General features: G+C 39.3%; 2 protein-coding genes and 2 long non-coding RNA genes across 8 annotated transcripts; 1 reads left to right on the top strand and 3 right to left on the bottom strand.

Annotated features, from left to right (window-relative positions):
• Window positions 1-4276: 4276 nt before the first annotated feature.
• Window positions 4277-5880, bottom strand: LOC137155582 (uncharacterized). 3 transcript variants are annotated; one of them, XR_010920550.1, is made up of 3 exons: window positions 5585-5880; window positions 5117-5328; window positions 4277-4766 (listed from the first exon to the last, which is right to left on the bottom strand). It is a non-coding gene; the product is annotated as an uncharacterized lncRNA (long non-coding RNA). The 3 variants fall into 3 exon arrangements; XR_010920549.1 differs by having other exon boundaries at window positions 5133-5328; XR_010920551.1 differs by having other exon boundaries at window positions 5133-5328; window positions 5726-5880.
• Window positions 5881-39869: 33989 nt separating this feature from the next.
• On the top strand, window positions 39870-102183 carry WDR17 (WD repeat domain 17). 3 transcript variants are annotated; one of them, XM_067551704.1, is made up of 30 exons: window positions 39870-39953; window positions 44792-44920; window positions 49464-49647; window positions 51515-51745; window positions 57730-57981; window positions 58741-58863; window positions 59662-59849; window positions 62931-63099; window positions 64842-64933; window positions 66217-66299; window positions 67064-67150; window positions 70383-70547; window positions 76034-76236; window positions 76372-76521; window positions 76615-76745; window positions 78224-78349; window positions 80057-80212; window positions 81366-81430; window positions 82162-82294; window positions 83929-84020; window positions 85935-86034; window positions 87206-87345; window positions 90223-90243; window positions 91733-91871; window positions 92941-93082; window positions 93189-93291; window positions 95937-96038; window positions 97299-97397; window positions 97629-97812; window positions 99595-102183. In XM_067551704.1, the coding sequence occupies exons 1-30, from the start codon at window positions 39903-39905 to the stop codon at window positions 99712-99714; spliced, it is 3960 nt and encodes a 1319-aa protein (XP_067407805.1). In that variant the 5' UTR covers window positions 39870-39902; the 3' UTR covers window positions 99715-102183. The 3 variants fall into 3 exon arrangements, with proteins under 3 accessions (XP_067407805.1, XP_067407803.1, XP_067407804.1); XM_067551702.1 differs by lacking the exon at window positions 90223-90243 and having other exon boundaries at window positions 91760-91871; XM_067551703.1 differs by lacking the exons at window positions 90223-90243; window positions 99595-102183 and having other exon boundaries at window positions 91760-91871; window positions 97299-97401; window positions 97629-97713.
• Window positions 81271-90583, bottom strand: LOC137155441 (uncharacterized). Its single transcript, XR_010920460.1, has 3 exons — window positions 90367-90583; window positions 88628-88719; window positions 81271-86054 (listed from the first exon to the last, which is right to left on the bottom strand). It is a non-coding gene; the product is annotated as an uncharacterized lncRNA (long non-coding RNA).
• Window positions 102184-103891: 1708 nt separating the features above from the next.
• On the bottom strand, window positions 103892-114094 carry SPATA4 (spermatogenesis associated 4). The gene is given in 7 exon segments (XM_067551705.1): window positions 103892-104927; window positions 106862-106975; window positions 109602-109819; window positions 112700-112818; window positions 113560-113689; window positions 113984-114042; window positions 114044-114094. Coding segments are annotated over 7 exon segments (789 nt in total). The 3' UTR covers window positions 103892-104829.
• Between the last annotated feature and the right edge of the window lie 2498 nt (window positions 114095-116592).

Here is a 116592-nt window from a genome sequence, read left to right as displayed (position 1 = left end):
AGAAGATCTAACATATTTATACTTAAAAGATAGAAAAACAGTTATATGGGCAATATAGTTATATGGGCAATATATGTTAGTCTAACCTCAGTAGTATACAAGGCTTTAGAACCAATTTGTGAAGGAAAGAATAATTAAATTAATGGAGGGGAATGTTAAAGGAGATGTAATGAAATATGAGCTTACCACAGGTAGACCAAACCAGACTAACCTGATTTCTTTCTTTGACAAAATATCTGATTTTTTGGTACATGAAGTGCAGTACATCTAATATACTTGGACTTCGGTTGGTATGGTACCACATGGGAAATTATTAGTTAAATTAGAGAAGATAGAGATCAGTACAAGAACTGTGATGTGGATAAGAAAGGTGGCTAAATGGGAGAAGGTGACAGGTTGTGCTGAAAGTTGAATTATCAAACTGGAGAGAGGTTACTACTAGAGTTCCTCCAGGATTGGTCTTGGGACCAATCTTATTTAACATTTTTATTAAATGACCTGGGAGCAAAAAGTAGGAGTGTACTAACAAAATTTGCTGATGATACAAAATTGGAAAGCATTCTCACTGCAGAGGAGGGTTGGAATACTACAGAGGAAGATCTGGATTTTCTTGAGTGACTGGAGTGACCAGAAATAGGATGAAATTCGATAATATAAAGTGCAAAGTCATACACTTAGAATAATAATTTCTGATACAAGATGGGGGGTGATTGTATGATGGGGTTGCTTGTGATAGTAGGGGGCAGAGCTCAGCAGTCCTGGGGGTTACTTTCAATTTATATCTTATGTTCCCAAAAGCTCATACTTCAGGGTTTTGGTCACTTGCAGGGGTCAGGAAGGGATCCCCCCTCTCCCCAATGTATTCTGGGATGGTATTTTTAATTTCCTTCCTCTGAAGCATCAGGGATGGCTATGGCTGGAAACTGGACATTTAAGCAGTGTGCCAAGCCTCTGAGATGGCACTGAGCATTGTCTTTCTCCAGTGCTTGGCTGATTCTTGTTCACATGCACAGGGTCTAACTGATCACTATATGTGGGGTCAGGAAAGAGTTTTCCCCCAGGTTAGATGGACAGTGACCTTGAGGATTTTTTGGCCTTCCTCTGCAGCATGTGGACATGGGTCACTTGCAAGGATTATCGGGGTATATCTCACTTAATTATTTACCTACCATTGCAGAAACCTTGGGCATTTGTGACCTTGGAACCCCCCAGTCTCTGCCTATGGCACATAACAGGCTAGTCTGTGGGCTGTTATTATTTGATCCAATTTTGGTTTTGGGGTTTAGAATGTGGGTGCTGGGTTATGTTGGTGGCCTGTGATATACTGGAGGTCAGACTAAGTGATCTGGTGGTCTCTTCTGGCTTTAAACCCCCTAACTCTACCCTCTGAGACATTTCTGTGGTGGTCTGGTTTCATTACTGCATATAGGATTGGAAAAAAATTGCCAATTATTTTGGTAACACTACCCATCAACTCTCAACTCCGAGACATTTTCATACATTTTTTTTTTGTCATTCTCTCTTTGCTTGGAGAGGCCACCGAGTAGTTGTAAATGATCCCTCTATTTTTCTTTAAATGGACCCTGAGAAGTTTGACAGGGCCAAATTTTGAGAATTCTTGGCAACATCTGTTATAAAGTTTCCTCTAACAGAATTATACCAACACTACAAAACTAGGGCTGCATGCAAATTTAAAATCACAGCTCCTGAGATGGATGAAAAACACCATCAGGTGTGTGAACATCATGCAGTACCTGTTTTCTCTGCTACCTCTATTCTTTTAAGCCTCCAGGGAATTGAAACTGACAACATTTCAGCTCTTCGAAATATTCACAGAGGTGGATTGTTATCAATTTCAATCTCCTGCTGCTCACAAGGAGTTGGCAGAGAAAGCAGCAGGACAATGCATCATGCATGCGTATGGAGCACAAAAAGTACAGAACCTTCTCCCAAGGGGCAGGTTGTATTCCTGAAATTATCCCTGAGCTTTCTTCTTTGGTAACCCTAAGAAAAGTAATAGAAAAATATCCTTTTTGTTTTCCATATAAAGAAAACAGTGAAGAGGCAAAAGGAACAAGCACCAAGACACAGAAGTTGTCCTGATTTTTATTAAACTGGAAACATTCCTGACTCAAGATAAAGCAAGAGCTTTATCAATTTACAGTTATGAATAAGTAACTTGAGTATATCCCTGTATCTTTTTAAGAACTCCATTTCAGTACAATTACCTACATTTATCCTAATAATTCTAGAACATCTTTGCGGTATCCTAACACTTTAACTATTGTTATATTTACTATTATCTTCATGTTTATTGGACTTATTTGATAACTGAATATAATACACAACAACCATTAGTAACACTGGACCACAGTCATCCCTGGTGCAACTCCTTTGAGACAAATATAGCACCTTTGCTGATTTCAGTGGACTCATACCATGGGAGAACATAAGCCAATGTGTACAACAGTTATGGTAAATCAGAGTAAGATTTCATGCTAATCATTCAGCATTGTGTCCTAGAGGAGCTGGGGGGGGGGGAACACAGGCTGATATAAAATGATTACTTATCATAGTAATTGTGGTTCTTCAAGATAATTACCTACTTTAAAGCTCACTGTCGGTAAAGCATGCATCGTTGGTATGGATTCAGTCTTTCTGGAAAACAGTGTCTGTTGGCACTGTACGCATTCCTCCCACACAAAAGATATATAAGATGGTGCAGCTGCTACTACCACTCAGTTCTTTCAACTAAATAAAAAATCTGTTGTAAGATTCTGAAATAGTAGGGAAGGAGAACAGCTAGTATGAATCCATACAGACAATCATCTCAAAACCACACAGATAACAGGGTAAGTAATCATTCTTTCCTCTGTGAACATTGTCTGCATGGATCCCTTCTGCAGGCGATTGACGACAAATAATTTCTAGTCTAAGGAGTCTTAAAAATAATGGAGACACTTCTGAGAGATGCACCTGAGGCAAGTTTAGAAATGGTGTCGTGTGCTAAAACCTTTCATTTCAGGAACCTCTTCAGATCATACTAAGTGGGTCTCTAGCATCTTACTTGTACAATCTCTGGGTAGAGAATGATTGACCCTCTAATATTACCCCTAGATACTACAAACAATCTAGGTATCTTGTAGAATAGATTAGTCCTTGTAAGGGTGCCCCCTCCTTTGAGGGTTGCGAGGAGAGCGTGGCCTAGTGGTCACTGTAGTCTGTGGCCAGCAGGGGGGGATTGTGGGGAGGGAATTCTTAATGTCCAGGACTCACTGGCAGGGGGAAGGGAAGATATCTGCCCCTTCCTCTGGTTATCCCAGGGTTGGGGGCTTCCCTTCCATCAGGGACAGCTTTTCTTTGGGGGCAGTGGTGCTGGACTCAGGGCCGGCTTCAGCTCTCCTGGAGCTGTGGGCTGCAGGTCAGTTTCCTTCCAGATCTGCCACCTAAATGAGCCAAATACAGGAGGGTTGTGAGGAGAGGATTCTTCATATTCAGGACTCACTGGCAGGGGAAAGGGAACATAGCCACTCCTTCCCCTGGTTGTCCCAGGATTGAGGGCCTCCCTTCCGGCAGGGAGGGCTCTTCTTTGCTGACAGAGGTGCCAGACTCAAGGCCTGTTTCAGCTTTGCAGGAGCTGTGAGCTGCAGGTCTGTTTCCTTCCAGCTTTGCCACCCAAATGAGCCCCTCCTCTCTCTCTCTCAAGTGCTCCACCTGATGGAGCATTTGCTGTAGGTGTGTCAAGGCAATGCTGGCTGGGCCCAGAATGAGCCCTTTTCCCCTGGTTTCCCAGTGTGGGGTTTGTATACCCCATCATAGTCTTGTTCAGGCAGTAGCTCACAACATCTTACATTCATAGCTTAGCCTCCCTTGTCAGAGAGTGGACTTGGGTGGGAGGAGGGATCGTGACCTAAAGCATCCATTATTCACACCCTACACACTATTGTGATAATCTTACAATATGCCTTGTGAGGTATCATTTAAAAAGCTAATAACTCACCGGTCAACAATACCATGGTGAACTGTACATAGACACATTATACATAAAGTTATTAATTACCCCAGATGATGTTACTGGAACATGCTCAAGACCAGATGGCCTTGCTTAGATAAAGATGTTAAATAGATCTCTCCAAAACAAAAATGTGGATTTGCCTCAATTCACATATAAGCAGAAAACAGGACCATCAAAATGAGGGGGGGAGGAGGAGGGAAGGAGACGACAGCATGGCATCTATACCTACCAGGAGAAAGAAGGTTGGTCTGGGTTTTATTTTTCAAAGAATACATTGCAAAAGTTTATTGGTCTATAAAGGCAGGAGAGCTGAACCTCAAGTAATAAGCAACTGAATCAACTGATTGCACAGAATATTATTGTATTATAAAAGTGTATGGAGTGAGGTCTCTTCCGAAAACTAATGTTACACAGGTGATTAACACCTTTGCAAAATGTATGAATTAACACTATATGCTTTAAAGTCTATGGCCAAACAGGGAGGAGCATTCCCTCCCAGACAGGCAGATATCAACCTGTCTCAAATGAAATTACATAGAACTCAGCAAAGGGATGGGAAATCCACAGGAAGGTAAGAACAACATGAGGTCATACTGCTTCTTGAAACAAAATCATTGCACTTTGGAAGCTATAAGCAAAGACAGAAGCTTTCTTCATCATCCATCACTAGACACACAAAGGAACAGAGCTCTTGCAAGCGGAGAAAGAGGAGTCCTTCAACCCATGTGGTAGAGTGTGATGTCTCTAGAAACTGAATACAGGTTAAGAATAAAAAACCTGCTTAGGCAAAGATCTTTCAACTTGGAAGACAAGTGGGACCGGTACCCTGTACTTTTGTGGAAAGTCCTGACTGAGCAAAAGTTAGCCAGGGCTAGGAAGAAGGACTGGTGTGAAAAACTATCTTCAACAAAGCCTGTACCTTGCTAGATTACATTTTAGATGTTTTTCACTATTATTTGCTTGTAACCCTTTCTAACTTTGCTCCTTTTACTTGGCATCCCTTACCCTCTGTCCTCTTGTTAATAAATTTCTTTTTATTTTTACTGTAAACCAACTCTGCAGTGTTTAAAGGGAAGGTGAATGATTACCATGAATCCTCACCTCTGATTCACAATACCTTGCATGCTTATTGGGCCAATGTTCACTTACAGCTGACTCCACTGAAATCAGCGAAGCTGTTCACACAGCCATCACAGAATGGGTCTGGTCTTGTTTAGCTGAGGTTAGTCCTGCTTTGAGCAGGGGGCTGGACGAGATGACCTCCCGAGGGCCCTTCCAACCCTGATCTTCTATGATTCTATGACAATGAAGCACTGTGGACGAGAAAATGGTTGTTACTTTGACCCGCCTCCTCCTAAAAACCTTGCCCTCCGTTCTCATGACTCTGCCCTCTCTTAATTCAGCACCTACCCTCTCTAATCCCTTCTTGGGCAAACTGGGTAGAAGAGCCTCCTCAGCCACACGCCACTGTCGGCGGGTGGAGGTCTACAGGGCTCTGTTCTTGGCACCTTCCTCTACACTCCACCCCGGGTGATCCCAACCAAACCCAAACACCGCGTTAGCCCTCACTTCCGTGCCGGTAGCTCGCCCTGCCCCATCGCCTCGTCCACGTAAAGCACCGGCAGCCCCCGCCGCCTCAGGGCACCACTGTCCCTGTCCCTGTCCCACCACAAGCCCCGGCACGGTTTCTTCGATGCCGCCCTCCAGTACCGACGGAGCTGCCTGTAAAAGGCCCAACGCCAGCGCGACACGCGCCGCCCTGACACAGCAACGGCGGCAGCAGCTGCCCTCGCCCGTTCCACCGCCCGCCTGCGCGCTCGCGCTGCCGCAGGCTGCGATCTCCTTAGCGCCTCATCAGCACAGGTCCGTAGAGCAGGGCGGAGCCTGCAGCTATTCCCACAATGCACCGCGCAGGGCTTATTTATAGCCAGGGCGTGAAGGGCTCACGCCAACGGGAAAGCTGGGCATGCGCAGTCACGGCTGCTCCTCCCTCACTCCACAAACGCCCCGTCTTTCCCCCGCCTCTATTTCCCTGCCCTTCACGCACCGCTCTGCTTCTGCCTCCCCCCGTCTGCGCTCCGCCTTCCCAGCAGTTCCGTTACTACGGTAACTAGCCCCTCCCTCCGCTTCGCGTTACCAAGTTCGGGCTCCGCCCCCTCCAAGTCCTGCTCCTGAGAACGCTCAAGAAGCTTTCTCCAATAAGCGCGCAGCGGGGCGGAGGAGGGGGCGGGCCCTGTGAGTTGCCTGGGTGACGGGTGGGTTGATTTCACTCGCCCCAAGCCCGAACCTAAGCCCAGCCGAGGGGAGCGCGGCGGCGCGGGGAGCGCGGCGGCTCTAGCAGGTAGGCGCCGCTTGCCGCCCGCCCGGGCGGAGCAGCTGTTGCGCAAGCGCTCGGGGGACGGAGCCCGGACCGCCGTCTGTACTCCCTGCTGGCAGCTGTGCGGGCCGGGTCAGCGGGCACCCTGCATCCCGGGGGCCGGGCTGTGGAGGCAGCGGCTCGGGGTGTCAGTGCCTGTCAGTGCTGTGTGACTCCGCGCTCTTTGCGGGGCCTTGGGCTTCCCATCAACTGCCTCTGACCAGTCTGGAAGCGCTGCCTTCGCCTCCGCTCCCCGGCGCTGGGTGTCTGGGGAAGGCGGCCCGGGGGAAGGGTCTCTGCTCTTGGTGTGTGTTGCTAACGAGGGACAGGCTCCGCAGAAAACAGCATTGCTGGCCCCGATTGGCAGCCTGTCATAGGTAGAGCGGTACGATTGTTTTCTTACAAATCAATAAACTTTCTTTGGGGACTTTTGGTTTTCCCCGTAGGGGATCTGCAGGCGGGTGGCAGGGAGAAATGCACGGCTTCAGAATTACTTGCCGTGCTTGCAAAGAGGGGGGTGGGTCACTTGTTTATTGGTGAAATCCTGTCTTCCAGATGGGCAAAGGCAGAACTGGAAAAATTGCTGAATGAAAGCCCCACAAGCACAAAGGTAAACTACAAACTGAACAAAACCAGAGCAAAGCACTTGAAAACAAGCCTAAGCCAAAATACACTTTACAAACATAAGGGTGTAAAAACTGCCATACTGCAATCAGACCAGTCATCTATCTAATTAGCCCATTATCCTGCCTCTGGCAGTGGCTACTGCCAGAGATTAAGGGGAGTGAACAGAACAGGGCAATTCGGTCGGGGGAGGAGAACCATCCATCTATCTTTTGCTCCTGGCTTCCAACAGTGAGAGCTTTAAGGTCACCCCAAGCATAGGATTACAGCCCTGAACATCTTGGCTAACAGCCACTGGTGGACCTCTCTTCCATGAACTTGTCTAGTTCTTTTTTGAACCCAGTTATACTTCTGGCCGCCACAACATCCCTTGGCAATGAATTCCTCAGGTTAGTTGTGCATTGTGTGGAAAAAGTACTTCCTCTTGTTTGTATTAAACCTGCTGCCTATTAATTTCATTGGGTGACTCCTGGTTTTTGTAATGTAGGAAAGGGTAAATACTTTTACTATACCATTCAGTCTAACACATTCACCTTAATCATCTCTTTTCTAAAATGAACAGCCCTAATCTTTTAATCTCTCCTTGTGTGGAAGTCATTCCATACCCTTGAACATCTTTGTTGACCTTTTCTGTTCCACTGTATCCTGTTTTGAGATGAGGTAACCAGAACTGGACACACATTCAAGGTGTGGGTGCACCATAAATGTATATAGTAGCATCATGTTTTCTGTCATATTTTCTACTCCTTTCCTAATAGTTCCTATCATTCTGTTAGCCTTTTTGATGGCTGCTGTGAATTGAGCTGAAGTTCTCAGAACTATCCATGATGACTCCAGAATCTCTTCCTTCAGTAGTAGCAGTTAATTTATAACCCATCATTATATATGTGTGGTTGAGAGTATTTTTCCAATGTGCATTACTTTGCACTTGTCACTGTTGAATTTAATTTACCATTTTGTTGCCCAGTCACCCAGTTTTTTGAGATCCCTTGTAATGCTTCTCAGTCAGCTTTGGACTTAACTATCTTGAGTAATTTTGTATCATCTGCAAACTTTTCCACCTTACCATTCACTCCCTTCTCCAAATCATTAATGAATATGTTGAACAGCACGGATCCCAATATAGATCCTTGGGGGACACCACGGTTTACCTCTCTTCAGAGTGAAACCAATCATTTATTCCTACCCTTTGTTTTCTGTCTTTTAACCAGTTACTGATCCATGAAAGGACCTTTCTGTTATCCTATGACTGCTTAGTTTCCTTAAGAGCTTTTGGTTCGGAACCTTGTCAAAGGCTTTCTGGAAATCCAAGTATATACTTGTTGATATCCTCAAACAAGTCTAATATTTTGATGAGGCAAATAAGGCACCAAAGGAACTTCTGTTGGGGAAATAAATTCCCTCTGGCATTTCAGAGAGGCTGTTTTAGACAGTGATGATCCAATGATAACTTTGGAAATGATTTTAGAAAGATTTCTAAATGTAGGCTGTAAAATCAAGGGGTAAATGAGATATCTAATCAGTTTGACACCTATAGTAAAACGCATAGTCATAGATTTTTAAGCGACTATTACAGTTGCTTCATCTGGACCTCCTGTGTGACACAAGCCATAGAAATTCACCTGGTAATTTCTGCATTATACCCAAAATACTTTTGTTCAACCAGAAATTAATTTTTGGAAATGCAGTGTTCTTGTAGCCATGTCAGTCCTGGGATATTAGAGAGACAAGGTAGGTGAGGTAATATCTTTTATTGGACCAACTTATGTTGGTGAGAGAGACAAGCTTTCAAGCTTATACAAAGCTCTCCTTTAGGTCTGGAAAACTTACTCAGGCCTTGTTTACACTAGAAAAATAAGTTGACTTAACATAAGCTTCCGGCTCCCAGTGGGCTGCCCTCTTGCCCTCTCCCCAACTCCCCATTCCCCGCAGGGAGCCAGCCTCAGGCTTCTCCCCTCCCCATTCCCCACTGGGAGCCAAGGAAAGTTGCCAGGGTTTTTCCGTCCTGTTCCCAAGGGGGAACTGCCTAGAGCTTCTCTTCTCAACCCTGGGAGTGGGGTCCAGCTACCTGGCTTCCCTCCCTCTCCCGGCTTCCCTCTGGGAGCCCAGCAGCCTTGTCAATTTCAGGGTTCAGCTATGAAATTGACAAGCCTGCCCTGGGAGGTGGAGCAGCCCAGGGCTTCCCCTGTCCACACCAGGAGCCGGGGGAAGCTATCCAGGGCTTGCCCTTGAGGAGTGGGGTCCAGCGGCCCCAGCTTCTTGCCCTCCCTCTGTTCAAGCCACCCAGGGCTTTCTGTTCCTTGCTCTCTGCTGGGAACTGGGCAGCCATGTCACTTTCCTCAGCCGTGAAATTGATAAGGTTGCCCCAGCTCCTGCAGTGAGCAGGTGGAGAAGCGCCCCAGCTTCTTGCCCAGCTCCTAGGTGGGAGCAGAGACCAGCCACTGGAGCTTCTCCCACTCTCCCAGCTGGGAGCAGAGACTAGCTGCTCAGCTCTCAGGGGGAATTTGTTGTTGATTTTAAATTGATAAGAATGACAGCCCCACACCTGATGTCAGGGATGCAGTGTCTATATTGACACTGTGTTGCCCTAACTAAGCTGACATAAGTCCTACATCTTCAGTGAGGTGGTTTTATTATGTCGGCATAACAGGGGAATTACATTGGTGGGAGGAGCATTTTAGTTTGTATACCTCCACTGTTTTGTTGAAAAAAGCTTTCTTTTGTCCACAAAATTCTCTAGTGTAGACCAACCTTCAGAGAGTCACAGCTAAATACAAGGTAGAACAGATTGTTTAGCATAAGTAGTTAACACATATTTCAAGAAACCATTCAAGGTGAAGTGGTCTATTAATACTTCTCCAGTCAGAGGGGGGAAAGAAAGGGGAAGTTGTTAGTGGGTTATAAAATGTTGCAATAAGCCATAAATTCAGTGTCTCTATTCAGTCCATAATTTTTTAGTATCTAGAAAAGTTAAGAGTTTAAGCTCCCAGGCTCATCTTTTGAAAATGTTGTACCGATTTCCTTTGAGAATGAGTATTGATAGATCTAATATAAAGTGATCGCTTTCTGAAAAGTGTCACCCACAGGTCAAGTGGTGTTTTTGTCTTTTATCATTTTCCTGTGTGAGTTCATTCAAGTGTGTAGTGATTCTCTGGTTTCACTCACATACTTGTTGGGGCATTTAGTGCACTGGATACGCCATATATTGTGATACACATGTGTAGGACCCACGGATCTTGAAAGGCGTATTGGGAGATATTGATCATTGTAGCAGTGGAGTATGTCTTCAGGTTTTGCATCTGTTTTTCTGGCAGGGTCTGATGCTGCTTTGAGTTGATGTGTCTTAGTCTGTAGGGAGCTTGCTTCTGATGATGAGTGTGGAAAAGTTGGGGGGTTGTTTGGAGGCCAGAAGAGGGGGTTTAGGAAAGATTTCTTTATGGATAGGGTTCCAATCAATTATGGGTTGAAGTTGTTTCATGTACCTTGTATGGGTTCCAGTTTGGGGTGAAGGTGACAACTGGGGGTGTGCAGTCAGAGGAGGTTTTATTTCTGTATCGAAGCAAGTTCTTTTGGGGTATTTGGATGGCCCATTCCATGATGCAGTTTACTTCTTGCTGAAGGTGGTTTTGAGTGTGTTAAGGTGTATATCCTGGGTTTTCTCCTCAGAGCATAAGGAGTGCCTGGCTATAGATAATAGATTTTGTGGTGTAGATGGGGTGGTTACTGGATCTATGAAGGTAGGTGTGGTGATCTGTGGGTTTCTTGTATATTGTTGTCTGTTGGGTTCCATTGTTGAAGCTGATTGTGGTATCCAGGAAGTTGATGCAACTGTGGGAGTGTTCCAGAGAGAGTTTAATGGACAGATGGTGGTTGTTGAAGTTGTGGTGGAAATCTATGAGGGAATTTGTCACCTGTCCAGAGGATGGAAATATCAGTGTATCTCAGGAATATCATTGGTTTTGTGGTGTGTTTATCTAGAAATTCTTCTTCAAGCTGGCCTATGAAGAGGGATGGCTCCCCATTACGCCAACTAGTACCCATGGTTTTTCCCATGGTTTGGACAAAGTGTTTGTTGTTGAATGTAAAATTGTTATGGGTAAAGATTAAATGGATGAGTTTAGAGAAGTTTGGGCTGGATATCTGAAGCTTTCCCATTTTCTTGTAAATATTTGAGGCAGCTATTCCTTTCATTATGAGGAATATTGGTGTATAGGGAAGCAATATCCAGGGTGACAAGGATGGTATTCTGTGGGAGATTGTTAATATTGTGGAGTTTGTTGAGGAAATCAGTTGTCTTATGGAGGAAACTGTCCCTTTGTACGGTTTGAGGATGGTTTCTCCAAGTCACGATATCTTTTGGAAAGATTTCCAGTCTTGATATCAAGACTTCAAGTGATGGAGAATGCACCAGATCCCTCCATAAATTGTTCAAATGGTTAATTCTCCTCACCGTTAAAAATCTGCACCTTATTTCTACTTTGAATGTATTTAGTTTTGACTTCCAACCATTGGTTCCTATTTATGCCTTTGTCTGATAGACTGAAGAGTCTTTGTTTTAAAGAATCATCTCCCAGACTAGGTACTTTTAGATTGCAATCAAGTTATCTCTTAACCTTTTATTTGATCAGCTAAATAGATTGAGTTTCTTAAGTCTCTCACTGTAAGGCAGACTTTCCAGTCCTCATAACTCAAGTTAAAATTGCAAAATGTCAAGAAATGCAAAAGCAGTAAAAACTCAATTGCTGTTTGCTTATGCAGAGCAACCATTCCTATTCTATTTCTTTGTTTCAGGGTTAAGTGCATAACATGATGTATTATTCTTTATTTTAAATTCTGTTCTATAAAATGTATACTTTGTGCAAATTGGTCAAGTTAAGTTTATTTTTGTATTCTTATTTTATATTTGTATTGTAATAACGTCCAAAAGTTCCAATCAGGATCACAGTCTTCTTGTGATACTTGCTGTACAGATTCACAGGGAGCCCCATGGTGCCTTGAAAAATTTACAATTTAAACCAGTAATTCCCAACCTTTTTGGCTCGAGGGCCAAGAATATCATTTTTACAACCCTGAAGGGCCACCAGTCTATCAACTCATACAAAATGTATTGATGTATACACCAGCGGTTCTCAACTGGTGGTATGTGTACCACCGGTGGTACTTGGAAGAAGGCTGGGTGGTACGCGAGCTGTACCGCGCCGTTGAATCCGCCGCCGAAAGTCCCCCCTGCGAAACCCCGCCGCCGCTGCAAGTCCCCACCACCTCCGCGAAACCTTGCCGCCGAAAAGGGGCAAACGGCGGCAGGGTTTCGGCAGAGGGCATTGTTCCCCCCATGTAACCCCGCCGCCACCGCAAGTCCCCCTCCGCTGCCGCCGCGAAACCCTGCCGCCGCAAGTGGTACTTGACCTGACTGTACCTGACCCGAGTGATACTCGGGGGAAAAAAAGGTTGAGAACCGCTGGTATACACCATTAAGGACTACAGATCACTATATATTTAAAGTAAACATTTTGATGTTACTGTGCTCATTTTTACATTCACTATTTTACACCTACAAATTACTCACAGTATGTCACACACTCAAAGACAAAGCACTAGTGTAGATGAGTGACTGTCACTGCACACTGAAGCACATGACCTGGCAGCTAAGTCATGGGGCGTGGCCTGCTAAGTGCAGGCCAAACCGGAAGGCACTGATTTTTAGAGTCCTGTCCCTCTCGTCAAGCATGATGGGTCCCTGGCTGCTCTGCCCGCAGCGCCCCCCCCCTCCCCCCCCCACTTCCCCATTGCAGCCAGACAGAAAGGGTCCAGTGAGGAGGCTAATCTTCCATCCTCCCTGGCTGCAGCGGGAAACCACCTCTCCCCATTGCAGCCAGACAGAAAGGGTCCAGTGAGGAGGCTAATCTTCCATCCCCCCTGGCTGCAGCAGGGAAACCGTACATGTCCTCTAGCCCCATGTGCTCCACCTGGGTACCTAGGCAGTGGCAAAATGTCAAAGGTGCATGTCTTGTTAGGTTTTTGATATAAGCAAAATGTCACAGGTGCATGTCTTGTTAGGTTTTTTAAATTTCCCCCTCAACGCCATGTCCCCCCTCTGTTCCCTTTCCTCCTCCATCCTTCTGTTTCAGTGCCTCAGCCAATATGCCTCACCACATTGATCCAATGGGCCAGATCCTGACCACCTCAATGTTGCCCATTTGCACTGGTCTGAGTGGGCAAAGGGGCTATAAAACTGAAATAAACTAGTAAGAGAGGATTCCCCTGGCACGAGGGAATCTTCAGTCTTCAAACTCCTTCCCCCAAGTAGGAGTTTAAGGGAATGTGACTAAAATGAGCTTAATTCCAGCAAATCTTGGCTAATATAACAGTGCCTATGGGGTTGTTACAAGTTGGCATAAGTTAGACATACCCTGATTTGTTCCAGTAGATGAGCTGTGCTCCGGCATTAAGAAGAGTGTATAGGAGGCATACAGCCACCTTTCTTTCCCACCATGTGTTCTGTACTAAGCACTGTTTGGCTGGACCAAAGGATCAGGGCCAATGTATCCTCCTTTACCTTGCCCGGTCAAAGATTCAGGCTCAGCCTGGGAGGATAAGGGAAAAAAGACAGTGAGCTGGTGCCTCTGGTACAATTACTGAAAGTGTCTACAGACATCACGCCTTCTGTATTTTTTGATGGCTGCTCCAGTGGCCTTCTATACTGTGCAGGGAATAGATGGAAAGGCCTCTATGCTGTGGGGCTCTCTTGATCAACATCAAAGGTCAGTGCAGTGTCTCCTTTTTTGCAGTCCAAACTATTATAATAACATTGCATCAACACTTTTTGATGTAGTCAACATCTTTCTTAGTATTCTTTCCAAAACTTTTGATTGCTGCATTGTACATACTTGTCTTCAGGACTTCCCATGCATCTGAAGCAGACTGATTTATTCTGGCTGTCTTTGCTACCTCTTCATTAAAAAGCCATTTCTTAACAGGATAATTGATTTGGCACAAATCAATATGAGGTTATATGACAGTTTTATTACGGTGGATCGTCTTAGCTTGAAATTTCACTTTGCAGCAGACAGGAGAGTGGCCTGTGTCACAGTCTGCTCTTTGGAAGGATCATGAATGCAAGTAATGTATGAAAACTGAGAGTCTGACTTGTTTAACATTGACAATGGAGTGAAGTAGAGCTTTGTACTGGCTCCCATATTGTTTAATATTTACTTCATTTCTTCTTCAACATGCGTTCCATGATGTCCGAGAGGAGGTCTATCTTAGTACTGGACATGATGGAGGTTTGTTTAACATTGCAGGGTTCAGAGCTAAAATGAAGGTGAAGGAGATCATCATAAGGGACCTGTTGTTTGCAGATGATGCAGACCTTGTGGCTCACAGTGTTGATGCCCTATAGCATCTTATTACTAAGTTCTCTGATTCATGTAAAATCTTTGAGCTAGCAATAAGCTTGAAGAAGACTGTTATCATGCACCAAGGCTCTTCAGAAGCAGTTCCAGTTATCACCTTATATGATACTTGTCTGGATGTTGTTGACCAATTTTTTTTACCTTGGTTCTACTGTTTCCAGCAATGTAGATCTTGATGCTGAGCTTACTAGTAGAATCAGCAAAGAAGCCAGGATCTTTGGTCTTTGCAAGACAGAACCTGGAACAATGACAAATTGTCAGCTAAAGTGACAATCCATATTTATGAGGCATGTGTTTTATCCACTCTTCTATGTGCCTCAGAAACATGGTCGACTTACACCAGACATATCAAAAAAATAAACAGATTTCATATCCATTCTTGCATAAAATTCTTCAAGTAAGATGGCAAGACAGGGTGACAAATAAGAAAGTGTTAAATCTTGCTGGTATATCTTTATAGGAATATTGATTAGTAAGAAAAGACTCAGTTGCCTTGGAGATGTCAAATTAATGCTGGATTACAGGACCCTGAAAAGTGTGCTATACTCTAAAGCTTGCAAAGGGTCTAGAAAGAGAGGCAGACCACTGCACAGATTTTGGGATGCTTGCAAAGATGACTTAGTATCCTTTGGAATCTCTGTGGATGATTGGGAAAGGAGTGCAGAACACCACTCTAGTTGGTGGAGATAGCTTGTAGATGGAGCGAGGCATTGCGAAGCAGATTGGATCAAGCTTTGTGATGACCGACGTCAGGAGGAAGGAATCTGCTGCTCAGATTCAGGGCGTTGCTAGTGCATGGGTGTGCCCTACTTGTGGACAGGACTGTTACTTGAACATCAGACTCCGCAGCCATCAAAGAACTCATTGACACATACACCATGTGCTGTAAAGAGGGATGGTGCCATTGACTGAACACTTAGTTCAGAGCTCTTCTTCTTAGTTCAGAGCTCTTCTGGTGGTCTCTTCAGGTAACCTGAAGACAAGCTCTGTGTAAGCTCAAAAGCTTGTCTCTCTCACCAATAGAAGTTGGTCCAATAAAAGATATTACCTCACCCACCTTATCTCTCTAATATCCTGAGACCAACATGGCTAGAACAACACTGCATATTTTCTTTTAGAAAATGTGGGAAGGATAGTATCAGTATAGAGCCATTTTATTATTATTACTTAAATTTATAATAAAGTTAGTGTCAAGAGGCACTGATTCAGGCACAACTTTCATTCCCAATGTGGAAATTTAAAGGTGATATTCTTCTTTATATTTCTACTATTTGCATATGATTTCTGATTTTGTTGATTTTTGCACAAAATTATTTGATGTTGAAGTACCATGTCTTCCTAATTCAGGTCTGATTGATGTTACAAACCATTCTCCGAGTGGAACTTAAAGTAATCACTGTGGAAATAAATGTTTTTCCCTTATGGTTATCATTCTGTCTCTCTGTGGGAAACTGAAACTTAATTTAGCTCAGGCATACTGGCTTTTATTTTAGTGATATAGAGAGATGATTTCTTGAGTTTTTATAGTATTTTGAGTTTGTTTATTTCCATTAGTAAGGGAGGGTCTAATAGCATTGTCAGGCAACTGTATATGTTTCTTCACACTGCTGCCAAATCACTTAATCCTATTTTCCTTTATCTATTCTAGTTCTGGACCTCTCTTGAAGAGGAACCGACACTCATGCCAGACTAAGGTGGTTTTGTAATGTTCACAACTGGGGGAATAAGATGAGGTCCTCAACTCACTTTCATGCGTAGCCTACAGGATTTGAGTAGGGTCTCCTGAGGGGGAAAAGCGTTAACTGCCTCCCAGCTTTCAAGATAAGGACTAGTTAAGATAGAGAAGATATATATACACACACACAATATGGAACATATGAAGACTTGAAATCATACACCTGTTTTGGTGGCTGGTGATGTAGTGAAATTAAATCCCGAATCAAAAAGGCAACTGGCCTCAGATAACTCCAGAAGAACTGTTTTATCTGAAGTGATCATATTATGTGATCCCTAGTTAGATATCAAGGATAAATTGGGCCATTTTTCTTTAGTTTGAAATTAAAGGAAACTGCCAATGCCACATTCTCAACAACACTTTCCAATCCTCATCTCCCAGCAAAATGTTTTTTGTAGTAAAGTCTAGTTTATACTGTGAAATCCCTTCTAAACATGCTTCTATAACACAGAGTATGAGGAGGAGGTGGGAACAGAGAAACTCAGAAAAATCTGGTACCCACAACACTTGTTGTATGTGCCCAGTTTTCAAGATATCAACACCCCCTTTTTAAAATTTTTTTGTTAATATGAGCAAAGGATAAGATTATGTAACTTTATTTACGATTACTTCCTCAGGTGATATGTGACTGGAAAGAAAACATATGTGCTCAGTGTTTAAGAAATATAAACACCTGCTTGCAGAATGCTGTAGAAAGCAGCTAAGAAACAGAAATACCAAATAGTCTATTCTTCCAGGAAAATTTTATAGGAAAAAGCAAATGCTACATTATTTGTTTTATATGGCCCCGTAACTATAGTATCTGAGCACTTCCCAAATCTATAAAAGTAGGAGTAACAATAATAATCTCTCTTTCTTTCTACCTTCCCAGCCTGTGTAAGAAATAGCTTGACTAGTTTCTAGGATTTTTGTTTATATGAGTAAATGGGTGTCTTGTCCACATGTGTGAAGATATTATCGAATAGAGGCTTCGTGCAAGAAATGAGTTTTGCAATTGGTTCCGGAACTGATTATATTGGTGGTTATATTTTTGAAGCACTGTGTATTCCATACTCTATTTAGTAGCTGTGAAAATTAAGTCTTCTGCACAACTAGATCTCCCCTATTGGTTGACAGTTTAATTGTTCTGATGGAACATAGCTGTAGTGGGAGATGATGATCATCAAGGGACAGGGGATATCTCAGGTTGATAGGGCCATTCCCATGGAGAGAATTTAGTATAAGGGCAGAGAATTTGAGTTGAACTTTACATTCAGTGGAAGTCTAGTGCAGAGAGGAGCTCCAGGATGATGTATGTTGCTACACACACTGGCTGCTGAATTTGAGGTAACTCTGGAGGTCATGAATGCATGAATCACTGTGTCCCGTTCAGAGTTTCATGGGATGGAGCACAGTCTTCTAGCCAATTGCAGATGGAAGTGGATGATTTTTGGTGTCCTGGTTGTTTGAGCATCCACTAGCATTGAAGAGTTTAAAAGGACTTCTTAAAGATGCTGAAGACTGTCTTCATATTCTGAAAAAAGATGCCCTCCATAGTTTAGGATGTTATATGGGAAGCAAGTTCTTCAAGGATCTTCTGTTTTTCTAACAGAATCACCTGAATCTTGCAGTAAGAAATCTGGGATATGGTATACTTTACTTTTGTATAAAGGAGATGTAAAGCTGGATATAATCTAGGTACTGTTGGCGTTTCAGCCCATCTTGTTTCATCAAGCTTTTCCAAAAATTTTATAAAGATGTTGAATAACATGGGGGAGATGATTTAGCCTTATGGGACTCTGCGTATAAGTGCTTTTTAGCTGAAGATAGTATTTAAAATTATATTTTTCTTTTTCTCAGTGTTTTTTCTTTCTTTAGATATTTGCAAGATACGCTGCTTCTTGGGAGCTCCTGTTCCCAGTGAGTGTAGCATCAGGCCACATTTTCTCATCTGAATTAGATCTTTTTATCAGTATCATATAGTGAACATTTTTCCCTTCAAGAAAGACCAAGATGTAGTATTATACTGAAGATGTGCTTTTAGCATTTCCTCTTTATCTTTATACGTCATACATGCAGAATACAGTAGTTCTTCCTAGGGTTAATCACATGAGTAACACTTTTAAACATAGCACCTAGTGTAGACAAAGATATCGGACGTCATTCTACAGAATTATGAATATATTATTACATGCATTTGGTAATGATATTAATTATTATGAATATATTATTAGCTTTCATGTTTTAAAATACTGTTTAACTGGGTTGAAATAGAATCAGACAAAATGAGGCTTGTTCTGAACTCACCAATTTTTTACTGGTATAAATACATTGAATTTATTGGAGGTATTACTAATTCTCAAAAGTGTGAGAGTTGGATTCAGTCCAGTGTCATTAAATTACAGCAAGCATATGTCATGTTTGACTTATTTTAAGAAACTAAATGTCTTAATTTTATCTAGACCAGCGGTTCTCAACCTTTTTTTCCCGAGTACCACTCCGGTCAGGTAGTTTTTTTCCCGAGTACCGCTTCACCTGACTGTACCTGGCCTGGTTTTCTCGGCGGCGGTGGGGGGAGGGAACGGTGGGGGAACGGCGGCGGGCGGGTTTCTCGGCCCTGGGGGGGGGGGGGGGGGAATCAGCAGCGGCATTTGTCTGCGGGGCCGGGGGGATCGGCGGCAGCAGGGTTTCTCGACGGCTGCAGGGGGGAATCGGCGGCAGCGTTTGTCGGGGGCGGCGGGGATCGGCGGCAGCAGGGTTTCTCGGCGGCGGGGAGGGGGGAATTCGGCGGCGGAATCGGCGGCACGGTTTGCCTCGCGTACCACCGAGCCGGCTTCCGCGTACCACTAGTGGTACGCGTACCACCGGTTGAGAACCCCTGATCTAGACAAATGTATTATTTTGCTTCATTTGTTTAAAACATAGACAGCAGTAGGTATTTGACAAATTTTAAAGTATATAATAATGAATAACAGATTTAGCAGCATAATTAGTCAACCAACAATTAATTATTTAATATTGTCTTTTCTTTCTCTCTTCAAAAAATACCAGCCCTACTTTTCCAAAAGCATGAAGATAATAGATGGGTTTTCCAGTGTGTCATGAAAGTCAACAAATGTGGGCTATTTTGGACCAAGGGGTGAGGGTGAATTCCAGAGGTGAGGAAAGCCCTACCAGAAAACATTCTGTTCATAGGTTCCTGCTTTCATATACTAAGCAGCTCCAACTGAAATGCATTTGTGTATGCAGGTGTTATGTGTAACGTGGAGAGAGAGAGAGAGGCCATCTCTCAAGTAGGCAGATCCCATGCAATTTATAGCTTTATAGCTCACAAACAACCATTTAAACTCCATCCAGAAAACAGGCAACTGATGAAGATCATGGAGCACTTATATAAATGTGCATGTGATGAGAATTTATAGTGTATAGGAATTGGGTAGACCACTGTATTCGTTACCAACTTCAGTTTCTTCACTGATTTAAGGTGTGGGTCTATGTAGAATGCAGTAATCTCATCTCAGATTGAGAACAGCATAGATGATGGCATTAAAGTGCCCAAACAAAAGAAATGGGTGCGGCTTCCAGGACAGATTTAGATTTGGGACGTTGTCCTTGCTACTGCTGTTATATATTCATATAATAAAAACTGGAGATTCAAGATTGAAAGTCACATTGTGTGAACTTTAGAATAAAAATATATGCCTACCAGTTGTCACAAAACAGCAGATATAATTCTCAGCATGATTTCCAGTTGCTTTCCTTAACCTACCAACTTCATCTCAGTTTTATTTTGAGTTTTAGTCAGGCCTCTTATCCGTGACCCAGTCATTCTCAGACATTGGGGCCAGGCACTTGACTGCTTCATCTGGGCCAGAGAAGATGTAGAGGTAGGCACATACCCCACCTTGGGTTCAGATTGACTGAGAATTGGTATACCCTTTTCCCCCTTTCAGGCATTATAGGATCAAAGTATTATAGACTTGATGGCTCCAGAGTTCTGACAATAACAGATGTGAGGCAAGCTTGCTCAAACTTGACTAGAAAATTATGGACCCCTCCTAGCCTTAAAAACAGTGGCAAACCTTGATGTGCAGGGATTGATAGAGAGAGGAATTATGACTGTGTTGCAGCTGATTGACAATGATAAATTTAAACCATTTGTAGATCTTCATCAACAATTTGGCTTGCCCTGCTTCAGAATATGGAAATATTTCCAATTAAAGCTTTTACTTATAAATGTATTTGGACCAAATGCATTGGGAGTTCCAGAACCTCCAGAACTTTTATTATGGAAGAAATGTCCTGGATTTACTTGGCTGGCCATATCCTTTGACGATTTCTGATCCAAAACACTCTGCCAAAGATTGATCATTTGAGAATTGCTTGGAATAGAGATTTGGATACACAATTATCTCCAACCCCATGGAATACAGTTGTGTCTAATATTATAAAAGCAACTGCAGACCTGAGATTGCAGCTTATTCAAATTATTCAAAAGGCACTTAGGTTAATGGTGATGGGCCTCATAAATGCTGACTGCAGTTGAAATGTAACTCCCTTGATGTTCCATCGGTTATATGGTTTGGGAGTGCCCCTGTATCAAAAATTTCTCATATGTGGTGGGTCAAATGACCAATTTGATATTGGATACCAAGTTGGAGCTGTCCCCCTTAAGTTTCATTCTTGGACATATTCCTGATACCTGGAGGTTACCTAGTAACAAGGTGACGTGGTTCCAACCTGCAGCTTTGGTTGACCTTTCAGCTAAAGAATGACTGACATTCCACAGAAGGAATGCCCAAATAATTCAAAGCAATTTGAGCTGAATTTTTAGAAGTCTGTGATTAATGCAGATCCTGAAGATAGATATGTCCCTTCCTTTCCCATCTCTTTATCCAAATCCTCTTTACTTAATTTGTGTATTATGATGAATTTTTTATTTTGGTATAATTGTTATAGTTGAAAAAAATAATAAAACATTTATAAATGTATATAAAAAGGAACACTAATAATCAAATTATTATTACACTTGTAATAATGAAGTTCATCTTGATCCAATCAATAACAGTACATCTCGATTCTTTAAAAATCTAGTATTGAACTAACTGTAGGGCTCATTTGGGCACAGTGTCACCATCTGTTTCACTAACTATGAGTGCGATCTCACAAACTGACATCAAATGGGACTACTCACTATATTAGCACAACTCTGTACAAGCACTGTGCCCACTAGCAAATATTTATGTGAATTGGCCTATAGATAGAACCGTATTCCCCCCAGAATCCCATGGAGGTGGATCTCTGGATGTGGGGAAGACAGTGCTGTGAAGGTGATGCTCCCCTTCAATGTCAGTGTCCTCCTGGAGACTTCAAGCCATTAAAGATTCCCACCGCTTGTGAAAACAGAGTGGTCATTTAGGGCCTACAAAAATGCAAAATTCACAACTGTACAAAAGACAAGAAATTCAGATTGCTGGCTCCAAACCAAAAATAACTCAGCACCTTTGCATATGTGTAGTAATTTTTATTGCTGAATAAAGTGGTAACTTTTTGTAACGGTCTCTGATATGTCAGGCATAAATGCTCTGTGACCTAATAGTGATTGTTGTGGAGCTATAACTTTGGATTTCTTAAATTTTGTACATATAAATCACCACCAAAATGTTGGGTTTAACCATAGTCCTTTGCATTTTATTTCCTTTATTCAAAAATAATACTTTGCTCTAACATAGCTCTTTCATCAAAAATGGAAAGGAAGAAAGAAAGAACATTCATATAAATACACTACTAGAATAGTATGAAACTTGCATACAGTAATTTGTTCACACTGCACAGTTCCAGAGGTTTTGCATAGGATACGCAACCACCCAACTTAACTGGAGAAGTCTCCAAAATGAGATATTTTATTTCTTGAATGACAGAGCCTGATCCTACTCCCATTGAAGTCAGTGGAGTTTTGAAATTGGTTTCAGTTGAGCAAGATCAAAGCTAGAATATCCCTTATATACTTTAGCTGAGTTATTTTACATAGCTCACTCATGTAAAAAGGGAAACGTGAAAGTAGTTGGCACATAAGTAACCACAGAAAATGCCCCTGAATTTAACTTTCTAAATGTTTAAAAGGTCTTTTTTCCATGTTACACTGGCAGTTTTATAAACTCATATTGCAGTGTCTATATTAAAAACTTACCTCAGAGTAATAATTCTCCCTTCCTCATGTGGATGTGAGGATTAATAACAAACAAACGTTTTCTAATTGATTGATAAAAGATTCAATCAGAATATCAATAATGTAAGGTGTATCTTTGATATAAATAATAGTAACATGAAGTGTTTTTCTAGCTTCTAAACTGTAATTGGTTCAATAGAATTGTTTCCTATATGAATTAAGGTCATGATCCTGCAAGATGCAATGTGTCTTACCCCATTGATTTCAAAGAGAATTGAGGGTGCTTAGAACGTAATAGGATCTGAGGCATAAACAAGAGTCATGTGGAATATCTGTTTGATCACAGGGTTTATCACTATGGTGATACTAATTCCAGAATTAAACAAGTACATCAGCATTTCAGTGCATATGATTTATATGTTTTGTATTTCTTTTAGAATATTTGGAGTACATTAAGTAGATGACCTCTTAAGACTGAATATGAGGTTTTTGATTAGCTCAAAGATGTTAATAGTTTATTAACATTAAGTTTACCGACTTAACATTTCCAGTTTGGCATATTACAAAAACCATTACACCGACATAGTCCTACTCCTTGTTCTTCAGAGAGAGAGAGAGAGAGAAGAAAGGACATTAAAAGAAATGTATGGACACAGATAGTATCAAATTTTTTTCTGAATTAAGTATATGGTAGATTATGTATTTAAAATGTTAAACAAAGTTAGCCTTGTTTATGCTACTTTGAAAACTTATATTAACTCATCTTCATATTTGTATTAATTAATTAGGTTATATTCACCTTAAATCAGAACATTGTATGTCATTTGATTAAAAAGAAGTTTTTGTAAAGAGTAGTTTTGACAGCAGCTCAAGATACATGAATGAATATGTTAAACAGCATATCTAATGGACCCTTGATGTATCATCTGAGAAGGGGAGCTGTTCAGGTTATTACTTTTTCCCTTTATTATGTTTCATATTTATTTAATTTAGTCTGAAGCCCTCTACTGTATTTAGCTATAGATGGGTATAACAAGTAATCAGCAGTTAGAGCTTCCACACAATGTCCTGCCCCCTGTTTTAACCTTGAGCTGAAGATATTATCACTAGTTGTGTTGAAAAGATAATTCAGTTTCTATGTTCATTCAATCCATGGCTCCCTGCTGAGACTCTAATGAAAAGTGGACTGTTGTAATGGTGCCTTTTGTGACAGAAATACATTAACCCAACAAGACCTGGATTGAGATCAGAAAACTCATTTTGCATAGGTCACAGGGAATAATACCACAGGCACAGAGTGGTAACAACTTGTGGTCATTACTGAACTAATTCAGAGCTGAACCAATGATTTACATGTGACAGTTCTGTGTCCAACGTCCAAATCCCAGAATCATCTGGAACCCAAAACCCATTTAAAAGGGCAAAGTTGACAGTCTGCAAACACAATCTTTCCTAAACATATCAGTATTAACTTTAAAGTATGAATAATTGGGAGGGAAGGGGAGTAGCAATCTGAATCCCTTGTGTTTAGTTCACATTCTAAATCTTTGTTCTAAGGAATATCTGATAGCTCTATTTTAAAGGACTAATGGTCATTTACCTGTTAAGGACTGTGGTTTGGTCTACACCTAAAACTAGTTTGACCTAGCTACATTGGTCAGGGCTGTGAAAAATTTCATGCCCTGTGTGAAGTAGGTAGGTTGACCTAACCCACTTGTTTATTTGAATTTAATAATGATTCGAGATTGGCGATAACAGGTTCAGATGGAATTATTTAATAAAAGATTATTAAAGATTAATACAGCACTATACAGAATCCAGAAAGAATAGATACATTACCACCCTTGTAAGGTATAAGGTAAAGAGCCAGTCTCTTTTTCCTCTGTAACTGGTGGCATGCTGGCAGTCAGCACTCCCCAAACTAACTTCCATACCCTCTGTTCTTTTTATAGGTCAGACAAAGAAACATCTCTTTGGAGGAAAAAATATTTTCCCATTATTAATTTTACCCTATGTTCTGTCTTCCTAATTACTAATGACATTTCTTTTATGGTTGATGAGCAAAAAGGAATCTCTAATCTGGTCATTATTACAAGCAGCTGTTAGAGACAACAGTTCTTAAACTAAAAACATCTTTCAATGGGTCATTATTTCATCCATTACAGAACCCATCTGCAATAACAAGTATCTTTTATCAATCACCCAGTTTTGTTTATAACATATTGTATAGACACTTTTCATTAATTTGAGGGTCCTCTTCCTTGGACACCTGAACTATATTAGTAAAGTAGTGGTAAAAAGTATGGTTAAAAGTTTACACACTCTCCATTATTAACTTCATTTTCCCTTGAACAAAGAACTTTTAATTTCTCTTTATTTTTTTTCACAAAATATATCAATACACAGCATAAAAAGGATTTTGGTTAGCACATAAAAGAATGAGAGTTTAACATAAAAAATCATAAATATTTACTAACACCACTGTAGACGCAACTAGATTGAAGGAAGAATTACAGGTTGATGTTAATTCTATGGCCTTGAGGGGGTAGATTTATTAAAGCAATGGAAAAACCCTGTCTGTTGTTGTAGTAAATGTGTATGCTACAACTGCAGTGCTTGTAGTGTAGCTATACCCTATTTCTAGATCCTGACCGCTCCATCAGTCCAAGATGTTTGGGTTACACTTCGTTTCCAGAATATTCTTTTCCAGACATCTCCATAAAAGCTATAGTGATCCCTCAGGATTTTGTGCTTCCAGCCAGATGAACAGAATGGAGGGACAGCTCTGTCTCCTTTTTCTCTTCTAAGCTCAGTTTTAGGGCAGTATGGAATAGTTCCCCCACTGTCTTTAGAAATACATCTGAAAAGGTTGGATATGCCACGAATTTGCTCCCTTTTTTGGGAATAACTTTATATCTCAAGAGAACCTGGGGAAACTTAAATAAAAAACATAAATCTTAGCCTAATCTTTGTCCTGAGCACAGCTGGTTCTAAGGGTTTTTCCTCCCTGCAGGATCTGTCTGCCCTTCTCCCAGTTCTTTCTGCCTCAAGAAGGCATAGAACTTGTTTATGCTATAGATCCTGGGCTCCAGCCCGAGCCTGAATGTGTAGATGGGGAGGACTCTGAGTTACTACAGATAATTCTCTCCCACATGTCTGGCTGGTGGGTCTTGCCCACGTGCTAGGGTCTAACTGATCGCCATACTTGGGGATGGGAAGGAAATTTCCCCCAGGTCAGACTGACAGAGACCCTGTGGTTTTTCACCTTCCTCTGCAACATGGGGCACGGGTCGCTTGCAGTTTTAAACTAATGTAAATGCTGGATTCTCTGAAACCTGAAGTCTTTAAATCATGATTTGAGAAATTCAGTAACTCAGCCAGAGGTTAGCGGTTGATTACAAGAGTTGGTGGGTGAGGTTCTGTGGCCTGCAATGTGCAGGAGGTCAGATTAGATGATCGTGATGGTCCCATCTGACCTTGGAGACTGAGTCTACATAGCAATTAAACTGCCCCCTAGCCTGAGCCGCTTGACCCTGAGTCAGCTGGCATAGGCCATTCCTGGGTGTTTAATTGCAGTGTGAACATATCCAAAAAAGAACCCTCCCAGTCTGCATGACTGGGGGAGTCTAGGAAATAGCACTGCAGCATCCTGAAATCTGACATTTGTTACATGTTTGTCCCGTCAAGAATTCTTGGAATCAGTACAAATATGTCTTTATCACATCTGGTTCAGAGTAGATTTGCATTAAACTCAATTAATTTTGGTCTGTAAAAGTTAGTGTGAATGAACATCTTTGTGTTCATAGATCCAGAGTTTTGTTTGGAGTATCAGGTTTGTATTGCTCCCGAAACACGAAGCAAAATTCACTCCTGATTTTTGAGTTTGATCTTGGTTCATGTAGAAACCAAATGAACTCAGGAGTTTCACCAGATTTTGGTGCAAAACCAGAACTGTCAGAGTGACTTAAAACTGGGCTCCATTTCACTCAAAAGATCTGTGGTTCTTAATAAGGGAACTTTTTGTGCAATCTGCATTATGTTTCAAGCTTGTAATTAACCTGGAAACCAGGCCTGTTTTTTGGGGGGGAGGGTGAGGTGTCAGGTTTTGTTTGCATACATTTTTCTGAGCCCTAGTTGAGAAAATACTGGATCTTCTCTCTCAAGTCAGCCTTACTCCTCTATCTGACAGATAAAGGGAAAGAAAATGATAAAACAGTAACAGAAAGATATGATCTATCAGTTGTGGATTCCACACTTAGTGGTTGACTTATGAATCTTGTGCAGTTTTAGAAGCTGAAAAAGAGAATCTGAAAACTCTCATTTATAAGAGGAAAATGGCAGCTCTCCTTGTCAAATAAATATTGCTAAATTTAAATGATCGAAAACCCTTAATGCAACTACGTTAGATACATCTCTAGAATTGACACTTCAGAACCACCTCCAACTTTGCAGTTCCTTCAGCACACGTCTTCTAGACAGTCTAAATTTATCATCTTGAAAAAAATCCAGCACAGTGCAAATTGCATATAAAAAGACTACATTAAGAATATTAAGGTTGAAAAATCCAGCATTCAAACGTTAAGAAATGCTAGAATTAAGGTTGCCCATACAATCTTGTGTGCATTCAATATGATAATCTTTTATTACATGATCATATAGTACTTTTTCCCACAAGACCGTTGTTTTATTGAATGTACAGGTTAGACAGTTCTCAGGAAATGAGGCAGCTGTTCATTATTTCTTTTTTTCCTCATAATTCAGTTTGTTGCCACATACCTTTATTGCACACCACCCAAGACATACATTGAAAATAGGATTTTTAATTTCCCCAAGGGATTTTCTGTGGCATTCATCACAGTACTGTCTGTGCCTAGCAAACATTAGTGAATTTATCTGTAAACTTATCTGTAAATTTATCTGTATCCTGTGAGATGGGGCAGAATTTTACAAATGGAGATCTGAGGCACACAGAGATTAAGCCAAACTTTCTGCTAATTTTTGGTACCACAATGATTGAGGTACCTAAATCGAGACTGCCAGTGTGTGTCTTTTTTTCCAGAGTACTTAGAAAGTCTTATAGCATTTTATATGTTTAGAGCACTCTACAGACATTAAATAGTTAGTTAGTTAAATAGTTGGTGGGTAAATATTTATATCTTCTTTTTTTATCGCTGTGGGAAATGAGACAGAGAGAGGAAATGTGCCTTGCCCAAGAGCACACATTGAGGTAGCGGCAGAGCCAGAATTACTATTTGAAGTCAATGAGAGTCTTTTAATTGATTCTAGTGGTCTCTGGGTTGAATCCCTAATGAGACAGGAGTTCCGTGGGTGGAAAAAAAAGTATGTGGTGCTTATAATTAAAAACAGCATCATAATGCATATGCACAAAGGGGCTGAATTTAGGTTGCACAGGCAATCTTAATTCTGGAGTTTCTTAACTTTTGAGTGCTTGACTTTGAAACCTTATTATTTAAACTTGTTTTAACTAGGAAATTCTATTAAAAAAAAAAAACAACTAAGTGCAACTGTAATGCCTGATTTGCATCATCTTCGGGATTTGACCCCTGACGTCTACCACTTAACCTAAAGAACTAACTACAATAACTAGTAGCATGCATAGCTTATTATCCTCTGTCCAGCCACTAGGGAAGGATATGTAACACTTTGAAACAGTGGATTACGTTTTTATGAGTAGTGCACAAAAATCATAGTAAGAATTTAGATTTGGCAGATTTCCTATGAGAGACAGTTCAACTAAGTGGTGGAGACTGAGTTTGCCACAGTACAGATCTGTGTTCCATTCCCAGCTGGTGTGACCTCTGAATAAGGTATAAGGCATTGTTTAATAATAAGAGTCATGAAAGGCACAAAATTTTTAACATCAGTTGGCATAAGAAGTGGCACTTGAATTCATTCTGATTTGCAGCCCAGTGTACCTTTCCCCTAGGCCATTAAGTATTTTCAAGAGCAGTAGAAGAATGAGGATCCATTGTGCCTGTATCCTGTCCAAAGGTTCAGTTCTGGACCCAGGATGCTTAAGTGACATGCTGGAAAGCATACTCGGTGACAGTAGAACATTCAGGGATGTTAGCAGCAAACCTTCAGCAGGGTCAACTGAGCAAATACAGACAAAAATGTTTAACAATTATAATTTAGCCAAATCTGAGTGGATTTCCCTGGGAACAAGCAGTGGCACCTCTCTGACAATCCTCTGCCAAATGTACCCATTAATTACCTATACTGGGTTTTATACTGCTGCCAGTCACTGTAGTATATAAGTGCCTTTTACATAAAATCAATAGCAGTAGCGAAGTGGACTTCATGGAGTCTTTGGCACATCTCCCTTTTTGGGCAATAATCAGATTGGGATAGAGTTTTTGTTTTAGATTTTTTCTTTTTAGATTGAAAGGGGATTATTGGATAAAACGGGATGTCACTGGCACACAGGATGACCTTGGCACTATATTTGCATATCTTGTTCTTCTAGAGTGAGTTGAAAATCTAGAGGATTCAGGAATCTTTTGGGATGGACTAGCATTGGTTATTCACTACCCCGCCTGGAAGGAGGGAAGACTCTGATCTTCATCTGCATAAAGCAGTGGTCAGACCAGGAGAGTGGTGTGTTAGGGGCATCTCGAGTATCCACTCCTAAACTGAAGATGGGATCCAACATATATCCAGCTGCATATGTAGGTCCACAGATGGCCAGAGAATCCCATGGTTTCCATGTAGGCCTGGAGATCAAGTACCACTGCCTCATTTGCATTGTATATGTGGAGGTTGAAGCCAGCCATGACAAGGAATCTGGGCAATTCCAGTACTATGCTGGGCAGTAGCTCTGTAAATTCTTTCCAACAACTTGGTTATGAATATGGAATGTTCTGATACATCTGGGGGTGCAAACAGACACCCTGTTTTTTTCACCACAGGGGCAAGCTGAGAGTGTGACTTGTCTCCTAAAAGGAAGATCACAGTCAAACTTGGCTGAAAACGCTGGAAGGACTTAGGGTGAACATTGCTTTATAAGACATGCAAGTATCTTGTTAAATAAGTCTAGATTCTAGAATGCATCTTATGATTTTATTTTATAAGTAACCATTTGTTTCAAATATTTTACTTACAATCACTTGAATCTCTATATTTTGTTAAGAAACTTTTACTTGCTTGCATTATAAACTTAGCTAAGAGGAGTGTGTCATGGGGAGCGGTGAACTGAGGTCAAACTGGTAAGCCAGGGTGTGTGGCTTCTTTGAAAGTAGCAGAATACTGTGAGTGTCCAGTGGAACAGAGGCTAGAGACACTTGGGGGCTGGGATGTGCCTATCACTAACTAATAGAGAGAAAGCAGGGCAGGCTTAGGCTTAGAGGGGAGTGCTTGTGTTGCCAGTGTGTGGAATTGACCCACAGAAGGCACAGGCAAGGCTTCCTGAGGCTAAGGGAAGGTGGTAGCGAGGTACCTCACAACCCTGAGTTCCCCTCAGAAGTATCACAGATCCACCCCAGAGGCAAAAACATTCAAGTGTAATGTCTCTGTTTCTGCAATTAGAAAGCAAAAGGATTGCTCCTCTTGCCTCTTCCCCTTTTATTTCTCCTCAGGGGTGTTCTGGGGCCTGTCTTCTCTTGAAATATATAGAGATCTTGTGGGGAGTAGCTGTACTAGGGTAGGGCTGGAGGGTGGCATTAAACCATGTACCAGTGATGCAAGCAAGCAAGGGTGCTTCATCCAAAATGAGATTATGAATGGTGCTGGTTTTGTTGACGGCCGACTGTGCATTCAGCAGCAGGGTTTTCAGGTTGTTGTTTTCTTTTCCTCCTCTCTTTAACGATTTTACTGATGGAACAACTGGCTTCAGGTGCCCAGCTTTAGGATTTAGCCCAATGTGGTCTTTTGGAGGAAAGTTTCCTTAACCCAGTGTAATTAAGGTGTGGGATAATTTGGTCCACAGCTTTGAAGATGTTGATATTCCAGATTTTTAGGGTCTGACAGTTTAGTGCTACAGTCCCTAGAAAAATTTGCATGATAGTCCCTAAACAGGTGCAGCTGACATATGGTGGTGGTGGAGTAGCAGACTGTGGTGCAGACGGAAGAGGGCATTTCTTCCTTCCTCCTTGTCCCTCTTTGTTAATAACACTTCATTACTTCTGTGATGTTGTGGGGAGAATGTGGAACTGAGAGGTGCACCTCATGATCCAGTAGTAGCAGTCAAAGGAGTGGGTAGCGCATAAGTGGAACTATCTCTTTAAATCTTCTTGATATCAAGGGGAGGAGAGCTAGGGAGAAGAAACAAACACTGTATTTACCTGTAAAATTATGGTGGTGTGCTTTGAGCTCCTGGTCTGTGCTGATGGCTGTGGCGGAGCCCTAGAGATCCCTGTTGCAAACAATGGATGCCTTAGAGCTCTTCAGAAAGAAATTAGGCAGTTTTTATGTAGGGGTTGGGATCATTCCTGTGTAGTAGTATTTGTACCATTCTAAACCACTCTCAATAGAACCAAAACACAGATATTGGAATTGATATTGCCTAATCTATCTAGTCCCATGAACCTGAAGGTACTTTACATTTTGACACTTAGGTTTTGTGTTCTGTAACCAGTACCTGTTACAAATAATTGGTATCGTCTAAAACAGAAAACCTGTTTTGGAAAAAAATAAGAACCACTAAACACTAACACTGTATTTTTTTACAACTCAGCAGTGCTGTATAGTACAGTTTGAAACGTTAATCAGCTTTAATTTTAAAATACTGAAATATAAGATCTAGTAATGATTGTTTTTGTTATTGATTTCTATTTTCTCATTTAGACTCTCTTAAATGGATTGTATTTATATTCTCATTAAAAGTCTTTCACATGGAATATTCATGGACGTAGAGCTTATTATTGGAGAGAATCACAGAGCTCAGAACTGATCTCTGTGTAGCTTGGTTTAGTTTGGATAAATTTTAGCTCAGAACCCACATTGTCCTTACATGTGTTCAGATGCTGAGATGTAATCTTATAATTCATTTTAAATTTCAAATATATTATGTATCATGGCTTGGATGACTTATATTTCTCACTGGTTTGATGAAGATGACTGGTATGAAGGACACCAAAAAGTAAGAATTCTTTCTTAAAATTACCATTTTCTATTTTACTGCCTTATGTTTTTCTTCTTTGCACTGCTGTTTCTCTGTGTTACATGTACAATTAGCATTATTTGCACTGCAGCACTGAGAATGGATCACTAATATTCATTTATATGGTCTTAAGCATTAGTATATAATGTCATATTTTGAATATTTCAATATAATGTAATATGAATAACCTGTATTTTTCAGTCTTGGAACCTCAGTTGCCACATAGCTTGATTTTTATTTTTTGGTTGCATACTTTAATATGTAGTAAATTTTCAAAGATGAAATTAAATGTTCCATTTTAGTTTATTAGAGGAAATGAATGTAATAGCTGTGGGTTCTAATGAATTAACTACAATAAAGAATAGAATAGAATGGGGGAAAATCTGAATAAGACAAAATTTAGGAAACAGAGCACAGAACATTACCTAGGGTCATCTCCATACAGCACTCTGGACGTTTGTATAGAATTTTATGGACATAATTCATAATTCATTCAGTGACATAATTTCAAAATAAGAAAAGTAGTTGCTATGGTAACCTTTGCAAGATGGCTTGGAATTTTTTTTAAAAAATGTGTTAGATCAAGCTTGCCTGAACCCACAGGATTATCGGTTACTGTTTTTCATATGTTTAAGACAAGAAAATAAGGAAAGGCATATTTTTCCAGTATGTTATGCCCACTTTTATGCTTGATGTCTTTTTTCATATTCTTCTTTTGATGGTATATTTCTCAGCCACTAGATCATGTTGCAGCAGCAGTTGCTGGCTTCCCTGTTCCTCTGTAATTCCTTATTAAGTGACTATATGTGTGATTTATTAAGTGCCAATTATATGCTCACTGCTGCAATGCAGAGCTAGAAGACATTAGTATTTTTTTCTCATTCTCATCTAGTGTATCTTTTTCATCACATAGTTGCTTTTGATACAGCCTCCTTCTCTAGCAGTCACTCATGAGGTAACCAGTCGTGAGATAGATTAGTGGTAGCTATAGTTCAGACTAATAGTGCTCCTATAGCAAGTAGACAGTGAAAAGGAGGATATGCTATGGTTTGGGTGGTAACCTTCTCCTGGGAGACCAGAACAGATTCCCTATAGCAGGGTTCTCAAATATTTTCATAGTGTGGACCCCCCCTTGATGATCTTACAGACTACCTCCTTCTCTTTCTTATCACGTACTGTGGCTGTGCTGGCTATAGCAATTACTAGTATGGCAAACTAATACATAGAGTATTTAAATATATTTTTAGCTGTTTCTTTAATTGGATTTAGCATCAGAAAACTAGGAGTCCTAGTATTATGTGACCAGCTAGCTCTCTGAAGATGTTAGCTTGGAACCTGTGCTACCTGTTGTCTCAAGTTGACATTACTATTTAGGATTCAGCATGTCTGGCTATGTGCTGTTATGAATACTCAGTCCTACATATAGTGTCTGCTCAGAAGCACTGGTATTAACATTTGGATTTTCATCTTATTGCAGTTCTAGAAAAAAGAATTTGAAGAAGAAAAAAATAAAATTTTGTGATCTAGAGATGAAAAGATGTAGTAATTTTTATATATGGCAGTGGTACAGTTGCCTGTAGTTAAGGTCATCCAATACTTTTCATTATAAGATCCTTTTTTCAGTTGCTTATAACTTTACCAAACTTAACTGTTTGGACTAAAATTTTCCATGCTGAGTATCTTTAACGTTTCAGCCATTCCTGAGAAGGAGGATAGGAAAAAAATACAATGCCCATTATAAAATTCTCACAACCATTTCACTGAGAAACTCTAACTCTTCTCTGCTTTGGCACAGGGACTCAGTTTTGGCAGGTAAGAAAAAAATAGTAAGTGATCATTGTAATCAAAGAGCATATGCACAAAGGTGCTGAATTAAAGTTGCATGGGCAACCTTAATTCTGACATTTCCTAACTCTTGGCAATAGATATTTTTAATACCAGTCAAAAATTAAGTGATTTTTGTAATAGATTTCATGTTAGGGGCAGGGGACTAGAAGTTCTAAGCTGAAGTGCCTTATTTGTAAGGTGGTACAGTGCTCTCAGTGTATTTTTGTATGTCTCTCTTTCATTTCTCCTGTGCTGATGATTGCCAGGAAGTCACAAGGGGCTTTGCATTCCCCCCTCCCACCCCAAAATGGAACTTCTGAGCTCCTTGGCTCACCCTTTGACATGAGTAGTTATGCCATAGAAGCCAGTGTTATTGGACAGGATATATATCTCATCCCCATTGGTGAAGTACTGCCAAATCAAGTGTAGCCTTAAACCAGAAGTGTATAACCTTTCCAATAATGCAATGTCAGTTTGCCATAAGCTTGAAGATCAGACATAGAATTTCATATTTTAATCTGTTGTAAATGCACACGATTACATATTTATTTCTAGCATGCTGTAAGTTTATGCAGCAGTTGACAAAATAGACCAAACATGCTTAGAAGTCTGCAAAGTATAATGGAAAAATGGTACTGGCACACCAATTTCTTCAAGTCTGTTTTTATCTTTGAGCAGCCACATGAATTCTGAAAGGCAAGTCTGATTCTGCAGGGTAAATGTAATAATTGTTCAGATTCATAAAAAATGTTTTCAGCAAAGCTCTCACAAATACCATCCATCCTTTTTACTTAGCTGGATACTTATGATCCAACAGACATTTATAGAAATTTAGTAAATTCCCATAATTAAAGTTGCACAATTCAATCAATCCTAGCTGAACTTTGGCCTGTGTATGTGTGTATTATTAATTTCTGCTTAAATGGGTCTGCAAACATGTTTGAACACCTTTTGTTCCTTTGAAAAAGCTTTGAATTTGAAGGGTCTTGCTCCAATTGGCACAGGGATGGCAGATGCTCACACTTTGATTTTTGAGCATTTGTTGGCAAGTTAGAAATTAAGAAATGTTATTCCGCTGAAGCAGTCTGGGAAAAAGATTGTAGCTGCAAGCAAAGGCTTCTAATCCTCCAGAGGCTGTTGCTGAAATTCCCAATTCTGCTAAGCCTATCTAGCTCAAACAAAAGCTTTCTACTCTTTCCTTTGCTCATGCTCAATGATTCCACGCTCCTTCAAAGGGATGTGGAAGTCATGGGAAGTTTGGGGACCATGGATTGTACACAGCAGACCTAATTTTTTCTTGTCCATCTTGTGTGATACTGATCCACACTGGATAAGCATATTAGTTGGATAGTTCTACTAAAATGGTCAGCAATAAAGTAGTTTAACATATTAACTGTCAGCATTAGGCTACAGAACTGAAATCCTAATGAGAAGTATGGGGCATTTAACACTTTTTAGAGCAGCACAGGCACCGAATCTACGTAATTACCCTTTATTGTGACTATCATAATAATGCAAAACATATTACTGGGCTTGAAAAGCTTTGCAAGGGAGTCTTTGACCTGTTATACAAGGCAGTGGGCTTACAGGTTCAGTAAGACAATTCATATTCAGAAGGCCATTTTTGCTACCACAAAGGCTAGAAAGTTGATGTTCCATATCCAGAACTGGAAATTCTTCAGATTTGTTTGCCACCATATGCAAAGCAGACTTTTGCCCCTTTTGACTGGTGGGTGCTGAATGAAATAGTTATCATTAATGTCTAAAGGGGAAAGCCTACCAGCTACTTAGAAACACATCTAGTTCTTAAGAAGCCATTATTTGATGTAGTCATCTATTGCTATATTTCTAACCTTTCTCCCCTAGTTGAGGTTACCAAGGAGCTGTTAACTAATAAACATCACATAACTGTTCTCTACCAATGTTCTGACCTTTCATGGTTGGATTCCACATTCATTTATGGTACAGGAAGGGATTAAAAAAAGGGCGAGCAACTGGGCACAGCTCATTCTATTTTGCTAAAAACCCCACCCTCCTCTTCTGTCTGCTTTGTTTACATAGTGCTTCCCCACAGCTCCCCATGCTCTTTGGTTGATGTGACAGGGCTCCACTCACCATGCTGTGCCTCCTGCTGGCCATTATGGGGTTAGCTCCACAGGTTGGTACATCTCCTGATGGTGTCTCGCCCGTCACTTCTGTGCCTGGACCCACATCACTCTAAGGACCACAGCATCTTCTTCATGACAGAACCCTCTGGTCATGTCATGAGCTGTGCTACCCCCTTCCAGGGGCAAGTGCTGCAGTTCAACTGTCTTGCCACTTCCCCAGTGGCAACGGGGTGAAGAGAACCTGGGCCCACCCACTACTCCGGATTCTGACCTGAGGACCCTGTAGATGGCAGCCATGAGCTGCATCCCCTCCAACTCCTCACTACCTTTCCCTGGGCCATTTCTCAATAGCCCCAGCACCTTCTTCACCCTCACCTCAGGACCTCAGCCTACATATCCTAGCAGCCAGCCAGGAGCTCTCTCTAGCTTCTCCGGTCCCTGCTAGCAGCACTGCTTTGTCCACAGTGAGAGGTTCCTCCTGTCTGCCAACCACTCCATCCTCCCTCCTTGAGCTCCAGGGAGTAACTGACCATGTAGCTCTTCTTATATGAGCCTGTTGGACCCTGATTGGTTGCTCCGTTCAGCCTCTCTCTGATTGGCTGCCTCCTGTGCAGCCTCCATAGGGCTTTATTAACCCCTTAGAGGCCAGTGTGCAGCCAGTGCCCCATCACAGTTGGTTAAGTGAGAGATCTGCTCTGAGAAGTTAGTATACTGTGATATATTAGTATACTGTGATATATTAGTATACTGTGATATATTTTAATGTGAGAATTATGGAGTATGTGGAATAGTGAAATGCAGCTCACAAAGATTCTGCTGTATTTTACATGTGCAGTTTTTAGGCTGCAAATGCAAACCTTAGTATAGAATTTAGAAAAGTGTGCAAACTTCATCCTAAATGGACCATCTCTTCAGAATGAAAAATATTTACTTTCCTGGACAATTAATTGTTCTGTTCAACCCTAGAAGAGATTGAATTCATTTATTGTCATTTATTGTCTTTCAGGTTGTGTCCTGAATATTTCAGTGTTCAACCTTGGTACCCTGCATTATCCCCTCTAGAACCAGTACATTTAACATCTAAAGATCAGTTGGGACTTAATTTTGCTCTGCATCTTGGAGTCCCTTTGAAAGAGGAGTAGTGTACCAATTGCACCATTATTCCTGTGTGAGACTTTCTCCTGCTGAGGCTGGGGATGGTGGAATGGCTGGCTCTTTGGACAGTTACCCAGACACCAGGATGAATAAAACCTTTTGTTCTGTTTGTACAGATGTACTAGCACAATGGCGACCTGGTCCATGACTGGGGCTCCTAGGCACTGTGCTAATACAAATAATAAATAATAAAATGATTTTTAAAAAATTACTTTTGTTATTAAATTAGATTTATTTTTATTAGGAAGCCTATTTAAAAAATTAATTTAAAATTATGACAATCTGTGTTAAACCTTAAATTTACTACAGTCTATTAAAATAATTTAATTAAAAAAATAAAATTAACTACACAAGGGAAATGACTGCCTAGGAAGAAGTACTGCAGAAAGGGATCTGGGGTCATAGTGGATCACAAGCTAAATATGAGTCAACAGTATCACACTGTTGCAAAAAAAGCAAACATCGTTTTGGGATGTATTAGCAGCAATATGTAAGCAAGACATGAGAAGTAATTCATCCACTCTATTTCACACTGAGTAGGCCTCAACTGGAGTATTGTATCCAGTTCTGGGTGCCACATTTCAGTAAAGATGTGGACAAATTGGAGAAAGTCCAGAGAAGAGCAACAAAAATGATTAAAGATCTAGAAAACATGACCTATGAGGATAGACTGAAAAAATTGGGTTTGTTTAGTCTGAAGAAGAGAAGACTGACTGGGGACATAAAAGTTTTTAAGCACATAAAAGGTTATTACAAGAAAGAAGGAGAAAAGTTGTTCTCCTTAACCTCTAAGGATAAGAAAAGAGGAAATGGTCTTAAATTGCAGCCAGGCTGGTTTAGGTTGGACATCAGGAAAAATTTTCTGTCAGGGTAGTGAAGCACTGGAATAAATTACTTAGGGAGGTAGTGAAATCTCCATCATAGGAGATTTTTAAGAGCAGGTTGGACAGACATCTGTCAGGGATGGTTTATATAATGATTGGTCCTGCCTTGAGTGCAGGAGAGTGGACTATAAGACCTCTTGTGGTCCCTTCCAGTCCTACAATTCTGCCAAGTTTCAATGAAAGTCAAACCACTGAACTGGTGGAAGTGATGAGCTAAGCACCTGGAACTGGAGTTTTGTTGAAGTGCTAAACCAGCTTTTGACAGTAATAGTCTCTTCTGCAGGTGTAGAAAGAATATTTTCTTCATTTCAGTTTGTTCAACTAGTTTAGTGACTAGTTCATTCAAAGTTAAAAAACTGATTAGGAATTGAAAATGCAGAAAAACTTGTTTTTCTCTTATAATCTATGAATAAAAACTAGGTGTGCGAGGATGAGGTCTACTCATTTTAAAATCTTGACCAGAAACAATCAATTCAATTCCGTAACTACATATAATACTTTCTTTGTAGAGATGGGTGAATTTTTTTTTGGCAAATAGTAAATTTGCCAGAAAATGCATTTTTGCTGGGCTCCAAATTTCACAAATTTTGGTCAAATTCAGCTCATAGTTTCAGTTGGGGAAAAAATTACTTCTTGATTTTTTTCTAAAAAAAATCCCCCAGAAACAAAACAGTTCATATCAGCCATTTTGAAACAAAATATTTTAACTTTGTTTTGGAATGGTTTGATTCAGCCCTTTAACTAAAAAAAGTCACTTATTCACCCAACTCTGTTTCTTTGTTTAATAAATCAGTTAGGTTTAAATGCAAATCATGTTTTGATAAACGTCTAATAATCATTTTTCCTTTGTATCCAGCACATTTAATGTAGTTTTATTTAACTAACAAAAAAACAATGTTAAAATGTTGGTTTTGTGCATTTTTAATTATACTCAAACTTCCATCCAAAAAGAGCTGGACACAAATCAAAAGTAACAAATTAATCATCGTTTGGTAAAAGAAAATGTTGAATGATGCATTTCTCAAACATAATAAATGTGTAAAATTTCAGAATCTGAATAAAGGTAAGTTATTCTATAGCATTGGTTTAAATAAATTTATATAATTATGATGTATCCCCCTGATTAGCAAAAAGAAGCATCAAATTTAATGTAAAGTTGCAAATCAACATGTTTCAATGGTTACCAACCAATGAGAATCAACCTTTCTTTAAGAAAATAAATGAAAAAAACAAATGGAAAACAAGATTAAAATCAACTCTTTAAATTAATATTTCCTGCTTAGTGATTTAAATCAGAGACCCATGGATTTCCCAATAGATTTTAGGACATCCATGCTGTTAAAGAGCCCCTCTACCTCTTCTGTGTGTCAACACACTCCTCCCTTAATGTGTAATGAAAGAGGTGCCAGGGCTCAAGCAATTTTTTTACATTCATAACTGATGCAGCAAGCCCATAGTGCCAGGGCTATGAACTGCCAAGCCTAGAGGTGCTGGGGCTCAGCTCTGGCAAGGCTTGGCACAAATTAAGCACTGCCTGGTTCACAATGCATGTTTTCCTCACCCATTAATTTTTCACAGAAGTGGGTATCAGGGCCCCCCGTCTTTAAGTAGATATCATCCTATATAGCTATTGGAAGAATGACCTAGATTGTTTAACTATTATGTTATCTTTGGCATACCACCAAAAATTTAGTCTTTGTAGTATCCAGAGACAATTGTTCAGATTCAAAAGTCTATTTTTGAGTCTATGTATGTCAAATGTAAACTATTAAAAGCAAACATTTCCTATAATATCAACACAATAATTCTCATTCAGTATTTTAAGTTTCCCAACAGCTGGGAATAACATTTGTTTGCATAATTGGTAGTCAGTGACAAGGGAGTAAATAGAAGGGGAGATGCATTCTATATGGAGATTCAGAAACTGGGGTTTTGGATAATCAGGATCCCTCTGTATATATGTATCCTAAAGATACAGCATATTCATATTCAAACGACCATACAGTAATGTGTATATCAGTATAAACAAGACACATATACCTTATGGGGTCAAAATCACTGGTAGCATGAGGATATGCAACTATTGATTGTGCTCACTAGTGATTAGTTTGTGTATATGTTTATATTATACATATACCCTGATAAATAAAGGATGTTGTCCTGTGCCAGTCATGCTTCTTCACTGGACTTGAAAAGGCTAATGTTTGGCAAATAATAATGTAGTACAATCTTGAAATACAGCACATAAATGAAATATACAAAGCACATGAAATAGAGCAAAAAGAGTTAGATTAAAATTAAAATGATACCTCTTAAACAGCTGCAGTTGCCAGGCTACTGACACTGCCGTTTTGTGAGTGTGGTGCGACACAATGCTCAGGCTTTTCTTCTGCATCCTTTAGTAAGTCTGCATTATCCTCTGAACATCAGGGTTTTAGTTCCTTCATCTGTTGTGTAAAGTGATTTCTTTCTACATCCAGATCGAGAGAGTGCATATTTTGGGAGCTGCAAGGATTTGGAATGGACATGGAAATTCTTAAGTGGTTCACAAAAAATGATACCTATGCTAAGGTAGGGATAACATAGGCATGTATCTGTAAATAATGATATAGCCGTAGCCATTCATCCAATCCATTTTGTCAAATGGGTTTATATTATTTAATAATAGTATCTGTAAGGTAAACAGCCTTTCAGTGTAATGGTGTTTTCTATATTTAGTAACCAGGAAGGACTTAGTATGTTTCTGCTCATGCCTGTTGAAAAGAGAAAAGGCTTGGGCTTTTCTCTGTCTCCTTGGAAACTGCAGACATTCTTTAAAATAGCTTCCATAGTGCTGTATATATTTTACAGAATTTTTGAGTAAGCAACATTTTCAGCATAATTTACATGCTATATACAAATATAATAATCATTTGTATTTTGAATAGAAATGATGAGTTTAACAGACGATGACTGAAAAATCAACGTTGCTAAAGATGCAATATGTAATAGTTTGGATATATATTTATATTGTTTTTCTAATTTGCTGCCATTTTGTTCATTCTGATGTTCTGATGAATGCTGCTTTCTGTCTCATACAATGAGCATGTTTGATTGAAACCTGCAATGTCTGAGAAAATCTGCAGGATACTGTTCCGATTCATGATGTTGACAAGAGATATAACAGTCCTTGTAAAATATAATTTAAGTTCTTTAGCTGTAGTGGATTTTGGACCAAATACTTCCTTTATCATGCAATAAAACTGACAGTGTGTCATTGAAACTCTTTATAAATAACAGGAAATATCAACAAGTTTACAAGAGGTACTAAAGAGTAAAGTTTGAAGTACTTTATATGTTATAGTTCAGTGTAAATACTATAATATTCTGAAAATATGGATTTAAATGTACTTGCAAATCAAAAATAGTAAAAACAGTTATATAAGGAATGAATACAGAAATGATGCTGTTTAAGCATGTGTAATTATCTCAACAAAATAGTAATAAATCATAAAAATCATATTTTTCCTTTTAAATCTGCTGTTTAGAGCATAGTTTCATTTCGAGGACACATTTTAAGAAAACCACTGACTTAGCACAGTCAAAATATATAATATTTTCAAATGACCTTGCTCATCTTGTTGCCGAGTCTCCTGTTGCTGAGTCTCGTTAAAATGTCTATTTCTGTCTTTTAATGAAGTTACTTTTTGCTTTTTTATAAACATATTCAGAAAGAAGGCAAAAGTACAGCCAAATTTGAGTTTCAGATAAAAGCAAAGTAGTTAATATGGTATATATTTTGTGATGTACGTACACATCATTTGGGAACCAGGCTGAAAATACAAACTCATTTCAAAGCCATCAGAGGGCATTGACTTTTGGTCTTTTGGCCTTCATTCAAGCCAGCAACCTAAAGGCTTTGCATCCCGTTAATGATACCCTTAGCTATCCAGACTTCTTTGTGTCATTTGAAAATACAAAATACTATATACAATATACCATGCGATCACATTGAAGGAAAGAGTGGGGCTATCTGTAATGCATAGTTGTTGTTTTATTGTGGTTGATGAGAGTAATCTTCAGCCCAGTGTGAGAACCCCTTCCCACTGCATGAGCTTTGGAATGGAGCTTTCAGCCTTGGAAGTCTCCCTGTCTTTAGGCCTTTAAAATTATATTTTCCTGCTCAGTGAGTCATGGTATAATCCAGCTAAAGAGAAAGGGAACAAGAAATGTTGCTAAAATGAAAGCTTTACTTAATACTTTACATTTCAAATGCTTTAACTGTTTTTTTTTTTTCTAGATCTTTTAATAAAAGGTTAAAAGAATTTTGAATGGTGTGTTTGCTGTGGCATTGAACAGGCTGAGGTCTCTTTATATCAAACCCTGGACCTTATTTAACACTGGACAGTGACTGGGTTATTTAACAACTTTGGCCCATTTATTCCATCTAATTTAATACAGCAGGCCCCTTATCCAAAGGGTTGCACCACCCCAGGTCACTCTACTCCTAATAGTGGCAGCCCATCCTCTTACCTCCCAACCCAATACACTTTAGCAGCTGTAACTGCCAGGCCTCCCATTCCCAATAACAATGGTTGCTCTGGAACTGTTTTGGCAGACTTAGGAAGTTGACATTGCATCAGCTGACACTTGGTTTGTATTTGAGAGGTTATCTTTACATAAGAGCTAGAGATCTTAACGTCTTGTTTTTTTAAAATGAAGCTGAGATTCTGCAGAAGCTGATGGCCCTCACTGAGGAAAGAGTCCTCCTTGCCCCGCCTGAGTGGATTTTGCAAGCCATGGGGTGAACCGTTTCCTAAGGACATGTTCTCTCCCACCTTCCCAGTCTGTTTTCATACTTTCCCTGTTGTAGTTGATTGCATATTAAAGTATATTAGGACAGTCTTAATGTGAAAAATGGACAAAAAATTTACTTTAACATGATGGACACAGCTCCTTAGCTACCTACCCTTATTTTGTATTGGTGCTATTTATTTCCTTTGCTTTGACTTTACTCTGTCAATGTAACTCAGTGGTCCCCAAATTTTTACCTCACACCTTCCCAATCCCTGTCCACATTCCCCTGCCCCCCAGCTGCAGTTGGGAGCCTGGGCCGTGGCTGGGGCTGTGATCAGGGCCAGAGTTGCGGCCAGGCCAGAGGCCGAGGCCAGGACCACAGCTGGGAGTGGGTCTGTGACCAGGAGTGGGAGCGGAGCCGCAGGTGGGGCCCAAGACTGGGGCGGACTGGAGCTGCACCCGGGAGCAGGGCCATAGCTGGGCTGCAGCCAAGCAGGGGTTTGGGCCATGGCCGTACCTGGAGCCACAACTGGGACCACAGCTGGGATGGGGCTGGAAGCAGAGCTGGGGCTGGGAGCTGGGGGCAGGGCTGGACGCAGGACCAGGAGCTGGGGTTGGGACAGAGCAGAGCTGAGTGGCACTCCTTCACCACCACCCCATGGGTGCTGGCCTGGGCCTCGCCGTGCCCCCCAAGGTTCCTCCATGCCCCACACAGTTTATGGACCTCTGACTTAACTAATAGTAATTGGTACTCAATCTCCCTTTCAGTGCCTCAAGCCCACCAGTACTGTAATCTTTCTAAATCACTTTGAAATTTGGATCTGTCATGCGTGTTTACTATCCCTCCAGTTTTGGTGCCCAATGCAAATTTAATCATGGTTGAAATTATGCCAGGAAAAGCATGCAAAAAGGCATGAAGCAGTGATGTTGTGTATTTGGAATCCCTAAGGTGTCCTGGATTAGTCCTTCCCTAGTAGGAATTTTCATTGCTTTGAAACTAGAGAGACAAGGTGAGTGACGTAGTATTTTTTATTGGACCAACTTCTGATGGTGAAAGAGACAAGCTTTCGAGCTACACAGAGCTCTTCTTTAGATCTGCTTGGAAACTGACAGATGCGTCATACTAAGACAGAATGGAAGCACCTGGAGGTGCTCTGTGGGCTACTGGTGGCTGTGAAGCACCGTTGGGTGACCACTAATCTAGAATGCAAAGGATTTCTCTCTCTTCTCCCTCCCTCTCCCCCTCCCTGGTCATGTGGACCATTGATTAATTCATATTTTTACAAAACCTACTCTCTCATTTAAAAAATTAAATGAAGGCACATTGTCAACTCAATAAAAAGCGCCTGTGGATGGGAATTGTACAGCTAATGCACTGTACATTGAATTGAGAATGCTTCATTGTTCAAAAAAGAACTGTCTAAATATTTTAATCTTAGTTTTAAATATAATTTCTATGTATTAATGTGAATGAAAATTGTTTTTAAGGGACCACTACACTTCATTAGTAATCTGTATCTCCCCGTGAGAGTGAGATTGAAGCACATTGTGATGTCATACCCTGCTTTGTTTTACATTGGAGTAATTAATTTGTAGGGAGCAATAGAGGTTAAGTGGTTTGTTTTTCCAGTTGCTCTCAGTATAGCAAAGATGATTATGTGCAGATATGTGGCTATCTTGATCATGGAGCAATATATGAAGGGTGTGAATGGGCTGAGTCTCTATCTCATCCTCAACAAAACTAGTAACTCAGAAACAATAACAAAGCATACATCTCATCTCAGGTTTCCTTCCTGAACTTGGCTGTAGCTTGGTTTCCCCTGTGGAACCTTTTCTCCTTATAGAGCCACTCTCATTTCCCTCATATCCAGGACTGACTTAATGAGTTGTACTTACAATAATGATCCAGCAGTACTTCAGCAGCTTTATTCAGGTGTCTAATGCCTACTAACAAGGTGGATCAACAGGAGAGTCCTGTTACAAAGTGGTAAGACTTTGTCCACAAAAACATTTAACAGTACATTAACATATATCAATTGTCTTCCTATTTATTTTTCCTGAAGCATTTTAAAATCTTTTATTGTGAATGTAGAGTACTGGGAAGATTTGAAAAATTACCTTTTCACTGATCCAAAGGGAAAGAATCGGAATTAAATAATTGGTCCATAATGGTTTAAAGATTTAAGAAACGAAAATAATGAAAAATACGTTGCTTAATTTGTTTTATATTGAGATATTTGGCACATGATGTATTTTACCCACACATTTTTGTGGGGAATTAGATTAAGGAATAGAAAATGTTGAATTTTACTACAGGAGAAAATAAAAAAAGAATCCTGTGCCAGATCCTCAGCTGTTATAAATCAGCAGAACTCTATTGTCTTCAGTTGTCTCTTTCTGCATGTATATCTGTCAATGACCTTAAGCCCCTTTTCTTGCATAGTATTTAAATCACATGAATATCTGTATGCTTTTATTGCTGGTATATTCATTGTGTCTCATAAAACATATGACCTTGCTTTATAAAATTAAAGGATATATTTTTTAAACATACTGTTGAACAAAAGTGCATTGTTGGCTCATTTAAAGTGTCCCGTCTCTGTTGCTCAGTTTCATACGTTCATTTTTTATAGGCAAAAATGTCTCAGGTTAAGCAAGTGGGTCTTTTAGCTGCTGGATGTCAGCCATGGAACAAAGATGTATGTGCTGCTAGTGGGGACAGATTTGCCTATTGTGCCACGCTTGCCATTTATATTTACCAGGTAAGATTACTTTTTTCTTAACAGACTACTTACTTTAGAACATTTAGAAAATCTTTGTTTTCTATCTCACTTTCATCGCTGTCAAGAAATGTTCCTGCAATAGTTTTGAAGTGTGATTATAGTCAGAAAAGTGACTGTGTAGAGCTGGCATCTTTTTACTCAACAGATCTGCTCCAAAAACATTTAAAAAAAAAATACTGTTACAATTTGTTACTCAGATCAGCACTGCAGAACCAGTGTAGGTATAGGAGAAGGAGCAAGATTCCATGCTGGCTTGTACATCACCATCAGAATTGTGTAGCACTGAGTAAGGAATGTCAGGATTAGATTTACCTGCAGCCTCTCCCTTAAAGGGTTTGGAGCTCTGCTGAAGAGGTTGGGAAGTGGGCCCAGCAGGGTTGATAGTGTGGGACATGTGCAAGTTGCATTTGTTTGTTTTTATAATAAAACCCCATTTTTAAATCCATCTCTGGGTTGGGAGTGTAATAATTATTCATAACAGGGTAAAACATCTCTGCAGCAAATAGAGTAAGTGGGGTGCTTATCAAGGAGATGCGCAAGGGGATACACTGAAACCTCGCCCACTGCCTGCAGTCTGTGGAGTAGTAATGGAGCAACACCATTGCTTCTACTGCAGCTGCAGTGCAGAAGTAGCCTTTCCAGCTGATTATCACCCACTGGTGAGAGAGTTTTTTGCAGGTGGAAAACAATGGAGTTTTCCATAGTTGTGGATTCATTGGCCCATCCTGCCCTGCTGCGGAGCAAGGAGCCCTTGTGGAGTTGAACTTCATAGCATGCAAGATATGTGGCCCACTGCACAGGCTTTACATCTTATCCACGCCTTGTGCAATGAAACCATATAGATTCCACTACTTTTACGGTATTCAGACCCACAGAGGTGAAAGATTATGAGGGGGAAATGAGGTTTGCCCCCGTGTTCGTCTGCATAATTTTTATCTCTGAGGCTTTCTGGTGATTGAGCCCGAAAGAATTGATATTTAGAGCTGCTTCTTTTACAAAAGCTGTAAAGCAAATTGTTTGAGACTATGAAAAGGATGTTGTATTCATTTTTAATTATACACCATATATAACCTTTCCTTGGATTGTTTAATGATAAATATCTATCAGAACTGGCCATCTCCAGTAAGTATATGTAAGACCCTTCACTTTGCTAATAATGGCAATTTAAGTTTCTAGTTCTTAGACCAGTAAATTTAAGGTCATTAAAGTGCAATCCTTCAATCCTAATGAGTTTTCCTTCTCAGGCACTACTCTGAATAAAAATTACAGGATCAAGCCCTTCTAGTGTGTGTAATTATTAGATTTGCTGTACTTTATAGAACATGTTTGTATTCGGATGCACATCTTGTGGGAGTTGCAGGGAGGGGGCTGTTGAACTAATCACCATTTGTAGGCCTATTATTAAGGTTGCCCGACTCTTCCCATTGTAAACTTCTGTTTTCAATTGTTTATAATTTTGCCAAACTTTAACTGTTTGGGCTGAAAGTTTCTATGCCTCAGGCTGAAGATTTTTGGTTTGTTTGAGGGATTTTATGTTTTGTTTTTTGTTTTGAAAGTTTCAGCCAAAATGATTCAGCCATTTCTAAGAATGAGGCTAGTAAAAAATAAATGGTTTTGCCTGTGTTAAAAAAATTTTACATTAATTTTGTTGAGAAGCCCTAGCACACCCATGCATTGGAACAGAGATGTGAAATTTGGCAGGGAGAGAGAGCCTTTGTTTCTGGGATGTGCATTTTGATCTCAAGAAAATCTGCCAAAATTTGGCCAAATTAAAAGTCTTTGAAAAATTTCATTTTGTTCAGGCTTAGTGGAGACTTGCTAGAGCTTTGAAGCTAAAATATGCAGAGTCTGTCCACAATGAGCATACTTCAGCCCTCACAGTTCCTGTGTGTGACCATCATGCACATATGTTATCCCCATAGAGCAACTGGGCATGCTCCAACGTGGTGCTACCGGAGTTTAGCAGGGCTTTTCTGATCATTGTTTCTCTTAGCTGTTGTGGGTTTGGGTGAGACCAGGTACCAAAACTGAAAGCAAGGTCTGTCTCTCCTGTGCTCTCATCACTTCCCTTGCTCCCATTGGTGGCCAGGCAATGTGAAGGAAGAAGGTTTGATTTGAAAGCAAGAGGGGATGAAAGGCAGACTGAGAGGGAAGAAGAAGTAGATGCAGAGGGAGGAGAAGGACACTGGAACTGCAGGTTGATGTGGGGAGTCAGAGAGAGAGGGAGACTGGAAGTGGCTGGGCAGGGAAACTTGAACTCGGAGCTGGGGGTGGGGTGAAGAGATTGGGAACTGGGGAGAGAAGAGAGTAGGACTGGCTTGGAAAGAAGTCACAGGCAGGGAATATTGAGACTCAGAAGGGGACACCAGAGTTGGGAGATTGGGACTAGTTGGGCAAGGAGATTGGAATTGAGATGAGAAATCTGAGGACTGGAGATTGAGACTGGGTAGTTGAAAAGAATGGGACTAGGACAAGGAGCCAGTGATGGGGAAGAGACAGGACTGGCAACAGGTTGTAGTGAATGGGGCAGAAGGGGTCAAGTTTGTGGGGGGGGAACAGGCAGAAGAGTCTGTGACCAATAGACATACTCCTCTGTAGAGTCGAGTGGAACCCAAGATTCCTGAGTGTTAGCAAATATTTGTGAAACTCCCTGGCAAAGTATCCCATTTCCCACTAGTTGATCCACACAGAGGATGATAATCTACTACTGCTGTCAGTTACTCAGTTAGCTCAAGTGGCAGAAGTCTGTGTGATGGATCTAAAGGTTTCAGTTCTGCTGATGAACACTGAGGGTGTCAATAGAATGCCACATGTGGAATTTCTGTTTTTTCAATTTTCTTTTTTAAAACCCTAGGAAATTAAACACAAAACAAATCTATGTTAAAAGAATATTCTTAAGGTTGCAAAATCAGGCATTTAAAAGTTAGGAAATGCAAGAATTAAAATTGTCTGTGCAACCTCAATAATACCCCATTTGCATATGCATTATGAGACAGAAAGTCTGCAGTTACATGAGAGGAAAGGAGTTTCTTTTGGGTTTTTTCCTGATAATCATCCTTCAGTATAATTTACTTGCTCTTAAAATATTGGATAATGTAATAGCTAAAATACTTTCCAACCTGTATGAAACATTATCATCTAGTTTCTGAACCTTTCATAAAAAAGAAATTGCTACCATGGCTACAACTCCTAGTGCCATTGCAATTAAATATCTGCCACTGTTTCTATTATCAATCCTATTGTGGATGTTTAGCACTGATCATGAAAGATTTTTCTAGAGTGTAAGTTGGCTTAAAAGGTTTTTACTTAAAAATTTTACTTCAAATTGTGTTAACAAATAAATTAGAAGAGGAAAGAAAATATAAGCTTTGGTAGTGATCTGATTTTTGCTGGGCTTTTTTGCACTAAATTAATTTTAAAAACTTTTTAAATGTATAAATCTTAAATTCTGAAATGTTGAAAATAGAGTGTGACAAGCTGCAGAGTAGAAATAGGAATATCATTATGATTTCTCCAGAGTATTCTAATAATGAGTATTAAAAATGATGTACAAAACACAGTCAAAATTATAATATTCATCAATACAGTATGTAGTCCAATGAAGTCTTGTACACCAGAGTTTCCCCTTCTTTGTCTTTATTGCTACACTAAACCAAAAAAATCAGGTAAAGAAACTGAACCACAAAATATACATGAAAGTAATATTAATAGTGTGACTTAAGGTGAAAAAAACAGAGTTAAATCTTTACTATGTCTTTAACCAATCATGTTGTGTTGAAATGAGACAAATGTAGGTTGATCTTGCACACCATAAATACTGAAGCTTTTGGGTGTGAAGGGTTGGATACACATTAGTGGCACTAAATAAATGTTCCTGGAGATTATGTTGATAGCTAGATAGTGCAAACTTCCACTGATTTCCTTCAAAGCAGGATCAGGCCCACTGAAGATTTTAAAAATCACTTCATCATGAGTAAACATTTTAATTTCTTCAACAACTTTCCATTAATTCCAGTGTCAAATTATTTATTTGTGGTTAGAACAAGGTTCCAGGAATCATAAATTCTGTTCCCAGCTCTGCTACTGACTTGCTGAATGACGTAGGGCAAATCTCTTCATCTTTGTGCTCCAGTTTACCCAGCAAAAAAACAGGTATAACATCTGTAAAGTACTTTAAAATTCTGATACGATCCGTGCTATAAAAGTGAAATAAAAAAAGATACTATCTGAAACACTTGGGAGTAATTTTTTAGGAGGCAGGCGAGGGGCATAATTGAATATTGACACCTTTTCCGTTAAATTAAAATTTATCTGGACCTAGCTTATTAAATTGGCAAATACTCAGACTTCTTAAATACAGTGGAAGTCAAATTGTAGTCTTTTAAGCATGGTAAGCTTCATATTCTTGGCTTTTAGTAACTTCAGCTGCTATACTATCCAACCCATCTCATACCATAGATTTTAAATGAGTTTACTGAAATCTGAGTATCTAAAATTAATTTGTGTTGTGTTTTTTTTTTAGTTGGATCACCGATACAATGAATTCAAGCTCCGGGCAATTATGTCTGAGCATAAGAAGACAATCACAGCAATATCTTGGTGTCCCCACAACCCTGACATGTTTGCAAGTGCCAGTGCAGATAACTTAGTGATCATTTGGAATGTGGCTGAACAAAAAGCTGTTGCAAAACTGGACAATACAAAAGGTATTTGAGACACAGAGGTTTATTTCTTGTAGCTTTCATCTTTGAAATAGCAGAAGTACTCACAATACATTAAATGTTGACTGATGGGTAAAGAAGGTTTTAGAAATTGAACAGTTATAGGTAGAGCACAAAATTCTTTAACCTCAGTTATCCTGTAGTTCATTGTAGAAAATAATGATAAAATACAGTGTTTTGGTACATTGTTTTGAACGATATAATAATTACGAAAAAACTGAATTTTTCAACTTTTTACAGCAAAACCTTTCAAAATTCCTTATATTCACGACAAGTTTGTTTGTTTTTTGTTGGCAAGTAAAATAGTCCCAATTATCATCAGCCATAGTGAAACGCAGGCAATTACAATCGGATGGTGAATTTTCAACGCCGTTTTGCCAGGCTGACCACAAGTAAGACCTACAACAAAGGCTGCTGTTTAGATGAGGCCATTTACTAATGATCTCACACAAAGTCTGAAATTAAAGTTTTTTTCAGTTTAGATAAACATCCTAATGTGCAATGCTTAGGTAGCTCTCATCAAAAGTGTTAAACTGTTAACCCAGCCATACTCTCTTCTGACAGCCTGAGTGTAATGACTTCCCCTGCAGCTAGCTAGTGCACCCCAGGTGCTTTCCTGCAGGCAGTCTCTTCGATGTCTGTCCCCTACTCCTGTACCTTTTGAAATTCTGTTAGGTCCAAAAGGTCTGGCAGCAACTCTTGAGCTTCTCAAACTTTTTGGTGCTTTGGGGCTTCCCATTTTGTTATTTTCTAGAATATATAGCATGCCTTTGAAAACCTTACGCACTGTAAGATCTACAGGTCATATGTACTGGTCACAAGTAACCAGTAGTGCACAGAGAAATCTGAATTGATTAAGTCATGATAAAAATTTAACTTTGGCTCAGGATATGGATACGGTACTTATTTTTTAAGAACTGTTGACCAATCCTAAATAATTATTGGAGCCTATGACTGAGTGTGAAAGAGATCTTTTTTATATCCCATTTATGTACCTCCTACATTGCTCCCCACTTTTATTTTCAGAATAAACTGTTTGTGTTAAAAACCTTCATTAATTTTTACACTCTTAGCATCTTTCTGATATCTCTGATGCTGCTATTACAAAAAAGTACCTAAATAAAATGTGCAAGGAAGGGTTGGGGAAAATATATTATGGAGTATTTTCTTTGATCACACCTTGCAATCTCATTTTTATGGTTACGTTGAGTACTGCAGTGTGGGAAATGCTGGGGTCAAACTGTTAAAGACTTGGATACCTGAAGTTAGATGCCTATGTCCATATTTAAGCACCTAAATAAACATGACATGATTTTCAGAATTGCTGAGCATCTATAGCTCCCACTGATTACAAAACTTTAGCATTCAGGTGCAGTTATCTGCTGCTGTAATCTTAGATTAGACTGCTTGGGTTTTTGCCAAAATGTAAAGACATTTTTTTTTAAAGTTTGCATATGGTTTTGTTTTTTAACTGATCACTAATAGTTTATTACTGTTACTGTAAGGTAAGTAATTGTGTAAGGATGAACATATAGCATATAGGAGCAAGCTAATCCTCAGTCATATGCATAACTCCCCTTTGACACTAATGGAAATTGTGTGTGTATCACAGTATAGTCCACTGCTATAAGTATATAAAATCATTTAAGAAACAATTTCACTCTTTGAAAATGCATAAGTAGAGTTTAATTTTATGCCATACCAAATAAACATTTTTAACATATTAATTTGCTTCTAATTTAAGATCTATAGCTTTTCAAGACCAATGTCACTATGAGCTAAGAAAATGTGGTAGACAATAGCATTCTAAATTTCAAATGCTAGTTCTTACACTTTTTTTTTAATGTTTCAGGGGTTCCTGCCTCACTTAGTTGGTGCTGGAATGCAGGTGATGCAGTTGCATTTGTTTCCCATAGAGGCCCATTGTATATTTGGACTATTTCAGGACCAGATAGTGGGGTAGCTGTACATAAAGAAGCACATAGTTTCTTGTCAGACATTTGTTTATTTAGATGGCATCCAAAGAAGAAAGGAAAAGTAGTATTTGGACACACTGAAGGAAGTCTTTCTATTTTTCAACCAGGTAAAAATTTACTTGATAAAATAATTATTGACTATTATATGATTTTTTTGTTGTTATACTCTCTAGTTTAGATTTGATAAAAAAGTTAATATAAAATGTGTTCAGAGTATTGTAGTGTTCCTGCTCGCTGCATATGACAAAAATACATCTGAGTAGCTTGAGAAATTGCAGAATCTTTTGTCTTTATATTTAATGCCATTTGGTTATTAAATCAACATTATGCGTCTTTGAAATGTATAGTAAGCTGACTCTTAAGGTCCAATAGCAGCTCTCTTCTCTAAACTTTTGATCTGCCACTATACTGACATTCCTTAGGAAGTTCTGATTTCCTAATTTTATTAATTTGGATTGTTATTTGTTGACTGTTCTAATTATGTTTCGAACCTTTCACAATCCTCTGCCATTTTTTGTTGTTGTAAACAAATCAACAATTGTGTAGGATTCTGTCTCCTATTAAAGCGTATTAGGGCAAAGAACTGTATTTTTAATATATCTGTAATGCACCTATCACATTTTTAGATGCTATATAAATAATACTGTGCTGTAGTAAATGCACATTCCTTGGAGGACTATGTGGAGCTATCCTTTGGCGCTAAATAGTTAATTCTCTTTTTTCATATGTGCCTCACTGCTTGGTGAGAAAAGATGACCCTTTGTTATGACAATTCTTGCGTCCCAGGGTATGTGTTTTTCTCTTGCTCCGACAACTAACTTTGAATATATGAGGAGGAAAGATCTCCTCTAAATCAGATGTAAGTTTTGGACAATGCTAAGAACCATGCTGGAATTCTTGTATTTCTCCTCCTGCTGCTCTTTCCACGGAATTTGCACTTCCAAAGACAATCCTTTCTCTGATACTGGGCGTTACTTCCAATAGTGCTATCTCAGCCTAATGGAAATGATCAGGAAAAAAAAATGTTACTGTGGAGCTATATACACACGTGGGTTTGGCCAAAATGATTTGAAGATGAAAATAGTGATAGACTTGGGAATCAGATATTTCAAGAGTGTAAGAAACTTGCGAAGGTAAGCAGAACTCTGGCTAATGAGGCGAACAATAGTGTGAGTTTTTATTATTTGATCTCAGCATATTCATTACTCTTGGGGAAATCTCAGCTCCCAGCAGCATAGAATTGACATCATATTAAACCAACGGGAGCCGTGGGGCAAAAAATCTAATTTGTTTCAATCTGAGTTTGAAAAGTTTATGGAGGGGTGTGACTGGCTGGACTAGTCCCTGAGGTCCGTTGCTGGAGACCTTACGGCCCTGCCGCACCCCTACCCTAGAATAGGGCAGTAGAGATGTTCTCCAAGGTGCCTAGAGCGGCTCTCTGGGACCCAGCCAACCAGGAAAGAGCCTGCAGGGAGCAGCCAATCATGGCTTAGCAGGCTTTTATAAAAGGAGCTGCAGGGCCAGAGTGAGTTAAGTCTGCGGGCAGGGACCGGGGAGCAAGAGGAGCTCCTGGCTGACTGCAGGAGCTGAAAGGGCTGAACTGAGACTGACCCAGCTGGAGAGCTAGGGTCAGAGGACTGATGGACAGGCAAGGAGTCTCCATGGAGGAAGCCCTGGGGTGCTGATCCACTCCAGAGCAGGAAACTTGACACGTAAATTGGTCAGCTAAGGTACTGATATAGGCCCTGTTGGTCAGACTGAGGATTGAGACCGGCGAGGGCTACAGAGACATTGCCAACAGAGGGTTACCATGATGATCCTGGTTGGATTGTCAAAGGACTGAGCCTGGGGAAGGCTGCAGGACATTACAGATGGCATTGAGCTAGTCTCAGTTGAATCATATACCCTGGAATAGGTTGGTTTGTTTTGCATGCAGACAGTATGTGACTCAACCGGAGGACTGAGTCGCTGAAGACTCTGCTGCTAGCCAGAGAGAACTGCAAGCACGTGCACACTTGACCAGGGGGTGCTCATGAGAGGTGGGTGCCATTCTTTATAAAGGATGGTATTATGAGATTGCCTACAATGACATGCGGCTCATCTATGACTGCTAGTAGCAAAAATCCCCAGTGGCAGGAGATGGGGCACTGGATGGGAAGGCTCTGAGTTACTACAGAGAGTTCTTTTCCAGGTGTCTGGCTTGTGGGTCTTGCCAGCATGCTCAGGGTTCAACTGATCGCCATATTTGGGGTTGGGAAGGATCTTTCTTCCTGGTCAGATTAACAGAGACCCTGCTGTTTTTCACCTTCCTTTTGCTGCATGGGGCCTGAGTCATTTACTGGTTTAAACTAGAGTAGATGGTGGATTCTCTGTAACTTGAAGTCTTTAAATCATGATTTAAGGTTTTCAGTAGCTCAGCCAGAGGTTATGGTTCAACTACAGGAGTGGGTGGGTGAAGTTCTGTGACCTGCAATGTGCAGGTCAGATGACATGATCATGATGGTCCCTTCTGGCCTTAAAATCTAAGTTCAGGGGTATAGCCTACAGTTTTCTGTTTAGCGTTATTTTGGTTTGAGTGAGATCATTATTACAACTTGGACACATTCAGTGGGACCTTTTTTTATAGAATAAAATCTAGTAATTTTACACCACTCTACTATGCTATACTACTATATAAATCCACATTCTTGCATTCAAGCAGAGAATATAACTAGTTAAGGGTCAGACCCTACAAATGGTTTAGCATGTGAGTAATAATTTACTTGAATATTCCCATTGTAGCAAATAGGACTACTCACAAGAGGAAAGTTAGGCTGTGCATAAGTGGATCAGACCCTAAATAAAAAGATAAATACCAAAAAGTGGCTAGAAAACCTAATCAGGATAGTCTCAGACAGAAATTAGTTTAGCTCTCACTGAGAATTGCTCTTATTTGAGAAAATTTGCTTACAGTAATAAACCTGAATATTTGAATTCACAGGATTGCCTGGCTTTACAGCTGTGATGGCTACCCTGGTATTACCATTATGACCTTAAAAGAAAGAAATATTTTAGATTTTTTTCTTCTCTAAAAATGTAGAAAAAAGAAGAATTTTGTATTTGGTTAAAAATTTAAATCCCTCTAGGCATTTAAACTTTAAAATATTAAATAGATTTGAACATACTGTTAATGTGTTTGCAACTTAAATATATTCCTTATGTTCTTATGAGGGTGAAACAATGGCACTATTGTTAAAGTTGCATCTTCATAAATCATTCTGATGGGCCCTTAACCTGGGATATGCCATGGCAATTTGGATTTAATTGAAAATAGAGATTTAGTAAAGTTAATTACTTTATCAGTTAGGTTTTTTAGTTAAATTCATTATTTGCTGTTTAAATCCATCTGATGTTTATAACTGATGGCTCAAAAAAATTAAAAGTTTAATACTACTCAAAAGGCAGTGATAGTGGGATAAATACAGATCCTCTTAAAAAAAATAGACTAAACCTATGAAAAGTCAGGCTTAAAAAGATCAGGGAAGAAATGGAATGATTATTTATCCTGTTCTAGCATCAGACTTTAGGCCTCAAGTAAGGGGATGCAGCAGAGTTACATCTGCTTGCACCAGACCTTGATATGGACCTAAATCAGTAACTAAGTTAAACACTAAAAATCATACAATAATTCATTCCTGTTCCTGCTTGTGGGCCTGATCCTGTTGATGCCTTCCTGAGAGGAGCTGTGTGTGCTAAACTCCTATTAATGGAATCAGTTGAATAGGAGTGGATCAGGCCGTGTGTGGTTGAAGCCTGAGTCATTCCTGGCTAATTAGCAGAAGACAGTAGTCTTTTAATTGCTACTACTTAAAGTTTTCTCCATGGAGTATACTTTGCTTTGTACTAATTAACTCAGCGCAACTGCTATTAACGTAAGAAAGGACTCTGCACAAGAAAAAAGCGTGTAAAGGATTTAAGTGTTTTAAATAAATGAATTTAAAAAAGAATTAGTTAAGTTCATGGAAGATGATCGATCCGTCAATGGCTGTTAGCTGAAACAGTCAGAGATGCAGTTCCATGCTCTGGGTGTCCCCAAACCTCTGACTGCCAGAAGCTGGGACTGGACGACAAGAGTAGATGACTTGATAATTGCCATGCTCTGTTCATTCCCTCTGAAGCACCTGGCATTGGCCACTGTCAGAAGACAGGATACTGGGGTAGATGAACCATTGGTCTGACCCAGTATGGCCATTCTTATGTTCTACATTTTTGATCATCTAGAGCCAAAAGTCTGTGATAAGAGAGAAATTGCAAAGGATTTAAAGAAGTTCTGCGTGCTGCCAAGGAATTAAAGGAGGCTTTCCCACATATTTTTGAAATATCTATATAGTGAGTCTTGTTGTTTGGAGCATCAGCTGCAGTCTGTGAGAATTCCTTTTCATGTCTGAAAAAAATATTCTCACAACAAAGTTGAACATCACCCATAACAGAAAGAGAAATCCAATTCTCCTGTCATAGGAAAGTGATTTGACTTCAGAACTGAACCTAAATGCCTTTGTGGAAGAATTTATATGTCATTATCCAAGAAGACTTCAACTATAGTTTCATGAACAGTCTTTGTTACACCCCACTTTCATTTTAAGATCTATATTTTTATATTTCTGACACTTTGAAGTTTTTAAGTTCTTGAATATTTTTATTCTAAACAATCACATAAATATATATCTTATTTTTCCTTATTTCATAAAAATAAAGTTTAAAAAAAGCCTCTGACTGAGACTAGGGTTTTCACTAAGTACATGAACTTTTGAAGGCAAGCACAACTGCACCTCTAGTCATGCAGTCCACCACTCCATGTCAATATCCTAGCTACGGGCCTGAGACAAACTAATATAAAGTTTATACATCACTTTATGCACCTATTCACTGCTATCCAGTCTAAAATTTGTATTGTTTGCCCATACAACAGCATAAACAGGTGGTGGTTAATTCTACCTCTTAAATACCATGCACTTCTAAACAAACACACCTACCAAATTATAATGTGAAGTATTTTAATACTCAAGGAAAAATGTTCCCCAGTGAACAGGCATTTTGGTTCAGTATTGTTAATGCTGATTGAAGTAGTTTTTGTTCCTGTTCTACATCAGTCATTAAATGAAATCTATCAAAGGGATAACAGGTAGCTTTTTAACATTTGTCAAAATGTGACAAATTAATGGCATTCCTACTTGTCGAAATTCAAAGATAGATAAAAGCGGAATAACGTTAGAGAAAATTAATGAATGTATTGTTTCTAGAGAAATAGCACAGAATGTTACTATATTTTATTATTTATTTTTAATAGAACACCATCACTTTGAAAAACAGAGATTTGTGTTGTTATCTCTGAGTGGGATTGTTTTTTGTAATATCAAAATTCAGCACCAACTTTCCATAAAATTGAATGATGCCCATCATAACATAAGTTATTGGGCTCTCTGCTGGGGTAGCTGAGTGATATTTAAAGAGCTGATATATACGGGATGTCAGTCTAGATGATCTAATGATCCCTTCTGATATCATAGTCAGACTCTATTTGTTATTTATCCATTCTTGAATTTGAACAAATGATGTAACAAAAGAATTGTCCATTTACATTTGGAAAAAAAAGTTATTACTCTGATTACTCTAACTCTGTATGTCTGTCTTTCTCCTGCTTTATATCACACTCCTTTTCTTTGCTCATATTTTATTTTGCGTATGCCGATGTCCTTACCTAAACCAGCCTGCATCCAGGGGCTGCTGCTGCAAACCGTTGATGAATAAGGGTTTGCAGGATCTAGACCTGTAAACGTGAACAGCCATTTTCACTCTGTTCTTTCCATTATTAAGATAAAAAGGAAGCAGTGGAAATGTCTTCTGGAATCAGAACGACTTTTGTTAGTGTGCGCTGCAGAGAATTAGCTTCGCTGGCTTCAGTAGTACAGCCTGTGGAACAAGCTGCAGAGTGTGTTTGGGAAAAATACCAATGGTTTGACAGCCTAAGCATAACAAAACTATGCATAAAATCACTGTGATTGATAAACATTGTATCTGGTTTAAGGTGATCTGTTACCTTTTGCTTTTCAAGGTTCTAAGAATCAGAAACATGTGCTAAGACCAGAGTCTCTTGAAGGGACAGATGAGGAGGATCCAGTTACAGCCCTGGAATGGGACCCTCTGTCGACTGACTATCTTCTTGTTGCTAATTTACATAATGGTATTCGACTAGTTGATTCTGAGTCTCTCTGCTGTATCACAACATTTAATTTTCCTAGTGCAGCAGCATCAGTTCAGTGTTTAGCCTGGGTTCCTAGTGCTCCTGGAATGTTTATTACTGGAGGTAATCTTTTCTTCATTGTTTATAGTTTATTGAATGGTTATAAATATAGCTTTGAATCTCCAAAGTGGGTACTTCATGTTTAATCTTTTTGTACCTCTGTCTTTAATGTCAATAGAAACAGAAATATTTTAATGTATTCTAGAAAAAATGAATACATAAAACCAAAAAAAGGAACAGAAAATCACTCCAAACAGTTTTTCCGTGTTTTGTATCACTTTTTTCCCTTGAAGACAAATGACAGAGGGTTTACAGCCAGAAATTTTCCCATTTTTTGTTTCAACCCCTATAACATTTTCGTAATGCAAACAGCTTTGCCATGAGTTGATCAGCACAGATTACAATTTATTGAGAGATGGGAATAAGCAGGCAATGTAGCTGCCCATTCCATACTCCTCCACTCCCCTTTCTGTTGCTATTAGAGTTCCCTTGTTCCAATCCTTTCTCCTTTCAGAACCACACAGCAAAAGAGAAATTGTGGCCAAAGTTGGAGAATTGTTGGAGTAGTAGCGAGAGAGGAAGGAAGGGTGGATGAGAGAATATTTTATGCTGTTGTTGATAGGTTTACCCAATGTACTCTAATAATGGACATCTCGAGTTTAAAGTTATATTATTGTGAAGATGACAAAGCCTGCTTATAACATTATTTTAAGGTTATACATTTAATTCAATGTTACACTTTTTGATTAATTTGGTTCTTAAACTATGTACATTGTTTATGTAGAAAAGATATAAATGGAGGATTTTTTTTTAAAATCTCAGATTCTCAGGTTGGTGTATTACGTATTTGGAATGTTTCACGCACAACACCTATAGATAATTTTAAATTGAAGAAAACAGGGTTCCATGGTTTACATGTGCTCAATTCTCCTCCAAAGAAAAAGTGTAAGTATATTTTGTTGTCATTGTAACTCATAGCAATGGGTACGAGTTAAACAAATTTAGTCCTTTTTTCTTTGTGTCTGATCCTGTATACCCTAATCAAAACTCCCTGACTTTGGATCTCTGCAGTCCTTAATCAAAACAACCCTTGACATTTTTGGGCAGACTAAGTGCTACTGGATCAAACCTTTTGTTAAGTTCTTCCTTAATAGGCAATCCGTCATGTAGGAATACTACACTCTTGCTCCCAACCCCAGTGAAGTACGATATACATTCTCTCTTTATAACAGGTGCCTCATAACAATATGCAAAGTTTGTAGCCCCTTATAATAGCTTTATGGAAAAGGAACACTGTCTATAAGATGTTGGTCTTATTTCATTTCTGTTCTTCCGTTTTTTGACAGCCACCATTTTTCTACTATTACTACTACCAAGTCCTCTCTCTCTTGTCACTGTTAGCTTGATATGTTTAGGGACACCATCAGCTTGAATTTTTTGAAGTAGACTAATTTTTAAAAATTATGGATTCTGACACAGCACTCTTTAAATGGTATACCTTGTTATTTTTTAAAAGTTTCTTGAATATTTTTCTAAGGGATTTCTGTGCTCCCGTTTATGTTTAGAAGGGTTTATTGGGAGACCCACAATATCAGATATGCTCACCATGGAAACTTTCTTACTTGTCAGTGTCAAATAGGCAAATGAATTTTACAAGCCTTGCTGTGAAGTGATGTAACTGCTATTTGTTTTTAAATATGAAAAAATACAAAATATGTTAATATGGTGTATCTTTTTATTAAGCACTTTCATCACATTCTCCTACTAAAAATCATCATACATCATCTACCAGTGAGGCTGTTCCACCCCCAACTCTAACCCAAAACCAAGCATTCTCTCTTCCTCCTGGCCATGCTGTCTGCTGTTTTATGGATGGTGGAGTGGGGCTTTATGACATGGGAGCCAAGAAATGGGATTTCCTTAGAGATTTGGTATGTCTCATCTGCCTGTCCAATGTTTTGAATGAAATAATAATTATTAATATATACAACATCTTTTATGAACAATAAAGTGGAGTGCACAGCCAAATCACCTTCCATAAATAAAAAGGGGCTGAAGATTTAGAAACCTTATACAGCAGCTCTAGAATGTTGAACTTAATTCTTCACTACAAAGGAAGACTGCCAAATAATTTAGGACCCAAATTTGAACTGCCTTAAAACTAATATTAGTTAGTCAGGAAGATACTTCATATTTTAAATATCAGTTCAACTCTTCTCATCTCACCTCCTAAAAAAGAAGTATTATTCTTTCAATAATGGATGAGGAGAATAATAGTTATATGACCCTTTTTATACTGCATGTTTATTATCCGGCCAGCTCATGCAGAAAATGGGAACTAAAATTCCCATAGTGCTCATGAGTTCACTGATGATGCCCTTGATAAACAAGAAGGTAAAAATGCAGTTTCATGTTGGATCTAAGTAAAAAACTAAAAAAGGAATATTGAGGAAAAACAGTCTATTCAACCAAAAAAAACTAAGCAAGCAGGCAAATAAATATTGTTTTCAAACATCTCACAATGTGATCCTGAAGTCCATATGCATAGAGTCCAGCACGGATACAAGATTTCTATTCGCAGCCAATCCGCAAACATGGTCCATAGAAATCCGCAGATTTGCAGGGCTCTAGATATCCAAGCAAAGCTTCTAGTGAAACCAATGAGTTTTTTGTCTGAGTAAGCACTGAGAGAGCCTATGAAAATGTCATAGCAAAATAGCAAGTAACACAAATGTAAAACTATTAACATTAATTCATAATGTCTTTTTTCGATGATCAAAGGCAAGATATAGAATTAGCAAAGCAGTTTCATGCAGCAAAATGTGGGTTTGTAGTGAGGATAAATTCAGAAATGTAATTCTCTGCTGATGCAGCTCCTTTGGTAACAACCTTGTTGTATAGACAAGGCACAGGCATTTTTACTAACGTCATCTAACCCAGGATTATGCTGTGCCACTGATGTAAAATTACAGGTCTGGTGTACTAGAAGTATAGACAGACATTAACTATACCTTAGCTTTCCCACCACTGGAGATATCCCAGGATTTTGGTAGAACTCCACCACTTACGGTGTTACTGATTTTGTTTTAAAATGTTTTAAAATGAAGGAAATGAAATATAGTTTATAGGGTCCTATCAAATTCACGGTCCATTTTGGTCAATTTCACAGTCATCTAATTTTTTTAATAGTCAGTTTCACAGTTTCAGATGTTTACATCTGAAATGTCATGGTGTTGTAACCATGGTTGTCCTGACCCATGGGTAGAGGGGAGCACAAGGCTATTGTGGGGGGAGGTTGTGGGATTGCCACTCTTACTTCTGCACTGCTGCTGGCAGGGCGCTGCCTTCAGAACTGGGCAGCCAGCGAGCAGCAGCTGCTGGCTGGGTGCCAAGCTCTAAAGCCACTGCACCAGCAGCGCAAAATGAGGGTAGCAGGAAATGGGGGGTGGGTTACCCTAAGTCCCGGTTTTCCTGGCAGCCTCCCACCTGGGTTGGGGGCTGACAACTCGAGCTACAGCCTCCCACCTGGTTCCAGGGATTCCAGCTCAAGACACAGCCTGTCCACTCGGGAGGGTGACCGCTTGAGCCGTACCTTCCCACCTGGGTTGGTGGCTTACAGCCACCCTCACTTCTATGCTGCCTTCAGAGCTAGGCTTCCAGCCAGCAGCCATGGAGCTTCCTTCAGCCTGGGAGTGTTCCTGAAGGTGGTCTGACCCAGCTCTGAGAGCAACCCCTGCAGGGGAAGAGGAAGTCCCATCCCTCCCGAGCCCGGGTCAGGCAGCTGGAGCCTGGCACACAGTAGGAGCCCCAGCTGGGGTACCCCAAGCCCAGTCCCCTCCCACATAATAGCCAGATTTGATGATGGAAATCAGATTTCATGGTCCATGATGCATTTTTCACGGCTGCGAATTTGGTAGGGCCCTAATAATTTATTAAACAAAAGCCTGTTTAAATATACAGAAGCTGTATGACTCCAGCATCCATCCATGTCCATGGAAATGGAAGCAGAAATGAGAAGCCCGCAAAGAAAAGATTAGAACTCTTGTTAATTTCATCTGCAGGCAGCCAGTTTGTTCATTTCCATTTTTATGGAAACAGATTTGTCTGAAAACAAGATAAAGATTTGAAAAGAATGCTTTAGAACTTTCTCTACTTCTTTTTTTCACTAGTCCACTTTTGCAGGAGCAAAAACATGGCCAGCCACTGGAATTGCAGCTTAGAACTTTCATGTCTGTTTCACATGCTTATTTTCTTAAAAGGGACATTATTTTGCCACAGGGCATAAAACAAACACATTTGGAATATGAGTTCTCAGGGGAAATAGAAATGACTTTGAAATAGAAATGACTTTGCATTTAGGTACAGTACAATTGATAACACTTCAGTCATGATGATTGACACACAGAGCCAATTCTGCTCATTTACACCTGTGCAAAACTATAGGGGGCTGGCAGTGTTAATTTCCACAGGATGTTCACAGGTACTGCTTGGCGCAGAATTTAGGCTATGGCATATTCTATGCTCCTTGGATTGTTTGTTTGAGAGAGGAGAGATCCAGATGCCTATCATATCCTATTAACTGAAAAGTGTGGCTCTGTTGGACCCCTATGTGGCTTGATAGGTTTTATTTTAGTGTTCCATTCAAGTGAAGGATCATTGGTTTTTTCCATTATATTTTTAACTCACTTTATAGTTTTCAGTTACTTAAAACTCTAATTCATTTACTTTCTAGTAAAATTTCTAAAGAAAATAAAATGGCAAAAATTGGTTGATTTTTTTTAATAGCTAGAAATAAAAATGTTTTTGCAGTTCAAGGGACTATATAAATTTCTAAACTGCGTGCTATAATAATATATAATGTTAATATAGATGTAAAGATGTTAGAAAACTACAATAAAGAGGAGTTAAAACTACAGCAAATAGGGTTAGCTTATCAATTAAATCAACTGTATTCATGTAAGAAATAACTCTTCAATGTACTGGTATTCATTTGTTTTATTCTGTCATTCTAGGGACATGTTGAAACCATCTTTGACTGTAAATTCAAACCCGATAACCCTGATCTTCTAGCTACAGCATCATTTGATGGGACAATAAAAGTTTGGGATATAAACACTTTAACAGCAGTCTACACCTCTCCTGGGAATGAGGGGGTCATTTATTCCCTTTCTTGGGCTCCAGGTAAGAGTATTTGATTTTAGGCATACATACATATTATATGATTACTGAATTACCTGCACAAAAGGTAATTGATATGATAGATTCAAGTTAAATGCTCATGTAATTCTCAAGTTGGCAAGATGGAATGTGCATGCTATTCTGTGGAGCTAAGGAGCAAATCCTTCCCATTCCTCAGCATCTCTCTGTAAAGGGCCCTGACTACAGCAGAATCCAGGCAGTTTTGCTTCACTGGAGGCAAGACTTAAGAAACCTGTGGAAGGGCTTTCTTCATGTGTCCATTGTGGGTCTGAAGGGGAAAGATCTACCTGCCAGCAACCGTTTATCTTAGTCGTATTCTGAGAGATGTGTCCCCAAACCCATCTAAAGGTGTTGTTCAGCACTTCTAACTTAGGCAAAACTCCCATTTACTTCAGTCACAGTTTTGTCAAAGTCCTGAAAAGAGCCCTTAGGGGGAATCTTCCTCAGAATGTCATGTCCAAGTATTACTGCTTAGGTCATGCCAACCACTCCTTTACACAAGGTGACTGGAATCCCCCATTCTTTTCTTTATGCCCTGCATAGTTGTACTATGAGATATGTCATCATCAAATACAAATAACATACAAAAGAAATGTATTAGTAATTTGATTTTTGGGAAAGAAATAACTTTATCTAAAAGAGAAAATATTGATCCCTTTCCACTTTGGCTTGCATCATCCCCCAAATCCAGTAGCTCCCACACAATACATGCCAGTAGCTCCCATACAATACATGCCAACATTTGGATTTGATCTGGAGGAAGAACTTTGAACATACTGATTTCTCTTTCTCCTCCTCCATAACTCCACCTACTTGAATGTCTTTTCTGCTCCCTTGGTTCCCTCTCCAGATTTCCTCCTCCTAGCTCCTTAAGTATAGTATAGTCAAAAATCCATTGTTTTTGCACCACATGGGTGTTTTCTGTGTGAGACTTGCCTGGTTAACAGCAGCAGTTTCTGTTCTGGGATTGAGTCTCAGTGATGAGGAAGGGGGAGTCTTGTGATTCTATGCCTTAATTCCACCTTGTAGGATGTATACAGTAATAATTCCCTATATCATAGGAATACTGTGAAGTACTGTGAATCCACAAATGTGTTTGAAGTACTAAAATACTACAGTGGTGGGGGATGTATAGGGATAGTTAGTAGCAGAATCTGATAGTTCAAGACTGGAAATAATTTAAAAAGAAAAGTCATTGCTCAAGTGTCTTCACATCTGTTCTATGTATGCCCAATTATGAGAGAGGTGATGCTTTTTCTGCTCTGTTCTGCTGTGCAGACAGGTTTAAAATGAAACCACATAATTTTCTGCAAATACTTTGAGCTTTAAGCACTAGACATTGTGGGACATCTATAGTTTCAAAGAAAGCCTGTGGACAACAAACTGCTGTAAGATGTTACATCTTGTCCTCTCTTTGCATTCAGTGCAGGGGGTTGGGGTAGGACTTGAGCTCATGTTTGTAACCAGTCAGTCAGTGTCTATTTTGCACAGCGGTGGCTAGAGTAGGAAGGTGGAGCACATGAGGCTTTTGTTGGAGCGGCTGCTTCTGCCCTAGTGTCAAGTCCCCTGCAAATTTTGTGTTCAAATTGTGAGACTGCATTGTTAATCTGCCATTGCTATCATATGGTTCTGTATTTCTTTAATTAAAATGTAAAATTGTATATGTAAAAATAACACTGACATCATACTCATTATAATGTGTGTCTGATGTCTGTTCCTCAAAGGGGATTTGAACTGCATAGCTGGTGCAACCTCCAGGAATGGTGGTTTTATCTGGGATGTCCCAAGAGGCAAAATGGTAACCCGGTTCAGTGAGGTGAGATGAGTTTATTTTGCTTGGTTTCTTAAATGTAAGCTAGTGGCTCCCCCTAGTGCTGAACTAGATAAAGCTGGATCCGTGTTGATATGTTTTTAAAGAGGTATGTAACTTAATTTAAAAATATCATATAGCCAAGTTTAGCGCACACAGTCTAGCTCTGGAATAGGTACGCCTCACATTCTTAAATTGGTTTTGTGACATGCTGGGATCTGTCACTTCAGTATCATTGCTTTACTAGTTGACTTACAGAGGATCCGAAAGCAAAGAGGAGTATTACCTCTCTAAAGCACATACATTGTATTTCACTCTGTATATTATATATAAAATGGTTGAAGTCAAAAATATATCAAAATATAATGTGGTAGTGGTGATTGCTGATGGTGACAGAAAACCCAGGTTTAATTTTTAGTCCTGAGGTTTCACTCTAGAACAGCAGTACTGCATTAGCAGTGCACTGTTGTTTAAATATTGATTTAGATTTATAAAAACCTTGCATTACCTGGAGGTCAGTTCAGGTCCTGGAGCACTGATGTAATGTGCTTCTAGAATAAAACTCTGTTTAATAAGCTTTAATAATCTGGTTGCATCGTTCTGCTTTAGCTTCACTTTCCAAGTGGTCACAATTTGTAGCCCCATGTAAACCGCCTTACAGCAATCTAATCTGGAAGTGACAAAGACACGGATAACTGTGGTAAACTCTGCATCAGAGGGAAAGAGGTTGGTTTCTTCTTAGCGGACACAGATGGAAAAAGAAAGTTCTTGGCCACAAGTGCCACTTGGGCATCCAGGAGCAGCCCAAGATTGAACAACACACCTAATGTGCACACCTGCTGTACAGTTTACCTTTCTTCAGTCAGCAGTGCTCATGTATACTCCAACTTTTCTAGCTGCTTCACACAGCCCACTAACTTTCTCAACCTTGTCCAAGTTAAGTAGTCAGCAGCCAGCTAACCCTCATCCAAGTTCATATAGACACAAAGTACTCACTCTGCAGTTGTAGCTCTCTGATCCTGGAGATGGTTCTGCACCAGCGCTGTCCTCAACATAGTTTAGAGCATCTGGGTATCACTGGAGCACAATGGCACTCCAGCCACACTCCTTTCTTCCTGGTCACATACCCTACGTGGACCAGTTGAGCCTCATTATTGTGTCAAGTGCACTGTATGCTGTCCTTGTGGAAATGGGGCTGAATCCAAGTAGCGAAACCACAGAGAAGTCAGTAAATAAGAGAAAAAGGAGTGAATTATTTCTTATTGATAGGTATTTTGCATTTTTTGAAGCATGGAAAGAATGGAATCTTCTGCATTGCCTGGAGTCATAAAGATTCCAAAAGAATAGCGACCTGCAGTGGTGATGGATTCTGGTGAGTGTCATGTTGAAAAGTAATCCACTGTCTGGGCAGGTGAACTTTGATAGCACCATACATTTAATATTTAAGATATTGGCATAAATAACCATTTGGATGTTCTGCTTATAAATATTAATATAAAGCTACATAGCACTACATCAAAGCAAACAACACAGTAGCAATATATGCATATATCATGCCATTTGCTAACAATAATGCAATGTTACTTGTTAGTGCTATATGTGCTACTACCTGAATATGGTCAGGCAGGCATAGCTGTGGAATTCTAGTTCCCCCTGTGAGATACGCTCTAGCTGTGGGAAGACAAAAGGAGTGTGGCCAGGGAATACATGAAAATGTTCAGGTACAGTGGAACCATTTAGCTAATGTATTGTTTGTGGCACATGTCACAGTTGCCTAGGGAAGTCATAAAACCTCCAGGAAAAGAGATTCTCAAAAAGAGACTGGATAGCCATCTGTCTTGGATGATTGACACAACAAATCCTGTATCCATTCTAACCCTTTGGTTCTATGACTCTATCCTTTTAAGGAAAGGAATAATAACTCTTAAGCAGCCCTTGCATTTGGGGAAGCACAAGGGCTATAATTGTGGCCTTCTTAGGAGCTGCAAAGATGGGAAGGCTTCTTGTGTTCTTTCTTCACTTGTGCCCTTCTGCAGTCTGACTCCTTACATTGATTACAGATGCACATAAAATCAGATTTTGACCTCTGGTTTATCCTACTTTCTTTTCTTATTACCATATTGTAATTGATTTCAGTATTATTCGAACCATTGATGGCAAAGTTCTGCACAAGTACAAACATCCAGCTGCAGTTTTTGGTTGTGACTGGAGCCAAAACAACAAGTGAGTAATAGTTAATTGAACGAATTAACTAATAACATTTACAACTTAAATGAACGATCATAAAGATAACACAAAGGTATTTAAAAATATATCAGTGTATTGATTTAGTTTTGTAAAGTCAGAGAATCCTGGCACCATACTGTAAAAGGTCAATTTACTTTTACTTATTTACAAACATGATTATTTATCATGAGCTGCACTGCCATCCTTGATGTACAGTTCTGTCATAATGAAGTGACAGTGAAAATATAATTTAATGTCAATCTGGGTGCTTAGGGGCCATTCAAATTCTTTTCATTATGCAGCATCACCAGTAACACAAAATCTGAAGGCCAAAAATTCTGCCCTTGTTGAAGGCAATGGGATGATACAGGTGTACAGGAGGACAAGATTTGGCCTGTAGAACTTGTGTTATTGGTGATGATGAATGAGAAGAAAAGAATTCAGCTTCACTCTCAGAGTGAATCTGCAGGGCTAGGAGCATGGAAGTCCGTGAGAGACACGATGCCATACTTATGAGTCATTTTTCAGACTAGAACTGTACAGTAAGTCTACTTTTGGGTGCAATGGGAGGCAGGGTGGAACAGGGACCAGTGGCTTGGCTTCCAGAAAAGGAGAGTCTTCAAGGCACTTAAAAAGAAAAACTGTCTGCTAACATATGGAATAATATACCACTGAAACTTAGCAGATTTGGCTTCTTCTCATGGCTGAAAAAAAGCATTATTTAAATTTAAATTATTTAAAAATTACTTCATGTATTTTTATATGATTAATTTTAAAATAAAACCTTGATTAATTGATGTCCCACTTGTGAGCAAATCAAACATTGTTGATTATTTAGAAATGGGTTCATGTTAGTATTTAATATCCATACATCAGAATAAACAAAGGTACTTCTAGAAAGGAGAGTTCCAGCTCTGCAAACTAAATTAATAAGGGTTCAAGGGATGTCCTCTTTGGGGTCATTAGAAAGCAGGTGAGGAATAAATGGGAAGACTTGATGGTATGTCCACACAATAGCTGGGAGGATGCCCCTGAGCACAGGGTGGTAGACATGCATTAGCTCTGCTTGAGCAGGTGGAAGTCTATCTACTCACACTGGGAAGCACTTTCCCAGTTGCTGCATAGATGTGCCCTCAGTATAGCTAAACTTTATTTAAAAAAAAAAATTGATGCACTGGATCAATGATGCAACTGACTTGCAGAAACATAAATGATTATATATACTTTAGCAACACTGATACTAAAAAAAAAATTCTGGTAAACTTAATAAAATATATTCTATGAGAATAATTACAGAAAGTTAGCGCATTTGTAGTTTATAAATCCCAGAATGATGTAAATTGGTTACAAAAAGAACACAAAATCTGTATCCTCTTTCCTGAGTGCATACAACTAAAAAATTCTATTGGGAAAACCAAGGCTGTATATTGAAAACATATATATATATATATATATATATATATATATATATATAGACTTTGAACAAGTGTTTGCATAAATATTGGCCAAAATTTCTGATACTTGGCTTGGGGTGAATAATTTTTCAAATACTTATGAGAAGCTGCATCGGATGGAAGGCGTGTGGCCCCTTCCTCACAGAAACTTCAGTGTAGCTAACTTGGCTGCTGCTTCTCCAGTTCCTTACAGCTTGTTCTGATGGTGGCCCAGCTTGTCTTAGCGGGAAAAAGAAATGTCTTCTTCTTTCTGGCCCCTTCATGTGGCAATAGCAAGCCACTTCATTTCCTTTCCTCTTTATGGTCCATTCATGTCAAACTCCCCAGTTCTATTCCTCTCTACCATGGGGCAGACCCTACCTTACACAGAGGTGAATTTAAGAACCCTAGAAGTCTGCAGATTTCAGTAGTGTCCACAGTTTGTGGTGTGGATAATTTTCTCCCTCCTCATATTTGCTATCTGTATATTAATATGATCAAAAATATTTGCTTAGGGCAAACATAAATATCATCATGTAGGCTAACTTACTTTAACTCTCTAGTTCATAATATTAAAAAAGAGCATTTAGAATATGATCTTTAAACTTCCCAAAAAGCACTTTAAATTTTTAAAATAAAAATACTAAACAGCTTAAGGTAAAAGTAATCATTTGGAGAACACAGTTAATTGCCAGAATATCTTTGTAGGAAATAGAGATAAATTTAATTCCTTTTTTTTTTTTTTTTAAAGGAATGGACTCAAATTTCAATGCACCTGCTGAATCAAACATGTATATGCACTCTGCAGTGCTTTCTCATACTATGCTGATGATAGCACTTTATTAACAATATACAATAGCAAAAATAATATCTGATCTGCTGTGTTTAGTGAGGTGATGAGGTTGACTTAAATTTTAATGTTGAATTTTTAATACTAATCTTTCAGCAAGAGCTATGTGAGTGCATGCTGGGGGAGAAAAAACTACAGACGAGTTTGGCAGCAGCAAGTGGGATTGAGTCATAGTTGCTGGATGTGGGTAGGAAGGGAAAGTTCAGGGGTTCAGCAACTGGGAGGTCATATTGGGTTGCAGTAAAATAATGGGAGAACTGCTCACAACTGGAGAACTCTTCCATAAGGGAACATTCAAATAAAATACATGGTGATGAACATGTGACTTTATCACTTATTTTTCTGCAACTATTTGACTTCAACTCAAATACCATTTCCATGTGTTCAGTTTTTTCAAACACTATTTCGATTTATTCAGTTGTTTCCAATTCAACAATTATTCTATACATATCCTAATCCTGAGCACAACACATACAGACAGTACTATCATTTAAAACCTTGTTCTGTAAATATGGCCAACCAGGCTTTAAGGAATAGCAGAGAAAAGAATAACAGGAAATAGATCCACCATGTTATTCATTTATTTTGCAAATTTTTGCTTAGGGCAGTTGTTGATAGGTGCAAAAAATGATTCGGTTGATACTGTGTACTCCGAAGATACATTGAAAAATAATGGGCTAGATTCTGGTGTAAATTTTGTAGCTCCATTGAAATTCATTCATTGAATATGGTGTTTTGCTTATTTACACTAGCTGAGGTTCTATCTTAGTATATCAGATACTGAAGTGTAATTTTCAACTATGAAAGAGACAAAATGAAGAATAAAATACAAGCCGAATTTTCTGAGATACACATTAAAAAGTGTTTTATTCATTTTTTTATAATTAAAAATAATGTATTTCTACTGACTTCAGTGGCTGATGATTGTACTATTGTCATTTTGCAGAGATATGATAGCCACTGGCTGTGAAGATAAAAATGTTCGTGTTTATTACCTTGCAACCAGCTCTGATCAGCCACTGAAGGTTTTCACGGGGCATACCGCAAAGGTGTTTCATGTAAGATGGTCTCCTCTGAGAGAAGGAATCCTCTGCAGTGGTTCTGATGATGGGTATGTATTCTTGGATTTTGAGAGAGACTTAAGGTCTCAAGTTGCACTGGTGCTGGCACCATAAAAAAATCACTACTATCAATTGTGCCTGTGAATAACATTTAAGGTCCAAACTATGGCCCTGCCTCCTCCACAATATAGATCCTGGCTTGGCTCTGTGCCTGTACAGCAGTGCTAGTGTTGTGTAGAATCAGTGACTGCCACCTACCACTTAGGGATGATGTGGGGATTATACTACATACTCACATTGCATCCAGGACCCTGTGAGTGGAGGGAATAAGGTCCCCTTGTGTGACTACCAAGCGTATGATTGACTGAAGATCAGCTGTGAAGATCTTTGAAGGGGCCACATACCCCTTCAATGGCATTACTGATGACAGCTGTGAACCCAGAAAGAGAGAGAGTGCATGGAAGTAAAGAAACTTCTTCCCAATTTAATCTGGAGTGAAGAACCACCTTTTCTGTGATTCCCAGTCACTTTCCAACAGGCATCCAAAATATATTTGGAAGGGGTTGTTACCCCAAAACTTTGGACCCAAGTGATCCCATAGTGGCTTAGGTATACTAACGAACCAATCCAAGCCTTAATTCTAAAAGTGGGTAACAGGAAGTGGTCCACCCTAAGAGATTGACAAGGGTTCACCAGCAATTTCCCTTTTAAATCTTCTGGAAACTCCCTAGGCCTCCGCCTTGATTTACCCTTGGGAGGACATGGATACAGCCTTCCGTGCTAAGGACTGACACTCAGACAGTAATTTGTTTGAAAACAAAATGTCTCTTTATTAAGTGCTAATTCTAATACAATTTCAATTGAAAAATGTCACAAATGAAATGAGCCACTTAAGACAATACAAGACACCATAAACTATATAACTCAATGCTGCGCACCATTGCATATAACATAAACTCTAAAATTGCAATGCAATACTCGTAACACAATATAACATTTCCTTAGCACATATTATAATGTTATGAATACTTAATTGTGGCATGGCATGACAAATATACAATGTTGCAACATACAGTAGAGAGAAAGAAAGAAACCTTGCATACATATGTAATAAAGCCTTAATACAATGTTGTATCAGAATATCAAATTTATTGCAATATTACAAAAAATTCCCTTTTATATATATATGTATACAGTGATATTACAACAACACACTTAATAATAACGAGAGTTCTGTAGCACTTTAAAGACTAACAAATTTAATTTCAGCAGGCATAAGCTTTCGTGGGCTTCAGCCCATTTCTTCAGATGCAGTTGGTAGAAATAATACAACAAATACAGGTAACATATATAGGAGGCAATATATACATATCCAAGGGCATTGACAACCATGGGGTAGGTGGATGAAAGCCAGGTACTTGAGGTGCTATTTGAGTGCTACAGAACTCTCATTGTTTTTGCTGTATTCAGACTAACACACTGGAACACTTAATAATATTACTACAAATTAATGTTATATGAGTGTTGATCAAGCAATCATAGAATGAGTGGGGTTAAAGATCATTCAGACGCAAGCATCCAGCTTTATTTACAATCATACACATCCATTCCTTATCATAAGAAAAATTATACTTATTTCCTTCTTAATCAAATCTCTCTGGCTCGTCTAAGGGTCCTTCTCTTCTGTCTGTTTGCCCATTATTGCTGTGTCTTTGCTCCTTGCTGCTATCTTCTGTCCTTCTGATCAGCACTCACACTCAAGCCTGTCAACTCTCTGCCTTATATATGATTTTCTGATCTTTTCTGATTGGTTGCTTTCTTAATATCAGTCAACAGCATCTTCTCCACCCAGAGGTGATATCATTTTCAACCAATCAATTGCCCAATATGCTAATTAGCTTTACTTGTTTACCTCAAACTTGGACCGCCTTCAGATCCTTCGTCCTACTTACTGATCCCTCCCTGCAGGTACTAGGAATGACCTTTATTTCACTCCAGTCTACCTTTCTGCTATTGGTCAGTTTCTTAACACCTCCATTTTGTTTCTCTCTCTCTTAGCATGATATCATCGCAGCTACCGTTTTAGATTTCTACCTAAAACTTACTCGAAACAATCATTATTTATTACTTATCAAAAGCCTTACACTTAAAACTAACTGTATTTCTGTTTATGCCTAAACATTATGATACTGTCATCATCTTTGTTATTCAAATTAGAACAGAAAAAATCCACAACATTTTCTCCCCCACACTGCTTGCTTTTTCACCTGTGTGACTAAATGCTGTCTCTAGTGCTGATCTCCTTACATGAACTAGAGCAGCTTAAAAATCTTTTGTATCAGTCATGAGATCAGAGAATCAGAGCCTAGCCCTCTCTCTTCCCAACTGTAGGTCTGTGTGAATTACTACAGCACTAGGGTGGTAGTAAATTCCTTGGCCTCTGGGAGGGGGAGGATGTGTGGGGAGTTCATGGGTATGATGATGCTTTATAAAATTTACTTGATTTAGAGAGCCTGTGTTGAGTTTGCAAGGCTGAAAAAAAAAACTCTTTACTTGTAAGTTGCACACTTTATATGGATTTAGTGAGAGACAATAAATATGGAACTCTGTGATATGAATACACTAAAGATGGTGAGGCACTCAGACTATGGTAATGGGGGTCATATACATAACTAAGATAATATATAGAGAGTCATTTTCAGAGTACAATACTTCTAAGGAAATTCTGCACTAAAAATTAAAAATTCTGCACACAATATTTTACATTTATGCAAAATTCTGCATCTTTTATTTGTCAAAATAACAATATAATCATACCAGTTTCAATTATTTTGGTAATTTATTTCAAAATACCTGTCAGCAAGTATGTCAACAACACAGACAACAAAAAAGATTCTCCCAGGAGTAGAGTGTAAAAGAAACCCCTATGACAACCCAGTTACAGTTGTGGGGTGCTGGAGAGGGCTGAGTGAGGCCCCCTCAGCTGAGGCGTGAGGCCCCCTCAGCTGAGGCATGGGCCCTCTGTCCTCCTAGCCCAGGCCTAGGCATGGGCCCAGCCGCAGCCCCCCCACCCAGACACATGCCCTCCTTCCTCCCAGCCACAGGCTCCGCTCTGCACAGCTTTGTCCCACTGTGGAATGCGGTGTGGCCTTGCCCTTCCTCACCTTTTACCAGATTTGGGTGTCCTAGGCCCACTCCTGTCCTTGGATGGATGAGGATCAAGTTCTGCAGCCAGAGTATGCAGCGCCTCTATCCCTGCTGGGTCAGGCACTCAGTTCATTGCAAGCTGTAGAGCTATGCTTTGAAGAGTCCAGTGGCCTCTAGTGGCAGCCAGCAACTTTGCAGCCCCAGTTCTTCACAGAAAACATTAAATTCTACACAGAACATTAATTCTGCAAAAATTCTGCATTGCTCAGTGGTGCAGAATTCCCCCAGGAACAAATCACACTTTAAAATCAGTGGAATTGAATAGCTAGGTCCTACACTATTCTGGAAGATTTGTTAGTCTTTTGTTTTTCTCTTATTTTGTAACACTGAATTTCATGAGCAAAATTATGGAACTATGCCAAATATTCTCCATAACAGGTAGACATATACATTACATGCGATTTCTGTGAGCAGGCTGTGCATGGGTGGTCACTAACTGCCTATGGACCATTTCTGAGTCATGAACTACATGCGTATACAAAACACACCCTCTGACTGTCAATTCTATTTTGTGATGCAGGGTTTGTAGAACATTCCTCTGCATATTTGGGGAAACAAAAATAAGGCTGCTATACCTGCTGTGTATGCTCACTGGCATGAGTGGGCTTTGTCAGTGTGCAACTAGGCACATTGTCGGTCAGATTTTAGGTCTTTGTAAAAATAGAAATATGATTTTCATTTCAAGAAACTGTATGACTCTTTAAAAAAAAATCTCAAAAAACCCTCTATGCTTGTGGTTGACAGGTTATATGTAGCCAATATTTAGAACTATTGTACATCAGAGGATATTTAAGAAATTGTTTTGTTATTCTTAAACAGAAAATATAGGAATGATACAGGCATAAATCACTCCATCCCAGCCCTAAAGCTGTTTGAGTGGTCCTACAGTTCCAGAACTCTGCAGAAACCATTGATCTCACAGGGGAAATAACAGGCTCTATGGCGAGGGGAGAGAGGCAGAGTCATTAAGAGTAAAGGGGAGATGGTATACATAAGGATGGCCATTGTTGGTGGGTGGCAAAAAGGGCAGTATGTAGGAGGGGACACGTCAAAGTTATGTGGCAAGACCCTCCCCTTTGAATTTCTGCTTGGAAGTCATTCTGAATACACACAGTAGGAACTTTCATTTTACAAATGCAAATAAATATGGTAATAAGCATAAGGCCATAAAATACAAGTGCCTATCTTGAAGTGTATTTTAAACAAAGGTATTGCCTGCCTAAATTCTTATACTAACAGAATTTGGCAGTACTTGTTGAGCAGTTTCTCTTTCTGGGAGCACATTAAACCTGTACTCCACAATTTGTGCTGTTGGCATGTTCTTTTCCATATTAATTTTAAGATGTTGATTTTGACCTATACAACTCTAAATGGCTTGGAACCTAATTACCTAAGAGTATGCCTCTCTCCTTGTGGCATACTGCATAGTTGTCAGCAGAGCCATCTGAGCTGAAACCCATTCAGTATAAGAGAGAAGGGATGACTGGCAGGGTATTCTCCATGAGGGGCATGGGACTTCAGAATTGACTTCCTTCCTAGGTCCATAACAGCCTGAGTTTGTTAGCCTTCAAGGTGCACTGCAAGACTCACCTTCGCTCCATAGCTTGTAAGAAAGTGGGTGGGGGGTAGGCCTGAGTGTAGGCCTGGGATTGTGGGAGGGAGGAAGGGAGACTTGATTTGATTTAATTTAATACATGATTTATGATGGATTCAATAGCTCAATCTATTTAGTTTAACAATGAGAAGCTTAAGGATTGACTTGATTACAGTCTGTAACTATCTGCATAGAGAACAAACATTTAATAATGGGCTCTGCAATCTAGAAGAGAAAGGTATATCAGAATCCAATGGCTGGAAGTTGAAGTTAGACAAATTCAGACTAGAAACAGGCATACATTTTTAAGATTGAGAGTACTTAACAATTGGAACCCAGGGTTGAATGATCCAGTCTTGAATGATTTTCTTAAAGATATGCTCTAGGAATTATTTCGGGGAAGTTCTATGCCTGTGTTACGCAGGAGGCCAGACTAGATTATCACAATGATCCCTTCCGGGTTTGGAATCTTTTAATCTATAAATTTCAGTTCTATTTATGCTGTCACTGTAGTTGAATTAATCTGGCAGAATTGATGGGTCTCTTCATTTTAGTGTCCTTTTAACAGACAGTGCAGGGAGCCCAAAGCATTGGATATGATTGTATCTTTTATTACACTGCGTGTAAATGTAGATAAGCGAAGATTCTGTGTGAAATGACAACTTTAGAATTTTGCTGAATGTACAGGTGTTTTGGTAGATTGATGGATATAGGCTTTTTGTGTCTTGTTTTCAGCACTGTTCGAATATGGGATTACACACAAGATGCTTGTATAAATGTTCTTAGTGGACATACAGCACCAGTACGGGGACTGATGTGGAATACCGAAATCCCTTACCTGTTAATTTCAGGCAGCTGGGACTATACAATTCGGGTGTGGGACACAAGAGATGGAACCTGTCTAGACACAGTTTATGATCATGGTGCAGATGTATATGGTAATAATTTCCATTTTTATTTTGCTAAAATGTATTTATGTGATGCCTTAAAAAAATCATAAAATATTTTCCTTAAAACTAACTAGCAGATAAATGTAATAGTCTGAATAATGTTTAAAATGGTCTCTCCGTTAGGATTAACATGTCATCCTAGTCGTCCATTCACTATGGCCTCTTGTTCTCGTGACTCCACTGTGAGACTTTGGTCTTTAACGCCTCTGATAAACCCTCTCCAAATAAATATCCTGGCAGACAGATCTTGGGATGAGATCATTGGCAATACTGGTAGGTAAATTATACATACTGTTATTTTCATTTGCTTTGTGTTAGACTATGTTTAATAAAATGTTTGTGTAAATAAATATTTGTGTTGATTAGATCGTGCTGTGGAACCAGGTGCTCCTCCCTTGCTATGTGGTAAAGTATCCAAGGATGTTAAACAGGAGGTGGACAAGCTGATGAGTAATCCTCGAGGGAAAAAACTAAGGTGGTTTTCAGAATGTCTGTCAGTAAGTAATTCCACAAACATCAACATGTATGTATTCTTTAAATTAAACTGCAAAAGGAAAGTTTCTTCTTTCTTCTCCCCTCCCCTGTGTAGTATTTCCTTCAAAATAGGCTCAGAATATGCAAGAATGAATTCTGCCTAGTGACAGGTTGTAAATGGAAAAATGTCCCTCCTAGAACTGGTTGAAAAAATTCAAATGATATATTTCCCCATCAGAAAATACGGTGTGATCAGAATCAGATTTTTCTACTGCAATGGATACATTTCAGCAGAATTTTCCATTAAGAAAATCAAAAAAATTGCTTCATTTTGCCCACCCAAAATTAAACATTTGTCAATTTGTCATATGAAGTGTTTCATTTCAGGTTGGGTTGGGTCTGCATTAATCTCTGCAATTGCCTGAGCTGCTGCAGTGTTCCGGGAAATTGTAGTTCCGGATTACTCAAGCCCCCCTTCTCACCTACTGGCCCATTTGTTTCAGTCAAAAACAATGAAATAAAAAATTCCAAATCAGAATTTTATGGAACTTTTTGTTCTGCAAAAAGTATCAATATTTTGATGTTTCATTGATTCAGGATGAAAACAAATGTCAAAATATCAGAATTTCTCATGCATCAAAAAGTCTGGAATTTTTTTTAATAAGCTCTAGTCACTACTTTAAAGTCTGATTAAACTCAAGGCCTATTCCTAAACTCTACAGGACTAGAACTGGGACCCAATACTTGCTCCCAGTTCAGAAGATATCATGCATGAAACTTATGACACTTTTATCTCAAAGAAGGCTTTTTCAGGTCACTTTGATGTTTTATATTTTTTAGTTTTCATTTAATTTGTCTTTGAGCCCTAGACTCATGGTAAAATAGGCAACTCGCTTTACAGGCAGAGGGATACGAGAATTAGACCCACTAACATTTTTAAAATTTCACCCAAACATTCCCAAAATAGTCTTTCTGTAACACACATGGCATATACTAAATGAATGATGGTGTGGTGATGGACAAAGGTTTTATCAGTATTCATTTAGGATGATGCATGTTACTTGTCAGTTTGCCATATGTGAGTAATACAAACACACCAAGTACATGCCAGTAAAACTTCCATATGACACCATCATGTGTTCTGGATTTATGTCATGTCTCTGCAATTTTTCATATGCTTCTCCAGTTTATTATACAGATATCTTCTCTACACATGTAGTACGTTTATGAATGTATGTGTGTAAGTATGTAGTACTTTGTGGATATGTAATTATGTAACTGATATAGGTCTCATCTTGAAACACTTAACTGCCCTAATAGTTCTTACTCAAATGAGCAGTATCATGCTATAGTGTGTGTGTAACCTGATATTCTCTGTAAATGTTTACCTTTGAATTTACCTTTGAATTGGCTAATAAATGTGTGCCATATTCTTTGCTGGTTTCATTTTAATATTTCTTGCACATAATCATAATCCATTTCTTTTTTTGAATTTTTTCAGCCTCCAGGTGGCAGTAAAAATTTATGGGACCTAGTTGCTGTAATAAAAGGACAGGATGATAGCTTGCTTCCACAAAACTACTGCAAAGGAATTATGCATATGAAACATCTGGTTAGATTTAGAATGGTAAGTGAAGTATGCAGACCATGTGAAACTTGTTCATCTGTAGTTATAAAAAAAATGAAATTCCATTGCTTTACAAAGCTGAACGCTTACAATGAAAAGGAGTCACGTTTTAGAAAAAAAGCAGGCATTTTTTGTTTTTGCAAGAGATCAGGTGTGAGAATAAAGCTCATAGACACAAGTGAACCATGGATTCTTTCCTTCTGTACTCTCATGGGGTGTTGCCCTCCAGCTCACCTCTTCATGGCCCTGAAGATGTCTGTCTGTCAACATCCCTTGGGGTCTTTCAATCAGTTACCCAGACTAGATTAATTCAAAACATGTACCTCCTTCATGGGGTCTGACTGAGTAAGTCTTTCTACAAAGTGTAACTCACTTTTGTTAGTGAGTCTGTATAAGAGTCCTGGTCAGGTCTCTTGCCCCTGTTCAGGAGACATCTTAGGCCTCCTTCCTGTAGCTGGAATTGTACTTCACATCATTGATCTCTCAAAACAGGAGTTCCCAGCTTTTCTCTGGGACGGGTCAATGAAACAGTCACTCTGTCTCTCCTGAAGGCAGGAGCTCTGCCCCTTCCTCCTGGAACTGGGTAATTCAGACAATTATTACTTCTGTCCTTAAACCAGGAGTCTCCAGTTCTCTTCTTCGGAGCAGGGTTGTAATGTAGCCAGCCATAGGCCTTAGCCAGCTTCTCCTTTAGCGGCCTTTTTTCCCCAGTTAATTCTCAGACTCAGCGGGTTCAGCAGCCAGCCTTCTTCTGTTAGTGTCTGCCCTGCAATGTTGGTCTCCTTCCTTGACCTCATCCTCAGTTGATTGGGTAAGAGGGGAGCCTTGTCCTGCGCTATCTGCAAGGCTCCTGGCAAATGCCCTTAAAGACACAGTGATTAGCTTGCCTACAAAACACCACTTATTCACAGGACTGCTTCCTTTCTATCAGTGGCTCCTAGGTCCTTGTATATACATTTGACCTTTCAAAATCTTGAAGAGCCATGTCACGTGATGGGGATGAGCTATTCATTTCCTCTGAAGCACCTGGCATCTGCCACTGTTAGAAGACAGGATACTGGCTAGATGGGCCATTGGTCTGACCCAGTATGGCCATTCTTATGTTCTTATGACCCCTAGGCACCATTATTCTTCAGGGGCAGACTACCCCACCACAAGGACATATTGCACTACCTTTGTTCATTATCTTTAAGACCTTTCACAGCGTAGCCCCTCTTAGATTCTTGTATCTTACCACATTATCTCCCTTGACTCTACCAGTGATGCATGGCCCATTTATCCACTTCTCCCACAAGCAATCATATGCTTCCTTCCATACTATTCTTATGCATGGAACAACCCTCTCCTTCCCCATCCACCCCAAAGCCAGCCTGTAAATCTACTACTCTGATTTCCTTAAAATTCTCCCAGGCCCTTAGTTATGATGGGAATATGGAACTGAATCTAAATGAGGTTAGGATTATGGTAAACAAGATAATGGACTGAAAAAAATATATGCATGCAACTAATTAGCCATTATGCAATGGGTGTAGCAATGTAATAGTTCATAATCTCTTCAGTGTTTAAGACCTTCAGTGAAAAATCTGTTTGTTTTCAAATGGCACTTTTAATATTACCATTAAAATGTTTGATTTTAATGCTTTCCTGTCTTAGCAATAATTGTATTAATCAGGAAAAAATAAGTGTAATACTTTTTCTCTTTACCAGTCCAAAGCCCAAGAACTAACAACAGTAAAAATGTCTAAATTTGGAGGAGGTATTGGTGCACCTAGCAAGGAGGAAAGGCTAAAGGAAGCAGCAGAAATACATTTAAGATTAGGACAAATTCAGAGATACTGTGAACTTATGGTGGAACTTGGAGAGGTAAAGTACTAAACCAACTAATGAAAAACTAAAAAAAACCCACTCCAGTATAAAAGTGTAATAAATACTACCTCTGCAGGAGAGGGAACAAAAAGGGCCATAAACCTAGGAAAGAATGATCTTCCTGCAATTTTGATGTTTTTAACATATACAGTGAATCTTGGTTTATATAAACACCCAAGGGCCTAATAAAATAGGTTGCTCAGAACAGATGACTTTTAACTGAAATACAAACAAAATTGTATTGGCAACTAAATGGGCATAATTTATATCTCCTAAGGAAGGGGAATGTTTTTGTAGTTATAGCATCAGTGAAGATTAAAACCAAAACCCTTGTTGTTTGTTTTCTGTTAAAATGCTGCTATTCTGTGTAAGGTTGGCAATGCATGATAGCATTTTAGGCGTGCCTTACCTATTGTGTCATTTTTGCATTTAAGGAAAAACTCACCTAGTTTCAGTAACTAGTAAGAGAATACATCTATTTAAAACCAAGCTAATTGCACACACATATATAGATTCTGATGCTGAACTTGCAGAGAAAGCTTTGCAAACAATAAAGAGAAAATTGGAAAAATTAATAAAATAACAGTGGAGAAAGAAAAACAAAAAAAAACAGTAGTATGTTTGCATTTCAGCATTAATGGTGATGGGTGCAATAATAGATTTTTAAAAATAAGTCCCAAAACAGTCTTATTGAGGAATAATGTACTCCACACCCCATGAATTCTCACTCTATTTATGATCCATAAGACTGATGCTGAATTTAAAGTGTATTTATGTTCTGAAAAGTGACTCTGTAAATCTGGTCCCAAGAGATGACAAACATAAACCCATCATGACATTTTTAACAAGGGTATTTAGGCTCCAACAATGCACATAAGAACCTAACTGGATTTACAAAAGCCCTAACTCACTTAGGCACTTCTGTAAATCCCACCTATCTGTATATCTAAGAGCGCACCTCATTACCTTTGTAAATCTGGGCATTGGTTTCTTCATATGGAAAGTATCCAATTTACAAGTAAAAAATAACAAAGGATTATTTTTGTTTTTCACCTCAAGACAATTTTATTTTTAATTGAAAAGACATGTAATAGTTTTAATCAATTTCTAAATGTAAAACTTTCATTTACAACATGTTCTTGTGCTTCAGTGGGACAAAGCGCTCTCCGTTGCACCAGGTGTATCTATGAAATACTGGAAGAAGCTAATGCAGAGGTAAAGCTAAAAACACATTGCTCAATTGCAATTTATAATATGCATAATAAAGGATCACGACAAATATAAATAATCAATAGTAGTAAAGTAAACTGCATCTGGCATCTTTTTCAACACTTCAGTGATACTGTTTTTATTGTTTGTTAAAATTTGTGATGGAATGAGTGAGGATTTCAATGAGGTTCCATATATATATAAAGATTGACACATTTTAAAACTTTATTATTCTGTAAATTTAAGATTGGGTGGAAAATCTGTGAATAGAATTGAAATCTTTTAATGCCATGTCTCTATGGGAGAATCTTGTATAGACTGTAAGGATTTGTCTTCACAGCCTGGGCCAGTGAGCTTCCCAGTCTGGATTGACAGGCTTGGACTTGCGCTACATTGCTCAAAATAGTTGTGTAGATGTAGCAGCTCAGGTTGGAGGCTCGGGCACTGAAGCCTGCAGTAGAAGATGGAGTGCTTCAGAGACTGAGCCGCAGCCCTAGCCACAACTTCAAAGTGCTGTCTACACAGCTATTTTTAACATGACGGTGAGCCCAAATCTGTCAACCAGGCTTCGAGGCTTGCTGCCCTGGGCTGTGTAGACACACCCAGTATCTCTTGAAGTCTGGCAAGGCAGGTGGGTTTTAATGAGCTTTCTACTGCTAGATGCACCATTGATGTGCTATACAAATATCTAACACTAAATAAAACTAAATAGCCAGATCATTTTTAATTTCATTTAGGAGAGCTGACCAGTTAATTCAGGAGGAAAATGATGATGTCATCCCATACTGCATAGCTATTGGAGATGTGAAGAAATTAGTCACTTTTTTTACTTCAAGAGGTCAACTTAAAGAGGCACTGCTTGTTGCACAGGTATTACTGCTGCCGCGGATATTGGTCCTTATTTATCATGAGTTAGTGAGTAAGTACTTTTTGAAGAGGGAATAAATTTAGTTATTCATTGCTGACCTTCAGCATTAAGTCTGAGATGAAGAGTATATTTAAAAGGTCAGACCCATACACTTCTGTTAAATGGCCACAAATCCCAACCCTACACATTACTCATGTATTCAGCTGGCCAACTCTTACTTGGGAACCATGAAAGGGGTCTCGTATTTGGAGATTTTATACCTTATTCTGCTTCATGGAAGTCATTGGCAAAACGGCCATTGACTTTAATGGGTATAGGATGATTCTGCACTGCTCTAATTGCTATCCTGTCTTTCAAAGGATCTTCATGAAAAATAGTTTGATTAATGTAAATACATAAAAGCAGGATACTAAATGTGTTCAGTGAAACTATGTAACAAAGTGCTAAAAATGTGTTCCTCCTGTTCAGAGTATTGCAGAAAATATACAGTTTAAATATCTGACTTTGTTATGCATTCACTGTGAATATGAGGCCAGCTGTGAAAATATTTAGTGCTCATTTTTTGCCTTCCTTGTGCCACCCAAATTCGTACTTGAGTTCAGCGTGCACAAGGGATGTAGGATCATGCCTGTAAAATAATGTTTAGCAGATAGAATGTTTTATCTATTTTTCCCACTGAAGGTCAAATCTTGCTTGCTTTATTCATTGCAAGTGGTTTCCACTGATTTTAAAGAGCTTACGTGCATAAATAAGCAAGTAAGAGGGCCCTCATGGCTGAGACTTTATCTTGGGCCTGACAACCCTAGAATGCTTTGGTGGTCTTAACTTAAATAATTAATGTGAACTTTTGATGTTTTGCTTTGCTTTTTAAAATTCCTTGTTCACATTACTTTTGTTCAATACAGATATTGTACTCTGTGGAGGAAAATGTTTTGATATATACTTATGCAGAGCCTAGTTATTTTCCTTGAACATTAAAGCAATACAGCTAGAATTGATCTTTGTAGTTGTTGACACTGGGAAACATCACCAGGATACTTTTGCTGTAGTTCATAGCATTGTCGGCCTTTCTTGTTTCGAAGGCTTAATCAAATAATAATTTTAAGCAATAAAATACTTAAAGGCTATATGGAGCATTTTCACTCAGCCTTGACTGTGTAGTGGCGTATAGCTGCATTACCCCAGCAGGAGCTCAGGAAGGAATTGTCACTGAGTCCCAGGCTGCTCCTGTCTTACTCCAGGTAGGAAGTAATTTTCTGCAGCCCTGAATTTTCACAGGCACATCTCTGCTGGCACACATATTGAGGTGTAGAGTCGTGGCTATGCTTATTCTCCATCTTCTCCCTGTCCATTTGCTTCTAGAAGACATCAGACATAGAGCCTCTGCTCTCCAGCATTTGCTTGGGCCTGAGATTTGGGAAGACTCTCTGTAGTCAGGATTTTGGAGATGGAGGGGGTCTTGCTTCCTCTTATTCTCTTTCATGGCTGAACAGGTCCTCGGAACAGAGTTGCTCTAAACTAGTTTGCTAGTTAGAATGTTTCCTTTACTGCCCTCAGGTTTTAAAAGGAAATATTTGTCAGATTGTCTGGTTGATAAAGTATTTTATGGTTGATGGATTAATTTGTTGGTTTCTAGGCAGCTTGTGAGGGAAATATGCAAATCTTACATCTTTCAACTTCAAATGGCTCTTCAAATCCTGATGGAAACAATATGGAAGATTACAATGAGTGAGTCTACAGAGAAGTTACTTCTTTTTAAGCTTTTCCTTAATTTTTTTTAATGCAGATTATAAAGCCACCCAAGGATAGTTATTACGCTGGAACTCTTGGTACTTGGATTTGACACCAGTAGTGTAGAGTCTGGCAGCAGACATTTGTATTCCGTCATGTTTAATTATTATGAGACTCTGCATTAACTAATTGCTACTGCATTAACAGATCCCATCAGTGAATGTCATCTTCTGGCACCAAATGGATTTGTCCAGATAAATTAGGCTTGAAATGCTTATTATGACTATAAATATACTTTTTAGAGTTGTTTAATACCAACAGAACTGTCTTAATTTTCATGAAACGTAAAACATTACCAAAATATGTTTTAGCAAGCATCATTAGGTTAATGGTTTCTGTATGTCACATATCCCCCTCCTCTGCTCCAGAAGGCAACACTGCTCTTCACTAAACAGAAATATGCCACATGAAGGACACTACTGGCCAAATTTTCAAATAGTGAAGGTTGATGTGCTGTCACAGGGTCCGTTCACTGCAGGTGGTGCCTCCACCTGGCCAATGTGGAGAATCAGCTCTCTTCTGATGCTCATTGCATGCCCTGCTGCTACTCTCTCTCTCTCTCTGTTTGTGGCTCCTCTCTTGCTCTGGGCCCTGCAACCTTCTCTTCTTGACTTGACCCTCCAGCAAGGTCACTATCCGTATTTCCCCCTTCTGGGGTACCAAAGTCTCTCCTGACAAACTGGCTCAGACAGTCTTACCATTCACTGCTTAGCTAGTGCCCCTTCCTCAGCAGCTGGTAGGGAAACCTGGGCCCACCCTGTATTCTGGCTTCTAGGGACCCTGTAGTCAGCAGCCAAAGTGCATTACCCTATTCCTTTCTGCTTTTTCCCTGAGCATTTGCTACTTTTCTGGCTCTCCCCCCGCCACACTGACGTGCCAGACCAAACCAACTTCTCCCAGAGAGTAACTTTGGATGATTCCTCTGTAGTCCGAAACACACCTCCCTTCACCCAGCAAGTGACTACAAACTACTTCCCTGCAGCCCCCCTCTGCTGTCAGCTCCCTGGCTTTATAGAAGCCCCACCTGTTCCTGTACAGATGAGCGTCTCCTAATTAGGCCTTCCTCTCAGCCTTAATTCTCCCAGTCTGCCACCTAATAGGTTAATTGGTCCATCTGGCCTTCATTAACCTTTACAGGGTGAGTGTGGAGTGGACTCCCCATCACACATGCCCACAAAAAAAACCTTGAATGTATCCATGTTTGCACTAACATTGACAAACATAAATCATGTAATGTGTTCACAACTGGGCATGTGGAAGCACAAGTATTTGTTTGCTTGTGCAGTTATCTGATTTACATAGTCAGGTTTTTGAGGCAAGCAGATTGCAAATTTGGCATGTACATAGCAACATATTTTTAAAAGGTCACTATTGCCCCAGTTCTGAGGACAAATTTACAAATATGTATTGATGTGCATGTAGTAAAATCAGCATCCTGTAAATGCACACACATACACTTACTAGTAGCATTATTTGGTATTTATATAACTATAGTGCCTAGGGGTCCTAGTCATGGACCAGGACCATGCTAATGTCTGTACAAGCATAGAACAAAAAGACGATCCCAGCCCCAAGGGGCTTACAATAACATGGGAATATTTGTTTGTCTTTCTAGTCCTTCACTTTGATATAGTTAAAATCTAGGACCCAAAAAAATAGCTTGGACTGATTGTTGCTGAAGTCTAGTGCTGTTGATAAGATGAATAATCATAATAGAGTGGGTCAGTAACTTCTCTTGTTCAGTTGCTTGTGTTCTCAATCACATTTGGTGCCCATATTTACAAAGACTGCAATTGTTTTCGTTATTAACTTTAGAAATGTTCTTGCAGAATTTCTGTTTTGTTGTTACAGACTCCTTCACAGGGTCAGTAAAGAACTGGCAGAGTGGTATTTCCAGGATGGCCGTGCGGTTCTTGCAGCATGTTGTCATCTAGCTGTTGAGAATATTGAGGTAAATATTTTTTCTTTATTCTGTAGAGAGGGAAAAGCCAATAGTAGGTTATTTTTTATATTGCTAGCTGTAACATATTTCCTAAAACATAGAGTACATTTGTCATTTTAAAATATATTATTTGCATTATGACTTTTTATTCCTTCTAATTGATATTTAGAGTGAAATTCTGGCCCCATGTAAGTCAATGACAGAACTCCCATTGACTTGAGTGGGGCCAGGATTTCACTTTTAGACAAAGAAAGAAATTATTTTATTTAATGTTTAAGATGAATAAATGTGAGTCCTAAATGTAGGGAAATAGAAATATTAGTATTACTACTTGTATTGCTGTGTTGCCCCAATAAGAATAGGGATCTTATTGTGCTACATGGTGTGAAAACACACAGGAAAATGCAGAACTTGCACTCTAAATAGGCAAGATAGGCAAACAGTAATAGACAGACAACATATAAGCAAAATTGTTAAAAATATAGATCTTTTGGTTAGGGTTTTGGGTTTTTTTAATTTATTTTTGTTACATCACCATCATCTCTCTATCGCTCTGTCTAGGTGCTCCATCACTGCTGACACATTGAGTCCTTTTACCACCCTGCCCTCCACACAGAAATAGATTCTAAGGTAGTGGGCAATGAGGAGAGAGAGCTGTCAGTTGGGGCCTGTGTTACAGAGTAACTAAAAGTGTTTAAAGGTCTTGTAGTGTCTCCTATTTCCTGCAGTCCTTGCTGGCAGCTCCAGCTGCTCCTTACCCCATGGAGAGGGTTGGATGAGGGATGGGGAGGCTCGCACCTCCACTCTGAAGTCTCCTGGGTTAGGAGCATGGGACAGCTTGGTCTCTCCAGCCCCTGGCAGTCTGTGCTGGGAACTGAAAATAGTAGCTTCCATTGAAACAATGTTCATTCATATTTGTGTTTTAGACTATTTGGCAGGACAAAGGATGATGTTAGAGTTTGGGCCAAAGGAAAATTCATAAAAAGATCACAGATACGTTGCAGACAATTATTGAGTCCTCTCAGAGGCAGAACTTTTAAGTTTTTAGTTTATTTTAATTAATGCATGTTTTGTCACTCTGTAGTAAGCACAATCTCACAAATGAATGTAACATGCTAGTCACAGTGAATCCTAAAAAGTGCTTGTGTCACTTAATGATATGATTTTCTTATTGAGCAAGCTTGCCATGGCAAACCTGATTCGTGGAAATGAACTGGAGTTGGCAGTCAGTGTGGGTACTGTCTTAGGAGAAAGTGCAGCGCAAGCGACACATTATGCTCTAGAGTTACTAGCAAGAAAATGTATGACAGTAACAACATGGTAAGAATTTCTTACTCCAAAGAAGATTTTTTTCCTAACAAAACACAAAGTTGTTTTAATTGACAGAAGTCCACAGGATGATATGAATAAAGCTAGCATTTGGAATCTTCTGTAGCTCTATCAGACAGCTGCAGCCAGAAATGAGATCAAATTGAGATACTATTTAATGTACGCTAAGTAGAGATGGTGAGATCTGGAACATGTAAACCAGAGAACTGGTATGCCAAAAGGGATATAGGCCTGATTCTGAAGTCTTTATTCAGGTAAATCTATTAAAGTTAGCTGGAGTTCGGCTTGAGTAAGAATAGCAGCATCAACCCTGTAATATATAAAGAACCCAAACATTCCTCAATTCTCATTAATCTCAGAAAACACACACGTACACGCACGTGCATGTATACATATTGTAAACAAGTAAGCAGATGCAATGTTCCATAATGATGATCAAACCCTTAACTTGTATTTGAATAGGTAAAGCTATTTCACTTACCCCAAATCAAGAAATTAAAACTACATTAATTTAATAAAAATGAGTGAAAACAGTCACTCGAATGAAGAAACTTAGAAGTCACTTGGAAGACGTAAGGCCAAAAGAGATACATAGGGGAAAAGTGGACAGCAGCTTAGATAAAGATTTGTGATGTGATATTTAAAAGGATTGTAAAGGCATAAACACCCAGGAGGAAGAGGGGTTATTTAATATGGCACTGGAAGTATAGCTAGGAGAGATGAAAAGCTATAAGATCCCACAAAATTGTTGTTTGACTTCCCCCAGGGGAAGGAGGCCAAGCCTGTGTGTCATCCAATGGAAATTTCACAAGGTCCTGTATTCTGTCTTCCTCCATGCATTGGTCTTACTGTGGGAGGGTTCAATAGTGGGTTATCATTCTGTGATAGAGAGCACAACATATAATGGGAGAAAAAGATGCTGCCATGCGCAGAAGCAGCTTAAAGCATGGTTTTAAGATTTGTATTCTGTTTAGAGAAATAGGAATTCACGTGGGACATTCGCTCTGTTTTAAAAAGGATCTCACAACTAAGTTTTAGTTTTGCTGTCAAAAGTTGATATTTGATCACCCAGCCAGAGATACACCAAGAGCAGCCTAGTTGACCACCTTTCCACAGAAGAGTAGGTCTAGTTTAATCAAGGAAACCATTGAAGGAACATTGATTACATAAAAGTATTGGTTTATGGCTTTTATCTTCACAATGATTTGGCATGTCAGCACAGCCAACATTTTGACAGAACTGTTCTGGCATGTCCACATGCAACACATCTTACAATAGTAATCAAATCCCTTGCATTCTGAGATTCCTGATGTTTCTTATCCTGTAGTACACACCATCATTTTTGTAACTTCTGAACAGGAGACACTGCAGATAGAATTAGGAAGACAGATGAAATGGTACAACTGTAACACTTGTATCTTTCCCGTTTACACTTAGGGCTTGTCTACACAATTAGACTGCCGCAAAGCTGGTGCTGTGAATCTGCCCGACACTCACCTGCTGAGGTCTGACTGTTTGTGTGCACCCTGCCGATTCACTTTAATAGTTCATTAGAGCACTTTGATCTTGTCGGCTGTGAAATGGGACTATCTCAAAGCACTCCTAACAAACTGTTAGTGCATGTCAGCAAGGTGCACACGAACAGTTAGACCACAGCAGGCTTAAAGCAAGCACATCCCAGCTTGCCACAATCTAATTGTTCATATAGACAGGGCCTTTGAAGAAACAATTGTACTGAGCTAAAGGCTGCATTCCAGGTACTATAACCAATGCTTGTAATATTCCTGGGACAGCAGTTGTGTGTACACTGTATAGTCTTTGTAAACTCAATGTTCAGACCTACAGTTGCTGCACCAATTTTTAGCCAGAGACTCTTGCAATGCTGTTCACCACCCGCTTCAGATACTTCAAAATAGCAATAGTATATACCTATGCTATAGCTATATCTTATTATAGTGGGAAGCAGAAGTCCTGGGTTCTTCAACGTATATGGGACTCCCTTTACCATTAGAAATTTTTACTTTTCCATAATTCAATCTAAATTTAGAAATACCCACTATTCTGAAACACTCTTATTTTGCTATAGTGCATTTCTCAGAATCCTGAAAGATCCTTAATTGACTGATTATGAAATAGATTATTGATGGAACATTTTACTATACATTCTTTCAGTGGTATTCTCTCAAAAACAAATACCAAATATATTAGAAAACTTATTTTGAATGTTTGATAATGTCAACTTAGTTTTAGTTTGTGCTCATCACCTCCAGCCACTCCTAAAATGGCACTTCTTTCCCTTAGATGAATCCTAATTTTATTTATTAAAGGCTTAACTCCTACTTCACTGATCTCAGCCGCACTGTTTTTGCTAGATCCTGAATTTGTTTTCAAGATTGGTTCTTGAAAAACATTTCAGGTAACATAGTTTTGGACGGTAGAGACCTTTGTTTTAAATTGCTATTTTCCAAATATAGTCTCAAATAACTTCTACCTACTTTTTTGAAAATAGTTTTTCCCTAACTACTTAGGCCAGCATATGCCAGCAAAGCCATGTTATAGAAACAATTTTTAAGAACTGATCTTGAAAATCATTTCCGGATCCCACAAAGATTGTATTCTGGATATAGCTTCTGTATATCATGGAAAATGAGCTATTATATGTTGAATGACACAAGCTGATATTCCAAATAACTTGTTTATTTAGTTTTGCAATGGGGTAGAATTAAGCCATTGGTATAATTTGCTGCTGCTGTTTCACAAAGCCAAATTTGTGGCTGTTGGAGTGGTGGTGATTGTTCATTAATTTGTCCTCTATTTAGTTAATAAAAAAAAAAGTTTCTCATTGCTGTTTCAATATTTTCCTTTTAGCTTTCCATCTCTTGGATACAGGTATTGTTTCTAAAGAGAGAGATTCTGAATAATCCATTGAAACGCATGTGATTTTGGCCTATGCTAAAAATAATCTTAAACTATACGTTCCTTTGTTTTTACTAGTGTTGATAAAATACTTACTTTATACATGGTTTTTGAAGGGTAAATGGGCAGAAGTTGTTTGCAAAGAAGCAATCCACTAACATTCTCTAGTGACCACATAAACTCTGCAAGTGAAGAGAAAACACACTAGAAGAATAAAAATATAGGGATTTTTTAAAATCATTCTGTGTCTCTGTTTTTAACTGAATGGACATTAAGTATCATATCTTAAAGGTATTCGAAATATTCTAATTCAGGTAGAGCTGGAAAAAGAAAAAGCACCCATTACTGGAGGGGAGTAGTAAGAAAATGACATAATAATGACTAGGACATGCCAGCCTTCCCACTCCTGTTAAAGTATATAGTGCCAGAATTCAGCAAGAAGACAGTTATTCAAATGAGTAGCATTTGAATCTAAATGTCCCTTTTCTCCAATGTGAGTTAGAGTGCAGTGAATGAAGGGCACTCTTGCTTCACCTCCAGGTGCAGTGTGCTCTTTGGAGGTGGTAACAGTACAATACATATATTGGATGTTATGTAAAAATGTGTGCGTGTGGAGAACGGCCTCAATCCATGCATTTGTTTGGGACTCTATTGTGCATTTCCCCACATTGTCCATAGATGTCACTCCTGCTTCAGTTCCTGTGTATTCAGTCTTGGCTTAGTTAACAAACAATTAAAATTACTGGCAATACAAATGTAGGGAGCATAGATTCAGGAACTTAAGTCACAGACAGCTCTGCTGATGAAGAGAGCTAAAATTTTATGGCTAACAGCTACATTCCCTGGGTTACAAGTGAAGTGTTCAGACTTGGAGTAGTGTCTATTTGGTGCGTGCAGTGATGCAAGGAATGGGCACAGAGCTCTGGGGAAACAGCAGAAGCCTGGATAAGCAACTATTAGACCCTAAATAAAATAACTATTTAAAAGTATTGCTATGTTAGTTATTTCTTAATGAAATGTTCCCTATAAGCTATTTTATGTGAGATGAGGTTAAAAAAGGTAAACATGTAGAGGGTGTGTTTTTGGCAGTGAGATTCTCATAAGTGGCTGTTACTGTCTGCACTAGGCTGAAAATGTACCCATTTCTTGTTTTGAAATCCCATTTTGTTATTTCGAGACATTTTTCAGTGAGTTTTAGTGCTGATTAATGTTGATTTCATGAAGTTCTGGGAGCTTTGTGCCTTACCAACTTCTTGGACTTGAACTAGGGCAAAAAGAGGCAGTACTCTCCCATTCAGCCTCATCTATCACACCAAACCAGTAATATAGGCAACTGGGCTGATCCTCCTTTTCCATTTCCCCAGCAACAATAGATATTTCTTCAGTGTAAGAGAAAAGGAGATTGTAAAGAAAACAGTCCTACTTTTGGCATTGCATCTTCACCATTACATGTCATTGAGAGTGACTGCCACATCTTCTGTTTGCACAGGGATTTAGCAGCAGATCTTCTCATGATGACTCCCAATAATGAACTGCAGTTAGTAAAGCTATGTGCTTTCTATCCTGGATCCACAGCAGAGATAAATGACCTACATGAAAAGGTACATTTTAAAAAAAAACCATTTACTTGACTAGTAGAATGAGGTTATGTATCAATTTGTTTTTTTAATTTGTAGATAAATTCATAACACTTAAGGCGAGATTCATTCATAGCATCAATTTGGCCCCAATAATATTTTACATATCCATTTTTGATTTCTGTGTTTAATCTGCATAAGACTTTTATCATCAGTTTACACACAGTAAGAAATGTGTATTTCCTTGCTAGTATACTAAAAAGGCATTTTGTTGTAGTGGCCAGCAGACTGGGACTCAGGAGATCTAAATTGTATTCCCAGCTCTGCCACTGGTCTGCTGGGTGATCATGGGCAAGTTACCTTCACTTCTCTGTGTCTGTTTCCACATCTGTAAAATGAGAGTAATGAGATTTGCCTCCTTTGTAAAGTACTTTGAAATCTACTGATGGTAAGAGCTTGATAGTGGTGCTGTTACTATTATGTGTGCAGTAGCAGACTAAGGCCAGATTCTCTGCCTATCAGAATCTGGATTTCCCCCAGTGTAGAGTCCTTCCAATTGCTCATCGTCATCATCGAAGTCACTTGTAAATAGGGCTTACTCCTTCTCATTGAAGTTTGGTCTAACTGCCATATTAAAGAATCCTTTCTTCCCCCACTCCCTGATCTCTGTGGTACTGCATCTGAGGCCCACTAGTTCCTTTGTCTGGAAGATTTCCTCTGCGGTCTGGAAGAGTCTGCTTCCACTGACTGCTATACTTTTGACTCAAACTCATCTAGTCACTTCTTAAACAATGTGTTTGTCACAGAAAGATCTCACCAAGTTCTTAGATGCTAAGGCTGACATACACCAGACATTTGGCCTACTGACTCTAGCAATATGCACCCATCTAGAGGGGGAGAAATTGTTCTCTCCTAGTGGTGGATTAGATGTACGTGAAAAACACCTTTATTCCCTTCAAATAGAGAATGATCTTTTCTTCAGATCAGAGAGAATCTGTTTTCGTTATGCTGTATGTGAACTTCAGCCGTTTCTTGAATCTTACCATGTTCAAACAAAACTATTTATTTCTTGTGTAAAACCTTTGTTTTCCAGTGTAATCTACCAGGTGTAGAAGAATGTATGCAACTAGCAGAGACTGCTCAGGCAAATGGAGACATATTTGAAACCATAAAATACTATTTGTTAAGTACAGAACCAGAAAAAGCCCTTCCGATTGGCATTCAATACATTAAAGGTATGCTTTTGAATAGAAGAAACCAATCTCAATGTAGTCATTTGTTTGGTTTCTTTCTGCTTTGGTATTTATCGTGTTTTCACATTTTGTTTGTATTTTTCAACAGAACAAATTAGTAGCTCAGATTGGACTTTGGATTCAGTGTGTCCCTTTCTTGATCTTCTAAGCTATATACGCACTGAAAGATTAGTGCTGCATAAATGTAGTGAGTGAGTATGTTTTCCCATGACTATAAAATTGAAGCTTTCCTCTTTTTTAAAGATTACTCTTTCTCCTTGTTTACAGTCATGTCTTCTGCTTCTTTCCTACAACTAGCAATCACTTGGATATCTCTACAATATAGCTGTTTACCATCTGAATAAACATAACAAGTACAACCATATGATCTAATCTGGCAGTGCTAACATAGGCACATTTCTTTGAGCCAATGGGTGTTTTCCAAATGTTAGGACTGAAGGTCAGTCCTAAATTCAGATTCAGGCCAACCTATCTGCATATGTAATAGCGGTACTCATAAATGGTCTCAGGCAGGAATAGCTGGGGCGGAGGCTGCCTTGAGTAGCTTCATCCTTTTCTGGCTGAGAAGTCCCGGAAGAGTTGTACTAGGCAATTATTTGTCAACTCTAAGGGCTCTCTCATGTAGAGTCCTACAGGATTCCATCTCATTGCCCCTCTTGTATCATTGTGTATATTTGGCCTGTTAGAGAAGCTAGTGAAGAGACTCAGACAGCATTGTTTTCAGCAGGCTAATGATCCTAAATGTTATGTCTCCAACTCAAATGACCAAGCAGGAGCAGTTGAGAGACTGATGCAGTGTATAGGTGAAATTGGGACATAAGAGCAAGCTGGCTGAGGCTCAATCCAGACAAGACAGACAGGTGATGATGGTAGGTTGGGAGAAACAACCCAAAGAGCTGGTGAAGATTTTATTTGCACCTAAAAATGAGGGTGTTCAGTTGCCACTGTTAAATAACTAGAGTCTGGCTAGACTAATGATTGCAGTTAGAAGTGACTGTCATGGTAAAAAAGATGTTTTACTATCTACATCTGGCCAAATGAGCATGACATACTCTTTTGGATTCAGATCTTGCTGCTCTCATTCATGCCTGTCACTGCAAGGTAAGAGTATCCCAGTGCACTCTGTGGGGATACATCTGAAATTAATTTGGAAACTGGAACTGGTGCAGAAGGTACCTGCCTGGTTGGTAACTAGGCCATTCTGTAGAGAGCATGTGGCTCTGCAGATAGATGTAAAGGTGTTGGCTTTAACCTATTAAGCCTTAAATGGCCAAGGTGTAGTCTGAGAGACCATTTCTAGACCCAATATACTGTTGCAATCATAATCAGCAGAGAAACTGTTGGTAAATCCTTCTCGGCATAACAGAGGGAGAGGTGGCTGGCTGGGGCATTCTCCATAAGAGCTCTGGAATGCCCTCCTGTTTTTGAGGACTTAAAGAATATGCTGCAGGACCTAAATGTTTTGCTTGGTATGGAGAATGAGGGAGTTCTATTATTGATTATAAATAAGATATAATGCATTCAGTTTGCCTAATTGACATTATCCTGCCTTACTGCATAAAATCAGAGGATGCTCCTGCGGGGGGAGAAGCAAACAGGGAACAAAACAATGATAAAGAAAAAGTTCCTTAAGGGAACATTGGGTGACATTAATAGGAGAATTCCCCTGCATGGCTCCGTCCAGGCTATCAAGGATTATATTTCCCAGACCTGAGCCTATGATCAAATGGGATACTAAACCTTTAAGAGTTTGTCTATGCTGCAGTCAGACACTTGCGGCTGGCCTGTGTCAGGTGACTCGGGCTTGCAGGGCTTCTGCTGTGAGGTCATAAAATTGCAGTGTAGATGTTCAGGCTTGGACTGGAGCCCAGGATCTGGGACCCTGACCCAGGCCAGCCATGGGTGTTTTACTGTAGTGTAGACATACTCTAAAAGACCCTGCTGAAACAAGGAGCGGGAGGTGTGATTTGTGAAAGGCTGCCTGGTGGGGAGTCTCTGACAGACAGAGACAGAAGATTCAGCAAGCAGGCTGTCTCTTCTAACCCAGAGATGGATGAATTTACCAAAGCTTGTAAGGAAAAGTTAAAAGTTACGTACGGGAAAATACTCATATAGGCCTTTGTTTTTACCCTTTGCTCTGCATAATCTGTACCTTTTTGAGTTAATGAATAAAATATGCTTTCTTTCGAAGAAGCTGTTTTTGTCACTTTAATTAGCTGCTGTTGCAGGCTCCTGGACATAAAGAGTTTACAGGTGCCAAACCTAGTGACCCTATCGTTTTAACACCCTTGAGAAACAGATGCTGCAACCCAGAGATCCAGTTCCAAAGTGGTTGGATCACTAGATTCCACCCTGGAGACAGGTACAGGGAAACCAGGCCTGTCACTTGAGAGGAGCTAAAAGGGATCTAAAGTGCATCTAGCCCTGTAACCACCTGGCTTTTGAGGAGAGGAATGAAGTACTGTACTGGCTGATATGTGGGGATCATATTGTTTGTCTGTGGAGCTGCAGGCAGCTGAAAGGAGTGAGCTGGCTGAAGTTTGTACTTGAGTTTATTTTAAATAACTCAAAATGCTCAGAGTCCATGTGTGGCACCTTTTATTCTGAAGAATAGGAAAAAATAAAAATCGATCAATGGCATAAGTATTGAGCAGATGAGGTGTAGTTTAGTTATCTGGTTTAGAACGTAAAGGTAATCAGCCATGTAGCACACATATTTCCTACAGAAATACACAGATAAGACCATATTTTAAATTATATAGTAGAATAATAGTCTGTTTAAAGTTTCTGCAGATGATTGACTCTCTGATTGTGTTTGATCCTCTTCTATTTTTAGAGTTCGGAATGAGCTGCTGATATTGTCTGGTTACATTGGTGCTTTACTTGCTATTAGAAGACAGTATGCTAGCATTGTACCTGCACTTTATGAATACACCAGGTAATATTAATTATTTACCTACTTGCAGTAGCACCCAGGAGCCTCAGTCAGGATTGTGGCACATAGTAAGAGACTGTCTCTGCCCCAAAGGGATTATCAATCTAAAGTGCCATTCCTGCAATGAGTGCATATGGATGTTCTCCTGTGCTCACACAGAGCTCCATTGGCTTCTTTGGTGTCTTGCACAGGCACAAGGGTCAGCCAGAAAGCAGGCTATTGCAGAATTTGGGCCTCAGTCAAACTCTGTGGTCCTGAAAGATAAGATTGTTTTTACAAGTAGATATTCTAAAATAGATCTTCTCCTTGCTTAATCATAAATTGTCAGTTATACTTTGCCATTTTATTTGACTGAAATTGACTTGAGAAACAAAATAATAGGATGAGATATTCTCTTTTATAAGAGAAACAAGAAGCTAAGGAAAAATAAATAGTAATAACCTATTTGTGACACTTCAGACATCAAGCTTTGAGGCTTCCTGGGACTTACAGAATCCATATAAGATTCAGGACAAGAAGGCACCTCAAAAGTTGTATTTCTTTAGCCTGACCCTGCAAGACCTATAAAATCCACCACATTCTGATCTCTAGCTTTTTAGGCCCCAATCCAAGAAAGCACATAAGCATGTGAGATGTCCCATTAAAATCAAATGGCCCTGTATATATGCTTAAACATATGTACATGCATGCTTGTAGAATCAGGGACTGAGTAAAGTGAAAAGCTGTCCCTTTTATCTTGCTCTGGTATATGTAAAATTAGGTCCAGTGTTAGTTTTCTGAAAATTCCTATTTGCACATGTACTCAAACAAAACAAGGTTCTTTCAGAAGTTGTGCTAAATCACACTCCACTGATCCACTTAGCCCTCCAACTTCCTCAGATATTGTATTTATTTATCATTTCAATATACATCAGTCAGTAATACCTATTGAAATCAAGGCGCATAATTCCTATAAGATTCAATAACTGCCATTTAAAAAAAACATATTTATAGCCTTAAAAAAGATCTCAAAGGAAAACTCTGGTGTTAAATAAAGATAATTATATGTGAAAATATAAAAACTAATAATTCCTAAATTTAATTCTAGTGTTACAGAAAAAATACCCAAATTATGGTCAATTCAACATTTATTCAAAGACAAATTAATATTGCTAATTTCTAGCGTCTTTTCTCTTCAATTCTAACACTATATTTTTATTTTAATTTTTCCTGTAGGAAGATATTTTATTTGCAAAATTTTAATTACTTTTTCTTTCTTTTTAGTCAGCTTTTAAAACGACGAGAGGTATCTGTACCCCTGAAAATTGAACAACTCTCTGACGAACTAGATGCTTGGAGAGCTTGTACTCAGTCAGTCAACAAGTAGGTGTGAAACATAAAGTTATCATAATAGAAATTGCTATGATTTAAATGTGCTCATTGTAAATAAAGTGTTTTATCCCATTTTTTTTCTTTGTAGAATGTGAATATATCAATGTATGTAAAAAATGAAGATACTTCATTTTGAAATAATATTCTGTTAGCTTTTGTGCATCTTGAGGTGTACTGCAAATGAATATATATATTTTAAAATGAAATGTATTTTACTCACAGATCTCCTGATGAATTGTCATATACCCCTCCATCCGAATCACAGAGAATGGTTTATTCAACCTTGGTATCACGAATAAAAGAAGAGCCTCTTAAGGGAATGATTGGACCAGATTACGTTACTGGGTCCAATCTCCCTAGTCACTCAGATGTTCACATCTCTTGTTTGACAGGATTAAGGATACAGGTACCATTTTATGGAGCTTGGGTGCTCTTCTTGGAATACTTAATAAAATAACAGTTTCTTTTAAGATGGTCAAACCAATTGTTTTCAAGTGAAGAAACTGAATAAAAATCAAGTTGAGGCTTAGTGTTCTGAAAGAAAATTTCTCAGGAAGAAGGGGCAAGTATGGAATATTGCTCTGGAGTACCCTGCAATGGCAAAGATTGCCATTTTGCTTTGAAGGACACTGTCCTTAACCACAGAAGGTCATACAGCAAAGAAAATTTTAATGAGATAAAAATGGTTGAAATCCCCAATTGGAACAGTCAAAAGTGTTTGGTCTGTATAAGAGAAATTTATCTTAGTGTATACGCACTGTTTTAATGTATGTGTCCCATTTCCAACCTCCTCACTGTGATTTGACTTGAAAACAATTAAAAGGTTTTATTTTAGACTACATACTGTCCTTAATGTGTTGGAAATATGTGTTATAATATGCATTTCTAGAATGCCCACCACTATAGTTCCTAGGAGCCATTACATGAATTAATGATCAATGATCCTTCAGAGGACAGTTCTCTTCCTCTCCCCATATTTTATAATAGTATAAAGGATACACTTTCAAACATGACTATCCAATTACATTTATCACTTATACAACACTTTGTGATTATAGTATTTAACATATATTAATCCTCACCACATCCCTGTGAGGTATGTATTATTATTACCATTTTTACAGATAGGGAAATAGACAGGAGACTCTAAACTCTGCAATGCACATTGCTCCAGACCATACTGCAATTTGAAGACACTTATTTACAGGTAGCGAAGTCTATGTGGTTTGCCCCACAAACAGGATGCAGGCCCCTAGAGCAACTAGGATGTTCAGGGATGGTTTCTGATGAGGCAAATTTTGCATCATCATCTGAAGGACTCAAGACTCAGATTCAGCATGATCTCTGATGAAAGCAAGTTTCACTCCAGTGTGAATACCCTGCTGCCACAGTTGACACACTAAGTCATTAAATTCTGATTGCAAATTTTTACAAATGTTGGCACTAACTCAGGAAAGCACCCCTGTTCAGGAAAGCGCTTAAACACATACTTGTGTTTTTCTGAATTGGGGCCTTGAAATAACATGGCACTTGGCTAAATTAGCAAATGGGTAACCCTCCCATTGAATGGAGATACTATGCACTTCACTGTGTTTTCCAAATGATGATCTGAGACCACTTTATAACGCTATGTTATCGTTCAGTAAGCTTCAGAACCTTCCAGAAAACTAGGGAAGTATTGTTACCTGTATTTTGAAGACGGAGAAACATCAAAACAGAACCCAGACCTAATGCCTCCCAATTCTAAGCTTTAGCTACAAGACCATCTTCTCTTGATAATCGTGATTAACCCATTGTCATACACATTTTGGAGTATGCATTCTCAATAGCCACACAGGAAGAATTAATTAACTATGAAATAGTTTGGGAATATGACCAAATTATTAAGATGTATCTAACTCAAGAATTTAGGAAATGTGAAATTTGGGCTAGTAGATTTTTAGGACACAGCTGCTTATCTGATAAGTATCACATTATAAATTGAGTATGAAAGTTTATCAGACTTAATGATATCATGAGTAACTACCTGGCTGTACCTATTACATACACTAGGGTTGTAATCTCTATTCATTTTCATCTCAGACGAAGTAAAAATATGCATTTGCTTTTGCTAGACTGCATTTTTTCTGGATGTATGGGGACATGATATGTATCTTTTTCCTCCCCTCCCTTCCCCAAACTTTCACAGGGTCCAGTGTTTTTCCTTGAAGATGGAAAATCAGCTATTTCACTGAATGATGCTTTGATGTGGGCCAAAGTGAATCCCTTCTCCCCATTAGGAACAGGAATACGGCTCAACCCATTCTGATAAGACATTTTCCTCTGTAGTACTTAAAACATGTAACATCCTGTAGGTTAACATTAATTTAACCTTGATTGTTGAAGGACAGAAAGATGGCAGTTGATTCTTCCTGAAGGATAGTTACTTGAATTTTGGAAAATGTAAATGAGAAATTGAAAAGTGGATTTTTTATATATAAAAAAAGTATATGATAATCCAAAGAAAAAATGTCCTAACTTACATAATTGACAGCCATGGTTTTTTTTAAAAGATGAGAATACTGTTGTCAGACAACATAAAAATATTTCAGTAAATTTTTGTGAACAAATAAATTGTAAAGCAAGTAAAGAAAGATCTGCACATTATCAAAATACTGGGGTAGCTAAAACTCTGAAATTCATAACATTTTTAAATACATCAGCACACAAATTATGTATGCTTTTATGAATTGCCACTGTAATACAACTGAATTTCATACATTCTGTATCCCCTTTTATTTGTATCTAATACTTGGTAAAATGTGATCGTATAAATTAAATAACAGTCAAAATACTTTGATTTTTAATTAAGTAAATCTTTCCATACAATAAGTATTTAAGCTTTAACAGGAAAAAAAGAAGTCAGACATAGTAACTACTTGTGTAGTTACATTTTGATGAATATCTAAAGTAGGATAAATTATTATATTTTCTAATAAGTTCATCTTTGGCAATTCCCCCATTATATTTTAATGAGAGCTACAATGGATTTTATTAACCTTATTTTTTTAATAAATAGCTTGTAAGTAATGAAACAGCTTATTTAATGAAAATTACTGAAATACATTATGTAAATTAAATTTTGGTTTTTAATTTTGTATAGATTGTAAAAATGTGTATGGTATTGAGGACCTGATAAATAACTATGTGGGCACTGCTTTATTTAAATAGATGGTTAGTTTATGACTAATAATATGTTCCCAAATGAAAGAAAAAATGATGGCAATAGAATGAGTATTTTATTCTAAAAATTATGCATAATATCAAATAGTCATAAGACCAATCATTGATATAATTGTTCTTCCATCAAACGGCATTAGAAATCCTTTCACTGTGTTCCCTGATCATCATGTTAGTGGCACAGTGATCAGAAACCTATTTTAACTGTTATCTTCACTCCCCTCCCCTCACCCCCACTGTCCAAAGAAGTTATGCTGGTTAGAATATAGAGATAACAGTAAAAATGGCTGAACATGTTTTAAGTAACCTCTACAAAATAGGAGTAACATAAGATATAGCTCTTCTCATCTTAAAATGCCTTGCAAACCTAACCAATGTAATTAATCCTCAAAACTATCCCTAGGAGGTAGGGTAAGGAATGTTCTCATTTTACTAAGGGGAAACAGAGAGAGAGAGAGGTGTGAAGTGATCTGCCCTAAGTACAGAGGGAGTTAAAACTCAGGAATTCCTGGCTCCCAAAGCACATATTCTAGACTATACCTCACTCAACATGAAGTATGAAAAAGCACTTTTCTTTTAAAAAAAAAAGTTTAACATTCATAATTTATTCTACAAAGTGTTTCTTAAATTTATTTATTAGAGTTTTTGGCCTCACAGAAATAGTACATCCTAAATACCAGCCCTTGTTTTGTAAGGACCAGTGCACATCTTTACACCTTTATTTAGATACCAGAGAGGAAAGTACTGTTTTATTGCTTCCACCATTTGGGATTTGTATCTCTTTAACTATATGGAGTTTTGGGAATTAGAGTTGGAATTCAGAAAAAAGATCCACAGTACTAACTTGTGGAAGAACTCTAAACTCTCCAGCTGAGAATATATGATGGGTTATTTTTGTTGAATCGAAGATCAGTAGTTACCGTGTGCTGGGTGATCTGTGTGTCCGATGTCCGTGTAAAAGAAATATAGACACTTACAGTTGGAGAAAGATGGAGAGGACTGATCATAAACCTCAATGTTTATTTAACTGCATGAATTGGGATCTGAAGGATTGGACTCAACTGCCACTCTATTCTTTAAATCTTCTGTAATATCCTGAAGATTTAGACTGCTGTATTCAAATCTTGAAATAATTATAAATATGTAGTATAACTGCATCAAGTTGTGGAAAACGTGCCTTAATCTGGAACCTAAGACAAATCTATTCTCTCTTTAGACAGTGAGGAAGGTAAATTATTTTTTCATTGTTAGGTTTAGAGTATAAAAAATGAGTCAAAGGGCACTTTTTATATTTAGGAATATGTGTGCTACCAGTTTCTGTGAACAAAAATTATGTTGCATCAACTTTAAGGTAGTCCTTACCCTATATGGGGGAAAAAACATAAGAACTATTGTAAAATGTGCATTTACTGTTATAGACGCAACTGTCAAAACATAGCTGCATCAATGTTTTCGAAAATTTCAGGTTTGCTAAAATGTGATTTCATTGTCAAGCAGGACTGCTCAACTGTAGCTATTTTCCCTTCAAATTAAAAATAAAACCAAAACTTTGATATCTTCTCTGTCAAATAATTGTGTTTTGTTCTATACAGCGTCTGAATGTCTATGTAGATTTCTAGGCAGAAATATTTCAACCCATAAAACTTTAATACCCCCGTATCAGGTACTCTGAAAAATCTTTTGTGATTTTAGGAAGGTGTTAAACTGCTAACATATCTCCACCAAAGTCATGTTTGTTTGTGAAAATGAAGAAAAACATGTAAAAATTATTACTATTCTTAGCTTCAGAAACTGGAGACATCAAATTCTGAAATTTATTACCAACCTTAAAGGAAAATCTAATTTTATGCTCTGATATTAGATTTAATTTTGGAAAGCTCAGATTTTGACTCTTAAGTTTATTCAATACCTACAAGTAAAAGTGGACAAGAACTTACAAAATACTTTACCAAATTCCAGTGATTCAATAAATCAAAAGGCAAGACTGCAAAAAAATCAAGTGGTGTCCCACCTAAAACTCATGACATGGCATTAAAAAAAAAAAGTATTTTCCAGGTGTGTAGGTGTCGAATAAAAATTGTGTAAAGTCCACAATGCTGCCTATTCAGGACAAATAAAAATATATAATTTAAAACCAATTTTTTTTAAATTAAATACAGGTAATTAAAAAAACCCTATTTAAAATTACTTTGAAATTGATAAACCTATACTATATTAAAATCATGTAAATTGAACACAAAAAATAAGCAGTGCATGTTTGATGTAAAGCTTTAAAGTTAGTCAGATCACAGAACAGCTGGAAGTCACTAGCTAACCACCTGGAACCAGAGTTTGTTGAAGGGTTAAACCAGCTTTTGATAGCAGTTGCCTCTTCTGAAGATGCAGAGAGAATATCTTCATTTCAGTTTATGTAACTAGTTCAGTACAATGATTAGCCCATTCAAAATTAAGAAATTGATTGGAAGCTGAAAAAGCAGAAAGGCTTGTTTTCCAATCTATAAATAAAAATTAGAGGATGAAATCTATTAGTTTTAAATTTTTGAAGGATATGTTGACCAGAAACAATCAATTAAATTCACTAACAACAGATAATGCTTCCTGTTGTTTAATAAAACAGTTAGTTTCAAATGCAAAAATTTGATAATTTAAGCACATTTAAAGTAGTTCTATTTAATCAAATTAATTAAAATGCAGAAAAACAGCATTTTATTTTTCAATTTCCACTGAAATAGAACTTGACACAAATCAAAAATAGAACACTTATCTACTAAGAAATGCATCATTTTCTAATAATTTTTACATTTTTAAGAATGTAAATAACTGTAAATTTCTATGACCTATGTTACACAGGAGGTCAGACTAGATGATCGTAATATTCCTGTCTGGCCTTGGCATCTATGAAAGCTGTGTATCAGCTTAAATGGGTATAGATATAATGTATCTTCCTGGTTAGTCAAAAAAATTTAAAAAAACAAAACAAAACACAAAAACCCCACAACCAAAAAAGCCAAAATCAAATTTAGTGTGAAGAAATATTTAGTTGCAAATCACCATTTTAAAAAAATGATTTCAGAAAAACTTTTAGTGATTTGTAAGTACAAAGGCAAAATGATAAAATAGATGATTTTATAGCAAGGTGTCCTGCTTGCTGAAATAAATCATGATTAAAAATAATAATTTACATTTTGATTTATCAGTTCCTCCTCTCCCTATTCATATCATTACCTTACACTAATGTTAACATATGTAACAGAATCATTTCCAAGGGCATTTTCAGCTGTCATAGTTTCTAAGCTTATCTTAAATGCTCCTAATTTTCCACTGAAAAATCACCTTCAAAATGTACATGAATTAATGTGACACTGAAAAAACGTTTCTACTGCAACAGAGCTAAAGATCTACACATCCTTTGAAAGGCATGCATAAGGAGGATAATCACTGATGCAAGAAACTATTTTAATTGCCTTAATTTGGATGTTAAGAACTTCTAAGCCTGTGAAGGGAAAGGTTTTTCTCCATCAAATTAGGTTTATTTACTTTGAACGCTTCAGACCCGTACACTTATGTATGAAGGAAATGAAAGCCATGAGCTGCTTTGATATAGATATATTACTAAAAATTAATAATCTTATTTCAAACAAAGAAAAGATTGTAAAAATCAATGCACAGTAGATCAAGATACAAAGTCACAAAGTACAACGGTCAAATTTATTAAACTCATCACACGTCACAATGTGCAAAAAGATTGACCACGTCATTACTGATCTTGCACCACTGCAATCCATAAGTAGGAATATTGTTAAAGAATTTGAAATATTAAAAACAACTCAATCTAGTAAGTAATCAAGCCTACGAGGTTAAGCTGTAAAAGCAACTATCATAGCAAGTCACTGAAGGAAGCCTTCTAACAATGGGGAAACAACTGTAATGTATATTTTAGATACTGCTTTGTTTAGTGACATTTTAGCTTGTCAAACTTCTACAGCCACCAGCTTTCCAATATCATATTTTGTTTTGGCATTTACTAGAAGAAAATAATGCTCTGATTTAACAAACACTAAAATCAGTCAGGCATTTCTCTCCCAATGGATATGGTCAAAGAATTGTAGAGATAAAGTTGATCTTGTACTTTTTCAAGTTGAGGTGTCTCCAAGACACTTATTCAGGGTGAGTCCTTTTGTCTACGTTCTTAGAGCTGCCACACTTACACATCCACAGTAAAAGAGCATCTGTCAGCTTGTTTCACCTGGATTTCTTTGAAATGAACACCAGTTTTGCCTCTGATTTCTGGGAGCCCTAGGTCTAAGAAAAGATGCAACTTAATAATGCAACAATGTACTTTTGCTGCTGATTTATTAAATACAACTATTTAACTATAAAAACCATGTCCTCTTGAATACACTGAAATTTATCTCAAACACCAGCCTTGTTTACACACAAAATTTGTACCCATTTAACTATACTGGTATGTAGTTAAACCAGTTCCGGTTGTACAATTCCCTTAGCATAAATGCAGCTAAAGTGGTATAAAGTTGCTTATACCAGCATAGTTTCTTTCCACTGGTGTCAGCACCTTTATACTGCATCCACTGTAGGAGATTGACAAATTTAACTATCCTGATTGAAAAATCACACCCCTAACCAAAACAGTTAAATCTCTACAAAAACTGTAGAAACCAGAGCAGGCCATAGAATACCTTGAACAATCATAGGAGATTTGTTACTGGATTCTTCTATAACAGAATAATAATAATATAATTCTTCTTTCTTGGGAGGGAGCTGATTGTTTGGAAGAATGGACTGAGCCACAACAACACTCTCTGTGTTTAGAATCTTCCATTGTTTTAAAATCCCTTTTCTTTTATGTCATGTTTGTTCCTACAGTTCAGATTAAATACTATGGTTCAAGAAGGCTGTCTAGTCACTCTATGCACCACTGGTTACAAGTTCCCAAAGGGAAGAACTACAGGTATCTAACCCAGACAAACTTGCTGGGGTAAGCACAGTTCATAACAGGGTACTGTAGCCCAAGATCTGATCTAAGAGTGGGAGAATTGCACAATTCTATCCATAAGGCCCAACACCTGAGGGGGTGAATTCAAACAATGAAGGGGTCAGAGGTGGTGCTAGTCTTGTAACCATAACAATTACTACCCCCCTTTTTTTTCTTTTCACAAACGGGGACCCCAAGGATAGAGAGACTTGCCAAAGGTCATACAGGAAGTGTGTGGCACAACAAGAAATGCACCCTGGTCTCCCAAGACCTAGAATAGAGTTCTAACCACTGGACCATCCTTCCAACTAATATTCACCCTTGCACAACTCTGATCAGTTCCAACACAGTCCACTGTGGCCATGAAACACTCAAGGTGTCTTGAAAGCTTTTCCATCTAACTCAGGAGCCCCCCAACTACGGCCCGTGGGCCACATCCGACCCACCAACACATTCTGACCAACCCGCTCCCCCCTCCTGGCCCCACCCGATCCCCCCTACCCCTCTCCTACATGGGTCTAGCAGCACCCTGGCCGGAGCTGTGCCACTCTCGGCTCGGCCCTGCCCTGCCCCTTCCACATGACATGGGCCCAGCCACTCCGGCCCACCATAAGAGCAAGACTGAGTGGTGTGGCCCTCGCAGCTGAAAGTTTGGGGACCCCTCATCTAACTAGTTAAAATTCCTTAGGTAACTTTTCATATCCCCTACTTTTTTCTCAGTGAGGAAAAGCTTCAGCTAATATTCTCAAAGGTTCACTGTCTGCCTTCAAGATATCACTACAAAGAGTATCATGCACTCCAGATCAGATCCTACAGTTTTTACTCAGGCAAGATTCTCATTGACTTCATTGGGAGTTCTATTTCAGTAAGGACTGCAAGATTTATCCATCGAGGAGCAAGTAAAGAACATCTGTTACCACTACACAGTTGAGAAGGAATTACCTTCAGAGTATGCTACTAAGTATGGTGGAAGTCCTAAATCGTAACCCAACACACTGGTGTGGAAGAAAAGCAATTTTGACTCCTGAAATATAAGCAACATCTGTAGCTGCTACCTCTGAGTCACAGAAGAACTTTATGTGGAAACACAGTATTTATTTTCTAATAAGGTCCAATAGTTTACTTTAAAAGCCATTTATAGACTGTTTTAAAAGACCACTTATCCATATAATCAAAGTTTTGTAAACAAAGTAAAACAAAACAAATCAATAATCCAATGAAAGCGATAGAAATGAAACCTTACTTGACATGGAAGAAAGTTTCTCTCTCTGGATGTTAAATGCACTCCCAGAGGGACCTACAGCAGTTGGATGACGAACAGCACGTTCTGCCAATCTTGGTTTAATGTTAAACCGCTCTTCAAAACACAATTACAATTCATTCATTACATAGCCGTCATACAATTAATTGTCCAGTTATTCAAAGTGAATTTTTTTTCTTATTTAAAAAACATATTCCTCCCTATAAAAAGTAAGAAACCAAGATCATCACCGAGTCTAGCAAAAGAAAAAATGCTCTGGCAAAAAATAATGTAATTTTAGTCTCCAAAAGCTAAACATAAGGGATACACAAAATACATTTATAAGGTGGCAGTGCACCTTGTTGTGTATGTTTTGTTTGTCTGATTTTTTGTGATATGACATGTATTAGCAATAACACTGCAGGAAGATTAAGGGTATGTTTACACAAACTGCTAGTGGCACAACTGCAGCTGCTCCACTCTAGGACTTCATTGTAGATGTTACTTATGCTGATGGGAATGGTTCTCCCACTGGGACAGGTAATTCACCTCCCCAAGAAGCAGTAGGTAGGTCAATGAAAATGTTTTCTTTCATCCAGTGCTGTCTACACCCAGGGTTCGATTGGCACAGCTATATCTCTTGGGGGTGAACATTTTTCACACCCCGAAAAGATGCAGCTATGCAGATGTAAATTCCGTGTATCACCAGCCCTTAATCTGAGATGGGTTTTATCCTTAAATAAGCATGAGAAGCTGTTTTTCAATAGATTACAATGTGCCTCTTTGAACAGCCAGGTGTATTAGTGCTGAGTTTGGCCAGTAAATAAAGCATTTTGAAGAATAAAAGCAGTAAGTATTATTCTCATGTTTTCATTTACTACTTGACACAAAGAACATCCACTATCATAGAAATCTGAGCCTTTTGACCTGCAAGTCTAAACTTAGACAAATTTTGACCATGTGTCATTTCTACTGACAATCTGGACTGAAGCTCCCATTTGTGCCATATCGATGAGTCCTGTAATACTTTCAAAATTTAGCAGTGTACTCCTAGAAAATGTTATTTAAAGCAGCTGATTTATCGCTTAAGGCGCTGAATCTGTAAACACATGTGCTTAGCTTTACTGCCATACATAGTTCTATTGATTTCAGAATACTGAGACTGTTAAAGCAGTGACTCTGGAAAGGATTTAGAGGTCCTAGGGGACAGACAACTCAACATAAGCCCCCAGTCAGATGCTATGGCAAAAGGGAGTAATGTGCTATGGCAAAAGGGAGCAGGGAGTAGGAATAAGGAAGTGATTCTACCTCTGTATATGGCTTTGGTTAGCTACTGGTTTGGTTTGGTTGGCTACTGATTTTGACATGCTGTTGTCCGCATTTTAAAAAAAGATGTTGAAAAACTTAAAAGGGTGCAGAAAAAAGGCACAAAAATGATTTAAGGGATGAAAAAAGTTGCTTTACAACATGATATAAAGAGCTCAATCAGTTTTGCTTATCAAAAAGAAAATTAAGTGGTGACTTGTTACACCTTTACGCAACAAAAAAACCAGGTACTAAAGGGGAAATAAATGTAGTGGAGAATGGCATAACAAGAACCAGGAAGCTGAAGCCAACCACATTCAAATTATAAATATGGCACAATTTTTTTTAACGTTAAGGATTATTCCAATGGTTAACCACTAAGAAGGGAAGTGGTGCATTCTCCATCTCTTAATGTCTTCAAATTATGACTGGATGTTTCTGGAAGATATGCTTTAATCAGACAAGTTACAGAACTTTATACAAAAGTAATGGAGTAATTTAATGGCCTGTGATATACAAGAGGTCAGACTAGAAGATGATTTAATGCTCTCTCTTGGCCTTAAACTCTATGAATCTATGGTAGTAAAGTTAAGCACATGTGTTAGTACTTGCAGGATCAGGGCCTAAAAGAGAGTAATTTAATTTAAAAGACCAGCTGGTTTTAGCAAATTCACTCAAGATCACAAAGTGAAAAAGATTTATACAGAATAGTTAAGCAAGCTCAAACTAAAACTAGTTGATTTAGAAGTATGTATTTCACTTTCCACCCTTGAAGGCTTTCTGAGAACACTTGAAATATGGGTCAACTCACCCCATTTCCCAGGCTCACTGTCCAATTAAGTTAAATTGACCTGATAAATGAAAACTTAGGTCCAATACTTCCCTGTTTGTGTGTTTTTACTAACAGGATCAGAGGAGTACCAAGATCTCTCTGGTGCAGAGACAACACTCTTTAGAGTTAAGTCATCTAAAGAACTAATGGCACCAGCAGCTTTTAATACAAAGGAATGGCAAAATGTGGATGAATCACTTGTAAGTAATATGGCAATGGTGGAAACTTAATATGTTATTTCAGCTACATTCCATCATTGTAATATTAATATATCATCTAAATATCACTATTCACTTTGAATGAAACTGGCTGCAAATGGTTCCTCAAATGATGTAATCACAAAGTGGTATGATGCTTTCTTTAAAATTTCCTAAGCACAAAATCATGATCTAATCCTCTTCATATTACTCACACCCATAATTCCACTAACTTCAGTGGGGTCACAAATCATGATTAAAGCAAGCATGGCTTGGCCCAAACATTGGAAAACAGTTCAAATATTTGCTTTTCAATCATCAGACTAACGAATTAGGACAGTGAACTTGGGAAACAATCACTTGCACCACATTCATCAATACTTTATACTTGCTTTGAAAAACCACTCACTTGGGTTCTCTTCCCTCTCTATCAGTCGCTGTTGCATATGCATATTGATGATAGCATTAACCTTTTGTCTATTTTTGTTAATATTGGGCTCTATCATTATTTCAGTTAGTTTAATGTTATTCTTGATAGCCTTTGAAGCTGTTGACCTGGCAACCATTGGTAAATGCTCCTGATAATAGTGGTCTGTAAAGTCAACTTCATCCTGAATATTTTTAATTCTGCAGGGGGGGGAAAAAAAAGGCAAATGTTATTGAATCAGTTACATTATTACTAATAAATACTGAACACTTATTATGCTTAACACCTTTCAAGTCACTGGTCACATATTACTAATGAACTCTCACAATTCCATTGTGTGGAAGGTATTATCTAAGTCAATGGTTCTCAAATGGTGGGGTTCCGTGGGCTGAGCGGAAGGGTTCCGTGAAGAAACTGTACCGCGCCGCCAAATGTGAGAAAAATCCGGCGCTGCCGATCAGTGGCTTGCGCGCCGCCGAATCAAGCAAACACCGTGCCGCCGAAAAGAGGAAGATTTCTTTGACTTTTCGGCAGATGGTATGGCATGGTCGTGCAAGGGTTCCGAGGGCATGGCATGGGCGCGCAAGGGTTCCGAGGGTGGAAAGAAATTGAGAAACACTGATCTAAGTTATTTGCCCAAACCCCAGAGTCAGTATCCAAGCCAGGAAGAGAACACAGGAGCTCCTGGCACTCAGTCAACTAGACCAAAATTCTCAAACATTTTTCAAAGTATGGACCATTTTTAAGAGTCTTCTGTGACCCATCTCCACTCAGTATTCCTATTCATGATTGTATAACATATTCAAATCCAGAGAACAGCAGCTTTCTCTGGCTTTCTGTATATCTTGGGAGTCAACCCTGCAGACATGTACTGATGCAAGTTACTTCACCCATAAGTAATCATGTGATTAAAGCTGCTCATATGTATAGGACTCTTCACATCTGCCTAAAGACTGCACAGCAATCAGCTCTTCAGGCATACCCACTATGGTGGAGATTGCAAGGGAGGGTAATGTAAGGCTACTTATATCAGCCCAATGCTGCTCCTGTGATGGGGAAATTCTCTTGCAATTTACTTATGGCTTCTTTATGCCATTAGTGTGATTCATGGGGTCAAAGTGGAGCGCAGAATTAGTCCATATGAACCCATAAAGCGCCATTATTAGAAACTCACTGAGTTGTCTAGTAATTCTGTTGGTGGACGATAACCCTTAAACCCACAAATCTCTGAGTTCCACTTCAGAAAAGGGGCAACCATATAAAGACCCCTGAAAACCACACTGCTGCCTGGCCCCAGAAACCACACAGACGGTGGCTTCCCTGACTGGCTGCCCCTGAAACCTTCATCAGGGGAGCACTAAACTGCAGAGAAGCAAGTAGTATAAGTTGCTGCACACTTTGTCTACAGTAACACAAGCAAGGTTCCACAGTGTTCAGAGAGTTTAAGAATTTAGCGGAACTAGGCCATGCCAAGCTACATCCACAGAGCTGGAGTTCTGCTGGGTTGGGGGAAATGAAGCATGTTCTGTAGAAGTGGTACTCTCTATTACACATCCCCCAGTTTAGCTCTGTGAGCATAAACTCTGTTATGCTCATAGAAGTAGAGGACAGCATATGGACCTGTGGTTTTATGCTTATAAACCAAACCTGTTTTATTAATGGGTTTGCTATTTATACTATTTTAATTTTATTTAGTGAATTTCAGGGCTGCTAAGAAGCATGCTGATAGCCACTTTAAACAGATCCTAGGTAATACTATGTGTCTTGCAAGCTTTCACACACAACATTAAATACCTCACTGTCAGTGTAGCACCTTTCCCCTGGTGCATACTCCAGGAGGTGAGAGCAGCCTTGCCTCCTGCTGCTCAGGTTTACCTCGAGTGGGTCCTGCAAGAGGGCACTCTCTACCCACCCCTCAGTCCTAGCCTTCCGGATCTTTTCATCAGGCCCCAGCCCCACGAGCCTCCCCAGCTGCCCCCTCCCCACACACGGAGCCAGCTGCAAGACTTGCAGACCATCTGTTTCCGCACCACGCTGAGAGACTATCTGTGCACACTTGTGCGCCACACCCTCCACTTCTTCGCCCTCGTATCCCACCCAGACACCAAGTGGTGGGACCTTATACCAGTTGTGGAGGGTGAGGAACCCCGGTGAGCTAGTCTCTATTCCACCCTGACCCGAAGGGGGCTCCTTCACAGAACCGTGAGCACGGGCGTGTACTTGGCGCGGTTCACCACTCACCATGACATCTGCCCCTTCTGCGGCATGGAGACCCTAGCGCACGTCTACCTTGAGTGTGCCAGGCTGCAGCCCCTGTTCCAGCTCCTCCATAACCTCTTGCTGAGGTTCTGGCTGCTCTTCTCCCCACACCTGTTCCTTTACGCATACCCCATCCGTGGCCACACAAAGGTGCGGGACCTCCTCATTAACCTCCTCCTAGCACTGGCCAAAGTGGCCATCTACAAGACCAGGGAAAGGAGGTAGGCTGAGGGGGTGCTCTGCGGCTGTGTAGCCTATTTCCATTTCTCTATCTGCTCACGCATCCGGGCAGAGTTCCTCTGGGCAGCGTCCGACAGCTCCTTAGACACCTTCAAGGAGCAGCGGGCACTGTCTGAGGTTCTCTGCTCGGTTTCCCCTACCAGTTCCCTCTGTTTGACCCTTTGACCCCACACCTATTCCTGGTTTTTTCATTAGTCATCCCCCCTATTCAGTTGAGTCCTGGGCCCAGTCACTCCTCCCCTTAGGCTGGGGGAGGGGCCGTTAGCAGTGGGCGGGTGCAACCTAAATAGGAATGCAGCACCTTTGCTTTTCCAATGACTGAACCAGAGCAGAATTGTGGAGTTTTTTGTGATGTGGGCAAAGATTCACTAGTGATTTAATGTTATTTCACTTGTGAACCAGGTATTAGATCCTGGCCATATTGCAGTCAATGGCAAAACTCCAGTTGACTTCACATAAGGGCTTCAGAAATCTGAGGATTTTGAGTAATATTTAGATACTACTAATTAATATACTATTGAAGTGAATAATCTACAATAAACCTAACTGATACATACACTTCTGTTAAAAACAGCACTCACCGACTGTTTGTCAGCATTGAGTAGATGTCTTGTACCAACATTTCTGCTGCTCCTGGTTTACAGTGAATTGTCCCATCGATTAGTTCTTGGACAGGCTTCAATTTTCTTTTTGAAAAAAACTATCACAAAAAATAAAAACAGAGTTCTTAGCAGTTCTTAGCAGTTTAGGCATATGCCCATCTTTCTATGCTCTTTACTTGATGTGTGATCACCCCCTTTGTTTCCTCTCCGCCCCTTTGCAATCCAAACCCACCAAACCCTCACCCCTTAAACAAAATGAAAAGCAATTAAAGAAGTTATGCAATATTAGGGGTGAGAACTGAAATTTAAACTGAGCCAAAATTCAAACTTTTTGCTCCCAAAACAACTTGAACCCATACCTCCTCTCCCCCTCCAAACGGCCCAGGAGTGCTAAGAGCTGCATTTGTTAGCAATCCAAGAACCATAAGGCCAAGATTTTCAAGTGACGAGTAGTAACCTTGGGTGCCTCAAGCCTGGCATGGCCAGGTGCCTGGAACAAGTCACTGAGGGTAGCCAGGTGAGTGACATGACCGATCATTAGTTCCTCCCTCGCCAGCCCGTCGGACCGCGGCTCTCTGCGGCGCTGGAGGGCGGCGGCCGGTCCGCAAGGATCCGCCCGTGCGGAGGGCGCAGAGCGGGCACGGCCAGGGCTCAATCGGCCTCATCCCGCGGCCAATCGCGCCCAGTGGCCGCTATCGCTGCCCCAGTTTTCCGAGCCCGACGCATCCCCCGGGCCGCGGCGACGCACTGAAGAAATATCCCGGCTCTTGGCCGGGAACCCCGCGGGCACTTTGCAAGGGGGCGCCGCCCCCAGTCCGCTCAGAGCCGCTGCCTCTCACCTGGTTGAGCTGGGACCAGTTGCTGAGTTTGGCGGCCAACGAGGCGCCGTTCTCGTAGCTGTGGCTGTGGATGTCGTCGGGGAAATACCACGAGAAGATCTCGGCGATGAGGTAGCCGTTAGAGAAGTCCCTGGAGAACAACGACAGTAACGGTAAGGCGGAGGGCGGTGCGCGCGCGGCGCCGCGCCCGGCTGGGGGCCGCCCCGCCCCCCCTCTCACCGTCGGAAGTTCCTGGGGAAGAAGCTCAGGTCCAGGCTCTGCAGCCACCTGAGTACAGCGCGAGGCAGCCCCGTGCGCCTGGGGGGGTGCGAGTACGACATGGGGGCGCGAGGGGCCGGGACTGCCCGCAAGTCGCTCGCGCCGGAATAGGGCCCTCTTTTTCCCCCGATCGTTCGCGTGTCCTTTAGCGGCTGTGACTAGTTACCAAGCAACCGCCGCAAACCCTGGAAGTAGGCGGGGACTTATTCGATGCCGCGCCCCTCCTCAACGCAGTGCTCTGGATGGCCACAGTGCGCACGCGCGCCAGGAAACCCATGAGCGCGGTTGCATGAATGCGCACGCGCTGTGGCAGTAGCGAACTTGCCTGTACCGCCGGCGATAGCGCCTACGTGAAATCCGCAACGGCCGCCGTGGTGCCGCGTTACTCCGAGGCTAGTGCGCTACTGGCTGCGCTGGGCAGCGGCTCCCTTCCCAGGGGGCGCCATCGTACCACACACACGACGGCTCCGGAATCGGATTCGTGTCCCAGCCGTGACCCCACCCCCGTACACACCGATAGTGCCTACCCCCGGCCCCTTTACAGGCCAGCGTCACACACAGCAGTGACCCAGCTCCGCGGGTTGTTTTATTTATTTAACCAGCATCTAGAAACAGCAGGATTTATCCATCAGAGACATGGTCTTATCTGTTTGTGTGGAGTATCAATTTGAGACACGTAAAGGAGTCATATGAGATAGATAAACGGAGATGACTGCCTTACAGATTTGTTGCATGAATACAATGCTTGAGAAAGGTACTGTACTATACAGCCCTAGAGACTGTAATCTTCTCTTTATCTACAGGCCAGATACAGCATGAGCAGCAAACAGTTACCACAGCCCATTCACTCATTGGTCTATCCACTGAGACTGCCAACAAGAGTACTAACTGAGTATATTTTGTAATGTGAATATCCAATAGGAACATTATTGAGATCACCATGCTCAGTTCACATAGAGCATTGAATATATATCCGGTGATAAGAAAATGTTTGTTTCTTTTGTGACCTAGGCTGGATTTGAACTCATTAACAACAGGTCAAAGGCTCTCCAACGTATTAGCCAAAGCCATTATTACTGAAAATATCTGTTTCAGGTTTTGAGGTGAAAGGAAGAAATGAAATCTTGGTAAGGGGAGTAAAATTCCAAAGGCACACAGGTGGTAGGCCCATAAACTTAACAGAAGTGATTCTTTATTATCTAATATTAAATATTTAATAGTTTGGACAATAAAAATGTATTTCAGCTAAGTTTATAGGCCTGCCACCTGTGTGTCTTTGGAATTTTTCTTCACTTATTAGATTTTCATGTATTCCTTTCATCACAGACTCTCAAAAAGATATTTTAATAACAATTCATTTCAAAATGAAGTGCAGGGAATGTGTGCAATTGTTAACAGGATATACTTTCTGGGAAGCAAATGGAAGAGTTGGTAGAATTTATATCAGAACCCCTTATCATATTGCAGAAAGGCGACTGTCATTTTTAACACAGCTATGCAATTGGAAAGGTATTGTAGGACTCAAAACTACTCCTGGATGCACAGGTAGTATTTGTGGCCAACAAAACATTCTCCAGTTGTGCTTGTTGAGTGAAGTACCCTCTTTTCTAACCTTTGTGGACCTTGCCAGAATTATCTCTGCTTCGTCAACCTCAACATTAGATTGTTGGAATGCACTCTACATGGAACTCCACATTGAGATCACTCAGAAACTGAAGTTAGTGAAGAACACTGCAGCTTGTTTCTTATATAGAATGGGAGCATGTTAGCAACAGAAACAGAGAAAAGCCATGTGAAACATTTACATAATTATTTTTAGGAATGACATACAATTCTTTAAAGATTTCCCCTATACAAAGGTTGCTCTTTCAGTCATGCATTTTGTGAAACATTTTTTGCACCATCTGTTCCTTTTCTGTGATGGAGAATAAGGACAGTAATATTTTCAAATCAAAGAAGTCAAAAGAAAGGAGGGACCATCTTTACAACAAAAATGTGTCTTTATCCTTGGAACAAAATCCTAAAGTCCTTCCTTCTTTTCTGATTGGTCCTTCCTCAGGCAAATCAATCAGTGGAAGTTTTGCCTGAGTAAAGGCTAGTGCAAAATTGAGGGCTGATTTCTTCCTGTTCCAGAGACCTAGGGAGGGGCAGCTGGTAGGAAACTTGTTGTAGCCCCCTGATCTGAGTCATCGAGCCGCAACATAAGTTAGTTAGAGCAGTTTCTTTTCCTATACTAGTGACATTTCTGCCAGCTTTAAACAAGCTAAGAGTTCACCCTACATTGTGGGAATTCTTATCTGACTGGTTCAGAATACAGCCACTTTGCACTGCTTGAGCGGTGCTAAGCAGCACAGTGAACAGAAAAAACAGCCCTGACAAAGGACTTCAGGATTTGATCATAGAGTATATTTGTACCCATGCAAAACTACAGTGCAATATAAGTAGGCTTGGAAAGAAATAAACATCAAAATTATCAATTAAAATGAAAATAAAATCTAATTCTGCCAAGCCTAAATATAAAGGTTTTAAAAGAATAATAAGGGCAAAGCAGACCAGCTGACACTTGTTATAAATAACTGTGCAACAATGGTTCTAACTGACATTTAGGAAAGATTCCATAGTTTACTGTGGCTTCCTTCCACAACCTTTGCTATGTAAAGAGAATCTATTTTGCAAGTTCTGAATATTTTTACTACAATGTTTGGATTGTTTCCGAATTATCTCACTAGCTTCATATGTAGTTAGTTCTGCTGAAGACACAATTCTGCTGGAGAC

This window comes from Emydura macquarii, unplaced genomic scaffold (assembly GCF_026122565.2).
Source record: "Emydura macquarii macquarii isolate MOO-44397 ecotype Brisbane River unplaced genomic scaffold, CSIRO-AGI_Emac_v2 contig_1363, whole genome shotgun sequence".
Classification (NCBI taxonomy): domain Eukaryota; kingdom Metazoa; phylum Chordata; order Testudines; family Chelidae; genus Emydura; species Emydura macquarii.
Note: the sequence above shows the minus strand (reverse complement) of the source record. Positions and strands in the feature narration are given on the sequence as shown.

Coding starts and splice junctions, on each gene's coding strand:
- WDR17 (XM_067551704.1), top strand. CDS start 39,903: ATGGACATGGAAATTCTTAAGTGGTTCACAAAAAATGATACCTATGCT. Junction 76,522..76,614: donor TGAGATCATTGGCAATACTG/GTAGGTAAATTA, acceptor TGTGTTGATTAG/ATCGTGCTGTGGAACCAGGT. Junction 81,431..82,161: donor TGGAAGAAGCTAATGCAGAG/GTAAAGCTAAAA, acceptor AATTTCATTTAG/GAGAGCTGACCAGTTAATTC.